Here is a 144,179-nt window from a genome sequence, read left to right as displayed (position 1 = left end):
TCAACAAGGTTTCCATAAATCTTAAATATATATTGATAAATCATCCCCTCTGTAACACAAGTAAAAAAGTTTTGTAAGCGAGAAATAAATTTTTATTACACCGGAAGTGACATCTAGTTGGTTCAACATGCTCACTAGGCATACAGATTTGGCACAAGTTTACTGCTGTATTGTGTTAACGCGTCGTCCTTTGGCCAAAAATCTGATCAAATGGGTTGTTTATTAGGATATTATAAATACGAATTTATGGGGTTTTTTAACGTTTAGTACACAGAGCCGTCCTGTAAATTCACTTAGTCATGAACTGTACGTTGTGCCTCAATTCACACCACATGGCTAATTGTTTACATCACGTGGTTTGATTGACAGCTTGCAAATGACATGTATTCTGTCTGCTACTATGTTTTTGTGCTTACTGACAGCGTTTTTCAGCATAAACAGATCAAAATTATGGGCATGTGCGAGCCTGGAAATAAGGCACCTGTCACAGACATTGTCAGGCACAGATTCAGGCTTTGTCAGGCACACCATGGCTCCCAGTCCACAACTAATCCAACTAAACAAGCAGAGCAGCTCTAGATGTTAACAAAACTTACTACTGAGACTGCTCTAGATCTCCTATGCTATTATATCAACTTCTGAGCTTATTGATACTTTATATAAAACTTGTCACAAACAATATATAAACAGTGAGCTTGTTCTTCATGTACCTTACTTAAAGACATGATTATTTTCACAAATCAAACATAATATACCAATACTGTTACAAATAATTATGGATAAAATAAGAAAATGTTTCTGGTATAAGATCTAGGCTACTGCCTGGGAATAGGGCCACAATACCTGAAACTGTGATTAAGTTCATAATGTAAAAATTACAAAGCTGTAGTTTACATACAATACAGAAGAGTATATATACCGTACTATGACTATCAACACAAAGAAAGACACGTCAGTTTCGCATTTAACTGTACTGGCATTCACAATTCATTGTTGCAACCAACCTAGTCATCTTGACTTTCGTTGGCATGTTTTATAGTGCCAGATCATACTATTATGTGAAAGATGGGTACTGGCTACTTATTACTAATTATTTCCTAACACTCAAATTGGTCAGCAGTGAAAATTCACTAGGAAGCTGTACACAATTACTGAGAGGGATGACATCAGTGCGAGTTAATTAGCTCACAATATTAACTTTTTTCTTCTGCAAATTAAATTCTATCTCAATACAAAAATATTTCCTATTTAGTGTAAATGGGTACATAAAATAGTAATGGCACCATTCTGCCCAGACCAGTTTACCTTACTACATCTTCTGTAAACAATGCACACGCTACCGAAGTCAATGATCGACATTATGTGATGTGACGTCAGACATAGAATGCATATAAACTTGGAAAGAAAGACCAGTCATCTTAAACAAGAGTTAGAAGAAGACTTTTGCATTACCTCTGGAGTCTGTGAAACAGAGCCCTACTACGTTGACCCGGCTACTTTTGACTTCCACTACTAACCCTTACCCTAAGTAGCCGGATCAACGTACTGCACCGAAATAGATTGCTGAACACCTTATAGATATTGGCTCTTTAAAAATAATATCATAAGACAATAGGTAATAAAATAGAGTAGTGTATGTAGTGTAAAATAATATGGAAAGGGATACATATTAATTGATTATGTATGACTGACACATCAGGGTGAGTTAATGACTGACATTTGACAGACACATGCACTGACTTACGGAGACAAAAAAGATCATTTGATTTACGAAAGGGTGAGCTCAGAAATTAAGCAGACGATGTTGTCTTGGTCAAAGGCTTCTGGTAAGTATTTGGGCACTTTCCATCACACTTTTTTCACATTTTGAAGAGCCTGATTATATGTAAATTCGTGTAATTGAATCATGAAGTGTTACAAGAACACTGTCCGATAAAACACTATCAGTTTTGAGAGTGGGTTGGGCCCAATCACTTGGGCCAGGGAGAGTAAAACCTACCGCTTTCAAAGCCGCCAAACGATCCTTCGTCATTTTTCACATTCAATACTAGTCCTGGGGAGACTATGAAATCGGGAAAAACTGGAATTAATTTTACTAGGCCATGTAGATGAAGGTAGAAAGTATTCAAACACTAGTAAAATGACAGTCGTGAATCAATACTATTTTAATATTAGCGAGTACAGCTTAATCCATTTCTGCGCAAGAGCCGACTGGTGGTTTCTGCTTCCGGTAGCATAAACACAAGCCGCAGCGCCATCTATACGCCAAACGGCTGAAGAAATTAAAAGTAGAAAACTAGAAGTTATAATTTTTAAACGAATATTCGGGAGGGAGGGAATTGGAATACTCCATCAATTAATAAAAATAAAAATAAAAAAGTACTCTCTTACTTGATCGTTAAACAAGAAAACCGGTGATTTTTTTTCTGAATGAGTGAATGTGGAGCCTAGCCTAGACTCGGCTAGAGACGTAGAGTAAAGTAAAAGAGAATCCGGGGGTATGCCGAGTAATGTTTTTAAAAAAAGAAAAAGAAAGAAGATTATAAGGAGTTTAATTGGAAAACTGAATTAAATTGTGGAGGTATGGAGGGGTTAGTTGATTAATAATTTTGTACATTGAGATGAGTTTGTGACGCCTTCGCCTAGCAGAGTGATAAATCCTGCTTCTTCATCTACGATGACTGGTACCGCCTGTGTAGGGCCTGTGTTACTTGATCCTTAAGCTAAAGTAGAAGAAAACCGTTGACATTTCTGAATGAGGATACTTAAATGGAGTGGGTACTGGATTAGAATTGGATTCTGTCCGTCCAATTGGTGAATTAAAAACTATACTCTAATAGTAATAAGCTAGCTGCCCTGAACTTTCGTCACTGTCAGCGTATCCAGACCGAGCCAGGCCTAGCCCGGGCCTGTAGAACGCGGAGTTGCTTGGACCCTGATAAAAAAGACACTAAACCTCTTTAATTTTAATAAATGCACACCAAAATATACTATTACTAGCCTTTTGACTGCGGTTTTTTTTGGGTTTTTTTTACGATTGATTTGAGTAGCCTAGGGTGTCCTCTTTCAGAATCTGCCGGGTAGCCTCGGTCACCCTTCGGGCGTTTTGAGAAATTCAAGATGGCGTCCAAGACGGCCGCCACATCAAATAGGGCCTAATCCCCTATAGACCCCATAGTATTTATTCTAGGATGATAATTTTGGTGTCTAACCGTATGTTTCTGAGGTCAAGGAATACACTGAAATCGTTCATTATGTTGTGGGGTGATAAGATGGTAGTAAAATCCAAAATGCCAGACAATATGGCCCTTTATATATATTAAATAATTAACTCGTAACGGCCGTTGAGAGCCATTATTTCGCCAAAATAAACTATATATTTCGGGATATAGGAGCATATGAGCGATACGATAACACCACATACGTGCAAAATACTGTACATCAAAGCCCACCCCAACTGCAGCTACAAGCAAGCGTACTACATGGGGTGTCACTCTTGCATCCACATCCGATGAGTGTATGGCAGACTCCGGAGATCCTTCTTCACGCAATACAGTCCCGGATCAAGTTCCGATGAATTACTATCTTCCAGTGAAGGCCACACAATAGCTTGGTGATGAGCTCTTTTTACGGTCTCTGCAAATGTATTATTCCGTGAGCTAGACTACATGGTTTGGGTGAAAATAATGACGATACATTTACAGTTTTCGATGTCCAAACCCTCCAGCGTGTTTCAGACATATATTTCTAGAACTCGGTCCATAACAAGCTGATATTAATATACAGTGGCCTGTGTAATAGACCGCAGGCTCAGTGTGGGGGGTGTCCATCAAATGGGCACAAAACCAGACACAACTTTTCAAGAGTAAAATTTTGTGTAGAATACGATGCCGAGTGGTAATCAGTCCGCCGTTGGGGCGTTTTCGAGATATTTGGGGTCAACGGTCAAATGGGGTCATTTGCACTGAAAGTGAATGCACAGTCATTACCACTCGGCATCGTATTCTACGCAAAATTTTACTCTAGAAAGTTGGGTCTGGTTTTGTGCCCATTTTATGCCCCGCCTCCAGGCAATAAGCAATGATTCAATTAGAGTGTAAATTACTCGGACGAGTGAGAAAGAATACAATCAAGCTCTCACCATTTTCCAAGCTGTTCCTTTCCCCACAACGTCCCCGCATGTAACCGTGTCACACCCTGTAAGAGCATAAGCTGGCAGGATTTCAATGACAACTGACGTATGTTTCTCCGTAGTTTGACCAATGTCAACGGTTGTTCTTTTCTCGATTAGCAATTCCACGGTAAGATTGTTAAGGACAGAGCTCTTGCAAGTCGATGCCTGAAACACACTGCGGGGTATCGGCATCCACGACTGGAAATGTATCGTAATCATCCCCGCCTAAACCATGCAGTCTTGCACCAACGAATGATGCATTTGTAGGGAACGTAAAAATATGTCATCACAAAGCTATTGTGTGGCGTTGACTAGAAGATCGTAATCCGACGGAACTGTATTGCTGGGCGGTGGGGGGGGGGGGCACTAAATTGAAAACATTACAACCGGTCAACTTGCTCCGGGGTCTGCCAAGTGGCTCATCAGATGTGTATGCAAGAGTGACAGCTCATGTAGTACATGTGCTTGTAGCTGCACTGAAGATGGCCTAGAATATACAGTACTAGAAGAATGCCCGGCTTCGCTCGGGGGTCATAACCCCGAAACCGGAAGTGGTAGTCTAACGCCATCTGGCCTATGTTACTCCCCGGTACGAGCTACCCGTATACCCCAAATTTCAGATGCCAACCCCGAACAGACAGACAACCGACAGTCACAAATATTAGTATAGATTTTTGCGCTTGTGCTGTCACGGGCTGCAGCCAGAAAACAAAGGGTAAAACTGGATATTACCTAGTTTTGTGGAGGTTATGTTCGTGTTTTTCGGGTAGAATTTGTTTTTTTTTTAGATGTTTAACAAACAGATTATTATGCCTCCCTTTTCAGGACTGACCCATGTGTTCTTGGGGCCCCTGATAGGGATGTATGTGGTGTTATCGTCTGATTTTACTACCATCTAATCACCCCCCCCCCCCTCCCCCCGAAACATAATGAACGATTTCAGTGTATTCCTTCACCCCAGAAACACCAAAATTATCATTCTAGACTAAATACTATGGGAGTTATAGGGAATTATTTGAAATGGCAGCCGTCTTAGACACCATGTTGAATTTCTCAAAATGCTCAAGGGTGACCAAGGTTCACCCGGCAGCATAGGCGTAGGGGAAAATTTTTGACTGGGGGGGGGGGGGCGGTGGTGGTTGGTGCCCAAAAAATGTAGTTAGGTTCTTAGTATGTTACATAATAATAATAAATTCTCTGTTAAATTGGACACATTCAAGAACACAATATTATTTCATACAACTTTTACAAAGTACAATTGTGTACCCAAATTTTCCCAGCATTTGGTGCCCAAAATGGGGAGGGGGGCGGCCGCCCCAGCTCGTACGTCTATGCCCGGCAGATTCTGAAAGAGGACACCCTACTCTAATAAAATCAATCATAAAAAAAACCTTTGTATACAATTTCCAGGTTCAGCCGTAGTTCTGCTGGACTATAAGAGACTTCGGCAAACCGGCCCCTTTGGTTTGATTGAATGTGCTAGAGACTCCGGCAAACCGGTCTATTTTCTGGCATGTTTGATTTTACTATCATCTAATCACCCCCCCCCCCCCCCAACATAATAAACGATTTCAGTGTATTCCTTGACCCCATAAACACCAAAATTATCATTCTAGACTAAATACTATGGGAGTTATAGGGAATTATTTGAAATGGCAGCCGTCTTAGACGCCATGTTGAATTTATCAAAATGCTCAAGGGTGACCCAGGTTCAACCGGCAGATTCTAAAAGAGGACATCCTACTCCAATAAAATCAACCATAAAAAACTTTGTATACAATTTCCAGGTTCAGCCATAGTTCTGCTGGACTATATGAGACTTCGGCAAACCGGCCCCTTTGGTTTGAATAAATGTGTTAGAGACACCGGCAAACCGGTCTATTTTCCCGAAAAAAATGTCCCACTAGGCAAAACAATCGGCCCATAGTATTTTTGAAAAAGTTTGTCACTTAAATTTAATCACAGAAATAGTTAGCCAGGCATGATAACAAACTTCCACGCAGCTACGCTGTGGGAACTCTAATAAGACATTCAGAATTCAGGGACAATAACACTGGGAGCACTTTACTGAACATAGTCAAAATCGCCAAGATCATATTTAGCCCAATACAAACTGTTCCTGAAAATTAAAATAAGCCGACATGTAGGCCTATGAGAACAAGCTAAACAAAACGGAATTTTTCATACAGGCAAAGACCATAATCCAGGAAGTTATGCACAAGTATCGAATGAACCCGGGTCTTTGGGATATAAACATATATTTTAAGTTTCATGAAAATCGCATAAAAATTGCGATCACAGAAGATCCACAAGCAAAAAGCGTGATTTTTCGTACAATCAGGGAACATAATCCAGGAAGTTACAGTTCAATATGCGGGAATATCGAAAGGAATCGAGATATAAAAATGTATTTCAAGTTTCATCAAAATCGAATAAAAATTGTGACATCTATAGAGGATCCACAACTTTGATAATATATTCTTTTACACTACATGTCCGATTTTCACGAAATTCGAACTCAACCGTCATTATGGTGTAACGGTGATATATTTAAGCGGGTACATAAAATCGGATAAAAATTGTGACCACTAGGAACCACGAGCTAACAACACGGGTTTTCATACAATCAGGGGCCATAATCCAGGAAGTTACGATCCGATATGCGTGAATATCAAAAGGAATCGAGATCTTTGGATTATACACATACATTTTAAGTTTCATCCAAATCAGATAAATATCGTGACCTCTAGAGTTTCCACAACCTTGGTATTACATACGTTTATACCCTTTGCGTACGAGATTCTTGGGATATAAACATACATTTCAAGTTTCATCCAAATCAGATACAAATTGTGACATCTACAGTGTCCACAACCTTGGTATTAGTCTACAGCTTTACACACCTCGCGTACGAAGAGCGGCCATTGTGTCGAGCAGTTCGGTCCAATTTTCACGAAATTAACTCATCTGTCATTACGGTATAGTGGTGATATGTTTGAGCGGTTTTTAAAAACGGATAAAAATTGTGACCTTTAGATGGACCACAAGCTAAAAAACTGAATTTTCGTACAACCAAGGTCCATAATCCAGGAAGTTAGGGTCAGGTGAATATCGGGAAGTACCGAGTTCTATGGTTTGTAAATTTTAAGTTTCATCAAAATCGGATAAAAATTGAGCCCTCTAGAATGTCCACAAACTAAAACGAGATTTTTCGTACAATCAGGGACCATAATCCATGAAGTCATGGAACCGAGATCTTTGGGATATAAACCTATATTTTAAGTTTCGTCAAAATCAGATAAAAATTGTGTACTATAGAGTGTCCACAAATAAAAAAAATTAAAATGTGTACGGACGGAGGAACAGTCGGCAGAGAAACGGGCGGACAGGGGCGACGACAATATACGTCCTTTATGAAAATGTGGGCGTATAGAAATGTGATGAAATATTGTTGAAAAATTAAAGTACAATAAATATATGTTTTATATTTAAAGTGTAAATTTGAGTACAGAGACACTTTTGCAACCAAACAGTACATTTCTTTTTTATGTACAATAAGTTATAGTGGGGCTAAACCCAGTATAGCAAAAATAAAAAAGCAGTGGCCAGTGGGGCTATATTGATAACGTTTTGGAGAGGGGAAAGTGGTATCACATTTATGTAGACTGGTATGATGTCGTGATGTTGTGATGTCGCCCTTCATAAGGCGACAACCCGACATCACGACAACAGGGCATCACGACATTTTCACCCAACACCACGACATTAAAGATGTAATGTCATGTAAAAATGTCGTATTGTCGGGTTAAAATGTCGTGATGTCGGGTTGTCGCCTTATGAAGGGTGGTATCAAAACATTACGACATGATACCAATCATTTCATTAAATTTTCCTATTTTTCGACGCCAATCGGACTATTGAAGATTGGCACTCGCTATGCAGAGTGCTATGACGAAATATGTAGCACCATAGGTCTTTCTGTCTGACGTGGAGAGCGTCTATGGGAAACCGGTCGCCACATCCTACGTACGACCCATGCATCTTTTCTTACTACATATTTCTGTAGCCTTGTGATCGTCTAGAATTTGTCTCTAGTTGTCTTTACTTCTGCTTCACGTTGTGTATTTACTTCTTCCAGTTTCTTAAGACGTTTGTCTTACCAGGAATAATAATGCATAGTTCGCTTCTACATTTTATATAGCATATAACTGAATACAGGTATACAAGCATAGCACAAATTACAATACTATATAGCTAAAACCACTTCTCCACCCTCTCGGCTGTCTAGGAACTCAGATGTACCCTCGATCTCTGGAATCTAATGCAAGTCTGACTTACAGAATCCCCGGTTTCTTTTAAAGGTAAATGAATATCATGCACAATAACGCGTGATCATGGCCCTGAACTTGTGTAATTAACAAAATGATTGGTTACTTTAAATCAAATGATGCAATTAGAATAATTCCACTCACGTGTAATTCTGGCGGTAAATGAGTGACATATGTTTTCGATCAATAGCTCTTTTTTATGTGTCAACTGTCAATTACAGACTAAGTTGATTTAAGTATTTTAAGTACATATCACATATTATGCGAATATGTTATTTCTCGAGCAAAAATTCTAGCAATATTATTACAAATTTCAATGAACAGTGACATTTCTTTATCATATTCCAACTGTAAAGGGTTCTTTTGTGTGCACACCAGTGTATACACGGGAGCTTGTGTATTTGTCCCATCTACACAACTAGACACTGTTCTTTTCCAGGCCCTTCGTCCTGCGCTACCGCCAGGGCGAAACCACGCTGAACTTTCTTGGTCGACAACCCGACATCACGACATTTTAACCCGACAATACGGCATTGTTACACGACATTACAATCTGCCACAATATGAAAACGTCAGATCTTCTGCCTTAGTCCATTCTACACATCTTTTTAATTATCATGTTTTTAAATCGGCCATTTTTTTTAAAAAATTACTCCCGCATTGTCTTCTGGGCATTTATGATTTTAAAATGTTCATTGTGTCTTAAATATTAGATAGTGGGATCACATATTTTCACAGTAAAATAACAACATCAACTGAATGAAATGAACTAATATTGAATTCTAATTCAAGTTTTTAATTTCGAATATTATGTAAGAGCTAAATCTGCTTATTGCAGTTTTTTTGTTTCGTCTCAGCTGTTCTGCCCCGAATGGGCTATTAAAGTTACAATTTCATATTTTCTAAGAAAGTCAAAACATAATTATTTCTATGTCTTTTGCTCAATAGGTTGTCAACTCACTATTATACGATCATAGGTTATCTTTCTCACACTTAAAAATCTTCACACCGGAAATAATAACACAATTACCTCCCAATTACCTCCCTTGTTTTCCCATTCCCCACCATGGAATATATCTTCAAACGTTTGAATTTGAAGTTGAAAATGATATTTTTGCCAATTTCTCAACTGGCAATAGTGAATTATAGGATTATTCTTTAACAAGGTAGGACTGTTTATAGATACCATCTATTTTAGGGCTTTATTTTAATACATTTTAAAAATATAACTTAAAAATATGAAATTGTAACTTTAAACAGGGGCGAATCTAGAAATTTTGAAAAGGGGGGGGGGGGCGCCGCAAAATGAGGGCACTGAGAGGGGGGGGGTCCCCCAAGAAAATTATCCGTCATTTCCTTGCATTTGTAGCCATTCCAAGAGCTATTTGGCTGATATTTTCGTCTAAGTAAACGTTCGGAAATCGTTGAAAAAGAGCCTTAAAATCGAGCAAAAAAGCCAGTTGAACATGCTATTCTAGTCATTTGGATGAGACGAAAAACCGAGGTCCCGTATATACATTGGAATGCACGTAAAAGATCCCTTGGCAGTTGGAATTCGATATAAGAGTAGGCAATAGTGCCGCTGCCCGGGCAAAATTTCCCTCATAGCACACTGTATACCTGTCTTCATTAGCCCAGTATAGGAGCAGAACAGTAGGACGTTAAACCCCATTTAATTTCATTTCATTTCAGTTTATCCGAGGTATGTGAACCTGGACATGATTACACTTACAGAGTCTTAGCCACCACCTCCCAATCTGGTGATAAAAAATGAGCGGTTAAATTAATGCAAGACTCATTTTGTTCATCTAATGTCCATACATCTGTGGTCACAACGGCTAACTTCTGACTTGGGTCATTCCTGATTTGACGTTCGTCGGAACGAACGGCATCATAGATTCTCTTCCATTGTTTTTTTGAGTGTTTTACTTGACGGCAAATTGTGGGATGGATTCAGGACTTCTATTAATTCCCGAAAATGATCATTGTCAATAAGAGAGAGAGCGGCTGATAATGCTTGGCTACAAACTTGATCAGTTTCTCAGTGATGTTTTTTGCTGCGCTGAATCTTACTTGCTGTTGCCTGAAGAACTTTGTGTAAGAACTTTTTAATTGGCTGAATCTTGCCTGATCCCACGTCCCGTGCAGAGGAAGTATCTGGAGCAACGTAGCCATGTTTCAACTTCATGTGGTTCCAAAAATTAGCCTTGATGTGATATTCGTCAAGACCATGGAGGTGTATATATTGTCAATATATACACCTCTATGGTCAAGACAGCCAACTCCACCGCGGAACTAACTGGCTAACCAAAGTAGGTAACATGCCACTTACAGAATAACTGTCTCTGAAGACGGTAGATCTATGTAGGGGTAGCACCCTTACAAGCTGTGGTTAGGTAATCTAAGTAAGCTTTGAATGTAAATGTGGCAAGGGAAGTCGCATTTATTAATAATATTTGAGAGCAAATAGAATAAATAATAGATATTCGAAAATATTCGAATATGGTAATTGCTATTCGAATATTATATTCGACGAGCGAATATTCGAATATTCGTGCCGAACACTAGTAAAAAAGGGCACTGTCGAAAATGAGAGGGGGGTGCACCCCTCGCGCCCCCCTTGGATCCGCCTCTGTTAAAGATGGGCATACGCCATACAATAATATGGAAGACCAAACAGCTCTTTATTGGGTATTCTTAATTCTTAGTTCTTAATTCATATTCCTTAAATTTCATTTCTTCATTTGTTGTGGTATTTCGACATTTGTACACTAAAATTAACATTATCTTAAAATTAACATTTGTTTTACAAATCAGACATTTGACATATTAGATTATTTGTAAAATGTATTTTAATTGTAGGCTATTTTAATATAAAGATAAAATTTATTTTAGAAAATCAAAAATTAGACTCATTTACATTTCATCAGAGAAATACAACGAAAATCAAATCTGGAACAACAAATTTCTAAATACAAATCTCCAAATAGAAATCTTACAAAACATTTCTCCAAAAACATTTCTCGAAATCCATCGAACCGGAATATTATGACGAAATGAGCGGAAATCAACCTGGCATACAATAAGTCACCATACAATAATGGGGAATGGAGCAAGCATTTTCAGAAATTAGGTTTTGTCTGATAGCGACATATTTCTTTTCTCAGTCGAAAGAGTGTTTAATCTCTTCTAAATCATGCAATTATGAATGTGCCAGGGAATAAGTAATATATTGAAAGAGGGATAAATAAATAAATACCTTCCGCTCATGCATTACACGATAACCCGTAGTTTAATCTTTAAATAATCCCCCAACACACACACACACACCCCACCTCACCCCACTAACTTAATAGTATTTAGCGTCATTCAACTGTAATATCTTTTCCAAGCTATGTAAATTTAAATGTGCCAGAATATAATTTACATTTCTGAAAAGGTAAACGACACTTCTTTTCAGTGGTATTATGTGTGATATCTGGAATGTCGTAGTATGACCCGTATTTTGACATTAAGACCCCACCCACTCCCTCCCAATCAATAAAAAGAGTTTAATAGCGTACAACTTTTCAAGTTATTCTCTGGCACATTTATATTTATATACCTTGAAAAGAGATCAAAGTTCCACGATACTAAACTTTATTAAGTGAGGGGAGGGGAGGGATAATTAAAGATACATTAGTTAAAAACTAGATAGTGTAAAGGTAATTTGCTGAAAATTTCAGTCAAATTGATCCACTATCAGCCGAGAAAGAAGCGGGTGGCATTTTTGCATAGTCTCGGTCATCATTACTAAAATCATTAATATAAACAGCATAGTCTCGATTATCCACTTTTTAAAATTTAATTATTAATGGCCGTTAGCGGCATATAGGAATCTAATCCAGCCAACATCGAAGGCTAAGTTAATTAATGTCTAATCGATAATTTAGATAACATTTCAGGCCTAAAGAAAGACTTATAATAAACAGATTTTGCTCTTGCATAATGCATGTTTAAGCTGAAAGTATGTTTATTGTTTGCTACAAAATGTAAATTATTTTCTTGCACATTTGTAATTACATACCTTGAAAAAAGAACAAAATTGAAATAGCACTAACATGTATTAAATGAGGAGGGGGTGGGGGTATTTAACGTCAAAATACGGGCCATAACACAAAATACAAGATATCGGGATGCATACCATTAAAAGGGTCCCAATACATTTTCAAAATTGTAAAATATTTTCTGACATATTCATATTTACGTACCTTGTTAAAGCAGTTATAATTTGGATCTTCTGAAATCTATTTAGTGAGGGGATGGGGTATTTAAAAGTCAAAATACGTCGATATACCAGTTATCGTATAAAATGCTTCACCGGAAAGTATTTGTCTATCGCTCTTTTGAATATTCGAGTATTAGCTATTTTACTGGCACATTCATGATTACATGATTTAGAAGAGATAAAGCCCTCTTTCGTTTGTGCAAAGAAATATGTCGCTATCAAATAATAACCTAATTACTAAAAAATAGACTACTTTCAATTTATTTTATTTAATGCTAGATCAGATTAACAATATATATTATACTCTTCAAAAAAGTAGGGGATATTCAGAAACAATACAAAACTGCGGAAATGCACTGCTGTTTTTATTAGAGGTAACCAGTGTATGTTAATAACAGGCCAATTGCCTACACATGAACATAAATAGTTCATATGGGCGGCTTATCTGACGGCCCCATTTCACTCGCAAAGAGATCCACTGTCAAAAGTGAAAATGGACGTTTTTGATTTTTGTCCTAATAATGAGTAATTGCTCCACCAATCCTGAGCCATTCAGCAATTCGTCGTGGCATGCTCCTAATCAACCGTCCAATCACGATTTGGGGCAATCTGACCCGCTCATCTTTCAGTGCAACGGCCAATCCTTGCAGTGTTATCGTTTGACGTTGACGTCGACGAACACGTCTCCTGATCAAATTAAACGTAACACACTAAAGCAAAGATACACTAAACAGTAAATCTTATGCAAGAACCGATAGGAAAGCAAACACGTCGGATAGGATAAACCAGCAAGGGACAGTTTTCATCAACCCTTCCTTGAAGTGTCAAATTTGACAATGAACCCCTCCCACATGTATGGCGCTATTGCGTGTCGCACATGCAGCTCAGTGGTTCTTTGACGTCACGCGTGCATATATTCCTAATCGTCGGGCTGTCGATTAGCGGAACCCTGACATTTTTGTCCAGTATTTTTCTAGTAAGATTGGATATCTCTACTTTACATATATACCAAAATTGCCATACTTTTATTGGAAATAACCACCCGATAAATACTTTTCTGGGAGCCTATCTTTAAAATATATGTTTATGTCCTAACGTTCTCAGTCCCTGTCGATATTTGTGCATTTCAGACCATAACTTTCTGGATTATGACCTCTGATTGAACGAAATGTGTCTTTTAATTTTAGCTTGTTCTCAATCCATGATCCCGTGCAAAAGGTGGGCGTATCTTTCCTGGCAACTGCTGTTTTGTTTTTTTTTAGTTGGCCAGCTCATGCAAATTACAGAAGACAAAAACACAGTGTAACATTTAAAGACAACACTAGTGTTATAGGTGTTTTTTTTTAATTTTCCACCGGTGTTAACACTGTTATTACCCTAGTTTAGACACTGGTGTAAACCTAGTGCTAAATCGAGGGTCTCAGGTTGAGGCACCGAAAAGAACACCAGTTATACACCACTACAACACAACCTTAACACAAGTGTAACCCGGGACTTGAATTGACCCAATGTGTTACATCCAATTCCATCTGCCAAGGGTTCTTTTACGTATGTATAGTATACGTGACAAGGAGTAAGGTCGCCTGTCCAATCTTGTGGGTTTTCTCCGGGACCGTTAAACCGCATTTCTCTCTATATATATCTTATAGCCTTGTAAGTCTAAGCAAATTCCTTCCTAAGCCACAATATAGTGGCGATTCGACCGTATCTCGTAAAGTGTCCCATTGGCGACATTGAAATATTTTCAGTTAAGAGAAAAAAAAATCTTCGTAGCAGAGTTGTTATCATTTGTTTGTTCAAGATACGTAAAGATGGGAGGGATCAATAGAAACCAAGGTAACTAAAAATAACCATATTATAGAATTGATTTATTTGATTTTATATATTATATATTATTATTAGATTCAAAATGTTATTATAAAATAACACTTCTAATTTATATATATTAGCAGCATTTCGAATTATGCAAGCAAAATGTGGTAAAACTACGCGCACCCATTCCAACTAGGATTTTTTTGTATTATCTAATTGGTAGGGTCAAATTAGCTGCAGTTCGATTTGAGTAAAATATGGTAAAAAAAAAGCCCCCCCCCCCCCCCAAGAATGATGACAACATAGATCCTTCTATGATGACAATAACAATATTGCGTTCAGAAGGGGAATAACTCTAATAACAATTTCTAATATTAAATTGCGCGCCAAATGTTTTTAACCGGTTAGAACTGCTCTGACTAGCTACTGAAGTCTTCCTTTAGCGCCATTTTGACTTGTTACACGCAGGTTGGTGAGTGAATGCATTTTAAATCTAGAGTCATCCGTGACTTTTTTTCCTGTTCTGTATTAGAAATAGTATAATCTATTAGATTAATAATCTACTTTGAATATTTTATGCATATTTTAGCTAGTGAACTACATTTAATGTCCGAAGCGATACATTTTCTCGTTGTCTACATGATTTGGTTGACCCGTTCGGTTTGTTTATATTTTATTGAACTTCATTTATTCTTATACAATGTGTATCCTACATTTCATAATTGTACTTAGTACATGAATTTAATTTTAAAAATAACTGTTTTATTACGATTGATCAGATTAGTGTTGGTTTTGTATGGTAAAAGACCCTTGAATCATCTTATTCATAATTCAGTGCCGTGCTTCCGGTAATAAATTAGGCTAGTCCTCGACTGCGTATGCCTATCATAATGTTACTTTTACAAATAAAATAACATTCAGACTCTAAATTAGTTAAGCTGATCTGTCTACCCACATAATAAAAATGGACATTTATTTTAACTCATAGATAGGACGAGGTAAAAAATAAAAGTATTTCATTTCATCAATCAAGATTCAAGTTATTGTGTAGTAAGTACTAGTAGTGTGTAGGCTAGATTAAGATAACAAAAAATTTATAGGATTGTGGGTCTAATTGTTGAATTACTATTTTGTTACTTACTAATTAAAATAAGTAGAAATAATAAAAGTTATGATGAATCAGTATGAAACTTATTGGGTGTGAGGATTTGGTTGAAATCCAAATTGGTTTTCTCCTGAAAAGTCTGACTCTGGCCAGTATTGACTGACTTTTCCTGGTTGGTTCAAGAATAAACTAAGTTACTATTTATAAATTATAATAAAGATCTACCATGACCAGTATGAGTATGAAATCACTTCTGATTCTGAGTTCTGACTTGATTATCTTTTTCTTGTGGAAACCGAAAGTAGTTCTCAATTGAATTTTTCATAATAAATTTGGGTAAGCTTTTTTCCTTATATGCGGAACCCGAGTATTATTTTTGTGTACAAATGTCAAAATACAACAAATGAAGAAATTTAAAGTCTATGAATTAAGAAATACGAAGTGGATATTTAACCGTATATGGCAAAGTATCTACTTCCACTATTTTACCATACATCGTTTCGGCGCAGAAGCACGATTTTACGGGGAAAACATAAACCACTGACAGTCTTAGTACTTAAATTAAAACCAAAATCCGCAGAAATCCGCCCTCGACCAAAATAGAATAATATTCTAAATGCTTTTCTACAATTTACATTTATTATCTTATTTTCTTTAAAAATAATTCTCCAGTTTCTACCATAGAAATTCAAGTATGGCTATTTCGTTCCTTTATAAGAAACGGAAAAAGAAGCAATGTTAGACAAAGACCGAATAGAACTGTTGGGTTAGGGTTAGGTTTTGGGTTAGTAGGGCTTGCCACGAGACGCGAGCAGTTGCTCACGCAAAATTTTAAGAAAAACCTGTAAAAATAATCAAAATATTGACAAGTTTATTGCCGAAACTAACCCAACAATGTCATATTAAAATCTGTCTGTCAAACTGAGATTCACCCAGCTGCACGCGGCATTTCCTCCTTAAATTTGATTGGCTAATGAAGTTACTTGCCACTCGTGTTACTAAAAATACACCTGAGACCTGAATGTCATGACTGGTTTTCCTACGAACACCAGTAACAAACGCGTGATAATCGAGTCTAAAGTAAAGGATGTTTACATCCGGCATTTGGCATTCACGCTAAATAAACACGTTTCAAACTAATATTTGTTCGGTATTTCTTATTTTATCAGAACTTTGGTTTTTATTCCATTGTGCAGTCGTTTAATTTTCAATGTAAGCGTAATAATGGCCAAAGGAAACCTGATTGCCCTATCCACATTTATGTCGTGGGGTGAAGAAATCCATACGGAAATTGGTTTTTAAGAAGTGTCGGATGACTGTCAAAAACAGAAAGCGATGGTCACACATATTTACTGCAAAGCCAGGAATAGCAATTTCTTATGATTTTAAATTGAAACAATGTTACAAAATATGTGCTCATGCATACAACATTTTGCGTGAGCAATTTTTATTGCTCGTCTTGCTCGCCCAAACCTAAATTTGCATGAGCAGTTATCTGCTCGCCATCAATTTATTCGTGGCCAGCCCTGGGTTAGTGTTAGGGTTTGGGTTATGGGTTAATGTCAGACGCCAAAGCGAAAACTGCTAAGTCCAGGTATCGGAGAACTGCGCATGTTAAACGGAAGCGTACGGCAAAATAGTAAATAAAGTAAGGCAAAATAGTAAATAAAGTAAAGTGTTGTATACGGTTAAATATCCACTGCCTAAGAAATAAGGCCTAAGAACACTGAATAAAGAGCTGTACTGATTTATGGGTCTGGTCTGGACAGAATTTCTTTTGTATAACTTATGATCACTCAGGATAGATCAGAAATGAGCTCTTAAAAGGTCTTATCAAATCAAACTTACTGGATGACAATTTGTTTTTTTTCCCATTACAACTGGAACCATTGGTATTTTTCAGAACATAACAAAAAACACTAATAATTGAAAGAAAAGAAATATATAATGGCAGCTCTTGGACAACAATGTGAAGCGGAACCGCCAACGTTTAAGGTAAATATAAAATAATTATGTTCATGTTTTGTTTAGCCGTTATTATTTATTATGTATTTACCCAGGACTCGAAATGTTTGGCGGTCTACTTGTCGCTGACCAAATTTATAGGTTATTCAGGTTCAATTGGCATGCGCCACGAATGTTTCCAACAGGTGCTAGGAATATTTTTACGACTGTGAATTCGGGGGAAAATTCGTGGATATTCTTGAGTATTTGTCACAACTGTCGTACAAGAGATTAAAATTATCAAAGTAATCAACAAAGACCCACAGTACTAGCGAGTTTTAATCTCACAGGTGATTTCTTTATAATCTTTTGTGGCTTCACGCCCATTGAGTTTTAATCGGGAAATAAATCGGGACATGAAAATGGTGTCAGATTTCACAGAGTGCCGGAGTGATCAGAGGTCGGATGTGACAGAGTGCACTGTACATGCGTGTTGTTTACATTAGTGAGATGAAGAAGCCTTTTGATTTTCAGCGATTTCTGATAATTACTGCCAGACTTATGACCCTTGATCACTTTGAAAAATCTTGTGGACGCTCTAGAGGCTAAAGTTAATATCCAATTGACTTTAAATTTATACACAGTGTTTAAGGTCATGAAACGAAGAAGCCTATTGATTTTCAACGATATCTGATAATTCCTGCCAGATTTATGGCCCTTGCTCACTTTGAAATATCTTGTGAATGCTCTAGAGGCTAAAGTTAATATTTCGATTGACTTTAGATTCATACACAGTATTTAAGGTCATGAGACGAACAAGAAACCTATAGATATTGATTTCCAACTATTTCCAATAATTACTGCTAGAGTTATGGCCCTTGATCACTTTGGAAAATCTTGTGGACGTTCTAGAAGGAAAAGTTAATCTGATGGACTTGATATTTATACACAGTATGTGATCATCCGATCTGTATGAAATTATATGCATTATTTAAATTAGTAAAACGAAAAAGCCTGTCAAATTTCAACAATTTCTGTAGACTACTTCCAGAGTTGAGGCCCTTGTTTCAGTTTGTAGATCCTTGTGAACCCTAAAAACGACAAAAATTATAATCTTATCTGTATGGAACTGTCTTGTAAAAGCCCCCAATTACCTACACAGGATTAAATATACGACACCCTTGTCAACCACTCGGACGATTTAGCTGCTGTGGGTCAGTGTATATTTCGTTGCCCTGCAACACATCTTCCCTTCTTTTTGTAAATCTGAGCAAAATACTTGCATTTATTGCACATAACGGCTTGTTGTCCAACTCTGTTACTGGTATGTACATTCTCCTCCGGTTCGTGAAATGTGGACGAAGTCCATGCAATTTGGGTGATGAAAATATTTATTTGCAGTTATTTCTGTGCACCAACCAATGTGTACAAAGTAACAGCCCTCTAAATTCATTAAACTGTTAGTCTTGAGTCTATACGTTCATGTTCACAAGTGAGATTATCCAATTCTGGGGCAAATAACTTATCTGAAACCGTTTCTCTATCAGATACTATACAAGATGAGAAGTATCATGTTGAGGAATGGTGGGGTCAAAGTCCACTGCTTGACATTCTGTCAAACACACGAAACAGTCACTAGCAAGCTGTTTATTGTTTTGTGATGTGTGCATTTGACACAACAGAACCCACATTGGTGTCTGAATTAGTTCTGTGCCTTTATTTTAAAGGTACTTATTAATTAAGCTTACTGCTAATGTCTTAAATTAACGTGATTGTAATTTCAGCTTGTTTTGGTTGGTGATGGAGGTGTTGGAAAAACAACTTTTGTTAAACGACATGTCACTGGAGAATTTGAAAAGAAATATGTTGGTATGTATGATCTATCTTGGTTATTTAATTGTTCAATTGTCAAGAATAATGAATTATAGCTGAAATGGTCTGATCTATTTCCTAACAAAATATTAGTGCAATCTTGGGGATGTTAAGTTAATAAACTCAGTTTTATTTCTTTTATTTAGCTACACTGGGAGTTGAAGTCCATCCATTGGTTTTTCATACAAATAGAGGTCCCATCAGATTTAATGTGTGGGATACAGCAGGACAGGAGAAATTTGGTGGCTTAAGAGATGGTTATTATATTCAAGGTATGTGATGTACTTTGTCGAAATAAAATAAAATATGGACCTTGACCTGATATATACTGAGCGCCATGGAAAATGCATCACTTAGTTTTTCGTATAAAAAAATGATCCTGTAAACATGTCTTATTTTGCTTCTTATTGTGAACAATATTCAAATGGGAATACATCAATAACAACACATTTGTACACTTATGGGTGTTTAATCTGTAATCAACGGTACAAAGTCAGAGGGGTCAAAACCAAAAGTACGACACAGGTGAGCTGCTTTGGGCGTATGTTTTGTTGTCTGGCAACCTATCTGGTAAATAGATTGATAAGGTTTTCTGAAAATATATGTAAGAATTTGGTACTGTAAACTAACATTAAAAAAATTAATCAATTTTAGGACAGTGTGCTGTAATTATGTTTGATGTAACGTCCAGAATCACATATAAAAATGTTCCCAACTGGCACAGAGATTTGGTTCGTGTTTGTGAAAATATTCCTATTGTATTATGCGGTAATAAAGTCGATATTAAGGATAGGAAGGTGAAAGCTAAAGCCATTGTTTTCCACAGAAAAAAAAATCTGCAGGTAAGAACTTGAGAAGTTTTAAGTTGTCAAATAATATTGTGTCCCAACTTTTGAAGAATTGAGGTAGACTATTGAAACTTGGGGATCACGTGGCTAAGTGGGTAAGACGCTAGCTCGCTAGCCTGGAGGTCGGGTGTTCGATCCCTGCATTGGCCGAGAAAGTTCATCCAGATTTTCCGGCGTGGTTCTCCCTTGTCAGTGATGCAGGACGGAGGAGCTGGCAAGGAAAGCTGTCTAGTCATTCGGATGGGACGAAAAACCGAGGTCCCGTGTACACATTGGCGTGCACGTAAAAGATCCCTCGGCAGTTGGAATTCGATATAAGAGTAGGCCGTAGTGCCGCTGTCCGGGCAAAATTTCCCTCATAGCACACTGTATGGCGTATGCCCGTCTTCATTAGCCCAGGTTAGGAGCAGAACAGTAGGACGTTAAACCCCATTTCATTTCATTTCATTTCTATTGAAACTTGATGTTGATGTTCCTTTGGGTGAATGGGGATCACGTGGCTAAGTTGGATGAGACAAAAAACGAGGTCCCGTGTATACATTGGAATGCACGTAAAAGATCCCTTGGCTCAGTTGGAATTCGATATAAGAGTAGGCGATAAGTGCCGCTGCCTGGGCAAAATTTCCCTCATAGCACACTGTATGACTTATGTCTGTCTTCATTAGCCCAGCATAGGAGCAGAACGGCAGGACGTTAAACCCCATTTCATTTCATTTCATTTCCGACTATGTGACGTTGAGTTTAAAAAAGGTTACAAATTGGGGGGAAAAAACACTTTCTTACAAAGCGAGCAATGGAGTTGACACCTAATTTTAAAAACCTGTGAGCAAAATTCTCCCCCATATCGATGCTGTATATAAAAATGACATGGTTAAGGGGGTGGACAGTAGAAAATTCCATTTTTTTTAAAAATTGGGGTAATGTTACTATATTGCACAAAGTAATCATATATGAAGCTCTGTTCCAAATTTGAATAAAATATTACCATAACTTTCCGAGATACTTCATGACTAAAATTGTTAATGGTAGAAAAAAACTCGTTTTGAGAAATCGACAACCAAAGTTTAAAGTATTTTATTAGAACAACCAACACCAATTTAATCAATTCATATAATTTATTTTAATAAGTTATCTTTTATTACCTATATTTTCTATGAGTATTTTTTATAAATATACAATATTTGAATTAATTTGACCCATTTTCATTGTCTATAATTGGTTTGTACATGTAGGTAACAATTTAGCTCATGCCAGCTCCATAGGTTTTGCCTTCTTTCTTTTTATTTTCAATTGATTTTCGCAAGGATTCTTTTTCTTTTTGTTTTCTGATGTTTTTGAATCTTTCAGAAGATTCATGAGCAGATTTTTTAAGTCGCTGGTTGTCCTTTTTTTGGCAAAAACGTTTTGCATTAGGGCCAGTACTGAGCGAAGCCCTATCCATAATATCAATTATAGTGGTTGACCCCTTATTGAATTCTAAAATTCCTCTAGCCACAGCATTTTGAATAGATATTAGTGAAGCGTTCTTGTGTTTGGGGGCCCTTGTCCAAATCACAGAGTTTAAACATTCATTGTTAATCTGTGTGCCACCCCGTAAACACCTCTTTAGAAGCTGAGGTGAACATAACCGCTCAAAGACTGGCTTGATGGCTTCCAGTACATATAAAGGAAGTGGTGTTGTATGCTCACCTCTTACAGGAACTGCAATACCATCTGCGATCTGACGGTTATACCAACACCACGAATCACTGCCCTTTGGACAGTGATTGTGATGTGGCTTACCATCATCGAGATAATGAAAAAATATTGACCATGTGACATTTATCATACCGGACAAATCGTGTACATGATCTTTTATGGCTCTACCATAATAATTTTGCATGGCAACTACTCTTTCCTTAGTAAGTCTTCCCTTACCATCAATTGGGCAACCTTTGGCTTTATTTTTTTGGACAATATTTTCCAAATTGTTCCTCATTCGTTTACTAACATGGTTAATACAGTCCTCGTTTTCGACTGGATATTGAAAACTGAGCTATCACCATCATTTAAAAGTGTTGTGTATCTAAAACCAAATTTCTCAATAGATCTTTGAAACATTTTCAAGGTGGCAGCAGTTTCCATACTCTTTGCGGAGCCATGATGATTTATTTGACAGACTGGTCTGTGAGCGGTATACCAAGTTACATATTCCTCGGAAGATCTGTCCATTTTGTTTTGTGAACATAATGTGCAGAAATTTGACAACCTCAGAATCGATAACTAAATTTGTTAATAAATCAACAATAGCCACTACTCCGTAATGAGAACTGAAACCTCTTTTGTGCCACGTGCCGTCACTTGAAACAGCAATATTTTTAATTTTATCATGAGCTATACAAGGATCAGATTGACCATATGCAAGATGTATTTTTTGTTTCACATCTTCAAGATGATGGTCAAGGGTGGAGAGGCTAGCTTCCCCTATGGCTTTAGTATGCTTACTAAAAGCTTCTTTCTCCAAAGAAGATGGAAAATCCATGACTTGGCAAATGTGTCAAGAGAGCTCTTCCCAAGCCCCATCTCCTTCATGGCGAGAACAGCTCTCCTGTTGACGAGAGGAGCACCCTTCTTTTCAGTTTAAGGGGAAGTGGGTACTTGACCCAGCGATTGCTCGCAAATACTGCAATATAAATTAAATATGCTTGAAAGGCCAATAAAATTATCCTCATGTAAAACAACATTACTGCTGTGACATGTAGGACAGCATAAGTTTGAAATTAAGGACTGCAAGAAGTCAGTGCTTAGAATCCTGAATCCAAATGAACCAGGCATAGACCTAGTTATAGTACTACTAGTAGTACTAGTAGAAACATCATCTACAGATGAACTGGTATCAAAATCAAAGTGACTAAATTTTTTGGCAGTAGGCGATATAACAATATTGTTATTATCAACCTGATTATTTATATTTAAATTCGTCGCCGTGTGTAAATTTACACGTGAACTATTAATAGTATTACTACCTGTGCTGGTACTAGGTGTAGATCTAGCAGTAGCACTAGCAGACGAATTTTCATCATCATTCAGTATATTATTATTTATGAATGAAACTGTGTCATTTGGCCTTCCTTGTGACACTGTAGATGTTCTCTGACGCCGTCTACCAAACTTATTTAGTGATCTAAATTTTTTCAAAGGCATTTTATATGAAATTCTGTAGAAATATCGATAAACAATCACGTAAAGTGATCAATAATATAGTGATAGCCACGAGGACGGATATCTATGGCATTGGCTTAATGCGCATGCGTGATCGCCTGACCTGGAGGGTTGCTGGTTTCTGATTGGACAAACCAACACCCGACCTTCCTGACTGACCAATCATATAACGTGGTCTAAAAATAACCTTATTAGGTATTCAAAACCAGTTCTGACAGGTAAAGGGTGGTATGCTATTTTTATCTCTATGTGAGGGAAAGGTTTCGAGGTACCCCAAAAAAACGTCATTTCCTTTCAATACGGGAAGTCCCAAGCTTTATAACGGTATCAAACATGGCGGATGTTTACAATTCGGAAGCCGAGTATTTCGCGTGTGAAGTGCCTATTGTTTTTAAACTTATATCAATAATTTTTATGGAAATCGGGTGAAATAGAAAGGAGAGAGATCATTCAGAACCAAATTTTGTGGAAATATACAAGAATTTTTTGAAAAAAATGACTGATATGTGTTCTTAGATAGTGTATGTGACAGAAAATCATGAAACCTCCAAATCGATTTTTATTATGAAATTCAATATATGATGTGCGAACGACGGCCTTAAATAACATGCATTTTAATGACATAATAAAGGTATTCTATTCAGTTTCCTCTTTTTGTAAAAGAGAAATAACATTCAAATTTTGTTTACATTTTCAGTACTATGATATTAGTGCCAAGAGCAACTATAACTTTGAGAAGCCGTTCTTGTGGTTGGCAAAGAAACTGGTTGGTGATGTAGATTTAGTTTTTGTAGCTATGCCAGCTTTGAAACCCCCAGATGTTGCCATGGATGCTGCTCAAATGAAAAAATATGAAGATGAACTTAAAGTGAGTTTAAACATCAAAACATATACTAAACAGCAAAAAAAACGTCAGTACGATTTTAAAATCAGGGAGGCACTTTAATCAAATCATTCTAGAAAATGACTTACTAAATGGATCAAAGCAATTTTTTGTGAACAGTATGTTGACACATTAGTGATTAATTCATCACAGTTTCAAGACATTACGAGAAGGGTTAGAGTCTGTACACAGTCTATACATTAGTATCTGGTGCGTCCACCGCAAGTGTCAATAACAGCAGCGCAGCGTCTGTACATGGAGTGGACCAGACGATTGATGGAAGCCATTGGCACCTGAAACCACATTTTCAGAAAAGCCTGGCTCAATCCATTGGCTTTGTTTGGTCTTGGTACGATTTCATTAAGTCTCCACTGAATTTCATCCCAAAGATGTCCAATCGGGTTTAAGTCCGGACTAAGGGATGGCCAGTGCATATCGTTGACAATGTTCTGCTATAGAAAGTCCTGAGTACCTCTAGCGGTGTGGGCGCAGGCGTTGTCATGCTGGAAAACGTTGATTTGATGACGTGGGATCTTGAGAGCTTATCGATGTAGTGCACTGCTGTGATGCCGCATTCTCTCCCTGGACCAAGATTTTGAAACCCCACAGGACCCAGTCTCTGGTTCAGGCCGATTCCACCCCAAACCATTATGCTTGGACCTCCCCATGAGTCTCGTTCCCATGCTGCACGCAGCGATCCATCTACGCCATACTTCGAGAATAGATCACTGCCCTAAATGCCGTCCATTTAAAACGCTCACGTGATCATTTTGGGGCAGGACTTATCGACTGGACTACTGCTTTGTATACACAACAGAATAAAAATAAACCGAAGCACATGTTTTATGTAAACACGAATGTCAAGTTGACAAAATGCCAACTTCTGCCACTCCAGTAAAAGCGATATATAATATGTGCGAGTGGGTAATATTGCAATACAGTCTTTACCATTGTAAACTGTCTTTAGTGTTTCAATCTGTTTATCTTTCAAAACAAGGTTAAATACTCCTAAATTTGTCCTGCAAACAAAACCGCCTCGGTGAAATTATCTTTCATGGGCGCCGCCATATTGAATAATTAGAGGACTATTTTGTGATTTGGCTCTGATTAGTTCGACACAAAGGCTAAATAAAAGCTAAATAAACATTCATTCAATATAACAGAAGAGAAATAAATACTTCTAAAATTTTCTAAAAGTATACTCTGTGTTTTCGACTAAAATCCTTGAGGTAGGAATTAAAATGTCGGTTAATTAGGTTAGGGCCTGTTCACAGCGGAGCTAGCTGTAGACAGGCTGCCTAAGTTTGGATGTATAATATAGCAGTTTAGGGAATCGGGGGTCAACTAAAACTAATGACAATTGCATTATGCGAGAGAACCAGTAAGATTAATCCGTTGACATTGTTGTATTGATTTGTATAATTTTATTTACAGGAAGCCCAAGGAACAGCTCTACCAGATGACGATGAAGATCTTTAAGTATAGGCTATATAACAAATTAAAATTGCAAATAAATCACTTGAACTTCTTTTTTTCACCAATAGCAAGAGAAACTTAACACCAGGCAATGTGTGTACAAACTTCTTATTGAAAAGATCTTGAAAACAATCCAAGTCGTACAAGTAGATGTTCATGTGCGTGTATAAACAAGTCAAAAACAATAAATAATTGTACCGTTGACAATTGGAACAAGGAAATCTTGACTCGTTTAATTATTTTATGGGTATGTGTTGAAGACAAGCTGTGAGTTCTTCTTTTATCCCATCTGAGATGGTTTGACAATGATGGTTAAATACAGAATCTTGAAAATTGGTGAATATTTAGTGCTTCACTTACTGTTGTGATTTCAGTGAATTCATAACTTCAGGAGAAAGGACATTTGAATCTGGTGCAATTGTGTTTTTTTTTTCCTGAGATTTTTATTACAAAAACCTGTCTTAATAAGTCATGACTTCGGGGAACATTTTTACAAGTGGAAGTAATTTGAATATTGTGAACATCCTATTAAAGCAATCAATGTCATGACTTAGTTTTGTTAAATTTTGTACTAAAATTGCTTCAATTAAACTTGTATGATTGGGAATTAATGCAGTGTATTGTATTTAAGAATTATAAATAAAGTTGCTCTTGTAAATTTAAATGGACAGTTTAACTTATTCTTTTTTGACAAGTATTTTGAGGAGTAATAAGAGCATTTGAGGACAATATTAAAGCTGAATTCCCGATTACAAAACTACAGAAATAATTATATAAGAAAAAAGTTTAAGCCTAACTATCGCCATACTTGTTTTCAATTTGTAGAAAAAACATGGCGATTGCTTACTGCGTACAAAAAAGAGGCAGGCCACAATATACTTTTGCTCTAAAAATAAGAAACTGTCTTACCCCAAAACAATAACACTGTCAACGCTAACCAGTTCTTTGTGGATATAGCATCAAGGGACCATCATAAATAACAAGATGGTGACTATTTTGAAGTGAAAACTCCTTATTTGATGGAGAGAACAAGTTATATTGCTGCTTTGGGTATAATTTGGAACGATAATACTTGACTTTATGATGCAGAAAGTTATTTGGTGTTTCTACCTTGTAGTTGAAAACATTTCACAAACTAAGAAAAAATGGGTTGGTGTTGGTAAATTTGTTATTGTTTGGGGTTAGACAGTTTTATTTCATCTAATTTATAAAATATATACCTGATCAGACATAATAATGGTGTAGCAGTATTTAAGTAAGCTGTTGGTGAAAAAACATGGTCAGGAGGTAGTTGACTACTAGCTGGATGTGGACACTGCTTGACATGGCATATACTGGATGTGAGCGTGGCCTGCCTCTGCTTTTGTGTGTCGTAAATTGAAAAGAGTGTGGCGATTGTTTAGGGTGCTAACTTTTTTTTATTTAATTATTTTTGTAGTTTTGTAATCTAAGTTCAGCTTTTAATGTTGTGAGAAATTTACATTTTTCGCAGATGCTGTAGCTGATGATGCTTGTATGTTTTGTTACCTAGCCCCGAGTTCACAAAGCATTCTCAGACTTCAGTTGAGAATTTACTCAAAACTGTTCGCCTCATTTTAACTAAAATATAGCCTTTTTAAAAACTTTTGATGTATCAAATACATCAATAAACCCTGCATAAGTCGGATCTTTGCTGAACTAGGATAAAATTGTTTGGACCCTTTGATCCTGCACGTTTTTCTTATCAATTTTCGCTTCTGGTTCTTCCCGATATTAACATTTCCACTCCCCCCGTCTTTTCGAACAAAGCAGGGGACTATTAAAGTAGCTAAGTCTCTAACTCAATAGCGTTCAAAATCTTCGACATTGAAAACACAAATTATTTAAATCAACAATGATGTTGCAATCTTATGGGGAAAATATGGGCTTCTGATATTCAATATTTAAAACAAAATAAACATTTTACCATTAGTACACGAATCGTGTACCATATTGCATTTCAGTGCCATTTGTAACAAGGGACTCGAAGGACGAGGCTTGATATATTCCACAAGTCGTGTCAAGCAGTGACTTCATATTCTTATCTGGAGAGCATGTACAATAAATAGTATACTAACGGTGTAGACTGGAATAACCAGATGCTAGAGGTTGCCATACGATTGAAATTGAGTATAAACGGAAACGATTGAATGTAAATCAGTTTATATACATTCATATTACATTATTATGTCACACTTTTTGGGACATAACTATCCTAACTGAGCTAGACTGTTAAAACTTGGTGGGTGTTGATTAGGTCATTGCCCTGATGGGAGTTCGAAGATGAGCATTTTCTGCATAGGGTAAGCAGATATAAGCAATTTGATTGGTTCATGCTCTGGGACACAATAACTTTAGTTCTAATTAAGTGAAAGTGATGAAACTTGTATAGTTTCGATTCATCAATGCCTTGACTAAGTTCGATAATGTGCATTTTCTGCTAAGGATAACCAGAGCGATAAGCAACTTGATTGATCGAGACTTTGGAACACAATAACTCTCCTAATTGAGGTAGAATGTTCAAACTTGGTGTAGGCATTCAATGAATGTCTTTACTGAGTTCAAGGATTAACATTTCCCACTAAGGCTAAGCAGGCAGAGCTAAACAATTTCATTAGTTGATGTTTGGGACAAGATAACTTTGATTCTAACCGATAGAGAGTGATGAAACTTAATATACAGTTGAGTGATGAAAATTAATATACAGTTGATAATTGAATAAGTTTGATTGCTTGATACTTTAGAAAAAGATAAATGTTCAATTAATTAATTAAATATCTAATCTATTTATTTGGGGGGATTTTGGCGGTGGACATCAGCCTCACTGTGGGTTTGTTCTTTTTATACATACCTTACTGGTCGTCGGATGATAAATTTAGCTGTTAAATTCAAGTTATCGGGAATCTTTAGGATTCACATGATACAGACACTATATAAAACAATCAGATTTCAAGTGTCTGTTTATAAAAATTTTCTACGGTGATCAAGGGCCATAATTCTGGCTGTGTTTATTGGAAATGTTAAAAGAAAATCAAGTTGGATGACCGTTAGAGCATCAACAAGATTTGTTCAAAGTGAAGGAACTTAACTCAGGCAGTAATTATCACTTTAGCCTCTCAAGAGTCAACAAGTTATTCTGGATGATTGACCGGGTTGAAACAATATAGGAGCAAATTTCAAGGTGGGTATATAAAAGATCTATTTTTGGAGGTTAAAATTATTCTATATAAAGAAGTTAAATGAAAAGCATATTCAGTGTATTAAAATTTTACTAACAAACAAAATTATGAATAAAAGTAATATACAGTACACATGGACATTTTAAATACAATCTGTTTGCAAATATATATATATATGATTACAATTTAATAATTATTGATACTTAACACTATAGGGATGATCCCCACCCTCCTGTAGGATCCACATTTTCATCTTTTGAAATGATGTTACACGGAAAACGTAAACTCTGTACCAATTGAGCTCGTGTAAATGATTAGTAGGCTACCTTTTATTGGATGCAATGAAAACGCACCACTTTTAAAAATAGATAATCGTAAATCTTGTTAGAGAATAGCTGCTTTAAATAGCTTAGGTCAGTACAACTCTTACAGTTTTGTAAATGAGACAAGGATATGCCAAGGTTGATACCTGAACACACCATTGCATTAATTGAAGTAGGCATGAGTACAAGAGCTACATGTAATAAAACAGCGCATTGCAGCAAGAATGGAGAAGGGTCCCCCAGGCAGCAGTGCAGAGATTTATCTCCACCAAGCAGCAATATTGTATGGCTTCTTTTTCTCCCCCCTCTGATTGCCTATCTGGCTGTGAAGTGAAGAGGTTATAGCTGCTGTTTGTAAATTACTATGAATATGTTGATCAAATCGGTTTGGACGTGCGAAGGCATCTTTTAATTAATCATGTCTTCTTAAATATATGAACAAAATCAACAGATCTCACAGTCAAAAAAACAGAACACAATTTATATGGAATACACAATCACTGGTTTATACACATATAGCACGACGTTTCGACAACTATTCTCTTATTGTTATCAAGTACAATTGTACTTGATAACGATAAGAGAATACTTGTTGAAACGTCGTGCTATATGTGTATAAACCAGTGATTGCATTCCATATAAATTGTGTTCTGTTTTTTAATGTGCTCAATCACTAAATGCCACTCAAGGATTATGATCTCACAGTTGTTAATAACTGTTTAAGCATTGTGAATTCAAAAGCATGGTTAATTTCCATTTTGAAAAAGCAACTTATTTTAGTACAACTTTCAGCTGAAAAGTTAAGTGATGTTGTACATTAAAGATATAATAGATAGATTGATAGGCACAATTAACTTCTGTTAATCCAAGCTAGTCTTCAGAGTATAACACCTTTTGATTACACGCCGACAGTTAAATTACTTGAGTAGAGGTTACTGTATATAGATCATTTCAATATTTATACAGTGTCCATACTAATTAAATTTCTTCTGTTAATCCAAGCTAATCTTGGGAGTATAACACCTTTTGATTACACACTGACAGTTGAATTACTCAAGTAGAGGTTACTATATTGATTAAATTATTATTTATACTGTGTTTATACTAATTAAATTTCTACTAATAGAGCTGCTATTTTCGAAAACCACTGATGCTATGATCGATTGGGTACAGAATGATCAATTATTTAAAATAAGTATTATCGGTACATAAATACATAGATTGGGACATCATAGATTGGGGTTAGGGCCTGTTTCTACCTGGGCTATTTTTAATTTTCACTTGTTGTTAAAATTCATAAACAATCTAGTCCCAATGCTCTATGGTTTTCAACGAAATGGAAAATATTTTCTGGTTGCTTTTCTGCACATGGTTGTATCCAATTTTGAATGGTTACGATTGCCACAAAAAGAATGAACAAAAGTTTAATGCTTCTCGATAATTTTCATATTTAATTTATGTACCAGCTGTAAGTTCATGTCAAAAATATTCCTGAATAAATTATATCTTTAGGGCACTGGGTTTGACAGGTTCTGTGCACCAATTCTTTATTTAATATGCGTATGGAGCAGCCTTTCCCATCACTGAATGGCATTTTTTTTTTTTTTTGTTGTCTGCAAACTGGACATTTTTTTTGAGGAAGCCCCACCCCCTCTATAACCCTGTTACACCTGGTCACGACAAGCGTGCCATTCTAGGCACTGTACCAGGCTAGTATAAATTTCAAGAAATTGACCCATTTACATTACTCTACAATAACCGTCTCGGAACTGTGCCAAGCATGCCAAATGTGGAACTCTTCACTGGAAAGTTAATCTCAGTCCCTATTCAAATTACTCCGATGAAAACAATGATGACAGTTGATTTAGCCAGGGCAGCCATTTTGACAGAACTATCAAAGTTCACAGGAAAAAAGGTCATGGTTCATTTGGTGCATGCTCAGTAATTCTGTTTACACTACAAGTAAATTAACCCTGGAACACTTAAAATTTGTAATGTAAACAGGGTTTATAGTACAGATACTCAGGGATTCTTGACTCAAGTGAATGTAAATCTTCAGCTTTCATAATCCCTTCTGTTGTTTCTTTTTACTTTTATTTAATTTAAAGAGATATTTCAATCTATTCCACACAGATATACACATATTTTCTAATCTTTTATCTCTAGTTCCATTTGTCTTTGCATACTGATACTCTTTCCTGCAAATATACAAGCATAAATCTGAAAACTTGATGTTAAGTTACCTGGGTATGCAGGTTGTTGGCTAAAGTGCTGTTTACACTATACAATCAATTCATACAACAGTTGGATGCAACATACTGGACGACTGTTTACACGATACAATGGTTCTATTCGTTGTATGGCAACCTTTATTCCTTCTTAGTAACACAATAATATGGCAGTAAGGCAACACTTCTCACCCCTGTCTTCGTGTAGTTTTGCTGCCGTGGGTTCCACAAAGTCCATATGTTTCGTATACAGAGTTATTAGATATTCTAATTCAGTCGTGGATAGGTCTAGACTGATGGTTGTATCGTGTAAATGCCGCTTTAGGCATATGGGGCGCCGTTTGTAAATTAATTATTTAGCTTTTTATATAGCAAAAAACACTAGATTTAATTTAAATTTATATATATAGTTAAATCTCGACTTTTGTGCAAATTTTTCACTTTTAATATTTAAACTAAAAATACAACAAAAACTCAATATTTAACATAATATATATAAATATTTCTTGATTTGTCTCTATTTTCATATTTAACATTTAGCATTGAATATTAAGACCAAAACGAGATTTGATGATATATAAATATTTAGCTAAATATTTAGTTAAATGTTTAAACATTTAGCTAAATATATATTTAGTTAAATGTTAAAATATTTAGTTAAACATTTATATATTTAGTTAAACATTTATATATTTAGCTAAATAATATATATTTAGCTAAATAATATATATTTAGCTAAATAATATATATTTAGCTAAATAATATATATTTAGCTAAAATAATATATATTTAGCTAAATATATATTATTTAGCTAAATATATATTATTTAGCTAAATATTAACTAAATAATTATATATTTAGCTAAACATATAGTTAAATTTACAAAGCGCAACCGTACCACGCCGTTTGTAAAATAATTATTGTTCGTGGTCAGCTTCCATTTCTAATTGCCAGTAGGCCTATTGTGCCAAGGCTCACGTGTCACTAGAAATATTGGCGGGACCACAAATATATATTTAGTTAAATATTTATACATTTAGCTAAACATATATATTTAGCATGATATTTATATATTTAGTTAATTGTTTATATAGTTAACTAAATATATATATTTAGTTAAATGTTTATATATTTAGTTAAATGTTTATATATTTAGCTAAATGTTTATACATTTAGCTAAATGTTTATATATTTAGCTAAATGTTTATATATTTAGCTAAATGTTTATATATTTAGCTAAATGTTTATATATTTAGCTAAATGTTTATATATTTAGCTAAATATTTAACTTTAGATTTTTCAGTGATTTAGTATTTAGCATTTATACCTACGAAAAACAGCACATTTAGCTATATATTTAACTAAGCGATGTGAAATCAAGATATAACATTTAAAGTTTTTCATAGACCAAAAACTTGACTTTTAGCAACAATATTTTTTGATATTTACATATGCCATTTTTGTTCTAATGGGGTGTCTCTGTCACAACAAAAGGTCAGACAACAAAAATACTCACCAAACAATTCGTTTACACAGATGAAGATGTCCCTGTTGTAGAAGACTTTGAGCCCAGAAGACACGACATTTAGAAGCCATGACAGGATCTGACATCTCCATAGCTAATTTTAACTGACGAATGGAAATTTGTCCAGCCTTTTCTGCCTACAAATAAAATATGAAGATAGTGTACTGACTCTTTAAAGGAGCCAATTCTTTAACTCAATATTTTTCCAATCTGATTAAAACACAGATCTATATTTCGTTTCATTTTTGTATATTTTTGACGGCCTCTGCTACATGAAGATCTGACTGGTTGTAGTGGAAGGTCGCATCAGGGATCATACGAGCAGCCTTTGACCCTACAATGTCAGACATTTGATTAACCAATCAGCGTAATGTTTCTAGTGAGATACCCACAGTTCCGTGCACTTTACGCCAAGAACTCGCCATAACAGACTGTTTCATTGGCTAATCCCTCACATCAACCACAATGCAGGTTATACATGTATAACAACTCTCCCAGATCCTAGTGTAGTAAAGAGAAGTAAAACGAAATTTTGAACTGTAAAATATGAAACGAAATAGGATGTGTGTTTTAATCATATTGATATTTTCCTTAATATTCGAAATTAAAAACACGAAAGTAGAAATCAATATTGATCAATTTTAATCAATATTGATGTTATCTTACCGTGAAACTATAGGATCCTAATATCCAATATTTAAGACAGAATTAACATTTTATAATCAGTACACGAGTTGTGTACCCTATGGTTTTGGGTGCCATTTTGTAATGAACAAATAAAAACATATCCTACAACACAATGTGGAAGTAATTAGTAAAGGCTGATTCACAAACGATCAAATAATCGTTTTAAAAACGTGTAGAATGCACTAAGCCGGCATAAACGACAGCCGTTCTTCGATTAATTGATTAGAAATTACAATATTTTTTCAAAAATTAAAGATAAAACACTTTTCATACATTCATATTACCGGTACACTAATACATGCTTTTAGAACCATTTTTGTCTATTTCAAGGTTAAAAAAAATAAAGCTCTTTAAATGATGTTATTGAAATAATACAAGCATATTTAATCCTTTCTTGCATTGGATAAAGATGAAAATTTGACCTGTACCAGCCTTCTTTAAAAAATATTTGCAATGTACCAGTAGATCATCTTCTCACTTGTGACCCTCCTTATAACTATAGATAAGGTAGTCAGAGACTCCATGTATGTGTTGTATTGTCATTTGTTCAACTTTATTACCATAATTTGTACACAAATAACTGGTATAATAATATACTTACACAATGAGAGAAGTAGTCACCAAGAGATGAATAGCCTCCACCTAATGTAGATAACCAAGCCATAGATTCTTCTAACTGACATCGCTTGGCAACAAGATGCTGAATTCTTTGGCACCTAAAATATCATTGTGTCCTTAAAAATTTTTTATTTCTCTGTTCCTAAGAAATGTCAAAAATGTTGATTTTACTCCTCTAGGGAAGCAATAATGGAATAATTACACCTGAAATAGTGTGTTTAATATAGAAAGTAAAGTGTTTTTGAAAAGTACACAATTCCTTTTTCATTAGGAAATGGTCCCCAAGTGCTACTCATCTTGACCTTCTAGGGGCGATGCTCTTCAGGACCCCCCAAAAAAACAGATAAGGCTCCGCCAATTCAAGTATGATTGACATGAAACTTGGCATGCTTGTTCCTTGGACATCACAGTTCCAAAATGGTGACAATATAATACTATTGTACTTGTTTGCATCTATATCTATGTCAGATACCTGTATGACTGTTGGGCTGTTTTGACTAGTCCAATTAAATCCTTTGAATGTAGGCCTACAGTCTGAAATATAATGATACATTTCAAAATATTAAGAAACTTATATAAGCTTGTAGAAAGTGAATAACTGACAAAACACTTACCACATCATGTTTATTTTTTGTTTTGGCCATACTGATACAATATCAATACTGTAAGGTACATTGAGATAACCACACTCAAGTAGTTTTGTATTCCAGTGTGTTGAATCCGTTTCACAAAGAAATCCAAAATTTCGTTTGACATACATCAAAAATCTGTGTCGAAATATTCTGTCTTTTTTCACATATTGCGCCACACAGCAAGCTAAATGTGCATCCATTAATAAGACACATTTTTTATTTGGATTAACACACAAAAATACAGTTGTATCATCCTCATAAGTTCTGTTTTGGTTGTTGGAAAAAACTGACAGCAAGCCCTTGGCAACCTTGGCATTGTGAGTGACATCTAAATCAATATTATCTGCAATGTTCTTACAATGAACATGATTAGTTATTAAAGAATTCTTAACATGTTTTGTAGCAATTTGACAAGAATCACATGATGACTTCCCATCTATCTCAAAATGTTCAAAATTAAAAATCACTTTAACAGAACAGTCAAAAGTAACATTGGATAATTCTTTTGTATATATAAGACAATCATACATCTGATTAACAGAACGGAATGATATAATAATTTCTGCCATTTGGAAAACCCTATTGCCAGCATACACATATATGCTTGTGTATTAATTCATGTCATTATGAATAGGTTTCAAAATCTGGCCATACACTGATCTTTTTGTTCCTACTGTATCAATACAATTTGACGCTTCCAGTTAAACAGTTGTAACAGTGTTCATATAAACAGTAGTGCTTTCATTTCATAGATCTATTTCTGAAAAAGACAGATATAAAGTGCCATGTATATTCTATATGCAATAAGGAATAAGTCATAAAGCATAACTTGAAAGGGGCATCAGAACTTATAATTTTAGATTTGATGTGTGATCTGACAATACTATAATATTACTGCTGGGATGTTCAAATCAGAATACAAGCAAAATCTGTGACATATATGCCATGCCACCACTGGAGATATAGATGTTTTAACAGTCAAATTTTCAGCAGTTTAACGAATGTTGATGAAAAATATCTGTAGTTCGGCGCTTAGAAGTTAAGATTTTTGATAATCTATTTTGAATACAATATAAGCTTATTATTTAAAATTATGCTTTAAACTACATGGCATTTTTTTTTTAAGCCGTAGTCTTGCATCATAGGGCTATATATAGGGCAGGAGGATGATGTACCCAATTCCACCACCTCATTATTATATTGTGAATGTGAACAGAAAGAGAGAGAAATGGGGTTTAATGTCCACTCGACGCAAACCATTGTTCAATTTTATTTTAATAATTCGCTTGCGCGTAGGGGTCTTTAGTAGTGGGAGGAAACTGGAGGAACCAGAGAAAACCCATGAGGTTGGACAGGCAACCCTATTCCTTGTCACGTACAACCAGGGGATCAAAACAATGACAGACCTTGTGATACAGAGCGCACGCACTAACCATTCGGACATCCAACCCCCCAAATGTGAACAGTAAAGATAATTAATTTCTCTACCCTGAAACATAAATGTATATATCCGTTTTAGTACCCCAGGAGTAATTTGATTTCTAAATAAAAGATAGTTATGTTTCAATGATAATTTCTTGGGGATATCACTTCAGTGGAAGCGGACGTTAAATAAGCATTTCACATCAGAATGGATTTCTGTTAAGCAAATGTGTTCAAGTCAGTTAGTGTAGTATTACTATTACATCTGTATTCTGTCCAGATGGTTCCCCACTCTTGCCAGTGGTGCAGAACAGAGGGACAACACATGGTCGTTTGGATGGAATGAAAAACCAAGGTACCATCACAACTGGCATGACATTAAGATTTTGAAAAAAAGTATAGCTAGGCCTAGTTACTTTACTAATGGATTCTTATGGGACAGAGGCCAAAGTAATCCGTTACTATAAAGTAACCAAGCTAGGCCGTGGTAGCAAAGCTGCCCAGGCAAAATTTTCCTCATAGCACACTTTTAGCTACAAATCGTCGGTAGGCAGACGAAGTGACTTATCGTCAATAGGTACGGTATGAAGATAAGTCACTTCGTCTGCCTACCGACGAAATGTGTACTGTTAAACTGTGTTTAAAGCTACAATTGATACAGTCTAACACTCCTTACGCAAGTACAAATAGGTTCAGATGCACAATTGTCAACACATATCATTACAGTTTGTATTGAAATAAGTAATTCTATCACAAATAGTGAAGACGGAACCCCTAAAATAGTTATTGAACAGTTTTTCTTTGTGGTAATTATGCGTTCTTCATTTTCAAAACGACATTTCTTTTAATGTAAACCGCCATGACACCAGCCAGATGAAATCTCGCCAAATTTCGCTTAACAGTTGGGTTTCATCAAATCATATAAATTATGCGGTAAGACTTCACCTTTATTTCAATGGGAATTGGTTTATTATATGTTAAGCTATGAGCAGTACAGTTTGGGGTCAGTTTATGTGTAAATTAAGGGGTTATAGTTATTGGCTAGTAAACTTTTTGTAGTCATTTGACTAAAAAAAACTTGCGCAAAGTCGAACTCCGTAGGACAAGCCACTCTGGAGTAAGGCGGAAGACATCAGTAGTGGAACCATTTCTAAGCACACTGTATGCTCTTCATCATTAGCCCAGTTGGTACAAAGCAGTAGGAGGTTAAACCCTATTTCATTCCATTTTTATTTTCACTTCTGACTTCATCTTCAGTCATTCAAAATTTCATGTTATTTTTGGTTAATGTTATACCGTACTTCTACTTATCACACTAATCATAGTTCAGTTGATGATAAAAATCAACATTTTTCGGCTCAGAATTTCTGTGACTTGAATTAGAGAGCAATACCTGTAGGTTATTACACTGTATCTTTCGGTATCCAGTCCCATTTTCATCTCTGTAAAAAATGAAATGAACACGTTTTACTAAATTGCCCAGTTAAATAATTTAACGTTAATTCGGTCAATCACCCCGTAAAAATAGTCATTACGGAGTTATCTCCTCTTTTTTCGGCCTAAATCGTATTCGGCAAGAGTTAAAAACAAATCAGTAAATTATTAAATTTGTTTTGGAAACACCGAGTAAATAACAGATCTAGAATAATTATAATTTCATTAAAGATATTTTTCAAATAACCTACTTCACTAAGTTTTTAATCATAAAACATAAATTTCTGTTGCCCACATTTGCTGGAAAGCCGGTGTTGAAAGAAAACATTTCTGCAGTTAAATACAATGTAAATTATGTTCAAACATGGTGGACAGCGGGACTTTGTAATTTATTTTGCTTAATATTTACGGTTTATACTGTTGATGTTATTTAGTCGATCTCAATAAATAATACGGGTTTTATACCCCAGTATAGTGCTTCCAACATAAGGTCCAATCTGTCAAACCTTTCTCTTTTTCTGGACAGCTTTATACAGTAAGTTTGTGTTTGTTTTGTTTTTCATGTGTTGACTTGTTGAAGAAGTTGACAATTGAGTCATGTTGATTAACCTGAAATATGTACCACATTGAAAATAAATTTTTGAGGAAACCACATTATGTTTATCGTTGAAATAAATACATGATTTGACATGTAATATAGAAGGATTCAAAAGTGTTAAAAAAAATATGAAATAATTTCAATTTGTCTGAATAGTGAATACTGAAAACTGAACGATGTGAATGTAATTTAATAAAATGTTACAGTAGAGCCCTTTTTCCAGATAATAAAAAGGCCCAAGCTCTGCACTGTGTGGAAACAATTAGCGATCTAAAAGATGTTACTGGTCCAGATGCTGGTCATTTCTTGAATGACATGACAACGGCGAAACCATCCTTTTTTGACAGCTGTTTGTACAATATGAATAATATAGATCTAATAATAAAATAAGCAAGAGCATGTGATATTTGAGTAAAATTTGTTTGCTATTTTGTAAGTTAACATACCAGTATTCATTTTAGGTTAATTAATGAATGTTATTTGGTCAGAAAGTAAACCATGGAGGATCCAGAAGAAGATTCTGGGCACAAAGTTTCACATAATACTGATACAACAGCTCATGGTAAGTGGTTCTTAGCTGAAAAGTATTTTTTTTTCTGTCAGGGCCTCCACTTCAAAGTTTTCCCTATCGGTCATTTTTGATAACACAAGAAAACTTTGTGAATTTTAAAAATTCATGTCATGTGTTTTTTTATTTATGGTAGGGTATCCCGAATTCATGTGTCTATACCACTTTGCCATGGTGTACATAAAAAATTATATATTGGACTAGGAAATAAAATATTAGTAGGGTGTATAATAATTATTTATTAATGTAATATTCCCTTTTGGCTATTTAAATAGCTTTTATTATTGTAATTTCTTACTTACTGACCTTGAGAATTTGAGTTCTAATTGTTCTAATACAATAACATCGAAATGAGGATAAATATATGATTAACACAACATATTTCTCACAGCTAATGAAACTATCGCCCTGTATGGTTAGTTAATAAGACTCAGAGTAAACATATGTAATTATGTATACACAACGCGTGGATTATCAATATTGCTATAAAATAGCACTGTAGTCTGTAGTGTGTAATTTACGTTATTTTTCGGTAAGCAAGTTAAGCTAATTTCTTGCTTTCATATCTACAATTCCCACAAGACCATAATAATATTTACTGCTAGGTGTACATTTTCTAATGCATTGTTCTCCTTACACGTTGAGGATTGACAAAATTTCTATGCTATTTTTATTTAATATGACAGTTGGTTGGATTCGACAAGCTGTACATGTACTTAATATCTGATTGGCTTGTTTATCAAAAATTATAATAATCATGTTTACACAGTGTGTGACCGTAATAGAAGTATCGCAGCTTTATTCTAGAAAAATCTTATGACACTTGGACAATATGTGGGTGTTTAAATAGAGAATGACTAACAATGGACCTCTTCTCGTTATTGATAAGATTCCCAGCTAACAATTAATTATCGACACAACACATAAGATTATGTGGCTTCTATATGTGTGCAATATTCTGTATAGGCCATAGATGTTTATAGTTACATGGCAGCGGTCAATTGCAGCAATGTTTGAAAATTGAGTTTTGAAAAATATGCTATTTTCTGGCATGCAAAATGACAGATGGGTTAGATCCAGTTTCAATCATGTTACATAGCCCTCGTTTATAACCGGCATATACAGCCAACATGGAAACCTTGCTCTCGGTCCACCAAGAACTCTGAAAGTGGCCATAGTGTTCTTCCTGTTTTGTGGAATGGAAGGACATCATGTTGAACTACTTTGGTTGCCTCCACTGCAGTCAAAAAGTAGATTCATGCCATATAATGTGTATCTTCTTATCATATAAAATGGGTCCAGTGACTGATCAGTTCAGTGCCATAGCTTTTCGTAAGTATTAATTAAATTGCTGCAAATTGCAGTGCTTACAATTTTCATTAATAAACTCCCGAGATCAAGCTTTGGATAACAGAGATTGCTAAGGACTCACCAAAAGAAGTATATTTTGATCTGATACTAGATATCCTAACATCAAAATACTGTATGTTCCACAGTTTACCTTTCATAGAATCAAACCAAGGTACTTGAATATTATTATTAATGATTCAAAGTATCTAAATAAAAGAATATTTAAGCTTCTGAAGTTCAAATATGAACTAGATACATATGAGTCTCTCACTTTCTATATGTATTTCTTCATGCGTTAGATGGATTTTATGCAATAGTTTATGTCACTAGACAACTACAATTAAACATATATACACTTTCTATATCATGTTTTGGGTTTATTTACAATCTTCATACATTAGATATTTTCCTATGTTCATAGACACATCATTAGATATATTAGAACAACAACAAGCTAGAGAACAGGCAAGGTTACTGAATCGGTTTCGTGAATTACGAACATGGCAACAGCAACAACAAGAGCAGTTGATGATGCAACAGCAAGTGCAGTTAGAAATCTTGAGAGAAGAACAGCTTCGAGTACAAAACATGCTAAAATCCCAGAGACAACAACAGTGGGGTGCTGGAAGAGGTATTCTGTGTTTTCTTGAATTAGAAAGTTATTATTGTATTAACAGATTTCTGTGATTTATGTCATTAAAGTTTTTTATAGTAGAGTTCATAAGTAGCTTTAATCCATGGCATTCAACTTACAGAGAAAATACTTCATGATGGGGCACTCTCAAAAGGCTGCATGGTAAAATACAAGTGCTGAGCGTTTTATTCTGTTCTATTTGGTGTCGGCTAAGTCATTATTGGCATATTGCAAGTCATACAATTTATTAATTGGACATTTTCCATATAATTACATGTTGTGAGACATTGAATAGAAAAACTGGTCCAAATAAAAATATACCTAGTAATTAGTAGTTTCGAAATTTTAGTGAAAATTGGTACATGTACATATCCTGGACTTAGTAAATCTCCAACTAAAACATCTCCCACATCCAAACAACATGGTGGTGTTTCTAATCTAGTCAGTACCATGGTACCACATCAAATGGGATCTCAACAGGTATGATTCTTTATTATTTCCATTAACTTCCTTTGGAAGGCCAACTCCATTTCTTCAAATGATATGTGATATCCAATGTTATGACTTTCTTCAGTGGAATTTTTGATAGACACCTTTTTTTATTAGAATGTTTTCAGGACTCAAGCTTTGAGTCCAAATTTGCTTTTTCATGCATGGACAGATGTGTTGACTGTGTACATGTACCTCTAACCTAAATCTTTCTGTTAAAAACAAATATTTTTTAATTTAGCCGTTTAGTGCATATCTATCTACGTATATTTCTTTAAAATTATTCAGATGATTTTTCTCTTGGAGTTTGAATACTTTATTCTTTCCTATTCAGCAGAATGCTCTACCTAAACCTGTTATATATGACGATCCAACAGAATTAGAGGGAGATAACTACACAAATCCAGATTTATTCAGCAACCCTGGATCTAGTGATCAACTTGAAGATGGTGTTTATAATGCTTATGACACTGGGTCAGAAATCAGTGATCCCTCATCTGCTCAGAAGTTGACTCTTCAAACATTGCTTCGATCTGCCTCACCAGAGACACTTAAAGCTATGCTTTCAATGATACCTCGTTCAAGACTTCTGGAAAGTAATGCAGAGTTGTCTCCCCGAGGTAAAATAATAGAGGCAGTAAATGGCATCTCACCAAGGTCTAAAGCTAGGGATAAACATTTGGGTATGTCACCTAAAGTGAGGGAGATAACTCTATCTCCTAGAGCTAGACTTAATAAATCTCCATCTCCACGTTCAAGTGGAAGTGTAATTGTTGAGTTAGAAAGAAGGGGTCTGCCTGTGAATGGTTCTGGAGATCAAAATGGTCAATATGTGAAAGAACCATTTCTTCAAGAATGGGACAAGAAACTTGATACTATGGACCCTAAATTACCTCAAGATGTGAAAAGGCATTTATTTTGTGATGAAGATAATTATTCTGTGGATAGTGAAATAGTTGGGGCATTAGAGAAAATGAACAATAACCATAGATCGAATAGCAAACAGGCTTCTCAAGGGACATCGGTTCAACCACACAAATCTGATTCACCAGATGAAAAAGTTGATGATGAAACCAGTGCTGATAATTTTGATCAGGTTTGTCATTTTTTGTTGTCTGGTACTTCTGGGTTCTAGGGGGCTGGTGAATAAATGAACCATAGCATGCTGCAGATGGTCTATCATTGAATCATCTGGCATGGTTTCTATTCCCCAGTTGTACGTGACGAGGAGTAGGGTCGCCTGTCCAACCTTGTGGGTTTTCCGGTTTTCTCACACTGCTAAAAAACCCTACGCACAGGCAAGTTATTGGAAAAAAATTGAACCACATGTTAGTCCCAAAATGACCTAGTTTGTGTCAAATGGACGTTACACCCCCCCCCCCCCCTTCCTCTTTCTCTCCCTCTCTCTCTCATATCACTTTTGTGCCTGCTTGCATGTGAATCAGTTTAATAAAGAATTGCCACATGTTACTCTTGTAATCAATCGGATTAAAATACAGATCTATATTTCTTTTCTTTTTTTTATACTTTTGTTGGCCTCTATTACATGAAGATCTGACCAGTTGTAGTGGCAGGTCATGTCAGGGGTCAAACGAATGGCTTTTGAACCTATGACGTTAGACATTTGATTAACCAATTGGCTTTGATGTTTCTAGTAGTAGTAGGATACCCGTCTTCATTAGCCCAGTCGGAGCAGAGCAGTAGGACGTTAAATCCCATTTCATTTCATTACTAGTAGGACACCACAGGTCTGTGAATCGCATGCCAAGAACTCGCTGCCACAGACCATTTCATTGGCTAATCCCTCACATCAACTAGAATGCAGGTTATACATTACATGTATAACAACTATTCCAGGTCCTAATGTGGTAAAGACAAGTAAAACAAAATTTTTTGAACTATAAAACCCGAAACAAAATGGGATCTGTGTTTTAATCAGATTGTCTTGTAATCAGTTTTGAGCACGGACTTAAACCTGTTTCTTCTAGTTTCATTTTTTTACAAAGTGGCATGTTGCTCAAGTTTGATTTTGTAATTATATATATTCTTATATAGGTAATTGATTAAGCTTATTAAAACTTATATTATAAGTATAATCTTTTTTAGACCAAGCTTGATTTTGTAATAGATGATCGACCAATCAAACCTGGTTTAGCTGGGAAGAAAACTTTTGAACAATTGTTGGAAGAACAGTTGAAAGCAGAAGAAGTAAAAGTAAGCATAATAATTTTTAACTTGAGATGAATTTATTTATTTATTAGTTACTGATATTTCTCCAAATTATATAGAAATATAAAAAAAAAACTAGTTTGTAACATTTTAAAAGAATTATTCAGATTTTTTTGTATTTAGATTTTAGCTGAAGAAGCAGATGTGGTTGAATCTCCAAAAGACAAGAAAAAGCCATTTTTAAAAAGGGGTCAAGGTTTGGCAAGATTTACAAGTAGTAAATCTGCAAGAGAAACAAAAAAATTAAATAAACCAGAAACAAAACCTAAACAACCAGAAAGTAAACTGAAACAACCAGAAAGTAAACCAAAACAACCAGAAACAAAACCTAAACAGGCAGAGAAACCAGCTGCTAAAGATGGTAAACGAAAATATGAGGTAAATTGAAATGAAATGGGGTTTAACATCCTACAATTCTGAACCAACTGGGATATTGAAGATGGGTATACACCATACTGTATGCTCTGAGATAAATTTTGCCCAGACAGCGGCACTTCGACAGTGTTAACTCCAAAACCATTTGACATGAAATTTAAACATGTTTTGTTAGCGTGGTCTATCAGTGAGATCAAACACATCTCAACTTATAGCATATTGTAGGTCACTTTTTATAAACATGGATACCATTGAACCTGTTTGTCCCTTTGATTTTCAAGAATCATTAGAAATTGTATATAATAGCAAAATGAAAAGGAAATGGTCATTTCAATCCTTCGCTAAGCCAAGCTAGTCATCATCACCAGAAGAATAAATCGGCTAGATTATCATTCACAGGGTCAGGAAATGATAAATATTTCTGTTTAAATTTAGGAAACCAGTAATATTATTTCAGTATTTATTTTTTTATTTCTTTTAGCCACCAAATGGTCCTCTTTCAAATACAGCAAAATCTAACCAAGTATCAAAGCCAGCATGCCTTAAATCAAAATCCAACCAATCAGTGCCAAAGACTGTCTCCAGCCAATCAACAAATCCTTTAGTTCCATCTCAGACATTAAAGCTAAATCCAAGTAAAGTGTTTCCCAAACCTCAATCTAGCTCATCAAAACCAGTCATCCCTCAAACATCTAATGCAGCGTCCAGTGTGCAACCAACATTAAATGCTGCTCATGACTCATCTGATCCTCGATCTCAGTCAAACACAGCCTTGTTTAAAGTTCCTGTAATTCCTGCTCAAAACAAAGAAGTGACATCATCTGATAATAAATTAGTAGATTTTGATCCATTTGATGATGATTCATCGTTTGCTGCTGGTGTGAGAGAAAGAATAGCTAATGAAGGGGTAAGACATATTTGTCATTGAGGAATGATTTAATCAGCATTTATTTTTGTTAATCTTTATATATCTTCATAATTCAAATAATTGTCCCCCCGCATTACGAAGAAAGCAGGGGACTATTAAAATGGGTCTGTCCGTCCTTCCGCCACACTTTTTGGGACACAATAACTCTCCTTGTAATAGAGTTAGAATGTTCAAACTTGGTGTAGTGTTTATTAGGTCAATACCTTGATTAACATTTCAAGCTAAAGCTAAGCAGAGCTAAGCAATTTCATTGGTCGATGCTTTGGGACAAGATAACTTTGATTCTACCTGATATAGAAAGTGATGAAACTTAGTGTATAGTTGATAATCAGTTTGATTGCTTGATACTTTTGAAAAAAATAAATGTGCGATTAATTAATATATGTCATCTATTTATTTGGGGATTTCGGCGAGGGACATCAGCCTCACTGTTGGCTTGCAATAATATAATCAATAACTCAAAGCCTTTTATTGATCAATAATAGTAAGGTTTTCTGTCATGTTTAAAGATTTGAGGTCATGAAAAATCATATAATAATAGCTATGTTACGTTAGGCAAGTGTATAAAAAGAGGCCTTACTTTTTTCTTGAAATTTCATTTCAGAAAGAACAAGAAGAATTGGATGAATTTGAATTATTAGAAGATTTTGCTGACAATGCTTCATTTTGTTCTAATTCTTCTATTGTTTCTAAATTATTACAAGCAGATCAGAAGAAACAGAGTGGGGTAAGTTCTACTAGAAATGAAATGAAATGGGGTTTAATGTCCTACTGTTCTGCTCCTAACCTGGGCTAATGAAGACGGGCATATGCCATACAGTGTGCTATGAGGGAAATTTTGCCCGTGCAGCGGCGCTACGGCCTACTCTTATATATATCGAAATCCAACTGCCAAGGGATCTTTTACTTGCACGCCAATGTGTACACAGGACCTCGGTTTTTCGTCCATCCGAACGACTAGACAGCTGTCCTTGTCAGGCCCTCCATCCTGCATCACTGACAAGGGGAAACCACAACGGAAAATCTGAATGAACTTTCTCGGCCAAAGCAGGGATCGAATACCCGACCTCCAGGCTAGCGAGCCAGCGTCTTATCCACTTAGCCACGTGATCCCCCCAGTTCTAGTAGAAGTAGAAATGCCATTAGAAGTAGAAATGCCATGTATATTGAGATCAGGACCCGAGTTCACAAAGCATTCTCAGACTTAAGTTAAGAATTTGCTCAACTTTCAATCACTGTTTATGAGAAATATCTTTGATGCAGAAACACAAAACTTTGCACATAGTTTCCCATTGATGTGTTTGATACATTAAAACAACAGAATTATTATAAAGGGCTATATTGTAGTTAAAACAAGGCGAACATTTTTGAGTAAATTCTCAACTTAAGTCTGAGAATGCTTTGTGGACTTGGGGCCTGATCTTAGATCCTTTCTGATGAATATTATCAGCTAAGAATATAATGATAAATAATGATAATAATGCCTTGGTTACTTGGTAGAGTTTCAGAAATGTGCTGCCAATCGGTGCAATTACATATGTATATAACACTTTCTCAAAAAGTAATTGTGCACATTACAGACATCAACAAACAAATCTGAACAAAACTGACCACTTTATAATTTTACATATAACTTATCTCTAGTGTGATTAGTGTAATTATAAAATGTGGTCCTATTTTGTCATGACTCAAGCCTGTTTGTTTGTTGGTCCGTCACCCACAAAAGCTCAAGAGGCTTAAGTTAATATCTGATTAACTTACAATCACTGTAAGTTCATCACTTGCAGAATCCCATTGATTTTCAACGATTTCCAATTATTACTGCCAGAGTTATTGCCCTTGATTACTTTGAAAAATTGAATGTGGAAGCTCTAGAGGCTACAGTTATCATCCAAGTGTATTGAAATTTATACACAGTGTTTATATTCATGAGATATTTATGTATTCACAATGATTTCTGATAACTTATCATATAAATGTACGCGAAGAACTAGAAGCAAAGAAATTCTAATGATTTCTAATAATTATAATTAATTAAAGATACATTAGTTAAGAGTTTTATAAAGAGTTGACCATTCTTGCTATAATACATGTAATTCAAAAATAGATGATAAAAAAAAAATGTTGAAAATTTCAGTCAAATTACTTTGTTTTGAACAGAAGTGTCATTGTTGGAAATTTGAACTAGAAATGGGCATCAATTGTGTTGCACTGTCTATGAGAACTGGCGATCGTTTGATTGACAGACGATAACTCTACCCACATATTCTCGATTATCAAGCAACATGCTCAATGGCTATGGTAGCCTCGCTTGGCAGGCCTTTCAATACCAGTTTAGGGTAGTGACATCAGAAAACTAACGGTAAACGTTAGCTTGGTCCGCCATTTATTGATTTAATTTTAAATGGACCACTGTTTAAATCCAAACTGTATCCATGCCATTCGTGAGTCTACAGAGTTGATTTTGAGCTTGTCGTGTAAGTAAAGGTGTAATTATAATAATTTCTATAACATCTGAAGCCTAAATAAATACTTGCTATAGGCAGATTTAGCTCTTGCATAATGTATATTTAATTGGATAATGTCATGTTAATGCTTTCATTACTGACAAATGAAAAATATACGAGAACTTTTGTGGACAGCTCGGTGCTGTGAGCATATGTTTCATTGCCTGGCCATCTATCTTCTAAAACTGTGAATTAAACATACATAAGTTCATGTTTTATATCTACAGGATGATATAAGTTAAATGACACATTCTTGATATCTATTTAATTACAGGAACCATTAATAGGATTGAAAACTATCTTAGAAGCTCGGAAACAACAGATAGAGTAAGTTTATAACCTTTAACTGCAGTATCTACCGGTATATGTTGAATTTATTCCCTTGAATCATTGAAAAAAAAACCTTAAATGTTATAAGTGCTTTTATCTAATGTTTATGTTTCAAATTCTATAGCTATTTATATATTTGATGATATTCATGTGACATCCTGTTGTAACGTGTACAACACCTCTGTCGTGGGCTTTATAAATGTTGTATAAATAAAACAAAATTATACTCAAAATTTACTGGCCGTCAAAATTAACTGCTGATTTATTATCAGTAATTGTAATGCAGATAATTCTTCAGAAAGTGAATTGAGGAGACAATATAAGCCTTTGACTTGTTTTTGAGTTTTTAGTTTTTACAATGTGTGTCATGAATCTTATGTGAATATAGTTGACTAATTACCAAGATCCAATGAAATGAGCTACCACTAATTACATGTCACGAATGCAATAATGAATGTTGTACCATTTTTCACAGAAATGCAAAACCGCCCGAAGAACCAAAAGTTATAGTTGAAGAAAAAGATGATACATTAGTTGAAGAAAATGTGGGAGAGTTATCTTCAGATACATTAACAGATTCTGATTCATCTATTAGCTCAGACAGTGAACTAAACGAAGCAGATATCAAATTTTTAACTGCCAAATTAATGCAAAAACAAAATGGCCCCTTTGTAGACAGTAATGGATATTCTTCAACAAAGTCTGACGAAATTACGAACAGTGACTCTAATGTTAATCCCATTCAATCAAAATCTTTAACACGAAAAATTGCATCGAGGGATGGTTTTTCATCCAGTACAAATGCTTCAGTTTCATCCTCTACAGCGGACATGAGGTCATTACTACAACGATTAACAGCTTCTAAGGGACCACATATTAATACATTGTTACAAAAAGAGAGTTCTCAGTCAGTGCCGGAGGGAGGGAAACAATTTGTGTCCAGTGATTATGAAGATGGAGAGAGAGAAAAGGAAAAAGAAAGTTCTGAAGATGAGAGTGAAGAATCTACAAGTGAAGAAAGTGATGATGAAAAGAAGGATGATAATAAAGAAGAATATGTCAATGATTTTGATGATGAAGAAGAATGGATTGAAAATGCACCTAAAGCAAAAAATAAAGGTAAAAAATGTTCATATACATGTGACGTATACCATATATAAAGAAAAAAATGTAAAACTTGTCAATAAAAGTAGTTGGCAATCTCATCATTTTCTATAAAATAAAACTATAATTTATGCTTTGGTTCCATTCAGTAGTAAGTGCAGGAGGACTGCACCACACTTACAAACACCCATAAGACAAATGTAAGCATTTTAGACAGTAATTCAAAGCATGAACACTTATGTTTGTATTAAATACAAAGTTAGAGCATAAGTCATTTTACCAAAATATGATTGTTGGGAAATTCTACTGCTATATTATAGCTTTTATTTTGATATGATGTATGTCTTCTTTTTTTTTTATGATGAATATGTCTATTTTTGTATTTTGTATATTTTGTAGCAAGTGAGAATAATAAAGAGAATGGTGTATCTTCTACACCACCTACATCACGCCTTGTAGCTAGGTTGTTTCCTAGTTTAAATCAAGAACCAGCAGATAAACTAAAAAAACAACAGGTAAGTAGATATATATTTATAATAAACAAGAAGAGAGAATATGTACAAAATAAGCAGTTGGCTGAAGAAAATCCCCCCCACCCCCCACCCCCATACCAAAAGCCCAAATCCTAAAAACACTTTCACAGTATTTGAATAGATATATATTGTTAGACAAAGAAATTGAGGAAGATGACATCATATATTTGAGGATAAAGAATGCAGGCTCCTGGACTAATGGGTTGTCAGACATTTTGTCTATCAGGTATCTTGGTTTGCTGGTGAGCACCGATATGAAAAATGGTTTGTAAATTCATGTTTATTCTCAATAATAGGAGGCTGAAAAACTACAAGCTACAAAGACAACAGATGGAATTCAGTCTAAAATTCTACGTGATAAACTTGCAGAATTAGAAAAAGAAATTGAAAGATTTCGTAATGAAAATGCTGTTTTAGATAAATTACGCAAAGAGCGAGAGGAGGTGAGATCTTAGTTATTTGTTCACATAGTACATTTTACCCAAATTGTACAATTAATGTGTGTTGTCTGCTTGGGGGTGAACTGTTTCTGTAATGTAAGCTATATTCTGTGTTATAATTTTATTTATACCCAGAGCAGAATTATTAAAATAGTCGAGACTTCAAGAACAGAAACAAACACTGCAATTTCTTCTTTTTTCTTTTATTTTACAAGAAAAAAATCTGCATGAACCTGATTGAGGTGGAAATTTATGAAATAGTTTTTGAAATTGTTTATTAATATATCATATTAAAACCTACTTTATTTCTAGGGTTTATCAAAGTTAAAGAAAGAAATTCTTGATTTTGAAAAAGAGAAATCTGATGAGTTAAGTAGACTGGAAGAATTTAAAAATCAAGAAATGAAAAAATTAAAGTAAGTCTCCAAAATTTATGTCCCAAATATCACCCCTATTTGCTGAAAATAGTGAAAGGTGTCATGCAATTTGGCAGGGTATGCTTACACTTTCTACAACACCTAATACCACTTCTCATATTCTGAGCAGTTCATATAGCGAAGAAATTGGGGGTGGGGGCAAAATCACAATTGCCAGAAAAAAAATTAACATACTACAGTATATATTAGTACATGTATGCTAATCTCCATGGTATATGCTAATTCAGGGTAAGGTAGACACTATATAGTTCTTAGTTCGAATACCTGTGCTTGTCTGTTATACCTGTCTCCATGGTATATGCTAATTCAGGGTAAGGCAGACACTATATAGTTCTTAGTTTGAATACCTGTGCTTGTCTGTTATACCTATCTCCATGGTATGCATTTCAAAGTTTTCATCCAGATTTTTTGAAATATGTATTTCTATAATTGTAGACATGAACGTAAAATGTTTGAGAAATATCAGAAAACAATTAGATCTATGCCTGATAAAAAAGATAGAGATGAAATAGACATGTTGAAAAACCAGGTATGTATCATAATTTTTCAAAGAGGTTTTTAGAAACTTGACAGAAAATAGAGAAATAATGATAACATTGTCTGTCTCATAGCTGTCTTGTGTTCAGATGAAAAAGAATATTATATTATATATAGCGCAGAGTTCATGTTAACACAAAAGAAATATGGTATAAAAAAAGAATGGTATGTTCATAAAATTTTCATATCTTTGTCACCTAGTTCGTCAAAAACTTTGCATCTATTGTCGCGTTTCTCACCTTTACTGAAATAATCATTTGTTTGTCAAAAGTTAATGTTTTTATTACAGTTAAATGAATTACAAGAAGAAATGAAGAGAAAAGAAGGAAGATGGACAGCTAGTCAGTCACGTTTCAAAGATAAACTAGAATTAGTTGAATTGGAAAATAAAGAATTAAAAGAAGAAATCAAATTACTGGAGAAAAAACGTATTGAATGGATGCAGAAAGAAGCAACTAGTCAAAAGGTAGGTAGCCTAGGTTTATAAACAACCTGTCTAAAAGAAATTGGACTATAGATAGAATAAGTGAAGGGTACATACATGTATATTTTATATGCACACACAGTTATTACCTTCAAAAATTATTTTCTCGTTTATTTGTTTATCAGCAGGGTTTGGATGACCAACTGGTCAAATTTCAAGAATTTGACCCGTTTACATTACTCTACAAATGTGGATCTCTTCACAGAAAAGTTAATTTCAGTCCCTATGAAAATTACCCGGATGAAAACAATTATGACGGTTGATTTAGTTAGCGCAGCCATTTTGACAGAACTGTCAAAGTTCGCCGAAAAAGGTTCATTTGGCACATGCACAGTAAACGCTTATGTTTGACCCATTTAAACTAAAAAATGTAAACAGGGTTATTGAGTCAAGTTCGCCGAAAAAGGTTCATTTGGCACATGCACAGTAAACGCTTATGTTTGACCCATTTAAACTAAAAAATGTAAACAGGGTTATTGAGTCAAGTGGCGTGGTTTCGATCCCAAGGAGTAGAGTCGCCTTCCTAACCTCGTTGGTTTCATCCCGCTACTAAAGGACCCATCGCACAATACAGTAGGATGCCCACCACAAAAATTATTCTATTATACGCATATTCATTTATCGTCACTAAATAAACGGTCATTTTGCATGTAACAAGTTACAACCATTTTAAGTGCAATAAAAATAGCACTGAAATTGTAATCTGCAAGCAAACACCACATCCAGGCATTTTTGAATGCAGCATAGGTCATTGTCATTTTGAGCGTGAACATTCGAGGAAGTAGTTTCAACATTTAATAGAGCAAATTTCTAACTGTGTTAGACACCGTAATACCAGACGTATAATTGTTATCCCTCATCTTTGTGAACAAGTAGGTATGCCCTTTAAAAAAAAGGGACAGATTTGAGCAGTTGATTTATGACATAAATAGACGAAAATATATATAAAATAAAATAATTTACCAATGTATTTAATTATTATTTGTAGATTCAAGTTAATGGTCATCAATCTTACCCTAGAAGTTCTACACCAACACAAGAAACAGAACAAGAAAAACCTAATGTTAATAATAATCATAGTAAGAATTTCAAATTCAAGATTCCTTATGCAATGAAATGGATCAAAACATATCTTTATATCCCAAAGATCTCAGTCCCTTTTGATATTTGAGCATTTCAGACCATAACTTTCTGGATTATTGCCCCTGATTGTACAAAAAATCCTGTTTGTTTTTAGCTTGCTCTCTATCCATCTCTTGCAAAATGTGGGTGTATGCTGCCTGGCAGCCGCTGTTTTTTTTTTTGTAACAGTAAGCATCCCATGAGGTTAACTATTTAAACACATGTATACCTGAACTTAGGGATAGTTTGCACATGGATTACAGATAATTTGACCGTATTTTTTGTGAATGACTAATGATAATTAATACATGTAAATTTCAGTTTCACCACCTAGAAGTCAGCCACCACCACAGAAGAAGGGTATAATTAATCAGATGAAGTTTCATACAGCGAGTAAATCACTGAGTTTAACCACAGATTCTATACCTAATCTACAGTTCTCTACAACAGATCCACAACCTAGAGTTCAACCAACTAAAATAACCAAGTATGTTGCTAACAACTTGTCTATGTAGTTTAAATTCCAATTCTAATTTTTTCAAATTAGTAAATGATCAGCCATCAGATATGTGTAGCCTGCCATTCAACAAAAAATTGAATTTGATCTAAACATTGACCATGTTCTGAATGACCCAAAAACAAACATTTTTTATGTGTTTCCATTCCTGTCAATTTTATGATTATCTGCAAAGAATTGTCCTGAAAATGCACAGAATCTGATCTTGCTGTAGCCTATATAACTGTCAAAATGGAAACTGTGTGAGTCCAGGTTATAAGAATGAATGAAAAATCTTTTAGCCGCTAGAAGGAAATGCAAAAAATCTTTTAGCCTCTAAAAGGAAATGTAAAATCAATAATTTACTTTTCTGTCTGGGTCAGATTTGTTTGCAGTATTTTGGATCTAAAAAATAATGTTATAACAGGATTTTTTAAATTATTTTCTCAAAGGATAATATAGATAATTACTTATCACATCACATTTCAAGCTTCTTCATTTATCTCATGCTATTTATGTGAATTCAATTACATAAATATTACTTATCGTGTATCTAAACTATTCTGTTACTTAAATGCTAAGTTGAATGAATGCTTGTGTGAATGCTACTTCTTCCTACTTCCATTACTATGAAGTATAATTTGAGCCATTTCTTTCTTATTACTAGATGTAGTTCCCAGGATAATTATCATCCAGTTGAAAGTATGATCGCCATTTCTTGATAACAATGAATATGTTTTTATATGGCCCAATTTATTGTTAGAATAGAAGACTATGTTGGATTATTTTTTTGCAGATCGGTAGATAGCACAGTATCTACTAGTAGTTCAACATCAAATTTATCTAGAAAATTGGCTACAAAAGTTCTTTCTGATCATCCTACTATAGATAAAGGCAATAAACAGTTTGAAGAATCACAACATGTTGATGGAAAGGTAATAACATGGCCTTATTCATAAATATGTCTTGTCTTATTATACAATAAAATATGGATTGAAGTCAACATGATTTCAACCTTTATTTTGTGTGCTGTACCAGACTAATTTATATATTTAATGATTGATATACTATCTTTCCTACAGATAGAGAGAATATATAAGAATGGAGCTAGAGAGATATTGTTTGCTAATGGAACTCGTAAAGAAATATCATCTGATGGACAATCAATTGTTGTTGCATTTTTCAACGGTGATATCAAACAAATATTTCCTGATAAAAGAGTTGTAAGTTAATTACTGTCAAATAATATTTTCAGAAATCCATATATTGTGTAACTTAAATTCAGCTTTCTTCTGGATTTGGTGTGATTCTTTGATATAGATATCTATTATGTTAAAATGTTTTATTATTTTTTTTTAAATTAAACCAACCGATTTTGCTTTCAATAATTGACGGTTAAAGCCAAATCAGGCCCCTGCAAAAAGTTTCGCCCCCCCCCCCCCCCCCCCCCCTGTGAAAACATTTTCAACCATAAAAAAATAGATATACATTGTCCGTCAATATTACAGCCCCTTGAGAACACTTCCCGCCGTCCTTGTTGCTCTGAGCTAGTTACGGCCCTGAGCCAAATACAAGAGTAAAATGACTTTGCCAACATGAAAATCAAATAATATATATCAAATCTTTATGTAAGTTATTCTTTGACTATAAAATGATTATAACCTAATCAAAATAATATCAGACTAACCCAACACTTTATTTTGATCTTCTGGCATGGTATCCCTTGTGAGTGGTGCCAAATGAAACAATGTCAATGAGCAGAGTCATGTCATTTGCATGGGATGAAAAACCAAGGTCCTGCAAAAGAACCCTTGCTGTCGGGGCAAAATTTCTTTCGTTGCACACTACATGGCGTATATTTTCATTAGCTCGTTGGTGTAGAAAAGTAGGACATTTTTTTATTTTGTTCCAATTAAAAGAGGTCCTGCTCCTAATGTTCCTTTATTGCTCTTGGCAACGTTAGTAAAGATAATAATTGACTAAACTGTTGTTGTAATGAGGAACCATATTGTTACATTATTGTACATGTATTTATTTCAGGTGTATTACTACGCTGATGCCCAAACATCTCACACAACTTATCCTGACAGTCTGGAAGTTTTACAATTTCAAAAGTAAATTCTTTTTATAAATTGACCATATTCTTTAAAGAAAAATAACCTAGAATTTAAACAATATACAGATGTTGTTGTTTTACATGCTGGATTATTTGTTTTGAAAACAAATGTCCACTAATGTGTATGAGAAAGCCGGATTTTATACTGGAGGAAAATATATACGGTTTAATAGAAACTAGAGAATATCCACCGTTGTCTAATAAAAGTATTATCTCCTAATCATTCATTTTAAAGTTAGAACAACCAATGTCAGATAATACAACTGAATCCTAAGATCGAAGGTTATTCTACATACAGAATTGACATCAAAGAAAATAAATATGTAGTTTTATTTTGAAGACCTCAATCAGTTGTTACATTTATTTCAAATTTTAACTGATTTCAATATTTTTGTTCCAGTGGTCAAATTGAAAAACATTACCCTGATGGAACAAAAGAAATAACTTTTCCGGACCAGACAGTGAAGTATTTATTTCCAAATGGATCGGAAGAGAGCATATTTCCAGATGGTACAGTGATACGAGTGGATACAAATGGTGATAAAACCATGGAATTTCCGAACGGTCAGCGTGAAATACACAATTCACAATTTAAGGTATATTTCATATTCAATATACATTGTATGGGGGGTATAGTAATCCAATTAGGACACTTGACTCTGAGGTCGCAGGTTCGAATCCTTTTATGATCTGTTAGATTTTTTAAGCGCAGTTTTCTGCTCTGAGAAGGGAACTGTACCTTATTATTCAAATGGAATTCTGATCCACCCATAAACACGCTGATGTGAAGGTTGACAATCAGAATTCAGAAAAGAGTAGTAAGTAAAACTTCTGTCTATACCAAATTGTCCTCCCTGGCAGTTTCATAACTATAGTAAATAATGTTCATTACTGCATGTTATATTTATTAGGGATAGTCGTTCAACCTACCTACACAGTTCCGTGGGTTATTCGTTTCGGCGAAAGGGTTGAAGTTTTCGATGGTTCATTAGTCTCAAGTAATGTGCTGATTATGTTAGATAACATTCAAACTATCAGTTGATGCAGTTAGATTTTAAGAATATTTTCATTCTAATTTATTTTACAGAGACGAGAATATCCAGACGGTACAGTTAAGACAGTTTATCCTGACGGTAGACAAGAAACAAGATATTCTACTGGACGTATCAGACTAAAAGATAAAGATGGAAATGTTATAATGGATAGAATATGCTAGAAAAAGTCTTGAATAAAAAACAGTTAGTGATGGTGTATATAATACTGTGATATCGTGCCTTGACTTAAAGAAAGACAACTTTGACTTGTAAAACATAAATCAGGACTACTTATTGTCATGTCACAATTAAAGTCTGTGATTAGATGTTGTAGTTCTGTTTATTGGAGAAACATGTTGAATATTTCAAATCGATAGCCTGCGGATGTAATGTTTAGTGAATATTGGATAATTTTGCACTTGTAAATATAAGTTTTAGGGAACAAAGGCCTTAAGCAAAAGATTCCTTGTGCCAAGATCCAACTTCTTTTATTTTTAAAGATTATCATCTTTTGTGTACTCACCAGTGACAGGAAACAAATTTTTAAGACATTAGGTCAGTGGGAAGGCTAGCTCTGTTTGTAACTCTTCTTACTGTCCAAGGTTTGTGATTCAGATATAAATAAACAGTGAGATTAATGAAATGTGTAGATATAATCTGAAGGCATCTGGGCATAGAGTGTGGAAAAAAAAGGGGGTGGGTTACCTCAATATTATATGAGGTTGCACTAGCATTGTGATAACTGGGTACATTTTTGTATGGATTTTGTGGAAAAATTATTCGTCCCAGTGCACTGGTTTTCAAGACAACAAATGCTTTGGGTATGCTTAAAAATACTATTGATTTTCAATAGCAGGTGTGCGTTCATTTGGAAGTCTATATAGATGATGGTGACTCCCTAGAAAAATGGCAAAGGATTAATGTTTTTGTTATTTGAAGACTGGTTGGTGTAGGCTTACTGTTCTGTGTACATGTATGAGATGTAATTACATCCAATAATGAAAAAACATTAGAGGAAAACATACAAAATGTGTATGACAAGATTGACAGGACACAAAGGAGACAGAACCGTCTATAAAATAAATGTGTGGAACAAGATCATCAAGATACAAAGGAGACAGAACCATATCATATAAATGGATAATTTCTAGTAACAATAAATATGTGTAGAAACAGAATGTATATACATTTTAATTTATGACAGATCGATAGTGGAAAGAAAAATTTGCTATTTTGATTGCAGAAAAGTAAATACATGTACATATAAGCTACATAATTGAAAGTTAATTTGAAAATTGATTTAACCACAAGTGAATGGCTGCAAGATCTAGAATATTATTTGGCTAATTATAATTGTTATAAGTTAAGTCAAAATCATTTACAAACTGCTATGAAACATATGAAATTTACTCCATTTTAAATAACATCATATAAGGTTATATGGATTGCAACTATGATCTTCTAGATATTTATAGTGTGTTTAATGTTGTATGGTTGAATTGTATACTAACAGTCTAGTAGATAAGATCTGGTGAGGTGTGATATTTGGAATGAAATGTTTGCTACTTTAATAAGCTTTATTAATACATTCCTTTGATGGATTTTTGCTTTTTTACTACAAAAATTTCAATGTCAATGATAAGTAATATTAAAGTACCTGATTCTGATCATTCATGTTTTGGACAATTATCTAATTTCACATGTTCGCAATGCATATTTGTATAAGAAAATTATTATATCATTTCATTTGGATATGTGGTCTATAGAAAACTGTCATGAAATGATCTATATTGTTTATTTTCATTGCTCAAGAAATTTTAGTTTATATAAACAGAAATCAAATATTAAAGATACATTATGGGAGATTGGATAAAGAGCTGACAGTTCTCACTATAATAGTTAAAAACTAGATAATGTATTGGAAATTTGCTGAAAATTTCAGTCAAATTGATTCACCCCGAACCAAGATTTTAGCGATTGAATTTTCGGCTTAGCCTCAATCATCATTATTAAAGTCGGTACGATAAAAAACATAGTCTTGATGATCCATTTCATGATTAAATCAAGAATGAAAGTGGAGCAGCAAATGGTATCCTAATCCAGTAAACATCTCAGGCTAGCGTTGACATTGAGAGTTGATTATGGTCTGGATAAGTTAATTAATGTCTAATTAATAATTTAGATAACATTTCAGGCCGAAAGAAAGACCTGCAATAGGCAGATTTAGCTCTTGCATAATGTATGTTTAATATCATTTCACAAATATAAGTTTCATAGTTCTGACATTTTTACTTGCATATCAGAGAAGAAATCCAGTGTATACTATTTATAATCATAACTTTATTATTTGAATGAAAATATTGGATACCTTATCAATGTGCTTAAACAATGAATGCAAGTCAGATAATTCCTTGAGAATTAATGCACTTTTTCCATCCTTAATTTATCTTGGTGCTACAATTACCATAGTAACAGTGTGCCATTTTACTTTTGAATTACATTCAAGCCAACAATTGTTTATATTGATACAAATACAAATCCATGACAAAATATTAAAATTTAATATATGAATTAGTCTAAGCAATATGAAACAAATTAATATATATTTAAATAAATTCGTATAATGTGAAATGAATTACACATTTAACTGTAACAGAGTAATTCAGATAATACATTAGATGGATGATGTTAATATGCCCTAGTCGCTTACAACAAACCCTCGTGTAGATTCATTTAATTTATTATTAACGCAAATATATGAAAAGGCTTCAACAAAAATAAGTGTTAGTTTGTGATTTACTATTTAACCATGTTTGGTTTGTTAAATATAAATTCACCAAAACAAATGTGCCTTTATGTATGTTTTATATCTCCATGCAAATAAATTTGTAAGTGAAAAAAAATCCTGACAACCTATAACAAATATGCTACAAAAACTTCACGATGAGATAGCATTGATTTTCACTGCCCTGTAAAATTGTTGATATGGCCATTTATGTTTTGGAATAATTCCATTACTTTTAGATATCTTTATATTGTGGCTTATTTACGACCGTCCAACTTCTCAAGACATCTATGTTCGGATAACAAAAATATTCTGTATACATGTATGTATTTTTCATAGGAGTCTGTTAGTTAATCAGAGCTTTTCACTGAATGCTTATTGCCATTATTTTATACAGAGATGTGCAGCCATACATTTTACCATAAACATTTAATTTATTGTTTCATTTTGATCAATCAAACACCATTTAATCATTAGTTAGTTTGATTATATTTTTAGATTATTTTCCTTCAAGGTCACAAATCATTTTAATTGTAAATATTTCCGTATTTATGTTCCAAAAAATATATGACATGTTAATGCTCTTTATTACTGATAGGAGTCTTTTTCAATAAACCTTAAAGATATTTAAGAAAGCTACCTTTTCTTTGATCAAAAGAATCAAATCCTAGCAGAGACTTTAGAGATTGGCTTTTATAAGAATCCATAGAACATCAGACAAAATTTTAGCTATTAGGTTACATTGTATTTACATGTAATGAGATGGTTTAATGGATGTATACAAAGATGTCCCTATGTTAACCAAATTAAAAAATCAAAACAGTGTAATTTAAATAAAACCTGATTATTATTGTTTATTTTCATGTTACATGTTGTAATTTTTATAGTTTTTTTGTATGAATCTAGATAAAGTGCTTTTATATGTATGGTACAGGGCATTATGTCTTCCTACATATTTAATTATTGTGAATAAAAGTTAAAATATTAAAATCAATCTAATTTCTTGCCATTATTTATGTTTACATGTATATAGGGTAGATAATAATGAAAAATAATTAACCTGCCAACTGGGACATTATAAGGCTGACAAGTAAGTGTGTATTATCATTCAGGATGCAGGAGAAACTTGAGGTTTTGTATATAATTTGTTAGCACAAGTAGGATAGTTAGTCCAAATTCGAAATGTAGCTTTAGAAAATTAAAATTATCACGTTAGTCTCAAGATAACCAAATGTTCTGTTGACAAAGCTATAAATCTAATTTCTTCCGTCTATCTGGATTTTAGAAACAAATTCTGGGTTTAATTCAGGAAAAGCTAAGTAGAACTTGACATATTTCAGCCATGTCTTTAGTGCTCTCATCTTATTTTATGGAGTTCATTCAGATTTTCCAGCGTGGTTTCCCTTTGTCATTGATGAAGGAGGGAGGGCCTGACAAGGACAGCTGTCTAGTCGTTCGGATGGGACGAAAAACCGAGGTCCCGTGAACACATTGGCGTGCACGTAAAGGATCCCTTGGCAGTTGGAATTCGATATAAGAGTAGGCCGTAGCCCCGCTGCCCGGGCAAAATTTCCCTCATAGCACACTGTATGGCGTATGCCTGTCTTCATTAGCCCAGGTTAGGAGCAGAACAGTAGGACGTTAAACTCCATTTCAATTCATTTCATTTATTTTATGGACCCGTCTTTATTAGCCTAGTCGAAGCAGACCAGTAGGACATTAAACCCCATTTCATTTCATTTATTTTTTTTATAAAAAGGCTGCTATCAACAAAAACATGTGGTGGCTCAGTCTCCATGCAGTCAAAATCAATAGCCCAATTGTTTGATATTTTCAGCCAGTAGTAAGACAACTTGAATAAAGCCAAGCAAGCTTATTTCATTTGCATTTAAATTCAAATGAAAATGTTCTTTTCTTCCATTTAATATGTTGGTCATTTCCCCTAAAATTAGATACAGCCAATCAAATATTTGGATAATTAAAGATTTTGTCGAATTGTCGGTATCACAGGTACAGGTATTAATTGGAAGGCTGATCCTGACTCAACAATCACAATCTGTACATTATTGGATGTGTCTTACAAAAAAATGTTGTTAGAACTTCGTACCAGAAAAAATGGGGTAGGAAAATAAAACAGAACAAACTGTTGATATACTGTAATTTAATTATAGACTGATTTAATTTGCAAAAAAGTAAGGCGAGACATAATATTTGCAAATTTGATCAAATGTTTTGATTTTTTATTTCAACTATATAACTATGGCCAAATAAAATAAAATATTCTGGTTCTCAGATACTCCTGTGTCGTTTAAAAAGAGCCACATGACTTGTTTTTATTTTTGTAAAATATAAAAAACGGTCTCATAATTACTGCATGTAAATGTTTTCCCTGGGTTACATGAAGTAACTCAAATGAATCCGGACATATACAACCCTGATAAATGTTATTTACAAATCATAAATGATACTCAACATCATGAAGTGATAAATGTTGTGCCTTACCGGTAGTGGGTTGGGTAGCCAAATGGTTAACACGTGCGCGTTGTATCAGACGGTCTGTATTGTATTGAGTCAAGTTGTGTGGTTTCAATTCCACGCTTGTACAGGACAAGGAGTAGGGTCGCCTGTCCAACCTCGTAGGTTTTTTCTGGGTCCTCCAGGTTTCCTCCCACTGCTAAAAGACCCCTACGCTCAAGCAAATTATTGAAATAAAATTTTAGTCCCAAAATGACCTAGTTTGTGTCGAGTGGATGTTAAACCCAATTTTTTTCTAGCCTTACCGGTAATTGAAACATAATATTTTGGAGAAGTCATTTAGCCCAGTAGTGATCCTTTGATAAAAAAAAAAAATATCCCTCCTGCATCAGAGTTTTTAGAAAGGATTGTTTGAGAACCAGAATTTTCTTGTTTAGCCTTAGGATCGTCAAATCTTTAAAGGAGCTAAGTCTCTAACTCAATATCATCAAAAATCTTCAACATTGAAAACACGATTTATTTGTCAAATTACATCAACATTCATGTTGTGATCTTACCGGAAAAAGATGGGCTTTTGATATCCAATATTTAAGACAAAATAAACATTTTACCATTAGTACACGAATCGTGTACCATAATGCGCTTCAGCCCCAGTTGTATCAAGAGACTCGAGGGACGAGGCTAGACACATTGCACCATATCAAACGGCGTATGTAGACTGGAATAACCAGACGCTAGAAATTTGCACTCGCTTGAGACTGCTGGCTTATTTCGCCGAACATATCTGATTTGAAATTGGAGTAAAAACGGAAACCATTGAATGTAAATCAGTTTATATACATTCATATTACAGTATTATATGCGTTGCGACCCACTTTTGTCAATTTCTAGGTCCAAAATGTTAGCGATTTAGCTCCTTTAAGTTTGCTCAAGATTTATAGAACAAGCACAAGAACCCAATAAATATTCAGTTCTTGTTGTACAGAGCTAGATTCCCAACCCATTCCTCATTCTGGTCATAACTAGTGTTGAAGCTCTGGGCATATTTTAATATTCGGCTATCCGAACATATTCGTGTGTAATTTAAAACTTAGTTTTGACGTTTCAAGCGCATGAAATTAGTCTATTGTACGAATAAAGGCTAATAAACCATAAGATAAATATTCAAATAGATGATTTGAATTATTAGACATCTTTTTAATAGCCTATATTGTCATTGTCACTAATAAGCTTAATGCAGGATGTATCAAACGATCGAGCCATCGTTTTGAAGAATAAATATGGCTGCATGCGGAGAGGGAGAAGGCTTTCATCAAACTTTTATACCCAGAACAGTCTTATTTTAAAACATTGTCTAACTAACAAGAAAAATCATTTCATAAGTTTCTAAAACTTTATTTATCTGAACCAATTTATTTGAAATGATCAATCCTTTTATATTTCGTTATAAACAACCCCTGCCCGACTCAGACTGCCAACATTGGAAAGACAGGGTTCGGCTCAAAAAAATCAAACCGTAATAAATGGCACCATATGAAGGAAACACACATGAACTGTTCAAACAAAAAGTTTTAATTGATTACTGTCTAAAACTAGCTACAGCTTTTTATCTTTTAAAATCTCACGTAAGAATATTATTATTAGATGGTCGACGTGTCTGGATCCAGATTTGATCTTTTAGTGGTAACTAAATTTACCGCTGGGGAAAACACACGCTCTGATGGTACCAAGGTGGCTGGAATACTAACATAAGATTTGGCCAGTCATGGCTATCTAAGTTTAGCAGAGGAAATAAACAAAGACCACGTGTATACAGCTTGACTTTGCCTGAATGTGCTGAATAGCTACAGCTCTAATCATCGGCAAAGTGCACGACTAGGAGCTCGCCATGGGCCATGGCATTCGTCTAATATTTGAACTGTGCTGGTTATGACTATTTAAAAGTAATAAAACAGTTGTATTGGGTAGAAAGACTAAATGCTTCGGATCTGTCGATATGTTTCAAGCCTTATTTGCAGAAAATTATTGCTCATTTAATCCTATATAATATAAGGGGTCGTTTCAAAATAACACAAACAGTTATGAAAAAAAAAACATCGGATAGCACGAATAGTTAAAGCATCCGAATATCCGCGAGGTTATATCCGTGAATGGATATTCGGATACAAGTTTCAACACTAGTCATAACAACACACCATGATTGCTGACTTTGTATTTTAAATGTGAAAATGAAACAATTGGTGATAATAATGATATATTTGACCAATATTGACCGAATATAATGTTTTATAATGTTAAAGTTACATTCCTGCGTACAAACTGGTTGATTTGATAATATATTTGGCCTAAAAACATATTCAAACTAATTAATTTATCATAAATTTGCTTCAAATCCTTCTCGAAACATTGTAATTGTCAAGGAATACCCTTGCTATAAAAAATCGATCAAAAGAGGTCATGTTTGTGTCACGTGACTTACGGGTGCGAAGTCGGAGGACAATTCATTGCATACACAAGACGATGTTGTCTTTGACTATTACAAATATCGAAATCTAATTAAATTCACGGATTATCCATTGCCGCGTCTTTTTCCATGATTTTTATCTCAGAAAGTGTTGTACGTCTATCTCTTCATAAAGTTTATCAACATGTACATCTAGCGCTCAATATCTGCGTGCAACCTTTGAAATCACACGTGCAGATATTCTTAATCGTCGGGCTGTCGATTAGGGGAACCCTGACATTTTTGTCATGTATACGCTCCATGAGTGTTTTTCAGGGAATCCAGTATTTTTCTAGTAAGATTGGATATCTCTACTTTCCATATATACCAAAATTGCAATACTTTTATTGGAAATAACCACCCGATAAATACTTTTCTGGGAACCTATCTTCAAGAGTTAGATAAGTTTGACCCATAAAACGAATTTTAGTCACATGACACTTATTCCATGATATATGAAAATGGTTTATGGTATATATACTAAATTAATCAAATATAGATAGGCTTACAATGCAATCACTACATTTTAATGTAGATAACATGTATTGATTTGAAACTGTAACAGAGACATGGATCTGGCATGGCAGATCCCAGGGTTGGGGGTGGGGGACCAGTTAGTAACATAACCAAAATATTTACTAAAATTTTGAATGTTCTTTTCCAGAGAGTTTTTGAATGTTGGGACACAAAAACACTTTATGTCTTCCGCTGCTCAACATACATTGTTGTGTCCTTTTTCAGTTCCTGGATGTTTCACATATCTTTAATTGTAGCACATTATTATTTATTTGGACTCCACAAATGAACTTTGTTTATGTACTTGTTTTTGTATTACTTTGTTGCATTTTCTCAGCCTGAGCTTGTAATAAGTCCATTCGTTTTCTCATATAATGCTGCCAATGTAATAACTGTTGATCGTCTATATATTTTGAACACCTTGCATTCACCAATTCCTTTCGAAAATGTTCATACTGTAGCAATTCAAGAAAATGGAGGCATTGAGGATATCTGAAAAAGAAACAAGCCAATAATGAGGCTAATGTCCCACACACTAATCCGAAAGTAGAGAGAGAAATGGGGATTAATGCCAACTAGACACAAACTAGGTCATTTCAGGACTTAGATGTAATTCAATTTAATTTCAATAATTTGCTTGAACGTAGGGGTCTTTAGCTGTGGCAGGAAACCGGAGGACCCAGAGAAAAACAACAAGATTCTACGCTATTCCGTTGTTACATACAAGCAGGGAATCGAAACCACGTCACTTGACTGAATGACAGAACTTGGGATCTAAAGTGCACGTCCTAGACCAGGGCCATATTAAAACCTATAGAGGCCCTAAGCACAAAGAATATTTTGGTGCCACCATATAGTATACAATTCAAAATGTAAACAATAATAAACCATTAACAATCTGTCAAGCAGTGATTAGAGTTTTTCTGAGGTTTTATACATGTCATTATATATTGAGACAAAGAAGGTAACAGTAAGAAAAGACAAAAAACAATGAAAAACTTAATTAAAAGTTCTTAATTAATTATTATATTAAATATTTGAATTCGTCATCTAACAAAGCAGAAATTCTGAGGTGCCGCCGTTTCCAATGATGGCCTAAGCATGTGATTGCTCAATGCTTAATCTAGTCCTGACTTGAACATTTGGTAATTAGTCATTGTGTTCCAAAAGTGCTACGGACAGACACATTTTAATAATCTGATTTCTTTGAAAGGCTAGGGACAACTTTTCCTTGTAACCCAATAACAAAATATACCGAAAAACTAATGTCCTCCCCCTACCTGATAGAAAAAGATTCTTCATTTAATGATTGTGTGGAGAATGATAATTTTGTTTAATGGATTATGGTCAAATATAAAGTTTATACATTGTAGTAAACAAAATTTAATCTTACTTGAGAAAACTGGAATATTTAGGATCCTTCCAATACATCAGATATTTTAAATAATTGATGAAACATGGATCTTTAAAAAATCCTCTCTGTGCTAAAACTAAACAAAGAAAAGTAAAAACAAACATGATTGAAAATTAATGTGAGAAATCTCATCATGCAACAGTTTTCACCTTCTTCAGTAAGTAAGTCAGCCAAATATAGTTTATCACAAAATAAGGCTATAATGAAAGCAAACATGGTTGTTGGAAATAGTAATAATAAACCAATGATGCAGTTATTTTGAACTGGTTATAAACAATCTACATTGTAGAAATTCTAGTTGATCCTCTCCTTCTAATAAAAAAACCCAATCAAATTATAAATTACCTTAAAGTTACAATTTCATATTTTCTAAGAAAGTCAAAACATAATTATTTCTATGTATTTTGCTCAATAGGTTGTCAACTCACTATTTATTATACGATCATAGGTTATCTTTCTCACACTTAAAAATCTTCACACCGGAAATAATAACACAATTACCTCCCTTGTTTTCCTATTCCCCACCATGAAATAGCTATCTTCAAATGTTTGAATTTGAAGTTGAAAATGATATTTTTGCCAATTTCCCAACTGGCAAAAGTGAATTATAGGATTAATAGGATTATTCTTTAACAAGGTAGGACTGTTTATAGATACCATCTATTTTAGGGCTTTATTTCAATACATTTTAAAAATATAACTTAAAAATATGAAATTGTAACTTTAAATAAAGTACCGGGTAGTAAACTTATATACTAAAAATAGTGAAAAGTAAACTGAAGGCTATAATGGACGCAAATATGGTTGTTGGAAATGATAATAATAAACCATTGATGCAATTATTTTGAATTGGTTATAAAATAATCAACTGTATTCAACGATGTATTCCTGAATATACTATATAAATAGTCTTGCTACCTCTCCACATACAACTAACTCGGAAGGAGAAAGTAATATAATCCCAAGAGTAGACCTACTGATACTGGATCAAATGAATAGAGAGAGAGAGAAATGGGGTATCTAGGTCATTTCGGGACTAACATATATGGTTCAATTTTATTTCAATAATAAGCTTGTGTGTAGGGGTCTTTACTCTTTAGCAGTGTGAGGAAACCGGAGGACACAGAGAAAACCCACAAGGTTGGACAGGCGTCAAATGAATAGACCACTGGCACTAATGTGTAATCAGGAGACTCACTTTGCTGATGGCTGCAGTGTGCACATCAATTTTGTAAAATCATTTAATAAAGTAAGGTTCTTACAGTTAAGGTAGTTTGGATTAGCCAGACATTGTACAAATTCTAGCTCCACCTGGAATCTAATTCTCTGTTGATCCTCTCCTTCTAAAAAAAAAACCAATCAAATTACCTTAATAAAAGTACCGGTAAGCTTATACTACAAATGGTGAAAACTAATATTTCTGTATATCTAAGATTAAAATGCGTAATAAAGTAGTACTAATCTGACCCTTTCCTTTTCAGTAAATGAATTAGAAGACAGTTTACGACTTGACACTGTGCTTGTCAGGCTCTACAGCCTGCACCACTGGCACTGACAAGGGAAGACTGTGCCGGAAAATCTACAGGAATTTTGTCAGCCAACACCAGGAGCGAACCTGAAACCTCCTGTTGGCGAGCCAGAGCCTTACTCACTGAGCCACTGCAGCTCCCAACTCATAGCACACTGCATGGCGTAGAGTCATCTTTATTTGCACAGCTTGTGCAGAAAATCAGGATGTGAAATAGTACTATAGGCTATAGGTAGTTCCTTTAGGAACTGTCTTTGGTCGGATGATGTCCGCTGACATTTCCTATCCGACCTATAGGCTATATATAGCTGCAACGTGAAAATATGGTAAAATAGCGCTCTTACCCATCTCTGGTCTCAGGCTTTTTTGGAACCTTTACCTTTTTTTTTTTACCCTGATTTGTTATTTTGCATCAAAAAAAAAAATCATTTCTCACCATATCTAACACAAGTTTATAATAATTTGACACTATTTTCAAGTAGAATTTTTCGATTAAATAATCATGCGGTCTACACATGTTCGAGTCTCGTAATGGCTGATCAGTTCAAAGTATTTTGTGTATGTTTTTAATACTATTAATAGCAAAATTGTATTAGTAAATAGTGTTGAATTATTATAAATGATGTGGGTCAGCTGTGGCAAGAAATGAATTATCACTGTGAAAAATAGTGGGTAAAATTGCCTTAGAACAGAGGTGCAGCAATATTTGGACGGATAGGAACTGTCAGCGGACATCGTCCGATCAGAGACAGTTCCCAAAGAAACTAGGCAATAGGTAACTTTTGGAAATTAAATATAACTGTAATATCATCCATTCAATTTGACATTTGTTGTTGTTTATATATTTCTTGCAATAATGTGAATGTTCTGTTTGTAAATTGTAGTTTGTCTCAGTCTTGTCCGCCGCATGTTTGTCTTTTTATCGGTTTTGTATTGCGTGTACAGTCCTCCTCCTGCACTAATATTAATAATAATACCATTAGGCTAATCATAGTTTCAAAAAATACGCCAACCTGACATTCTGATTCCTGAAACTAAACTTATGCCAAAATGCCTATTGTTTGGCTTTACTTTTCACTAGGCCTAGATTTCAACAACGGAAGTACATTTTCTTTCGATCTCCAAGTCTTTAGAGTCTTTATACTTTCCCACTGGTTATTGCCGTCTTAAATTTTTAAAGGGAGGCAAATCATTTTTATTTTTTTGAAAAGGGATGCAGACCACAAAAGCCTACTTCATTTACTGTTTATCGTGGTTCGCGAATATTGTGTATTGTAGAATAAATAATAACGCAGATGACCAGAAAAACGTATTTATTTCAGTCGCTCTATGAATACACTATTACATATTGCCTTATACATACCAATGAAGGATGTCGAAATAAGTCTATGTTAAAGCAAATGATAAAAGTACTAGTATAGGCCCGTTGGTTCTCTCGAGTAGGGCCTAAGGCATTTCTTATGAGCTGGATACGATATTGTTAACATGTGGAAGAACCCCCCCCCCCCCAACAAAATAACTGCAAAAACCCTCCAACAGGAACGTAATTCCTAAATTATGATTCTACCTGGGATTTTCTACCAGGACACCCGGTATAGTAGCTACAGTAGCCGTTGCCCCTACATGGATGTAGTCAAGTCAGGTCAAGTCCCGTCCCACTCCGTCCAGAGATATAACGATACGCTTTTTCTGTTGTTGGATAAATATGTTTGTGATATATTAAGCAAAGCAAATGTTGTATTGCAAATGTTCTCAGCCTTGTACAAAATTAATAATTTTGAAAAGATTACTGGGGTGCCAGATTGGTAGAGTGGAGAGTGGAAAGCAGTTGATAATAGTAAGTGCATGAAGATCGCACCACACACAAACAAACACCCATAAGACAAACCCGCCCGCGGACAAGATACACAATATACACATAATAAACAGACATAAATAATAAACAACAAACGTACTTAGAGTATCAATTAAATGGACCGGGGGGGGGGGGGGGTGCAGGTAAATGGTGATAGCACGGTATATATTGGAGAATGTTGATATCAACATGCACCCATCATAACTCGAGCGATAACGAATATCCAGACACTGAATTCAGCGCACTACACATACATCCAATGCGGTGCGTTGAACAAATGAAAACTTTGCCTACGCATAACGGCACTGATGAATGATGGGTGACGCATGTGCCTTACTACTGGACAAATACACAGAGGCTCTTGCACTGGTGTCAGCGGGGCCCTTTTCTCGGATTCAGAGGCCCTTTTCTTGGACATAGGGTCCATTGCACTGAATTCAAAGGGACCATGTTCTCATATTCAGAAGCCCTGTCTTCAGCGTTTTCTTTCAGTTTTATGTTTGGAGATTTTCCTTATTTTTTAGAATCGAAGGCTGGTGCCTCTGGCGCCTCCGCCATAATCCGCTACTGGCCCGGCCCAAGCTATTCTACTGATCAGATGTATATTGTTTCTTAGTTATGTAGCGCCGGTTAATATCCGACGACAGGGTTTGGGGTATAGGAACTCTGCAACCAGTGATTGATATTAGGCCAATCACGAACCTCGGGTAAAGTAAGTAAAACGCAAAGGCTCCCCTCCCGGAGACAAAGTTTGGAATTAGCCAAAAGGTAATTCTCCTCAAGTATCCCCAAGCAAAGAATAAGAGAAGGCCAAATTATAACTAATGTGTATTTAGAAACCAATAAAATTACAATGTGTATTTAGAAACCAAGAAAATTACAATGTGTATAACATGTTACTTATGATCAGATACTTACTTAAATATATGTAGATACATAAGATTTATTGAGAAGGGTGTTACAACTCATTACCCCAGTATGTTGATTAGGCGGTTTCGTTAATTCTAAACTCAAATCTTAGATCAGTTATAGACTTCTGAATAATAGAGAGAATACCTTAAGCATTTGAAACATATTACTTACAGTCCAACCACACTATGAGACAGCAAATTATCAAGTATAAATTTAGTAATAATAAACATAGCAAAATGGTAATGATTTAGGAAATATTTCAGAAAAAGAATGAATATTAATAATTATAACAAATGTGAAACATACACATATTATACATATTTAAAATTAGCAAAACATACTACAGATTTTGATACTACAACAAAATATAAACGAATTAGAAATATATAAATTATCTACATAAATCATTCAATAATTGGACATGAAAAGGGTTATCTACCCTTATAAAAAAACGAACGAGAAACGAAGGCCGTTTCATTACCCACGCCTCGAAAAGTAGTCGTCCCGACGTCTTACAAAAGTTGAACAACTTGGATCACTTGACACCCCTTTTCGGCTCTATCAGTTCCATCAGTCTGGCCGGAATCTGTATTGTATGAGATGATGAAACTCTGTAAACTCCAACTGAACCTTGTATAGAAAGATTTATCTTTTGACCTTTAAAGTATATGCATTTCTCTTTTAAATCGAGTTTACAATCTTGGTCTCTGAGAAAATCTAAGCCAATAATACACTGGGATCCGATAGGAGCAACTACAGCATTATGTTCACATTGCAAGTCACCTATCTTAAAACTGAAACTAGCTTTTCCTTTAGTTTTCATGTGTTCCCTATTGGCTAGTTTCAAATCATATCCCAGATTTTCAAGTCTAGGCTTTCGTGACATGTTATCAAATAGTGGTTCGGAGATAAGAGTTACCGTGGCTCCTGTATCTATTAGGCTTTGAGATTTCACCCCGCCTACTTCCATCTCAGCATGGAGACCTCCTTCATTTGGTTTATTATAAAAGGTTTGAGATTCATAAACTTGTCTTCTTATTTGACTTCTAGTGACAGGGCGAGCATTATAGCGTCGCCTTTCTCTTTTGCAATCAATGGATAAATGTCCAGGCTCTCTGCAATTATAACAAGTACATTTGTAACACGTTTATCTCTAGCAGAAGTGTTATTGGAGCTTATTTGCTCTTTTAACTGTTCAATCATTTTGAAAAGGGAAGAAACCTTTTCATGTAACGATGGCTCTTTATCCTCATTTATGGCTCTTATGTACTTTTCTCTCTGATTTTTCTGGCTTTCCGCATACCGAAAAGATTCTAGCTCCAGAGCAAGTTGTATAGCGTCTTCAATATTTGAAGGGCGATTTTGCTGAATCATCCATACCATATCAGAATCATCCTGCAAGGAGTCTAAAAAGGCATCTCTTGCTAGAATGTCCTGGAGGTTTTGTTCTGCTTTTGGATAAGCTAGAATAACAATCCTTTTGATACGTTGACCCAATTCTGTCAGTTTCTCACCAGACTTTCTTCTTCTTACTTTAAGTTCACTTCTGTATAACTGTGTTTGATTTCGTGGCTGAAATCGGCCCTCTAAAGCATTTAACAACTCATTAAGCTTTCATATTACATATGAAAGCTTATTGTTTCTGTTAAGATTATTATTGTTATTTTTTTTTTGTGTTTTGTCCACAAATCGGATTTCTCAGAATCTAACCATAGGATCGTTCTGAAACTTTTACCTATCCCCCCAAAAATGGGTGGTGGCTGTTGATTAAATATATTTTCAAAACGTTTTACGAATCCGAAATCACCGAATTTTACGAAGGAATGCATTTGACCTACAATGCTGTAACTTTGTGACTATTTGACCTATTTTACTAATTCTTTTTTCTTTGAGTATCTTGAAACATTTACTTCAAATCTGCAATTTCGGATTTTGGCATTTCGAAAATTGGTCGCTGTCATTTCGAACCGGAAGTTATTACCAATTTGACAACTTCTTTAATAGTTGTGCGATTTTCGTGAAATTTAGAATGTTAGTAGATCTTGCCAATGCGACTTCAATGATGTCCTTGGAAATTTTCTAAATTATCTCCCCTTGGTGAAATTAAGGATCAAAGTTTTCAAAAAAATCGTCGAAATATAGGTCAGAATGACCTAAAAAAAAAATTCGATACTAGACAAGTAATTACTGATTCGTACACAAAATATGGAGTTTGTCGATTGAACCGGAAGTGCCACCATCTTTAAACGTGAAAAATCAAAAAGGCTTTTTTGCTATTTTACTTACAGACTCGGGCGTCATATTTTCGGAATCCTGGAAGGAATGCCTAAAAATCTATCGGATCAGAATTTTGATTTCGGTCACGTGATGGTCACCATTTTGAAATGAAAATGAAAAATAGAAGCAATTTGAAGGGCCGGGACTTTGGAACACAAGAACTCTCCTTCTAATTAAGCTAGAATGTTCAAACTTGGTGTAGGCGTTCACTAGGTCAATGTCATGATTGAGTTCAAAGATGAGCATTTTTTGCCTAGGGTAAGCAGAGATAAGCAAGCTGATTTGTTGATTCTTTAGGGCACTATGACATTGGTTATAATGAATGGAGGGCGATGAAACTCTTGTCAATCGAGAGGCTAATAGCTGGCCTGTTGTGTGAAATCATTGTATCATTTTTTGAAAATGTCCGGGGTAGCCGAAAAAAGGAGATCGAAATCCAAAAAGTCGTATTTTTACGATTTGGGACATTTTTAGAGGTCGTGTAAAGTAAAATAAAACATGCATATACATATATTATTGATATTAAATATATCATATAAAAAACTAAACAATGAATCAGCTGTCATTGACAGATTTTATATTATAAGCATGGTCAGTGGAAGGTCAGCGTATTGTCTAACTTGAACTCACTGACTCCGTAACATTATTGTGGGTATGGTATAAGCTGAATTTGATTTGATGTAGCTCTGCTCATTTACAGTGGCGAATTTACGGGCTCATGGGCTCCAGCTCCCTCCTCTAGAAATTTCACAGCACCCGCATGGATTGTGGCTAATTTTGTGGCAGAATTTTATTTTTCTGGGGGAGGTATTTCTAAATGGCTCCGACACAAGTGCCTGAAATGCCATGAAATCACGTTTTCGGCCTCCAATTAAAATTTCTTAGCGGGAGAACCCCCTGACCCGACCCCCTTGCGGGGCTTCACGGTCGGTATCAGGCCCCCTCCCCACCACCATGGTTAATCCGGCGTTGATGTTCCCTCTTGTGCAGCTGCAAAAGAATGTACAAGTTCATTGCCTCATTGTCAAAGATCCCACTTTTCTACCCCAGTTCGGGTAATGAGGTCGAGCGTATATTGTATAGGGGATATTAAACAAGCAAACAGTATGGCTGATGTCTCCCGCCAAAACCCCAAAGTAAAAGATGACACATTAATTAATCGCACTTTCATATTTTTTTCAAAAGTATCGAGCAATCAAACTATACTGTAAATTTCATCACTCTCTGTCAGATAGAAATCAAGGTTATCTTGTCCCAAAGCATCGACCAATGAAATTGCCAAGCTGTAGCTCAAAATGTTCAGTCAAGACCTGATGAACATCTACACCAAGTTTAAACATTCTAGCTCAATTAAAAGCTGGGTTGTTATGTTCCAGTACTTCATTATAACCAAAGTTATCATACCCCAAAGCATCAACCAATTCAAAGTCCCGGCCAATCAAGTTGCTTTGCTTATCCTGACTAAGAGAATGCTCATTGTCGAACTTGGTCAAGGTAATATGGTCAAGGTACTAATGTAATGAAACTATACACAAAGTTTCATCAAATTGCTTATCTCTGCTTACCCATTTTAATAGTCCCCTGCCAATCGAAAAGCCCCCCGACCCACCCACTCCACTCCCGTGTAATACATTAGGTTATAATTGTGTTACAAACGTATCACAAGGAGCATTTGAATATTCTCTCTGAGGCATCTGATACCACTTGTTCCTATTATTATTTTTTTTTTTTGTGTCATTTCTACAAATCGGATTTCTCAGAATCTAATCATAGGATCAATCTGAAACTTTGACCTACCCCCCCAAAAATGGGGTGCGAATGTTGATTAAATATATTTTCAAATCGTTTTTCGAATCCGAAATCACCGAACTTTACGAAAAAATTCATTTGACCTACATTACTGTAACTTTGTAACTATTTGACCTATTTTACTAATTCTTTTTTTGAGGGGTGCCTTGAAACATTTACTTAAAATCTGCAATTTCGAATTTTCGAATTTCGAAAATTCGTCGCTGTGATTTTGAACCGGAAGTTGAGATCAATTTGAAAACTTTTTTAATAGTTGCACAATTTTCATGAAATTTAGAATGTAAGTAGATCTTATCAATGCGATTTCAAAAATATCATTAGAAATTTTCTAAATTATCTCCCCTTGATGAAATTAAGGATCAAAGTTTTCAAAAAAATCGACGAAATATAGGTCAGATTGCCTTGATTTTTTTTTCTTTACTAGCTACGACACTACTAAGTCAATTTACGGCTTCCATGAGGGGAAAAAAGTGGAATTTCGCAGTGACACCGGCACCGATTGTCCGAAAACCATGAAATTTGGACACAATATGCCAATTACCACTCTGTGACTTACTCCCATTTTGATCAGATTAAAAAAAGGAGTTTCAGCAAAAAATAAACAACCGATTTTCGGAATTTAAATTTGGTTTTAATTAATTTTGAAATTCCAAATGCAAAGGGATCTTATCGCCTCTTCCGTATGTGATTGCTATTAGTACTATACACATTATCCGTAAAAGACATTTTTTTTTAAAATGAGCGCAACACCAAAAACCGAAATCGACTATTTTTTCTTTATCATACATTAAATATTATATGCCATCGGTTAATTTTTATACGCCCACATTGAAATTGAATTTCAGCGATTTCCGATAATTACTGTCAGAGTTATGGCCCTTCATCACTTAAAAAAATTCTTGTGGATGCTCTAGAGGCCAAAGTTAATGTCCGATTGACTTTAAATTTATACACAGTGGTTAAGGTCATGAGACGAAGTAGGCGATTGATTTTCAGCGATATCTGATATTTACTGCCAGAGTTGTGGCCCCTGATCACTTCAAAATATCTTGTGGACGCTCTAGAGGCCAAAGTTAATATCCGATTGACTTTAAATTTATGCGCAGTGTTGTGGCCCCTGATCACTTCAAAATATCTTGTGGACGCTCTAGAGGCCAAAGTTAATATCCGATTGACTCTAAATTTATGGTCATGACACGAAGATGCCTACAGTATTGATTTTCAGCGATATCTGATATTTACTGCCATTTCCGATAATTACCGTGAGAGTTATTGCCCTTGATCACTTTAAAAAATCTTGTGGACGCTCTAGAAGCTAAATTCAATATCCGATTGACCTTAAATTTATACAGTGTTTAAGGTCATGAGATGAAGAAGCCAATTGATTTTCAGCGATTTCCGATTGAATCTTTTGAAAATCACACCTAACTCTAAAACTAAAGGCAAGAAACGGGCCGGTTTACATTGAAGCACAACTAATTCCTGTCCTGCGTACTCTATAAATATAATATACGGTTTTCTAAATATGCCTTGGATGGTAGCCACAAGTCGACAATTTTTGTTTTGTATTTTTCCCATTTTGTTCATAAGGTAAATGTAATTTTTCAGATACCTGATGACATTTATACTTATTGTTTCAATAGATTCTAATAACCCCCTTTGCAGTTAATATGAAAGCTTTCATATCTGCTATGCAGATCTAGTTGTAATTATATCTGTATTCACTAGGTAACGAGCTTAATATTTGCTGAGCATTTCCTTTAAGGGCACCTGCTAAATAATAGCCGCGCTCTTCCATTGTCCAGCTGTTTATTACAACACACGTTTCAAAATGTACCTCGTAGTCCATCAAAGAACCAGATCCATCAAAGGACATTGGTTGTAAGATAGGTTTTCTAAACTTGAGTCTTGTATTCAATGGAGGATTTATATCCTCTAATCTAGTCCTGGTCTCAAGGGCTCTACTTTCTTCCTTGTTAAATACCATTGGTCTGTGAGCATTGTCAAACTCCGTAGAGGGAATGCTTTCAGAAGTAACTTCAGGATTCTCAAATATCTGTCGTCTCATACGAGACTTATCATGGCTTTCTTTAGGTCTTGCACATGTACCAATTTCTGTCGGATCACCACCAATTGATCCTGCAAGTGGTAAGTTCAAACTTACGCTTAGACTATGGAGCTTCTCACCTAACTCATCGATCCGCTCCTGAGGAATTGAGTCCTTGAAGTGGATCTCTTAATCCTTTGAAAGCGGCGGAGTCAATACTGATCCAGCCTCCATGTCTAATACCACTGACTTACCTGTACTGTAGGATTATGATTTAAAGAGGTATCCCACCCCTGCCACCAAATTTCTGTAGCGCCGGTTAATATCCGACGACAGGGTTTGGGGTATAGGAACTCTGCAACCAGTGATTGATATTAGGCCAATCACGAACCTCGGGTAAAGTAAGCAAAACGCAAAGGCTCCCCTCCCGGAGACAAGGTTTGGAATTAGCCAAAAGGTAATTCTCCTCAAGTATCCCCAAGCAAAGAATAAGAGAAGGCCAAATTATAACTAATGTGTATTTAGAAACCAATAAAATTACAATGTGTATAACATGTTACTTATGATCAGATACTTTCTTAATTATATGTAGGTACGTAAGATTTATTGAGAAGGGTGTTACAACTCGCTACCCCGGTATGTTGATTCAAAACTCAAACCTTAGATCAGTTATACTGAGTAATAGCGAGAGTACCTTAAGCAATTGAAAAATACTACTTACGTAGATACAGTCCAATCACCCTACAAAACGGCAAATTATCACGTATAACTTTAGTAATAATAAACATAGCAAAATGGTAATGATTTAGGAAATATTTCAGACAAAGAATGAATATTAATAATTATAACAAATGTGAAACATACACATATTATACATATTTAAAATTAGCAAAACATACTACAGATTTTGATACTACAACAAAATATAAACGAATTAGAAATATATAAATTATCTACATAAATCATTCAATAATTGGACATGAAAAGCGTTATCTACCCTTATAAAAAACGAACGAGAAACGAAGGCCGTTTCAGTTATAAATAAAACATTTGAAAGGCACAAATTGATTGGCTATCCACAATTTGTTCTTTATTCTTCATAGAAATAATCAAAATCGTGCATAATAATTAAAAAATAATTAATAAAATGTCGCCATACCCTATACATACGTATACATGGGTGATTGTGACTGAATTTAAAATCTTTATGTAGTTATTCACTTGCCAGTCAATGTATCAAATGTCAGAATAAATTATACATTTAAATTGGACTGAAGTAGTAAAAGCTCCATAATGACGGATTTAAGCTGTAATAATGTCAACATGATGGTCTGTAGAATATTTTCAGAGTAGTTTTACACCGTGGACATTATTGATTTAATCTGTTCATATTTCTATATACTGACAAACCCACGGCCTATATTATGGACTATTCCACTAGCACTATATCAGTAAACAGCACCGGGAAGCTACACAATTCGCGATAGAACATATAGAAACACAATGAATATCAAAAAGTATGGGGGTATTCTCCCATTTCTTTTTGCAACCACCGTGTACGCTGGGACGTTTTTCTCGGTGTGTACCCCAGAGAATGGGAAAAGCGTCGGTGACATTGCTGTTGAAGATTGGGAGGGTAATGGCAATCTAAACCTGACCAGTAAGCACCCGGGACGTGTCCTTATGGTGGTTAATCTAGCCACTTTCTGAGGTAAGAAACGGGCTTACATAATCTTATTTAAAAAGAGGGTAAAATATAACTTTAAATATTAAAAAAGAAACTGCAAAAGTTTACTCTGCACATGCAATAGAATAAAACGAAATGCGATACTTAGGTGTGACTCCCACTGAAACAACAATTGGGTATTTGGTCCAAATTGATCTGGAACGATAGTTAACACAGAGAGTTTATCTGTCAGCTAATAGAATGACTGCATTATGTTATGGATGTCACTAATTTTTCTGCAAAAAGGGGGGGGGGGATACCATAAAATTGTATTTCCATGTATCCGTTTTGAAATTTGCTATTATGATTTCCACAAAGTAGTTGATTCTAATGCCGAATCTAAAAAAAAAAACCCAAAACAAGGGAATGTGAATTTCATTAGACACAACAAAATAACAAAACAATCAAAACCTAGAATATTAAAAAAAAGTTTCACAATGAACAAAGTCAGCTCTTGGCACTTTTCCAATTCTTATTCGACAAATTAATAGCAACGGAATATGTGCCATATGTACCAAACTCATGAAATAACCTGGCAGTTATCCACCTCGACTCTTTTAAAGAGATAGTGTACTTACGTTCAGATCTAAAATAAACAATCGTCCCATTTCATATTAATTTAAAAAAATATTGGTGCCATGTGATATCCCATTATATTAACTCGCTTAGAGCATTAGTCATCGAAATTGCGTCGAAAAAACTAATTTTCTAAGAATTGCCGCCGTTTTGGCCTCACTCCACTCAAATCCTGTATTTTACCACCCCCAATGGCACAACACATCTCTAAAGTCAAAAATATAAATTACCAGTATGTAATTGAGTTTGTACGAAAAAGAAAGAAGGTGTATTATTGCTTCGTTTGTCTAAACCACATGAAGATGACGATGTGAAATAGATAGAAAATAGTGTAAACTATAAATAAACATAACTTCAGTTAGAAATGGTCGCTTTGAATAATTATTGGCCCAGAATGTGTTTTAATAAAATTATTTTGTGTTGAGTACTCATGAAATTCCGGGGTTGGGGTTAAACCTTGAATCATCAAACCTCTAAAGGACCTGGTTAGCCGCCTGTGAATAGTTATAAGGATATTTTATACAACAGATTTTCAATGCATGTTACATAGTTATGAAATTAGAAGACTGACATCTGCGACACCTAACTTTGTTTTGAAAAAAAAGGAGAAAATCGAAAGTACTTATTGATTTAGACAACACGTGTTTAGAGACGTTTTTATGAAGCTATAGCCAGATCTAAATATTAAGGCCACTTGCAGATTTCGTCAAGGTCTCGAGATGTTAACAGGTTTAGGGCACGTGATTGTTGCCGAGGAATGTGGGTTAGAGCAAGGGCTAGGGTTAGGGTTAGCGCAGGCCCTGTTTACATATCGTGACCATGACGAAATCTGCAGGTGGCCTTAATATTGGTTTAACCCAATGGTTCTCAACCTTGTTTTTGCCAACGGCACACCTTGGAACATATGAAAAAATAGCGGCACACCTGGTTAAATATATATGAAAAATGTTTGAATTTTGCAAAATAAAACATGGTAAGTCAGACGGAATGCAATCGTAGACAGAGACTAGTCATGGACACATAGAATGACTCAAGCTAAATAAAGAAAAACACAGCTATGAACTATCAGTAGACACCAGTGGACACTCAATTGGGATCACTTGGTTTTTCACATTTTCTTAGTGTGCCGTTCAATTTCGTGGCACACTTAGGAAAATCTTGCGGCACACCTGTGTTCCGCGACACACTGTTTGAGAATCACTAGTCTAGCCATTTAGATATGGGGCGTTCTGCTAATAGCTTCACATTATTCTGTTGGTTTGGAATTACACCGAATATACAATGCTGAACCCTTCAATTATGATGCATGTTTGTGTTTTGTTTGGGGGGGGGGGGTGTTTTTCATAATTCTGACTTTTTCATATTTGACCGCGTTCAGTTTGTTTGCGATAATAAGGCTATAGAGTTAGCAAATCAAAGACATTATCGATCCGCTGGTTTGTATCATAATATGATGAAATTGTTGATAAAATCTTCGTAAGACCCCAGGTCGAATGTCATTGGAACCAATGAAATGTGCACAATTCCGGCCATGTCCCATTTTTGCCGATCCTAAACCGATAAATTAGTGAGACTTATTTTTCATGGTTAATACCATTATCGAATATTTGGGGGATGGGATGCATCCCGGTCATAAAACTTTAACCAACAAGGATAAGTATACCCTAAAAATGGTATATTATTTTGCTACCCCTTGAAGAATATAAAGTCCACACAAATTTAATATGGAGAAAATGTTGTTATAATGTTGACTATTTAAATACACGCCGTGAATATGAATAGGTATAAGTACTTTTTATACGACAGAATGTGGTACTGGTGGTCACATTAAAGACTTTTCTCACTGGCTTATCAGGTTCATGAACAGAGCCACGAAATCGCAAAATTGCATACTTGTCATTAAAAGGAAAGTGGTTGAACAAAGAACTGACCCATACAGTCATAACTGCTTCACCAAAATTATTTTAGAAATATTTGATGTGAAACATGACAATCTGCTATACGAATTGGAAAGTATTCACTTACATGAGGGACTAGAAAGTATACCTATATTAATGTTGTTCATTATTTTTTCTTTCAATTTCAGGGTTCACCCACCAGTATATCCAAATGAATGCAATCTTACTTCGTTTAGATGCTCTGTCTATCGTTGGCTTTCCTTGTAACCAGTTCGGCCATCAGGAACCAGCTGATAACAGCACAGAACTGTATAACGGTCTACGTTACGTCCGACCAGGCTCCGGCTACGTTCCCAGTTTTGACGTGATGAAGAAAATCGACGTAAACGGTAAAAAGGAGGCACCGCTTTATACATTTCTAAAGGTGATACTATTTTACAGATTGTGCCGCTATCGTTATCAATAACAAAAAAGCGTCGACATATTATTATTGTTATGCTCACTGCTGATATCATCTAAAAGAAGTTTTAGCGCTTTATTTCGCCGGTCAGATTCGATTGTTTGCCAAATACATTAGATTGTATATTGCTATCACCCTTTGTCATTAGCTCAATACTGGCACTATATATAATTTTAAAATGGATATGGATTGTCTATAAAGAATTGAAATGAAGAATCCTATTGATTTTCATTTTTAGATAATCACCAACAAAGTTATGTCCCTCTTTTAGTGTTACGAAATCTTGTCGGCATCATAAAAGCTCCAATTGCGATCCTATCTTTTTGGTTGTGTATCACATTGAAAGCAAGAACCCCTTTGATTTATGGTCATAACCTGGAGAGTTATTCCCATATGTTGCGAAATCTCATTAGCACTTTAGAGACGTATATTCTAATCCTGTATTGTTCTTAAAAAATTATTGAGTTGTCTATCCTATTGAAAGGAAGGAAGCCTTTTTGTTGGTTTACCACTGTCTAGCGTAGAATATGGTTGTGACGACTTACCTGCTGGTAGGCGTATGTTTTGTTGTCTGACAATCAATGTTTTATTATAAATGCATCTACGGTAGTTTTGAATACGATATTAACTAAATTAATTTGGTAGCTTGAAGTAATAATGCCTCTTTAAATCAACCTTATTTAAGAACAGCAAGAACAACGAAGTATAAAATAAACATTTCAAACTAGGTTAAAATTTAGAGCATTTTTCTAAAAAAAAAAGCATTGATAACGAAATGGTTGCCAAGAAGTTTTCAAAGCAGGCAGCTAGATATATGAGGATTTTAAAAAAGTAAAAACCAATATATGTCTCTCATGTGCCAGACACCCGCCATCACTTTTGTAGTTTAGGCGATAATTTGGAATCCACTTGGCCTCAGTTCAAGAATTTAATGATAACGTGCAGGTTAAAAAAAATAGTTCTGCTTACAAAAACATTGTATGTTCGGCATAACGACGTTATTTGTTTTCTCATGTTTGCAAAACATCCTTTATAATAAGAAATGAAATGAAATGGGGTTTAACGTCCTACTGTTTTGCTCCGAACTGGGCTAATGAAGACAGGCATACGCCATAGAGTGTGGTATGATGGAAATTTTGCCCTGACAGCGGCACTACGGCCTACTCTTATATCGAATTCCAACTGCTAAGGGATCTTTTACGTGCAGGCCGATGTGTGCACGGAACCTCGTTTTTTTGTCCCATCCGAACGACTAGACAGCTTTCCTTGTCAGCCCCTCCGCCCTGCATCACTGACAAGGGAGAACCACGCCGGAAAATCTGGATTAACTTTCTCGGCCAATGCAGGGTTCGAACACCCGACCTCCAGGCTAGCGAGCCAGCGTCTTACCCACTTAGCCACGTGATCCCCCTTTATAATAAGACACTTCGACACAACCCTATACCCAAATTAGATGTATGATCTATTTTGAATATTTCTGATTGAAATAAATGGCCCCGTATTGCCCATTGCCACTGCTTTATTTATCAACCCACAAAAATAAATTGGCTTTATGTGTTTCGTGAGCACATGATATATGATTGAAATAATGGAAACATCAAATGAAATGAGTGGGTTTTTATTATACTACATTCCATCAGAGCATAATATATCATTATCACTGACAGATTAATATCCGTTACACACTTTCTACCGCCAAATAAGAGATCAGATTATTCGCACGCGTGTAGGCTAAATAGCATAATAATGGTGAAGACGACATTCTATTTTGATACCACGATTACAACGTTGTTACATGATATTGTGATAAATCATTTTTCCTTCAATAAATTTCAAACAATCCTTGCTAGTTTTGATAATTACCTTGGATTGCCTTGCTTGCACTTTGACATAATATTAGATGGTCTTTCTCAAAGGGCCAGTCTAAGTAAAAGATATACCAACTAAAATCGTTCCCTCTTTTTGTGATTGTTTACTAAGTGAACTGCCGAATAAACGGTACGGAAATAAAATCTATGTGTTTGAGATTGCCCAATGATATTGTGATAATGGAATGTTTTGAAATTAAATATAATTTAGTAGTGTTTTAAGAGCCCAAGGATCTGAAAATTTATAGATACTGGAGTAATACAGGTCGGTAGGAACAAATTTGAATTTGTGACAGAGAAGACTGAATAAATGTAAAGATAACGTCGTGCGTGATTATTTCGCTTTTTGCTAACAATTTAAACAACTTAATAAATGTGTGGATTAGCTACCGAAACGGATGATCGACTGTATTAATTATCACTATACTTTGACGACTACATACAGTTTATGGCAATCTGTGTGGATGAATATCCCATGACTATTCACAATGTATTATAAACAATCTCAGTCCTCCCAAACTTGAGAATTAAACCCGAATGAGTCCAATGGGCCGGTTCGATGTCAGTGCTAACCCGCATGTCAGGGCCGGCGCGTTCCATATTTATATGCAGACAAGTCATCTCAGTAAAGGATATAAACCGTTTAATCCCAAATATTCTCATTTATCTCAGTCTTCGGAATTAAAGATAAATCGATCAAAATATCCCCAGTTAACTCGATACAGGCAGTTAAACGGGGCTAAATCCAATTATTCACTTTCAGTTCATTTTAGGGAAATCCAATTATTTCTCATTCATCTAAGAGTAGAGAATTTTAACTGAGCTAAATCTAAATATTTTCAAGTAATTAATCAGGATTGACTTCAAACATTCTCATTCGTCTCACTGTAGGGGGTTCAACCCGGCTTTTGGGTATACTGCCCCGTTGTGACGTGAAAACTTGAATGCAGCCAACTACTACTAGAAATTAAATTTGACTATGCATGCCTGTTAGTAATTGTAATAATCTACATTTATATATAATTTTACTTTGTTTTTCAGGAATCATGTCAGCCTCCCAGCAAGGCCTCATTTAATAAATTTGAGATGTTCTCTGACCCTATTAAGCCGCATGATATTACATGGAACTTTGAAAAGTTTCTTATTGACGACAGTGGGCGCCCTGTTTTCCGTTTCTTACCCCCAGTGGAACCAAATGACCTTGTGGATTTGATTAGAAAAATGGCGTCCGGATCAGCAACAACTGCACAATTAAAACGACAATTACTCAAAATAGACAAAATAAATAAAGACCGTGCTGCTAAAGTAGAAAAAAGAGAAGAAATAGAAGAAATAGAAGAAGAGAAAAAAGAAAATAATGCATGACTATTAGTAGCTGGAAATTTAAATATTCTATTTTTTCTGTTTTTAAATGTTATCGCCTTCGAAAATCAAAGATATTAAAATCAGGATCTGCACTTGGTTCCTATAGAAAACTGAATGTGAATTTTCGTAATATTTGCCTAAAGACAAAGATGTGTATATTGCAAATTATTCACAAGATAAATATTATTCAATTAATATTTTTTGATATTGTAAATCAAGCCAACGAATTTTCAATCTAGATCTAAGATTTTTCTAGCAACTGGGCCCAGGTCAATTTATATGATTCGGCAAAAGAATAGACCTTCATTAAAAAACAAAACAAAACAGAACAATCACTAGTTATTATACACAAGCAGGCCTAAACTCTTATCATTATCTTTGTGTTTGATAGTCATATATCCACAAATCACACTGTCAATTATTTTCTCGTTTCATATTATGATAAAACAGGACGTAAAACGGCCATCGTATTGAAATCATATCATCATCTTTATGACGTTTTTTTCATCTAAACATGTCTTATCGACCAGGGTGAAAAGCTGATAGCGACATGACGTCATAGGTTTTTGCATTCGGTCTATGGTGTCATTAGCGATGGTGATTTGGTTTAGATTTGACAAGCCGTTTTATTATCATGTTTCTAATAATAAATCTTTATTCTGTATTTAAGTTTAAAGCGTTTTCTTGTGTGTTAATATTGTTGAACAGAACTACAACCACCGTGGGGGCAGGGGCGTTTTAAGGTTTATCATGGCGGAAGCTATACTATTTTGAGGGCCCTCTTTCGCGGGGGAGGGGGGTGTCTCTGCCCCCGGCCACCTGAGGTCGAGAAATTTTGCAAACTAGAAAACATTTTGGTGCATTCTGACATATCCTCCAGTAGCAGTGTATAGACGATCGACTCGGACTCGGGGCCCCTTTCCCTTGGCCAGAGGGGCCCTTTTGTCAGACGCGGGGCCCTTTTGTCTGCCTTTAGGGCCCTCCCTAACTAGGGTACATTTTCATTTTTCTCATCGGTTTTAGCATTTTTCTCCCGTTTTATTTGTTCAATTTCTTTGATTTTTTTCGCGAGGAGGCTGGCGCCTCGAAAATAAAACGCTTTTGCGTGGGGGATAGTAATTGTGTCTGAACAGAGCTATTACTGGATCTTACACTGTTCTACTTGTGTTTATTTTTATATGCAATATTATGGTTCTGAAATGAAATGGAATGGCGTTTAACGTCCTACTTTTCTGCACCAACCGGGATAATGAAAACGGGCATACGCCATGTAATCCTATGAGGAAAATGGTGCCCGGGCGTCGGTGCGACGGCCTACTCTTATTTCAAATTCCAGCTGTCAAGGTTCCTTTTACATGCATGTCAAGATTATTATAATTATTATTGTACATTTTTATAGCGCACAATTTCCACGACTATATATAAAGGCTCACAAAAACGCCACGATTTTAAATTAAAAATGACAATTTGGCATTAAAAACAGTAAATTATCAAAAATCGGTATAATATGCATACCTTTTATTGTGATATGAGATGCAATAATTGTGGATTACAGACATATAGACCTACTAAACCTCAAGATGAAGAGACTGTTGGAACCACATTTTCGATTTTCATCGATGAAATGTAACAAGACCCTGGTGTGTAGTGACGTCACAACTTCTGTTTAGAGCCGGACTGGAACATTCCGCAGAATCCTCCCCAAATTTGCATGGCGAACGCCCTAGTTATCAGTGCAGCTATAAAACCGGAAGAAAAACACGCGGGCAAGACAAAACACGGACATTGTAAGACATAAAAGCACTATCAAATCATGTGAATGAATCTGAGGCCCGTAATCGCCCACTGTGCTATACCATTCCGGACCAGCTGTGTCACAGGTAGCACTAAATTTGCAAGTGAAAACAGGCCGCTTGTCAGAAATACCAGAATAGTTTATAACTCGTACCGTGACTATTCGATACTGTTTGTAAATTCTGAAAAAAAAGTAATTGAAACGCAGCAATAATCTTTACCTTGCAGAGATTTTACTTTCGCATTATTATAGTTTGTAAGGAATAAAAACTCCCTCAAATGACGATTATATTTTAAGTCAGGGATAGGGAAGCTGAAATCCAATTTATCGGATGGCGAACGGTTGGCTATGACTCATTTTGATGGCAATGGAATGTCTGCGATCTATAATAATGTGATGCCTCATAGTAAGGCGATATAAACAAGCCTCTCACAAGCCTATGTGGCGCCCAGGGCAAAAGTTTCAGTGACGCCCCCCCCCCTCTCCCGCATACAGGTATAGTCGGCCTCCAACTAGACTATTCCAAAAATATCCAAACTGGCCCCCTTTGAATATTTCTTGCATGCACTTAGATAATTTGCCGCCCACATGAAGTGTCGCCCCCGGCCATATGCCCCTGGATATAAACAGCCCTTTCGGATCAAAGTTTGGAAATGCCGTTGATCGAATCTGAAAGGTTGGCATATGGCTCCATGAAAATGACAATATAATCTGTTAATTGTTATTTTTGGACTCTAAAAATTGTCTGAATTTTGATTTTCTGTCTTGTTTTGATGGAAAAAAATGGATAGGGAAAAATTATATAGTAGTCTTATTCCGTCAAAATTATGTTTCAGTTACCTCCCTTTATGTACGTCTCTCTGAAAAAAGGGAGGATTTGTGTTTCATAATAAACCGGCTAAAGACATAAAAGAAAGACGAGAGCGCACAGTATTGTGCGACGAGAGCATAAAAAACGTGTATTAAAATGTCACCCATGAGATAATTAGGACGTTTTATGCCCCCAAAATTAATGTCACATTTGTTCGCAATGTTCAAAACAAGAGAACCGGTTAAAAGTAAAGTTTTTCAGTCTATGCAAAATGTTGATATTCGAGGACTTAGTTGTTGCAGTGAGACAGAACTTAGACCAGTGCTACCAAGCCTGGTACGCATGGCTCTGTGTGCACCGTTGGATATGGGTGATGAATGGACACAGGACAGAAAAGAGATTTCTAAAATACTATCAGGTTTAGAAATAGTTAACAATATTGTGACATTGTTGTCTATTGATTTTCATGCCCTTGAACAAGATGTAAAAAAGGAACAACAATTAAGGTAAATGCATAGGCCTACATCATATTTCAAGAACGTAATTGTCATATATGATAAAAAGTTCATAAAGCTGTAGCTAGTATTATCCAGAGTCCTTAACATTGCAAACATGCTTTATCGGTCTATTCAAATCAATATTGGATTTTGTTATCTTACCATGAAAATATCCAATAATTAAGACATAATCATATTCATAATGAAAGATTAGTATCCATTTCCTAGTTACTGGTACCGTACGCATTGTCTCTTATCTTATTTATTTTTCAGGTCAAAGATTGGAGGAAATCAGACTGACAGTGTTTTAATATCCAACTTACAACATGGTCTAGTTTTGGAATTTGAACGAAGTGATCCAGCTCGTAGAATTCGCCTTCTTCTTAGTGAATTATTGTTTGTTATGTCAGAGGTAAAGATTAGGGTTTCTTTTCCAAAATTTTGCCTGTTGGACATTTTGGGTGAACTGAGGCAAGAATTGGGTTTCTAGAAGTTGTTGCTTTCAGGAAATGAGGTCAATAGGTAGTGCTGGGTATCAATAGTGTTTTTTTCTATCGATAATCAAAACGACTTATTTTCACGGTCGTAATCAAGACTGGATGATGTGTTTAACGGTTTAAACCATACGATGTTGCGAGAGATGTTTTTGGTTCATCTAAAGGATTAATAATAAACTTTCTCATGTTACATATATATAATTTACGTAAATTGTTGTTTATTTTGGAAATAATCTAGCCTTGGTTTCAAATTAAGAAATACTGTTAATACATATGTGGAGGAACCAAAATAAAATGAACTCTAGTCGATTCAAAACATTGTGTACATGAACTCGACAAATACCAATATAATGGACAATCCGTTGTCGATTCGCTTGCCAATAGTAGAGAAAAATTAATAAAGAGCTTGTTATCACGAATACGTAAATTCTTTATGATTATTATTAGAATAATGTAGCCTTGGATTCCGAATGAAAAAATACAAGCATTTTGTCATCTTTGAGTGCTATTTCATTATATTGAGCAGACGAATTCTGAAAGGGGAAAAACTCTGACTTATTTACACATCTGTGTTTCTCTAATTTGGCAAATTCCACAATATGGCACTTCACCAAAAATTGTTTCAAACTCAAAGTACCGGTATTGTTTAAATGAGAGCAAATTTATATAAACATATTTTTTAAATACCACATTGATACTTTAAGGTAATTAAAGTGAGTGATGTATTATATATACGAAGGATTAACTTACAGAAACCATTGACTCACAGAAAACATTGACTCTTACGCACGATAAATAGACAAAGAGAATGATAATCGATAGTAACAAGCTACTATTGTTAGTGCTTTTCTGGCAGGTCTAATCGATACTATCGATATATATCCATATTTTACCCAGCACTACCAATAAGCTTTCATTCACTTCCATATTTACAAACGTCATCGAAAATATAGCACATCGTAATCTGAATAACATTTATGATTATCATTTTTAATTCACATAATGGCTTCATGGTGGTTAATAGGACTGACAAAGGAGAAACCATTAATTGTTTTGAGGATTAAAATGAAAAAAAGTAGTAAGTCAAGGTACATGTGACACTGTTGTTGGTTTGATCACTGGTTGTTATTAAAGACAATTGAGATTAGTAATAATTATGGGTTTACCCTGCCTCAGTACAGTCAAATTTTGAATTTTGAGAACCAAGTTCTTGTTCCATGATCACCACCTAACGTAATTGATTACCATATCTTGATGTCCAAATTAGCATATTTGCAGCCAGACTAATACCTATCTAGGTAGACATGTCTGACATATGTACAAAACAGAATCACTGGTAAAGGTACACATTGCAATACATGTATGTAACTGAGTGATTATCAATCTGATTTTAAAACACAGACCCTATTTCATTTTGTTTTTATAGTTCAAAATTTCGTTTTACTTGTCTTTACTACACTAGGATCTGGAAGAGTTGTCATCATTGACGTGTTCTGAATGGTGTGAGGTATTAGCCAATGAAACAGTCTGTTACGGCGAGCTTTAGGCGTGTTTTGCACGGAACTGTGGGTAATCCAGTAACATCAATGCCCATTGGTTAATCAAATGTCTGATGTCATAGGGTCAAAAGCCTCTCGTATGACCTCTGACGTGATCTATCGCAACAACCGGTCAGATCTTCATGTAGTGTAGGCCATCGAAAGTATAAAAAACGAAACGAAATATAGATCTGTATTTTAATCAGATTGAGTGATTATGTACATTGCACTTGATGGATATGATTCACTAAATCTGATGATTAAATACCCCCCTGGTGCTAACAATATAATGAATTCTTATCAATATATAATTGGCTGTAAAACTGTGCGCAAATAATGTCATTCTTTATAAAACTCTTCAAAAAAGTTGTAGATGGTGGATTTGGTGCCTGCCTTAATTCCTAATGAGGAAATAAATGTAAAACACTCGCTTGATGTAAAAATTAAAAATATTTCTATGATTGATAATTTCATGATTTCTGAAAACTCAAAAATGGTGAGGTTCATATACTCTACCTTTTCAAAAATTAAGAAACTATCTTATTTAGAGATATTTTTCTTTTTTTTCACATTTCAGATTAAAGATCAAAAGAACCCAAATTATCAGAAAAATTGTGAATTATTTGAGAGTGAGGTTTATTTAGAAGAAGTTTCAGACATTCTTTCTATAGCTCAAGCAGGTTGGTTGATTTTCCATTGAATCTTGTAGTAGATTTTATGCATTTTGAACATGTAACATTATAGGATATTTTACACAATTATTTTTCTATACATATATATTATATAAAACCTTTTTTTCAAATTGTATTTAATGTTGAGCACTTTTGAACTATTTTAATATTAGTTAATGAAAAAAAATATTAACAAAATGGCAACAGCTTTAGTTCTACTTGAAATGTTCAAAATTTATTATTAATAGATCAAAGCATGCGATACATGCAAAATTAGCATCACATATAAATTATGTATTTCAGAGTTACCTAACTTGTTACCATTACCAGATATTGCAGAAGCTTTGTTATCATTAAAGAATGGTTCTTGGTTAATATGTCAGCTGTTGGCCAATTCTCCGGAATCTTTTAAATCTGGTAAGTAATCAAGTATAGGTAATGAAAAGTCCCATAAGTAATTATGAAATCTATACTAATATTTGTGACTGTCGTTTGTCTGTCTGTTTGTCTGTCTGTCTGTTCGGGGTTGGCGGCTACGCTAGGTCTGCCCCGAGTCTGAAATTTGGGGTATGGGGATAGCTTGGACCGGGGAGTAACATAGGCCAGGTGGCGTTAGTCTACCACTTCCGGTTTCGGGGTTATGACCCCCGAGAGAAGCCAGGCATTCTTCTAGGAGACTATCACTTTCTGGATATTCCTGCTTGCTAAGTTGGGACTACAACAATCTTATTCCCAAATAAAACCCAAAAGGTCACAAGCCTGAGCTTGAAACCATGTCACTTTACACAAGACAGACTTTATGATCTAATATGCACATGTGTTAGCAGGGCTCACACTGTCGGTAGCCAAAGTCGCAATTTGAGATAAAAATATGAAAGTGGCAATTAAAATTTGATTTTGGCGATAATGTTTTGCGGTACTGGCGATTCTTTTTGCAAACTGGCGGAAAAAAATCTTAAAATTCGAATCGTATTTATCCTGGATTAACCATTAATTGAGTGTCAATCATGTGGCGGAATACTATAAATTAATCAACTGGCTTATAATCTGGATTGCGTCAATGAGTAATACTAATTAGTTGTCTTGGATTAATGATTATTTGATTGATAATTACCAATGATCTATATAGAGTGTATCCCAAGTCATTATTTACTCCTAATGATTAATCAAAGCGGTGATTATTTGATGTTTCGCTTCGTCTTAAAAAAATGTTAATTCATGTAATCAAAATGGCCGACAGTTCCTTTCAAAGAGAATTAAATATTTTGATACCTGAATTCGTTTACAGTGGCTTCATATACGTCATGTAAGACAAACAAGCATGCCTATCAGATATCATTATTTCAAATTATATTATCACCACTGGTTGAAAATGTAAGAATGAGTTGAATAGTGACGATTCTTGAGCGAGAAATCATTTCGCCACATGTATCCTATTACCGTCGCCAAAATGATCTAAAGGTGAACAACGGGTATAATTGTAAGCATCTCTTACAAATATAATTGAAATTTAAATCATTCTATCAGGGATTCAGATTCTGATACCTTTACGGTACCTGAAAATAACTATTGGCCTATTGTACACGCAACACATAAATTTATAGAAAATTGGCAATCCTTGAATGAGATCTAACGTGTAAATACTGGAAATATATAGTGCAGTACGGTGTTCAAATAGACTAAAGTCCCCCCCAAAATCTGATCTTATTAAATCCAAACTGTGCTAATGTATTATATACAGACAGATTTTTAAAGTTGTTGTATATTGTATTCTATATATCGTTAATTGTTTTAAAATATTTTTATATTATTTTAATATTATAAAACAATTAACGGTTTTATGTCTCAGATAGGCTTATTAATATAAGCTTAGCTGAGACATAAAATTGTTAGATGTTGTCTTTTTTATCACACATTTTTGGCAGATAAAATATTCCAGTTGGCGGAAAAAAAATATGAACATTTTTATATATAAAAATTATCATCCATTTTGGCGGAAAAAAATTGAAAGCCAGTGAGCCCTGTGTGTTAGACCTTTTGGCCATCTAGATCCCAAGTAAAAAAAGAATGACTTTAGTGTACAATACTTATTTATGTATTATTTTGTCAGTTTGTGTAAGTTTAGTAAGTCATGGTGAAAGACAAGATGAAGAAACTATTGGTGGTAGACGTAGATTACATATGTTACAAATGATGGCTGCCATGAATCCACAAGAGACATTAAATATCAGAACCCTCTGTGTAAGTGCTGGTATAGTTTTAATAAATGTAAGAATTATTTATCGATTTATATAAGGAACCATTTGGCTCATCAGTGAGATATAGTTTCTTCCAGGTTAATTCAGTTTGACATTTTGGATTATCTGTTACATGTTTATGTTCTGTTTAGTTTAGGGCTGGACAATAATTTCAATAAATCAATATATCGCGATATGTAAATTTTATTGACAATATCTTTTGACCATTAAAGATACTGCAATAATCCGTTATATTGTTTGAAGCAATCTTCCTTCCCTAATAATATTTCCCTGAAAGATTATTGTATTTTATTAAAGCATAGAATAGGCGTGACCATACAATGATTCGAATTTCTAGACTTCTCAGAGAAACTTTTTCAGGAATTCGCTGCCTTGTTTCAAATCTCCTTTGTTTTGAAGGACTATTATTTGGTAATAATGGAAATATCTTGTGGATTTTTTTTCGGAATGATAAAACTTTCAAATATCGCCCAGACCTAGTATTATTCTGCATTTTAATTGACAGTCATAGAATGTCACTAGACAGATGGTTGTTTGTCATTTGTTTAGTTGGTACATCAAATAGATTTAAAGAAGTACAGATAGATAGTCAATAATGTTGTTTTCCTATCAAAATATTCTTCCAATTACTATTGTTTATCTGAAAATAAAACCAAGTTATGATTCTAATTTTTTTTAATAGGTTGAAAACTGTACAATGCCTGGACTAGCTATTAGTCTTTCACTTAAGATTTCCACATCTGAATCCAACACTGGTTTACCAACGAGTGATGCTGTAGCATTTGTTAGTTCACTTATGTTAGGTGAAGATCATGGAACACGAACATGGTTCTCACAGTTTGTTAAAGCTGGACAAAAGGTAGATTGATGATTAAATGTCAGAATGCTCACTTCGATATTAGTTTTTTCAGTAATATATTTTGAATGGGGAACATGGCCAAAGCAAGTGCCATGATTATTAGTATTAGAATGATATATACAGTATTGTTTAGTTGAATCAGATAGTTTGAGTTGGGTCAGTATGAATATCATCTTATATGAAATGAAATGGGGTTTAACGTCCTACTGTTCTGCTCCGACTGGGCTAATGACGATGGGCATATGCCATACAGTGTTCTATGAGGGAAATTTTGCCCGTACAGTGGCGCTATGGCGTACTCTTATATCGAATTCCAACTTCCATGGGATCTTTTATGTGGACGCCAATGTTTTTCGTCCAATCCGAATAACTAGACAGCTGTCCTTGTCAGACTCTTCGTCCTGCACCGACAAAGGGAAACTATGCTAGTGAGCCAGCATCTTACTCATTTAGCCACCGTGGCTCCCTATCATATTATATTTCAAACTTTTGACTTAGATTTTTTCAAGTGAATAAGACTAAAGTTTCATTTTGTTTATTTAACTCCTAACATCACAAAAAATTTGATAATTTCATTTTTTTACTACAGAGAAAGGGAAATCCTGTTTCTTCCATGCTTCATATGTTACGCCAATATCTACTGGATCAGCTGAGATTTGTAACGCCACATTTTGGTCAGTCTATGGATAATGGTAAAGTTGTGTATTCAGTGACATTATTAAGATTATATTGTGCTTTAAAGGGAATGGCTACATTGAAGTAAGTGTTAAATGTAGAGTATATATTTTAAGGGATTATGCTAGCTGCCGTTACAAATTAGCTTTACTTTAGTACTGATTTGTAATATATATATATAAATATCAATACCATCAATTGAGTGTGGAGGGTCTGGGTGGTCTAATGTGTAGACCAGTGGTTCTCAACCTTTTTTTGCCAACGGCACACCTTGGAACACATGCAAAAATAAGGGCACACCTGGCTAAATATATATGAACTTACCAGTAAATACTGAAAAATATTTGAATTATGCAAAATAAAAACATGGGAAGTCATAGACGGCATGCAACTGTTGACACAGACTAGTTATAAACACATGGAAAGACTCAAACTATATAAAGAAAAACACAGCTATGAACCTACCAGTAGACACCAGTAAATACTCAATTAGGATCACCTGGTGTTTCGCATTTTCTTAGTGTGCCGTTCAAAATTTCGCAGCACACTTAGGAAGATCTCGCAGCACACTGGTTGAGTGGGCATTAACCCCCATTCTCTCACTCTCTCACAAACGCTTAGGCAGAATTTGCTGTTTTAAAATCATAACATTGAACAGGATTAGTGGTCGTCTTAATGTTTTTATAATGTATGTTAGCTGATCTGTATAAATATATTAATAAGTCCTACTTCCTATTTGTCTTCTTAATAGATTCAGTGATGAAGAAACAAAAGCTTTATTAGAGGTTATGACTGCCAAGCCACCTCCTACGAGTGCTGGTGCACAGTTAATATCAGTGTCATTATGTATGTTGATAGCCTCTCCTCTTCTGCTAGCACAGGGGTATGTAAAGTTATCTTTGATTTGACATCTCCGAATTGTGCACTAATTTTACAAAGTCATAGTAATTGATATTGTTTGCATCACGTTTAAATAATGGCAGCTTAATATAAATGCTATGTGTCTGTACATATTTTGTATCTAAATTTCCTTTTCTTTCAGTGGTTTCTGGCAAGGAGCAACAAATAGTTGTTCAATTGGGACAAAAAACAGGTCCCTTGTACCATTGGCATGCACGTAAAAGATTCCTTGCAGTTGGAATTCGATATAAGACTATCCCGTAGCTCGGCTGTCCGGTCATAATCTCTCTCCTCCCTCATGGCACACTGTATGGCGTATGCCCGTCTTCATTAGCCCAGTCGAGCAGAACAGTACGTTAAACCCCATTTCATTTCATTTTATTTCTCTTTCAGTGGTTTAGAATTAGAACATGAAGTAGTAGAATGGATTAAATGGCTTTTAACAGCAGAAAGTATATTTGATAAGTATGTCTATCTACACTTTCTGAACCAGAGGTTTCTACGCTGTAGATATCATATGTATTGAAACTGATATCTTGACTGATCCTAAAAGAACTAATCAGGAGTTCAGACCATGTGGGAATAGCAACAATGGAATCTGGTTTTGGACACCAATTTTAATAGTTGACTTTTTTATATGTTACAGAACAAAATCTGTTGAAAAAAATAACATTATAAAAATTAAAACGACGTGTGCATCTTTGATTTCAGTTTGCTTTTGTTTTTTTTTTTACAACAGGAATATGGGAAGCGGCAAGTCATTTGGAGAAATGTTATTTTTGATTGCTCTTCATTTCCATAGCAACCAGACAGCTGCCATTGCAGAACTTGTATGTAACACCCTAGGAATGAAGGTACTGGACCATTTTTTTCATGAATATTGTTTATGCCACAGAAACAAATCTGAATTTTTAAGGCGAGATATATTAGTGTTAAAATTTAATTAGTCTTATTATTTATATACCGTACATCATTTAGAAACTGAAACAGATTTTATTATCCTAGATTTCTCAAATAAAGTGTTCGAAAATACATTTTCACAAATTTATAGGCTACCAAAATAAGTCAAATGTGGACATTTATGATGTGCCTTCGCTATCTCCCAGTTACGCACAAAGTTGTAACGTCATCTTTGCCTCTCAGTGTGCCGTAAAAAAATACATCATGTGATCACACTTGGATCACTGAAACTGCCATGTGTGGGTAGTTATCGAAAAATAAACAAGGGATATTATATAGGGTGGTTTCATGTAATGGACCATAAACTAGTAAAATTTATAAATGTATTGATGTATTTAACAATTAGTATTTTTAAATGCTGGTTACTGGCGATAAATAAATCAAAATTGCATAAGCTGATTGCTACATTTTGCTCATAGTTATTTTTTTAATATAATATTTTTTCCAGAGTCCAGTTAAAGCCAATGCTCTTTCAAGAATTCGACAAATTTTTACTCAAGAAATATTTACAGAACAGGTCAGGATGAGTTCATTCTTTTGATCTAGTTACAGATACCACTATTTAAATCAAAAAAAAAAACAGCAATTTTTTTTTATTTCATAAGAAAATGACCCTTTCTTTGCTTTCTTAGGGGGAGCTGTGGGGCTAAGAAAGTTCTTCAGGATTTTCCAATGTGGTTTCCCCTTGTCAGTGATGCAAATAGGGAGGCCTGGCAAGGACCATGTTTAGTTGTTCTGGTGGGACGACAAAACAAGGTTATGTGTGCTTTTTGAAGATTGGAATTCGAAAATTTCGCTCAAAGCAAACTATGTAGCTTATGTCTGTTTTCATTATCCCAGTCGGAGCAGAAAAGTAAGGGTATTAAAACCCACTTCATTTCTTTCTTACGATATTACATTCTAGCAATTAAAAAACTCTTGGAACTTGCTGTTTTCCATCGCCTGTGGATTAAGGAATTTATTTATTGCTCTATCATATAAATATGGTATTTTATTATGTTACAGGTTATAGCATCTCATGCTGTCAGTATACCAGTTACTGAAGGTTTGAATGCCAATATGGTGGGTTATTTACCAATACATATTATATTTCAACTATTAAAAAGTCGAGTTTTCTCCAAACATAAAGTTCCCATAAAGGTGAGTTCACAATGTACAATTTTGAACATATATCATGGGTAAATATCCCAGTTTGGAAACAAATTGCACAAATTTTGACAAATTTTCAATTCATCGTATCTAGTTTGAAATACACAATAACCATACCAAACTTATAAAGTTATTTTTCTTCATTTTCAGGATTGGATTTATAGACAAATGTGTAGTAGTTGTCTGCCCTTACACCCACTTCTACCTCCGTTAATAGACTCGTACGTTAATTCTATTATTGTTAAAGGAATTAAAACGGACAATTTAAATCAACCAATAACAGAACAGGAGATATTAGAAGTGTTTGAAGCACCACCTAATAGAAAAGATATTAGTGGTCGTCAATCACCGACTATAATATTGTCAGAGAAGAAAGACGTAGGCTGTCAAATATTAGTCTTATATTATTTATTATTGTATGAAGATACGTTGTTAAATAATATGAAATCTTTAGGTAAGTATTGACACTTTCCTTCTTAGTTTGTCTATTGAACTCACTAATAATAATGAACTTGTATAAACTTGTATATGCCCACTTAATTTGGATGTATATTGTCATCACCAGCATCCAAACATAACCACTTTACAGGACAGATTTCTGTATGTCTTTTTTTCTTTTTATTTAGAATTTTTTGATCACAAATCAGGGAGTTAGTTATCCCTTGTTTAAGTTAATGAAATCTTGGGAGAGTTTAAGTCAGAGTCATTGATAGAATTTATTGTAAAAAAAATAATTGATTTTCAAATGGATTTTGCAGTGTTTTCTTTCTAGTCATATTTTAACTTTTAAGATTTGTGAACGCAATACATGACAAATTTCTTGATCGAATCTTTTGAAACTTGTGTGGTTTGTTTACTTGTGGAGAGTTATTCACCCATTTATGTTCCAATTAATAAAATCTTGTGATCATAACCATTCATGAACATGGTGTGAATTCGACGCAAAACTGCCGATGATGCATATCAATATGTGTCAGTGTGTGCCATGGGAATCCACTGCAAGCGGCAGACATAATCAACGCGCGAACAATAACCTATGCGTAAGCAAATAGTGCCATTGTGTCTCAAATTTTCAATTATTTTTGGCATCGCATTACGTAGATGATGCATAACTTAGTTGTGCACAATGCGTGAACAGGGCGCAAACACAGCTAACACCAAAATGGCACGCCTTGCCACGACACATTGCGCAACATTGTGGTGACACAAATTGTGCAAGTGACAGGGTGGCATTAGCATGCATGACATTGCTGGTGGTGGGGTTTATTAAGGAGTCTGTCAATCAATAATTATGTATTTAGCACACCAAAATATAGCTTTAAAGGTACAAATTCGTAGTTGACTCTTAAATATGAAGTGGAAATGTTGCTGTTGAATGATTAACTAGAATATCATGGGTTCACATTTAATTCCAAACTTGTCTAGAGAAAAATGCATGATAAATTTGAGATGATTTTGAATTCTTTATATTTTCAGTGTTAAGTCAACGTAAAATGTCAAGTTACAGTGAATCTATCATGTCTATAATACCAATCAACTATCTAGTACAAGAAGCTCAGTTAAAACAACAACAGTGTGCGGGTATCTTCCCAGCTCTTATCAAGTAAATATAGCTTGTCTCATACTTTTCATCATACAGGTCATCCATGTTTACTCATACTTTTCAGATACATTTCTCCATTTCCCATAGGCACAGGTCACAGAACTTGGATGGTGCAAATTTATTGATTTTATCTAAATGTATATACTGATTGAAATATTTCAATTAGTTTGGCATTATAGTACCAATGCTTATTATATTATATTTAAATGAAATGAAATGTTGTTTAATGGATCATGAACATCAATGAAAACAAATGTCATAGACTAGTAAATTGAAAACAGATAGGGCTTGATAAGGTCAGATTTAAAGGGAAAGGCCTCAACATTTCTTGTAATCCATGCATTCAGTGTAACTTTGGAGTAGGGGATTCTTATTCTACACCCACATATTAGATACCTTATGTTTTATATATTGTGGTTAGTTCCTCAACTAATGTTTGGGAGATCCTTATTTCTAAGGCATAATTTAAAAAGGAAACAAACTTAAAAGTACATACATTTAGTTAGGTCCTACATTAGGAAGCATTAGTTTTGAAGCATGTATAAGTGAATGGTCATCTGTCAACCTGCTGATGATTTGTAGATAGTCAGCATGTATTTGACAGATGATTGATAAATCATGTATAAAACAATGTACATTTCATGAAGAATGTGGTTATTAAAGTATTTCCACTGAAAACACAAATGTGGAGAATATTGTATATCGTTTTAAGACCTTTTGTTCATTAAGTAAATGAATATTTTTTTCAGGTTGCTAGCTAGTCATTTTCCACATCTGTGTCTGGTTGAGGATTGGTTGAGTGATAGTTTAGTATCAACCAATCAGATCAAGAGAATTCACACAGTGACACAAATACAAACCGTAACACCAGAATCCATTCAACATGGTATGACCTAGAAATTGTGTATTAAACTTTCAAAAATAAATACAGTGTAGCAATTTAATATAGTTTATGAATCAAATTCAACATTGCATAAAACTAAAATTGGATGATTCAAATCTTAATATATCAGCTTATTTTGGGTTCTTGGCAATTGGAATGCAATTGCTACATTTACCCAGGAAAAATCTTTTTTCAATAAATAAGAAACTGTTTCTTTTTTCTAAAAAAATGAAAAGTGACTTGGAAGCGTACCCCACTTAATGTATCACATCTGATTGATTGTTCTTATCGATTTGCATTTACAGAAATCTAAGATATATTATTCAAAAAAAGTAGGGGATATTTGATTTTTAAGTGTTATTAAAGTCACCTAATGAAACTGACGAAGAAACAAATGACAAAATGAAATGATGCTCACATTCATCGATTTATTCCAAATGATCGTTAGACTAAGTAAGGCACAGACTGACCATTATAAGGGTAAAATGATACCCGGGGTCAAACAGCAAAGTTACCACAGCATCACAACCAAGTCAGTAACGGGTAAATCCTCCTCTGTTTGCCAAACAAGCATTGATCCGACGTGGCATACTCCTAATGAGACGTCTAAGGTCATTTTGGTCCAGATTGTCCCATTCCTGTTGCAACGCAGCAGCAAGTTCTTGGACATTGGCAGGATGTTGTTGACGTTGACGTAACCTCTGTCCAAGCATGTCCCAGACATGCTCGATGGGGGAGAGGTCGGGACTCAGTGCTGGCCAAGGTAATGTGGTGATGTTCTGTTGTTGGAGGTAACCTGTAACGATCCTGGCCTTGTGACATCTTGTGTTGTCATCCTGGAAGATGAAACGGCGGCCATGACGTCGTGCGAACGGCACAACATGGACTGCCAAGATGTTGTCCCGGTAGTACTGGCCTGTAACACGCCCTGCAACAATATGTAAAGCCGTTCTTCCAGCAACAGTGATGCCTCCCCACACCATAACAGAACCACCCCCAAATCGATCATGTCTGATGACGTTAACGTCTTGGAAGCGCTCGTTTCGACGACGCCACACCCTCCTACGTCTGTCCAAAAAATCAACAGTGAACCTTGACTCATCTGAAAACATCACATTGCTCCAGCGTCGATTATCCCAGTGTTGACAATCCCTACACCAACACCGTCTTGCCTGAATGTGATGATCTCTCAAACAAGGGATCACGTGAGGACGTCGGGCGCGAAGGTGACCCCTATGCAGTCGATTCCGAATCGTCTGGCCACTCACTCTCACACCAGTGTCTGTTTGAAGACGAGCGCTGATCTGATTTGCTGTGATGACACGATTTCTTAAGGCCAAGGTACGGATAAATCGATCCTGGGCTTGAGTTGTCGCCCTTGGTCGACCTGAGCGTGGTCTGTCCTGTACAGATTGTGTATCACGGTATCTGGACCATAGCCTGCTTATGACAGACTGAGAAACATTCATCGTCCGCGCCACAACCGCCTGTGTTGTGCCGATCTGTAGCATGCCAAGGGCACGTAACCTTTCATTTTGGGTAAGCCGACGCATATCAAAATTTGTTTTCTGGTCACTATAACAATTAAACTGATGTTTCCACCCTGGAATTCAATGCCACAATGACTGTAACAGTCAAAGTCAGAGTTGTGCAAATCTTGGGTTGGACCCCCATGATGATCCCAAGCATCACCTGCATTCCATGCGGTAGCTATTGGTGCGTTTGGGCGTCACATGTAACTGGAAATGTTTCTTCTGTTAGGTTCTATAGTGACTTTTTTCGTAGTCATTTGCATATTTTAGTATTATGCCCCCAAAATCAAATATCCCCTACTTTGTTTGAATAGTATATTTGGTAACTTTGTGATATGTTCTACTAATCTACAATTATTGTTTTCAACTGTATCTGTTTTATTTTTCAGCTGTATCTCAACTACCAGGTACACCCAGTTTATTAATACTACAACTACAAGAGTTACTGGCCCTTCCACCTGCTAAAGTATTACCTTTCGCTCAGGTTATTGTAGGAAATCTGAGTACTATGTTGTTAGAGACTACACCACGTAGAGTAGTTGAATTAGTCAAAAGAGTCTGGTTTAAAATCCACCAAATTTCACCAAGAAGGTATGCCTTTTTAATCTCCACAACTTTATTTTATATCATAGAATTAAATAGTTTGTTTAAATAAAGGTGCTTACTATTTAAACTTCAATGACAAATCGCTGGCTTAAAATACAGACATTGATTGGAAAAATAATTACTGTTCCTTGAGTACTTTGAAAAAGCTTATGGACACCGTGGAGGCTAAATTTATCATCTTATTGACATGACATTTATTAACAGTGTTTCTGTTTAACAGACGCCTTCCAATCACTCAAACAGCTTATAAATCTGATTATGGGTACATGTTTCGGTTATGTCAGCACTAGGAAGAATTAGAAGCTTCTAAGATTTTAATTATTTCTGATAATTACTTCATGGGTTTTTGCCCTTGATCAGTTTTAAGTGTCTTGTAAATGCTGCCATTACTTAAAAAAGAATAAAATTCTGACAGCCTTTATGGACTACTTGCACGACTTAGCTGCTGTGGCTGTATGTTACATTGCCTGACAATCTATCTTTTATTTAAGCTTAAGATTATCAACTATCAACAATTTACAAGAAAGTAATGAGACAGCAAAACCAGCACCATATACTGAACATGATGTTATAGTTGATCCTCTAGTTGTATTGCGCTGTGATGAAAGAGTATTTAGATGTCCACCATTATTAGAAATAGTGCTCAGAACTTTAGATGCTTACACGCATGCCTGCAGGACATATCTCTCCAATCACATTCAAGCTTACCCAGTTATAGAAAATGCTGTCCAATCAGAACATGAACGAAGAGATTTAAGAAATGCTTTAATTGAAGCGCAAGAGAGTGCTATGTTACAGATATTATTGGAGAGTTGTCTCCCATCATCAGCAGAACAGGTGAGTCAAATGACATCATTCTTGCCTGTGATGCTCCATTCAGAGTCACAAATTATAACTTGACAGAATTGTGTGACAAAGATTTGGATTAACAGATGACAACATCGAAAAAAGCAAATATCAGATTTTGGCTCCTGGTGTCATTCTTACTTGACTTTCAGTGTTCATGAATTCCAGAAGATTCAATCAAGCATATTGTCCATCAAAACTGTCTTAAAGATATTGTTTTGACTTGTAAGGTATATGTCAGGGTCATTGTAGCAAATAATTATAATCAAGCTATGAAAAGTGTTAGAGCTAGCATGAAATAAGAATAATGGGCCTTTTCTGTCAAAATTACAGGGGATGGAATGTATAAGGATAGATAATTCATATTGATTCATCAAGTAATATAAACATTAGAAGAAACTATCATGATTTTGTGATATTTATATTTAAGGAAATTGCTGGTAAATTGAGCAACATAAGAGAAATACAGTGTCTAGTCTGTCAATATTTACATCAAGCTTTTATAGCTGATCCTAACCTCGCTAAACTCGTACATTTTCAGGTAAGAAAAATAACAAACTTTTATTTCCTAGTTAACTTTTTGCTCAGTTAGCACTTTTGAGGTGTTCAGTATATAAACTGGGTTAGTAGCCTTTTTTTTCATGTACATTGGCATTACTATGTGTAATACTAAATTTGTTCCTGGCTCATTTGATAGTTGTATCTGAAATGGGTTTTTTTTCTAGGGTTATCCAGCAGAGTTAATTCCCCTGGCTGTTTCTGGTATCCCTTCCATGCACATATGTTTAGATTTTATACCAGAACTTTTTGCACAACCGCAGACTGAAAAACAGGTAAACAATTTTAATATTCTTATGTCATATATTGTAAAGTGGTCTTTAATAAGAATGCTCTAACTATAAACTAAAGTTAAAAATGCAAGGTATGACTTCAGTAATGAAATGGGAAATAACGTCCTACTTTTCTGCACCAACCGGGATAACGGGCATACAGTGTACTATGAGGGAAATTTTGCCTGGACAGCAACATTACGGCATATTCTTATTTCAAATTCCAACTGTCAAGGGTTCTTCTATTTGCACGCCAATCTATACACGGGATCTTGGTTTTCTAACCCATCCAAACAACTAGACACTGTTCCTTGTCAAGCCCCCTGTCCTGCACTACTGACAAAGGGAACACCACGCCGGAAAATGCAGAGGAACTTTCTCTGCCAACACTACGATCGAATCGGAGATCTCCTTTTTTCGAGCCAGCGTCTTACTCTATGAGTGTCCGTGGCTCCCTTTAGTAATTAGTTTGAACCGGTCTCTATAACTTGGAAAGAACAAGGATAGTTACATCTATTGAGATTTATTTTTATAAGTCCACATTGTGGACATCTATTGTTGTCGCCTCTGTCCATCCATCCACAACTTTGGGGGTTGGATGGCCGAATGGTTAGCATGTGCGCGCTGTATCATAAGGCCTGTCATTGAGTCAACTGGCGTGGTTTCGAATCCTCGGTTGTACGTGACAAAGAGTAGGGTTGCCTGTCCAACCTCTTGGGTTTTGTCGGGGTCCTCCGGTTTCCTCCCACTGCTTTAGACACCTACGCGCAAGCAAATTATTGAAATAAAATTAAAAACCATATGTTAGTCCTGAAATGACCTAGTTTGTGTCGAGTGGACGTTAAACCCCATTTCCCTCTCTCTCTCTCTCGTCCACAATTTGTTTGTGGACACTCTACAGGTCACAATTTTTGTCCAATTTTGATGAAACTTAAAACATATGTTAATATCCCAAAGATCTGGGTTCATTTTGATATTTGCGCGTATCATACCCTGGATTATGGTCCCTTATTGTACAAAAAACCCCACTTATTTTTATCTCATTATCTGCCGATCTTTTGCAACCGCTTGTTTTATAACATATTTATATTTCAGATATTTGGTATTCAGCTTTTATCCCAGTTATGTAAACAGTATGCCTTACCGAAATCACTTGGTGTAGCCAAGTTAGCTATAAATATTATGTTCTCTCTATTAACAGGTATGTAGTTTATTATATACAGTGCACTCTGTCACATCTGACCTCTGATCACTCTGGCACTCTGTTACATCCGACACCATTTTCATGTCCCGATTTATTTCCTTATTACTTCAGCCAAAAAATCTCTAGGTAATTCGACCTCTGTACGTTTCGGATTATGACATCAATCAGCCGTCCCGTCATACGATTTCCAATGAATCGACACCCTATAATCCGGCCTTCAATCGGTGGGTGTGAAGCAAACACTTGCCGATCAATTATCCGTGGGTTTGAAGCCACAAAAGATTAACAAGCAATCACCAATCAATTATCTGTGAGATTAAAACTCGCTACCGTGGGTCTTTGTTGATTACTTTGATAATTTTAATCTCTTGTGTGACAGTTGTGACAAATACCCAAGACTATCCAAGAATTTTCCCCCGAATTCACAGTCGTAAAAATATTCCTAGCACCTGTTGGAAACATTTGTTGCGCATGCCGATTGAGCCTGAATAACCTATAAGTTTTGTCACCTTACGGATCTCTTCGAACCGTGTGACGATTGTCATTATTTTTGGGATTTAGAGAATTCAATTCCGGAACGTTCAATCGAGTACGCCCATTATCAATGAACACGTGATAGCAAAGACAAGACTGCGATCAACTGAAGACGGCGAAGAAGATAAATTAACGACAGATTTGACCTATTCAAAATTCCTACGCATGTTAAATGAAATAAAAATTAATGTAATAAAATTTTGAATGTACGGAAAGGTTTATCATTTTTAAAGGGAATGACATTCTGGTGATTCGAAGTTCTATGTTCGAAGCTACATTATAATAATACTTCCGGTTTTGAGAAAACTGGGTATTCATACACTCTGCGTACTCCGACATATTGTAACGATCCCATACGATGTCGGATGTGACAGAGTGCACTGTATTAGACGTTAATGCACACCCTAACTCTTGAATAGAATTACTGCAAATCTAAAAGAGCAGTCTTAGTGTAATCCTTGTAATTAAAATGGATGTAAAATCTTACATATAGTCTAATATGGACATGATCTATTTAAACATTTCTTACACAAATTTCCTTCTACAGAATGCTAATTTAATTTATACATTTACTAGTACTACAATACTAGCAGGATACCCGGCTTCGCTCGGGGGTCATAACTCCGAAACCGGAAGTGGTAGACTAACGCCACCTGGCCTATGTTACTCCCCAGTCCGAGCTACCCCTATACCCCAAATTTCAGACTCGGGGCAGACCTAGTGTAGCCGCCAACCCCGAACAAACAGACAGACAGACAAACAGACAGACAAACGACAGTCACAAATATTAGTATAGATATGTGTGATTAGATGTGATGAACATGTTAACTACAACTGATTCCTTATGAAAATAATTCTTTGGTTAAACAGTACATTTGGGTCCCTTCAAATTTTTTATCAAAGTCATAAAATTTTCTTTGTTTTTTTTCAAAAGTTTTAATTCTTAAAATGAAGATAGCTGCTAAATTTGACAGAGGGGTTTACTTTAACCTTACTTTTAGCAATTGGAAATGACTGGTCTCTGAAAGTTTCGCAAAACAAGACTTAACTGTATTTTATATTCTGACTGATACATAATAAAATGAATATTCACAATACAATACATTCATAAATTCATCTCTATGGCAGTGCGTATTGAGGTTCCAACTAGTGAAGGATATTTTGTAACAATACTTTTTATTTTCTATTTAGTTCTAGAAACAGAAGAAAGAATCCATTTTTATCTTCAAACTGTTCCTTGTTTAATTGACATGTGTGAGTCATTTCCTCCATTGTGTGATGATGTCACATCTTTACTAACACAGATTGGTCGAGTTTGTTTCTCTCAACTCTCAGTCACCAGTAATCTCATGTTGTCCGGTAAGTAAACAAAGAGTATTGTAATTTTATAGTTTTTCATCTGACTGTATAGAGAAGCTTAATCATCAAAAATCTTTGACATTGAAAACACAAATTATTTGTAAGGCTGTGCAAAAATATCGATATAATCGATAATCGGTAGAAGTTATTTAGCGATACGATAATCGATATTGAAATTCAAATATCGATTATCGGTATATTTACCTTCTGACGGCAAGTTACGGTCACTTTCACATGACTGAACTTGCCGTAGTCTGGCATGCAGACGAATGAACGAATACACAACGTCAACACAACAACTATTTTCCCCTTCTGCTTACAAACTGGCACATTTTAAATATATATTATTGTAAAAAAACTAAACTTTAAGATTAAATACATTATTTTAATATTTTCGTTGTTTTTGTTGTTATTACTAGTTGAAACTAAAATAGGTCACGCACTTTGTGAACAATGACGATCGCACGTGATATAGTAAAATTAGAATTATCTCCCTTCGTTGCTCTTGATTGATTTGTAGAGAAATTGTCTGCTTTCACGATAAAACTAATTGTATTATTAATGATCAACTCCGCTTTTATTACTAAATCATGTCAGATACAGCCCATACAAAACACGTTTTTGACTTCCCGGGAAAATATCTATATCTCTCGTAATTTCTTGGAAGAATTCTACTTTGGTTTTCGTCAAAATTAACCAATCATAAATTTTTTTTTACGTACATCGGCACAGTATTAGACTAGGATAATAACACTACTGTAACTCGATCAACACAAATAACAGGTCGGTAAAGTTCGTTTTTTCCGGAAGAGTGATTGATAATCGATTATTATCGATAATCGCTGACAAATTCTTGCCGATAATCGATATTGAAATTTCATATCGATTCCCAGCCTTAATTATTTGTCAATTCAAATCAACATTGGTCTTGTGATCTTACAGGGAAAAGATGGGCGTCTGATATCCAATATTCAAGACAAAATAAACATTTTACCATTGGTACACGAATCGTGTACCATAATGCGTTTGAAACAAGGGACTCAAAGAAAGAGGCTAGAGTCATATTCCAAGTCATGTCAAATGGTGACACTATTCTTATCTGGAGAGCATGCACAATAAGTAACAGACGCTAAAGATTGCCATTCAGTTAAGACTTCTGGCATATTTTGCAGAACATAATTACATTATTATATGCATTGCGACCAATTTGTGTCAATTTCTGGAAGTATTAGCGATTCAGCTCCGTTAAGACATAGTACTGTGATTTTCTTACCTTATCTGACAGGTAAAGGCTTCCATTACCTACAAAAGAATAAATATGTGACAACCCTTGTCGACCGCTCTGACGATTTAGCTGCTGTTGGCGTATGTTTCGTTGCCTGGGAACCTATCTTTTAGCTTGTTCTCTGTCCATCTCTTGCAAAATGTGGGCATATCTTGCATGACAACCGCTGGTTGATAATTTTTAAACAGATTATGATTTTCAGTTTGGCTCAATCTGTTTTGGTATTTTTATTCATAATTTTTTTTATTACAGAATCCTATATAAAACTGGATACAGAAGACTCTTTGAAAAGCCTAGAATCTCCAGAAAAGAAAGTTAAATCAGTGAATAGTGACATGAAAAGACGTTATTGGCAACTTTTTGAAACTGTTCAAAGATCATTTACTTTAGTAACTGGCAAAGCAACTATTTCTAAAGAGATGTATTAATATGATCTATTAATTTGTGCTACATCATAAAAGTGCTTATTTTGGTCGAAAGCCTTTTTTTTATACACCCACATTTTCATGTGGACGTATATTGTCATCGCCCCGTCCGCCCGTCAACAATTCTTTGTGAACACTCTACAGGTCACAATTTTTATCTGATTTCAATGAAACTTGAAATATAGGTTTATCACCCTAAGATCTTGGATCCTTTCGATATTGGCATGTATCGGACTGTAACTTCATGGATTACGACCCCTGAATTGTACATAAAATCACGTTTTTAGCTTGTGAACACTGTAGAGGTCACAATTTTTATTCGATTTGGCTTAAACTTGAAATATATGTTTATAACCCACAGATCTTGGTTCCTTTCGATATTCACGCATATCGGATCATAACTTCCTGAATTATGGCCCATGATTGTACAGAAAATCGCGTTTTTTGCTTATGAACCCTATAGAGGTCACAATTTTTATCCGATTTAAAAAAACGTTTGAATATATCAGCATTACACACTAAGATCTTGGTTCCTTTTGATAATTGCGGATACCCGAACTTAACTTCCTGGATGATGCTGATTGTTTGAAAAATTGCATTTATAGCTTGTGGATTCTGTAGAGGTCACAATTTTTTCTGATTTTAAAAACCGTTTAAATACATCACCATTCCACCATAATGAAGGTTGAATATGAATTTCGGGTAAATTGAAATGAAACTGCACGACAAAATGGCCGCTCTTTGTACGCAAATTGTGTAGAAGTGTGTAATACGAAGGTTATGGACCCTCTAAACGTCACAGTTTTTATCTGATTTGGATGAAACTTAAAACATATCTTTGTATCCCAAAGATCTCAGTCCCTTTTGATATTTGCACATTTCAGGCCATAACTTTCTGGATTATTGCCCCCGATTGTACAAAAAATCTTGTTTGTTTTTAGCTTGTTCTCTATTCATCTCTTGCAAAATGTGGGCGTATCCTGCCTGGCAGCCGCTGGTTAATGATCCGACTTACATGTATATTTCTGTATATATTACAAGAAATGATTTGTCTATAGTGTCAATTGTATAAAACTCATCTCAACAATTTCTGTTGGTATCATTTAAGGGTTATGTCCATCGGACATTGAGTTAACAATTCAAAATTTGATTGTTTTGTGTTACCTTGGATCTTAAATTGTCAAAACAGTTATTTATTCAATTTAGCTTACAGTCTTTATAGTTGACTACTGCACGAATTCTGCACTCCTGGAAATAGAATTGTTTTTCATTGCCATTTACTTTAATGTAGTAGTAGTATCTTGGTTTTTTAACATCTGCTTCCACAGACATGTAAGTGATATCGCTAAAATGCTAAAAGTATGGCTTCTTAGTGTGTTTGAAGTTGTATTTGTGTTAGACAGTGACTATTAGACTGTGGATTGTGTAACAATATATGGAATATTAAATATCTCATGACCGTATCATGTCATTTGTTTATGGAGTCATTCCATGTCAAATGGGTCAATTTTCAGAAATTTGGGAAATCGACCCCCTCGAAAAAAAATGTTATTGTACATGTAAAAACTTGAAACTGTGCAAAATTTGTGGCCTGTAGCTTGAAAATTGACTGAGATACAGGCATTTGAGTTTCATGCTCATCTACCAGGGTCCATTGGCTCAAATATACAAGGCAATTTTCGAAAAATTTGTGTCTGAAACCATATTCAAGGCCAATTTTCTGGGAATCTAGTGAAGACTGATGCATTTTCATGTTTCTTATGTAGTGCTACCGGCAATCTCTGGAAAGGCCAAAATTTGGGTCTATATCTATTACTTTTTAGCTCCTGGAGCACTACAAAATCCAGAAAATATACATTTACAACAATTTTTTTTTTCGTTTTTTTCTCGCCAAGTAGCATGCGAACCCTACCACTCACCTGTAATCTGATTGCAGATTCATAATCTACACAAAACATTCTTTCAGACTACCAAATTTGAGCTGTGTATCTTCACTAGAAAGGTAAAAATAAGATGTCTGAAACTCAAGTAAATCATTGATACATATTCTGTTGCAAAAACTTATCGGTAACAGCTGAAACTCAAATGCCTGTATCTCTGTGAAATTTTCAAGCTACAGGCCACAAATTTTGCACAGTTCCTAGTTTTTACATGTACAATAACATATATTTTTTCCCACCCCTGGCCCACTTGACATGGAATGACTCTGTAGAAAGATTCCAAAGTCTTCATATTCTTTGATCATGCATTTAAAAAACCAAAACAAAAAAACCCACAGATCCTAGCTTGTTACATTTCAATTTGGATCTGGCGTTTATCTGAAAGGATTTGTTTGGTCAGTTTATCTACATGTACATTAATGTCAGTTATTATTTAGTATAAAACTAATAATTACATTGAAGTAAATGTTATCTTGTCCATGATCACCTAAATCAAAACACAGTCCAGATTGCTGATTGAAGGAATCCAGTATACATGTAGCCTACTTTGTTTTAACCATTTTACATATTGTTTTGTATATCATGTAATAATATTTATTTTTACATGAATTATACTTTTTGTTATCAATTTCTTGGACTTTGTTTTCCTTCAAGTAGGCACTTAAGTACAGGCCGGGTCAGTTGGCAACTTGATCTAACTATCATTTAACATGTGCAATTTAAATCATATGGTCTTTCTTAGACTCAGATGAAGTGCTTTTGATCCCAGGCATATTCACCGAGTGGGGTTGCCTTTCTGATCTTGTGGGTTTTCTCTGGGTCCCCCAGTTCCCTTCCACTGCTCAAGCCCCCTCCATACTGTACATGCAAGCAAAATGTTGAATAGAAGCTGAACATCATTTTATCTCCCTCTAAAATGGAATTCCATAAATTGAGTTACGAAAGTCTGTTGAGCAAAATTGGTGATCACTTCCGAACGGCTTCATCGTAGAGTACCCTGAAAATAATCACCATTGCTATGTAATCTAGGAAATTAATGGCCATCATTGATTACCGTTCCTCTGATTGCTTTAAAGGGAGTTTTGATGATTCACTCTTTTTTTGTCATTTTACGCTACAGAAATGAGTAATGACAATTGACATGAAGATATGGTGGCTTAACAAGGGAAATTACTCTAGTTACAGTTTTTTCAGACCATGAATTTGTTGGGTTGGTTTTTTTTATCAATTTTAAATGGCACACCAGGTTCTTATGATTACAATGGCAAAATTTTCAGTATTTCCAAAACTTAGTTGAAGACAGAAGGATGTGCATAAGACAATAACATGCCCAGAAAAAAAGATATATTATCAAATCAGAAAGAAAAAATAAAACTACTAACAATTTTTTATAGATATTTTTTTTTTTGGGTTTCACAAATATTTATCATTACAAATATTTATGTTTGAATATATATAAGCTTATATATACATATATTACAAAGTTCAGTGGTAGCCACTGGTAGGCCTACACAATTTGAGCATGTTTCTAATGTACCAGTTTATGTATTTTCAAGATTTTTCCCAGTCTTTGTTTAGCAGTTGTTGTGCCTTTCTTGGGTTTCTTACTTTTAGGTGGACTGCCTGGTTCATTTGATACAACCTTACGAATACCAGGTCGGAAGGCACTGCCAGATTCTGATATAATGAGAGCTTGGGGCTCACTTTCAGTGGACCATCGTTCTTTTGACTTTATCGTCTCAGATTTGAATGGTTCCTTAGTTGTTGGAACAGTAGTTTCGGCTAATTTTTTGGCAGTGGCAGCTAAACTACATTCAATGGCTTCTTTCTTTACACCAACTCGCACTGGACGGATAGGATTGGCAACAGTCACATTAACACGCGCTTTAGGATTCCAAGTTATGTCTCTTTTATTTTTCTTTGCATTATACACATATGATTCCTCTTCATCAGATACATCCAACGATGGATACACAAATTCACTATCTCTATAGCAGTCAGCCATAAGTTTTTCTTCTTCATCGCTGTCCCCCAGGTTTTCTCGAGATCGTTGAGGCCTTCTATTTTGTGTAACTATTTCAAGATTACCAGAACTCTCCTGACTCATTGAGAGCATACCCTGAATAGCATCTCTCATCATACTAGGTTGAGCAGCTCCTTTTGATCCTGGTTCTATTTTTACATCTGTTTCTGCTCCATACCCACTAGCTTCTAATATATCTGCTATGCTGCCATTTAATCCACCACGTATTGTTGGGATGTTCAAACGCTGAGATAATTCTTCACTTCTCTCAGATTCACTTAGTGTGACTTCCGTATCTAAGCTTTGTGAAGTTTTTGGCTTATAAGATAACTTAAGTTTTAATGAGCCGTGTTTTTCTGTGGAGGATGGATTAATTTTTGAAGCTGTTTTCTTTGTCGCACCTTTTTTCCTCTTCTTTGGCGGGGGGATGTCATCTTCAACTGGGTTAGCTTCTTCAAAATCACTCACAGTAACTTTGCTTTCAAATCGACTAAAGGCACCTTTGCTTTTACTAACCCCAGTGATTTTGTCTGTCATTTTCTGAGAAGGGTCAAGCTCAATGTCCTTACTGTCAACATAAGCACCAGCTTTTGGAAGTCTAACTTTTAAAATTGCATTTGCTGGTTCTTCATCTTCATGGAAGTTATAAATTGATTTATCATAGCCTTTAACTACTTGTTTCAATGTATCTGTTGTGTGTTGGTGGAGGATGTCCAGATTTATCATTTGTTTTGTCTGTTCTTCCTTCACCTTTCGTTTTCTTTTCTTTTTCGTTTTCTTCTGACTCGACTTTTTATCGCCATTTTCATCAGTATAATCCTTTGCCTTTTGATTTTTTTTCTTTTTGCTCTTTTTAAACCTAAACACTAAAGGTCCGTGCGTTTTTTCACAACTTGGACAATGAAAGATTTCAATGTCTGGAGCTTGAACTTCTTGAATACCAACACAGCTGCCATGAAACCAGTCTTTGCAAACTTCACATTCAATCATAAAACGCGTTTCGTCATAAGGCGAACGGCACGAACAATAGAGTTCTTCTTCCAATGAATCGGATGCCATTTTTCAGTTTATACACAACTTTGCTCGTTGCAAATGTCCAGTCTACGAACCAACCCAGAAAATTAACAATATTTGATAAAAAGTTAGTCACAAAAGAGAAACAACAAGTGACATGTCCGCCATGTTTTGTCTCTTCGCTTATCCAGACACTCTCTAGTCTGCGAACAAAGGCCTCGCTCTCGTGTGCTGTGCTTCGCAGACATGCGCTAAATAAACTTGAACGATCGGAAATCTTCGGTTATAATCAAACTAGGTCAGTCAATATTGTCTATTTTTTAGGGCTCACACTTTTTGTTTTTGATCCAAGCATGGACCTAATTGTAAAAGAAAGATTTCACCTGCATTTGATTCAAGAATAACCCCATAATTACATTATTAAAAATCTCAATAACCCTAATTAGGGGAAGAGGGTCAGAATTTTATTTTGTATCCAGAAACTCGCGCTTGGAATGCCCATCCTCCCACCTTCTGACGATGAAGGTTAGAACGCACCATCGTAACACTTTTCTCATAAAAAGACTTGTTTTACAATTTTTTTATGTAGATGACAGCATACAATACAAACACAATGTGCACGAGTTTAAATATTATAAACTAGAAGTTTCTAGAAGTTTACAAAATTCGCCCGGGACCCGAATTCACTTGGGGTTCAATTTGCCCGGAGTCCAAATTCGATGTTCTAAAACATTCACGGGGTCATGCTGGTCAAGTAATAAAATTCTAAAAAAAATGTAAATTTCTTCTAAATGTAAAATGTACACAGGTAGGTTTATCCTGGTTAAGCCTAGCCCACAACCTGCCGTAAACCGGTAAAAGGTCGCCCACAGGCTTCTTGCGGCTTGCCTGCGTGCAAACCAAAGCCTATACGACCCGTGCGTGTCCAAAACACGTACGATGAATTGTGAGCCATAATAGGCCTTAGATAACTTTACAGAGAATATTGTATGTATAGGTATTTAATTCCTGCATCCGTCTAAAACATTTGGCGTCATCTCCTGAAATTAATATTTAATGATATAATAATATATTGATTAAAATATACACAAAATAATCTGAGTAGCAATCTAAAATCAATTTATCGGTTAAAAAGAGAGATAATTATATACAAATTTCATATTTTCCGCAAATTATTGAATATTCGTTGCAGTAATTATACTAATGTGCTGCTGTTATTTGATAATATTGGGTAGTATTTTGTAGTAGGCTGTAAGTATTTGGTAGTTGTGAGGGGATCACGTGGCTAAGTGGGTAAGACGCTAGCTCGCTAGCCTGGAGGTCGGGTGTTCGATCCCTGCATTCGCCGAGAAAGTTCATCCAGATTTTCCGGCGTGGTTCTGCCTTGTCAGTGATGCAGGACGGAGGGGCTGACAAGGAAAGCTGTCTAGTCGTTCGGATGGGACGAAAAACCGAGGTCCCGTGTACACATTGGCATGCACGTAAAAGAGCCCTTGGCAGTTGAAATTCGATATAAGAGTAGGCCGTAGTGCCGCTGTCCGGGCAAAATTTCCCTCATAGCACACTGTAACCAGCCCGTCTTCATTAGCCCAGGTTAGGAGCAAAACAGTAGGACGTTAAACTACATTTCATTTCATTTGGTAGTTGTGATATAGGGAAGCAAATGGAACAGCCAGACATCGGCATCGCGATAACTCTGTATGTCCATTTTACATCATTATGTTGTATAGTAATGGGGGGGGGGGGTTGGATGGCTGAATGGTTAGCGTGCGCGCGCTGTATCATAAAGTCTGTCATTGAGTCGACTGGTGTGGTTTCGAATCCCCGGTTGTACGTGACAAGGAGTAGGGTCGCCTGTCCAACCTCGTGGGTTTTCTCCGGGTCCTCCGGTTTCCTCCCACTGCTAAAGACCCCTACGCGCAAGCGAATTATTGAAATAAAATTAAACCATATGTTAGTCCCGAAATGACCTAGTTTGTGTCGAGTGGACGTTAAACCCCATTTCTCTCTCTCTCTCTCTCTGTATAGTAATGGTGGTATGTGGTGAATTGAAGTAGTATTGGGTGGTATTGAGTAGCATTGGGTAAATCGTCCCACCGGTGCCAACTTAATATTTATCACCTGACCGCGCATTTTTTTTTAATTCTTGCTTGACATGTGTCATTTAGCGGCAAGTGAAGTAGGCTCCCTGAAACATGAATATTCTGAGAAAAATCTTTTTGAAAATCATTAAGTGTTGCGGGGTGGGGGTGGTTAAATACTTAGTAGATTTAAAAGAGTAAAGATCAATGCAACAATTAACCTGAAGTAGAATATTTTCCATATTATTCGAAATTAAAAACAAATTAAAATTCGATATTGGTCCATTTCAATCCACATTTATGTTGTTACTAGCAGGATACCCGGCTTCGCTCGGGGGTCATAACTCCGAAACCGGCTGTGGTAGACTAACGCCACCTGACCTATGTTACTCCCGGTCCGAACTACCCCTATACCCCAAATTCCAGACTCGGGGCAACCCCGAACAGACCGGCTTCGCTCGGGGGTAATAACTCCGAAACCGGAAGTGGTAGACTAACGCCGCCTGGCCTATGTTACTCCCCGGTCCGAGCTACCCCTATACCCCAAATTTCAGACTCGGGGCAGACCTAGTGTAGCCGCCAACCCCAAACAGACAGACAGATACCCGGCTTCGCTCGGCGGGGGGCATAACTCCGAAACCGGAAGTGGTAGACTAACGCCACCTTTCCCATGTTACTCCCCGGTCCGAGCTACCCCTATACCCCAAATTTCAGACTCGGGACAGACCTAGTGTAGCCGCCAACCCCGAACAGACCGGCTTCGCTCGGGGGTCATAACTCCGAAACCGGAAGTGGTAGACTAACGCCACCTGGCCTATGTTACTCCCCGGTCCGAGCTACCCCTATGCCCAAAATTTCAGACTCGGGGCAGACCTAGTGTAGCCGCCAACCCCGAACAGACAAACGACAGTCACAAATATATATATAGAAGATGTTGCCGTTAAATTGTGGGATCCTAATATCCAATATTTAAGACAACGAATATTTTAAAATCCATACACGAGTCGTGTACCCTATCGTATCGGGCTCAAAAGGAATGAACAAAGAAAATTACAATGAAGCAGTAGTTATGGCTGATTCACAAATGATAAGATAATAATAGAAGGAAAACGTGAATGGGCTAATTTAGACGTAAACGATTGTTGTTTAGTTATGACTGTTTGCGCATTTCACGGAACATGATTGATTAGAAATTACAATTTTAATTTTTTTTATGTTTCCAAAAAGCTGAATGGTTAGCCCATGCGCGCTTGCATCATACGGTCTGCCATTGAGTCAACTGGCGTGTTTTCGATTTTCTGGTTGTACGTGACAAGAAGTAGAGTCACCTGTCCAACCTCGTGGGTTCTTTCCGGGTCCTCCGGTTTCATCCCAATGCTAAAGACACTTATGCGCAAGCGAATTATTGAAATGCAATTGAACCACATGTTAGTCTCGAAATGACCTAGTTTGTGTCGAGTGGACGTTAAACTCTCTCAAATCACGTAATTATGCGGTAAGGTTTCACCTTTACTTGAACGAGTATTAATTTACTATTTGTTAAGCTATGTGCAGTCCAGTTCGATATCGGTTTAATTGGAAATGCTAAAGACACTTATGCGCAAGCGAATTATTGAAATGCAATTGAACCACATGTTAGTCTCGAAATGACCTAGTTTGTGTCGAGTGGACGTTAAACTCTCTCAAATCACGTAATTATGCGGTAAGGTTTCACCTTTACTTGAACGAGTATTAATTTACTATTTGTTAAGCTATGTGCAGTCCAGTTCGATATCGGTTTAATTGGAAATTTTGGGAGATATTTGTTTAAAACACAGATCCTATTTCGTTTCGTTTTTTATAGTTCAAAATTTCATTTTATTTGTCTTTACTAAACTAGGATCTGGAAGAGTTGTTATATTACCGGCCTTTTGGTTGAAGGGGGGGATAAGCCAATTAAACAGTCTGTTACGACGACTTCTTGGCGTCCCATGCACGGAACTGTGGGTAAACCACTAGAAACGCCAACACTGATTGATTAATCAATGTCTGACGTCATAGGGTCAAAAGCCGCTCGTACGAACCCTGATACGACCTTCGAGTACAATTGTCAGATCTTCATGTAGTGTAGGCCATCGAAAGTATAAAAAACGAAACGAAATATAGATCTGTATTTTAATCAGATTGAATAGGCTTTTTTGTAACCAAAAGATTATAAAACTTCCCCAAAGACGGAAGACATCAGTAGTGGAACTTGTACGTATTCTATAGAATTATGTTCAGTGTTTATATATATTCTATAGATATTCTTGGTTACATACATTAAATAGTTAGAACATTTGATCCCTGGAGAAACATGGCAATTCATATTATGACATATACTATAAGACGTGCAATTTTAGTTGTTCAAGCTACCTATTACTTGATACCTACCTATATCTGACAGGGTATTTGTAGGCGGCTATTTGTGTGGCTGCAGGTTTCTCGCAGCGCCCTCAAAATGCCGGCTGTAACTATAACCCGAAATCAACGATTTCGATATATTACACGGGAATGAAATTTATCTTAAATTTTTGGCTGACTGTCGATTATATTATGTCATTACTGGCTTTATCTGAAGAGGTAAAATCATTTTACAAAGAGTTAAATTAAATGGGCTAAAATCAAATGTTAAAGTGCTGTCAATTAATGGTGCCAAGATTTTCAACATTGTCAAAAATCTACAGCGCATGGATCTCAGCATGTATGACAAAATTATCATTCAGGCTGGAGGGAATGACGTATCAGAGCTACGGTCCTTATCTGATATTACATATGACCTGAAAAGAACAGTGGACACTATTAGAAAGAAAAGGCCAAATGCACATATTTTCATCTGTGAGGCTACACCAAGACATGACCAGGCAGGACAAAATATCGATCATAACATTCAATTTTATAACAATGTCCTTCGTGAGTTTTGTGTTCAAAAGGCAGTAAATCTAATTCGAGTGTTTGATTCAATAAAATCTGACTACAGACATATTTGGAAAGACAATATTCACTTGTCTGACAGAGGTACATCTGCACTACTACATATTTATGAAGAATATGTAGACATTATCAAGGAAAGACTAGACATTAACAATAGTTTCATTAAACCCTGTTTCTTCTGTGGTATTTCGGGTCATACAAAAGACACGTGTAAAATTGGTACCAAGGTTACATGTTACCGGTGTAATATTGAGGGTCATAAAGCGAATTATTGTAAAGCATTTCATAGGCAATATTGTACAGATAGGAACTAGGATAAAGGCAATGTTTTTGAAGCCGGAAAATCTACGTATGATTCTGATTTAATTGATTATAATAATTTTATGCAATATATGACCAACACCACTAATATTTTTGATTATTCTATTGAACCATTGATTGATAACTTCCACTGTTTCACTAATGTAACTCTTTCAAGTAATAGCACAACTAATGATACTGAAACTTCCTTCGATAATCCTGTTGGTACTGATAATAATAGTCTGATTTTTGAAGATCATAAAAGTAATGATCCAACGATGCATAAAGGCGACCTCAGCAGTCAGTTTATTGACTCTGATGTAACCCTCGATTCATTACAATCCATCAATTATCCCTCTGTTTCCACTTTATTTTCAACCAAACGTAAAGGTTTTAAAATAGGTCATTTAAATATAAATAGACTTTTCGGTAAAATTGATGAAGTAAGGGATTTAATTTTGCAAGATAATGAAAATTTTAATGTCATGGGCTTTTCTGAAACGTTTTTACATTCTGAAATTGACGATAAATTTATTAATATCTTTGGTTATGATCTGATCAGAAAAGATCGACTGAGCAAAAGTGGCGGAGGCCTTATCTTATATGTAAATTCAGATCTAAAATATTCAAGAAAACTTGATTATGAACATCAAAATATCGAATCCATTTGGATTGAACTCCATCCAGAATATGAAAAATCATTTTTATTATGTCTTGTATATAGACCACCTTCTTCGTGTACAGGTTGGTTTGATGATTTTGAAACTAGTTTAAAATTAAAGTTCCTCAATATGGTATTAGTGACCATTTTCCGATTATTTTTATCATTGGAAACTGCAAGAGAAAAATCACAAAACACAACCACTTGGAAATTCTATACAGAAATTACAAAAACTTTGATGATTCTAATTTTATTAATGATCTTGCTAAAATTCCATTTGAACTAGTCGAGTCAATTGATGACCCAAATTCTGCCCTTGATACATGGTATAACCTTTTTACAGGTGTTTTAGACTGCCATGCTCCGCAAAAGCGAAAAAGAGTAAAAAGATACTATCAACCGAAGTGGTTTAATAAGGAAATAAATAAAGCCCGAAAGTTCAGGGACTTCTTTAAAGCCTCCAAGAGGTGTGACGACTATAGAATATGGAGAAATAAAACCAAAAATCTCATTAATAAAGCCAAAAAAAACTTTATCAAGGACTCTATCGAAAATGAAGAGCAATCTAAAAACATATGGAGATATTTTAGTGACATACAAAATAAACCCAATAATTGCCCTTATCCCAATAGTATTAAATATGGAAAAACAACAGTTAATGATCTAAATGCTATTGCTAATGTGATGAATGATTACTTCACCAATTTAACTGATGACATTAAGCCCCCCTATACACCACTTTCTCAAGAGTGCAAACGAAAGATATCAGATTACGTAAATGATAAGATTCCCCCAAATAACAACTTTTCTATTAATTGTATTACTACCACAGAGGTATTAAAACATTTATTGAGTTTAAATAGTAACAAAGCCATTGGGTGTGATGGTATTGGACCCAAAATTTTAAAATTGTCTGCGTATACAATTTGTAGCAGTTTGACATATATCATTAATCTTTGTATTTCTCAAAACATGTTCCCCAGTGCCCTTAAACTGGCTAAAATTATTCCTATACATAAGAAGGGAGCTAAAGATGATCCGAACAATTATAGGCCAATCTCAATTCTCCCCACAATTTCAAAAATATTCGAAAGGCACTTGAGCACTCAAATTCAAACTTATTTGGAAACCTTCAATGTTCTTTATGCTTACCAATCTGGATTTAGATCAAATCATTCATGTGCTACTGCACTGATCCGAATGACAGATAATTGGCTTGATGCTATCGATAATGGTGCGATGAGTGGTATAGTGTATCTTGATTTTAGCAAAGCATTTGATCTCATTGATCATAAGCTTATTATTGAAAAACTACATCTTTATCGATTTGATAATAATTCACAAATTTTGATTGAATCATATCTTGACTCACGGAAGCAAAAAGTATGTTTAGGATCAATTACCTCCTCAATTACTACAGTCAAATGCGGGGTTCCACAAGGTTCGATCCTGGGTCCTCTCCTATTCCTAATTTTTATAAATGATCTCCCACTCAATATTGAATCAAGTCAGATAGATTTGTTTGCTGATGACAGTACCCTGCATTGTTCACACAAAGATATTTTATCCATCGCCAAAAATCTCCAAAATGATCTCTATTTGGTTGCTGAATGGTGTGAAAACAATGGGATGGTAATCAATCCTTCGAAAACAAAATCAATGCTGATTTCAACAAAACACAAAAGAAATCAGAAAAACCTAACTTTATCTCTCCATGGTGAGAAAATTGAGACGGTTACTACCGCAAAATTACTTGGAATTCAAATTGACCAAGACCTTAATTGGGAAGCACAGATAGCAGATATGTCTAAAAAACTTGCATCAAAAATATTTCTCCTAAATAAGATAAAAGATCATTTACCTTACGAGACAAGAATTTTGTTTTATAACAGTTACATACTACCAATATTTGATTATTGCTCTATTATTTGGGGAAATGCTACCAAAAGTAGATTAGACATTCTTTTAAAATTACAAAAGAGGGCAGCAAGAGCTATTCTTGATGCACCGATTGAAACTCCGTCCACCTCTTTATTTACTAAACTCGGTTGGCTTACCCTTACACAGAGGATTCTTTACAATAAAATTGTCTTATCATTCAAAATTGTTACATTTAATACTCCACTTTATCTAAATTTCCATTTTATTGAAAAATCTCTTGTTTCCAAAACGGATATCTTGCTCCGTTCACAGACCAGTAAATCTCTTTTTCTTCAAAAATGCAAAACGGAATCCATGAAACGTACTTTTCATTATTCTGCATGTCTTTTATGGAACAATCTGCCTTTTGATATAAAGATGTGTAAAAATGTTGAAAATTTTAAGATTAAACTGAAAACTCATCTATTTTGCACACTGTAGGAACCATAATATTCAACTGATGACATACTTATTATTTTTAACTTGCAACTGCATTCTATTTTATTTTGTGTGTAATTATAGTGTTCTTCCTATATTCTACTTGTATAATGTATATGTTTTGTAGTTTGGGAGTGACTTATCAAACTTCCCACTTTAAAATGCTATTGCATTTCTAATGATTTTAAATTTATCCTGATATTACATGTATATATGTCTTTGTAGTTTAGGAGGGACCTATGGAAGATTAGTTTTTTTTTGCAAACTAAATACGTTGCCTCATTAAATAAAGTTTTTATTATTATTATTATTATTGATGAAACAATGAGGTCACCCAACTAAACAAATTAACGCATAAAATCCAATGAAATCTTATTTTTACCCATATGAAAACTTTCTAGTCAGTCCAACCCTCATCTTCATCCACTACCGTTGGTACTATCGTTCTTGGCAAAGCTATGGCCGACTTCAACATTTCAATAAAGACAACACAGCGCTTCGGCTTTTCCCGACTTTATATTTTGATGTAAAGCGCTCGAATGAGAGAAAGTTCGAGATCCCGAACAAACCTTCAGAAATAGCAACGAACCACAATAGGGAGTCCACAAATAATGATATATTATTTTTAGATTTATGACAGCGAATCACATTAAAACTAAGTTATTTCTATACAACTCTTCTTGATATTTCCGATATACATTAAGTTTCCAAAAAACAATATCAAAGCAATAACAATACAATGTGAAAGAGGGTATACCGGATCATATAACAGTGTACCCACCCTGAACGTCAATTTTATTGGCTATACATGTATATGACCTAAATCGCCATTGTACTCTGGGTATTTGGAGCCGATGGTTAAAAATAAGAAGAATGGAGTCATCAGAGGTAAATGCTTATCTATATCTAAATTATGTGACTGTATTTTTCATAATGTCATGTGTTAGTAAAAGTTTATTTATTTTGTCTGAAGTAACTACGCATAGGATGCATGTAGTCATGTACGAAAAGGGGCCTCTTGATTTATTTAACGTCATAGGCTAAGTGAAGGGAACTCATTGATTATAAATCATAACACCCAACCAGTGTCAAACATCATCTTCCACGCAGTCTAGAATTTATCGGCGTCAGTTTGGGGTGGGGAAGGGGCTATTTTTTTGATGATGCGTTAATGTCGCGTTTCCCCTAAATGGTCGTCATCTGATTACAGAAAATATCAACTTTATTTCAGGAAACGGATTTAGCAGATTCCAGTAAGCCCAAAGTCATCCATTTTACTGACTGTAATAACATAGCAATTGGTAAAGATATCGTTTTCAGTTGCGGCAAACCCTTACAACACGAAATGGAAGAATTGCAATCAAAAACAGAGGAGTTGGAACAATCGTTTACATCAAAGGTGGAGGCTTTACAAGATGACAACCAACATCTTCGATCAGAAATACAACAATTACAAAAATCTATGCAACAGTTACAACTACAGAACCAACTGATGATCAAGAAAATCGACAGTTTGGAAAAACGAGATTCTACCCCTAAAATTCTAACCGAAATTCAAAATAAAAAGACGAATAAGCCCAATGGGATCCAAGAAAAGGAATTAATCAGAAAAGATGCTGCTGGTAAAAAACGAAGGAGAAGTTGGCATGGTAATTGTAAAGACGCCGTCTCGATAAAAGATTTGTGTACCATAGATTGTTAATAATAGTGGTCTGGCCATCGATTAAGGACATGTAATGTGAAAAAAATAAAAAAATTGTAAAGGGCAATGCGTTAAAATGGGCGATTCTTGAATTGTCATGACTACATAAAAAAAAATAATAATAACAAAATAGCAGTGGCCAGGGGCTAGGGATGAAAAAAAAAACGTGCTTTGAAAAATGGTATGTTTATAGCCTTGTGAATCTGAGAAGATTATAATTATGAGGTAACTGTCATAAATATCCAAGTGGCACATATACCTATACATACACTTTACGCTGTAAAGTTATCCAACTGGGATAAACCTACTAGTGTAGCAATTATAAACAAAGTAAATGCATCATAGCATTTTACATTTAGAAGAAAAGTTGTTTCATGTTACAAATTCTTTAGAATCAGATGCTGGTATTGTTTTAAACTCCCGTCTTCATTAGCCCAGACAGTGCAATACAGAAGGATGTTTAACCCAATTTTATTTCATTTGTTTTAAACTTAATTGGTATACAAAAATGGTGATTTCAAATGTAATATAAATATGGAGTGTTATAATACAGGGAATGTGTGAGAAAGTCGTCAGGTACAGGTTACAGTGTAGGTTCCTTTGCTTATGAATCGATTTTGAATTTTTTTTTTTTTTTCGGAACCCAAGGGGTGAAAAATTTAACCCCTATATAAACCCTCATCTTCGGAAACCGTGCTTCGACACTAACACCTTAAAATAGGTCCTGGCGGTGTTGTATTAATATGCCCGGTGTATATTATACCCAGCTTAAAAAGTAAGATAAAACTAGCTAGCTTTCTTGATATAAATTAATATACCAAGTCATTAAACAGTGGGTTTTTTTGTGGATTGCAAGCAATTTAATAACACACAATCCTGTGATTTCTTAAAATAGGATATTTTTAACGTGTTATTATTTACATAATTACTTGACTAATATTGTTCAACTTCATTGTGATTACTAATAAGAATTATTTACTCCCTAGCATTTTGTTAAAGACGCATTATGTAAGAGCCAAATCTGTCCAAATATTTGGAACCAACTGTTATATAAATCATTAATAAAGACATTTATTCACATGCCAAGCCCATAAACAATTCTCAGAAACATTGCCAGTTAATATTTAATTAAAGTAGATACTTGGGACTATTTTTTTATTATCATATAATAACGATAGCAATGACAATCGAGACTACATTGTTATTCAAACGGTCGTAACACCGTTCAGAATGAAATAATTTAACTGAAGTTTTAAACATATTCACTTTTCATTATCTATTTTTTGAACTATTATAGCGAGAATTACTGTCACCTCTTATATAAATCTTACATAATGTATCTTTAACCGAGCAGATTTTTTTTATTAACTGTATGTATTTTGATCTTTGTTAATACCAAATAAATTATAGATTTATAATCCATGACTAATTTGAATGTATCAGAGGCTGCAAAAATCGGCGAAATATAAGAACATAATAGTTTCTTTTGAAATTTTTTGAAAAACAATCTTTAAGAAAACCATTTGTGCGTGCAGGGAAATGGCTTATTTTAACGCCGGCTTGCACCGAAGTGATTTCGCCGACAATGACATGATGTATTATGTAGAAAAAAATATTAACATCGTGATGTTATTGTACACATAACGTGCTGTACAAATACAGCTATTTTATAACCTTGGCCTTAAGAGTCTCCACACAAAAGATGCATCATTATGACATTATACAGGAAGGGGGATATATTATGTGTCTTTTGTGAGGAGATTGAATAGTATAACTTAGATATTTCAATGTGGGTCAACAATATCTAGAGATGAAGGTCCAAATAGTTTAGCTAAAGTTATAAGAGAGATAGAAATGGGTTTTAACGCCCATTCGACACAGACTAGGTCATTTCGGGACCAACATATGGTTCAATTTTATTTCAATAAAAGGCTACCCTACTCCTTGCCACGTACAACCGGGGAATGACAGACCTTATGATACAGCGAACCATTCGCCCCCCCCCCCACCCTAAAGTTATAAAGAAACGATATTTTATTCTATTGAGTTCAGCTGCAAATTGAACTAAAATACATAAGTATCAAATATTTTAATTCTAGGGCATTTTTCCTATTGCAAATGTGGATTGAAAAGTGTTTTTATGTATTATAGTAATTTAGAATAAAACACCCAACCTAGGTTAGATTATTTAGATACCATCTTCAGCTCGATGTTCATTGATAGAAATAAATTATCATTTTATGCGTTCTGTATCAATAAAGATGGCGACTTAAAATTAACAGAAAGTACTTTAACCTTACTTTTGGATTGGTTCTTTTAAATCATTTTTGGACTAATATTTTATTGCTTATCGATAGTAAAACAATGTCCGGTCTAGACCAGTGGTTTCCAACCTTTTGTTAGTTGCGACCCTCATCTTCGAAGAACATTGTCACCTGTTACTATTGTAGTAATATACAACAAAACAAGCTAGTTCATTCGAGCATGATTATTGGAGACAGGTTCAAAAGAAAAAAAAACATGTACGATAGTTTCAATTAGCAAGCATTTCGGGGGTCACGTTGGCTATGTGGGTCAGACGATGGTTTGCTAGCCTGGAGGTCGGGTGTTCGATCCCTGCATTGGCCGAGAAAGTTCATCCATATTTCCCGGCGTGGTTCCCCCCCTTGTCAGTGATGCAGGACGGAGGGCCTGACAAGGTCAGTTGTCTAGTCGTTCGGATGGTAGGAAAAACCGAGGTCCCGTGTACACATTGGCGTGCACGTAAAGGATCCCTTGACAGTTGGAATTTGATATAAGAATAAGCGTAGTGCCGCTGTCCGACCAAAATTTCCTTAATAGCACACTGTATATATGGAGTATTCCCGTCTTCATTATCCCAGTTAGGAGCAGAACAGCGGAACAGTAGGACGTTAAACCTCATTTCATTTCGATAATTCTATTAATGGGGACAATTCCACTTCAGTGTCCTTGTGCTTAGTAATCAGAATCCACCTCTTTTTTTCTTTTTTTTTTGCATAAGTTACACACATCTCGATGTCGACATGGACGCTTTCTCTGTGCTGAAATCTTCTAAGTCACCGTCTGCAATCGAATCTTGCCAATATTGCAAATTTATCGGTATGAAATTATATCGGAAATCCACTTGACAACAGAACAAAGAACAAAATGCGAATTGCATGCAGTTCATAAAATCAAATTCGGCATCGTTCAAAAAAATGAATCAGCTGATGGTAAAAGCCTCAGCCATAGTACGCGGGATTAGTCACAAAATAACCGTCGTAAAATCGTCGTGTGAGAAACAGACTGTTCTAACTACCATTTGTTGAAAGCTGAGATAATGGCCTTCAAAGTTTGGGGGTCTTGAAAACACATTTCTGTAACTTTGTTAAGGAAGTTTATATTTCCTATCAATTCTAGTATATGTTAACTAGGCAATGTACGCTAATTATCTCTCTAAACATGTAAATTCTTCTAAAACGGGGCAAATGAAGATGGAGATAGAACATTTTAAAATAACAAAACGTCACATTTTGTTAGAATTAAAATGTTCAAGGATATAGAACGTTTTGCTAGTTATGATTGTGTGTAGATACTAAGTATCTGTGGACATAGAACAATACAATTTAGTTATTGTACTAAATGTTTATTTAATATAAAGCATTTATTAACATGTACGGTGGCTGATTTAGGACACGCAAAAAAAAGAAAATATCTCGAGTGCTCGAGATATTAAGTCGAGCGCTCGAGATAATTAAGTCGAGCCCTCGAGATAATTAATTCGAGCGCTCGAGATAATTAAGTCGAGCGCACGAGATAATACAATCGAACACGTCTCAACCGATGTTTTAAGCTGTATAATTTGGGGCATTATTTAATGATAAACTTGCAGAATAAAGATATTCATTGGTTCGATTTTACAGCCCATCCAAAGCTGCAGTGACGGAGCGCCCCCACCACACCCACACACCCACACACACTCACTACATCCCATGCTCATCACCACCACTAAATATTTCCAGTTATATCTACCCCCTTCCAAGTAGGGAGTATATCGCATGTTATTATATGAATCAATAAATATATATATCGAGGTTACAGAGTTTTGCTAGGACAGACTGACATTTTCTCTTATCTAGTAGAAGCTCAGGTCTGATCCAAGGTTATTTATTTCATATGTGTAGGAACTGTTCATTGCCTAATTTACCCTGGAGCAAGTGGCGCGATCGTGCCGGGCTTCTACATTCACTCCCGCGCCCAAAATCAATAGTTACCGCCGTTATGCCATAAGGAATACATAATAATATGCCAAGTTCCAAGCTGATCCATTCAGAATTGCGGCCTGTATACGGTTAATACAAAAAAAATGTACTTGGCTCTGCCCCTGGGGTCGGGACATGCAGTTGTCGTCTTTGGGCTATAAGGAATACACATGCCAAGTTCCAAGACGATCCATTAAGAATCCTGGCCTGTAGGCAACACACAGATACACAAAAAATGGGTGTGGCGCTGATCCTGGGTTCCAGGCAATCACCCAAAAAAACAATAGAGGTCATCCTTAGGGTATAAGGAATAGGTATGCAAAGCTTCAAAAGTATCTGTTAAGAATTGCGCCCTGTAGGAGAAACATACACAAAAATTTGGTGTGGCTCTGTCTCAGGAGGTCGGACGTGCACCAAAAATAATAGAGGACATCTTTACGGTATAAGGAATAAGTATGAAAAGTTTTCAAGATGATCGATTAAGAATTGCGGCCTGAAGGGGGCGGGATTGAATGTAGAAGCCCGATACGATCGCGTCACTTGCGCCAGGGTAGTGGTGGTGATGAGCATGGGGTGGAGTGGGTGTGTATGTGTGTGTGTGTGTGTGGGGGGGGGGGGGGTCCGCTCCGTCACTGCAGCTTTGGATGGGCTGTAAAAACGAACAAATGAATATCTTTGTTGTGCAAGTTTATCATTAAATAATGCACAAAATTATACAGCTTAAAACATCGGTTGAGACGTGTTCGATTGTATTATCTCGAGCACTCGACTTAGTATCTCGAGCGCTCGACTTAGTATCTCGAGCGCTCGACTTAATTATCTCGAGCGCTCAAATTTATTATCTCGAGCGCTCGACTTAATATCTCGAGCACTCGAGATATTTTTTTTTTTGCGTGTCCTAAATCAGCCACCGTACATGTTAATAAATGCTTCATATTAAATAAAAATTTAGTACAATAACGAAATTGTATTGTTCTATGTCCACAGATACTTAATATCTACAAACAATCATAACTAGCAAAACGTTCTATATCCTTGAACATTTTAATTCTAATTCAAATTATTGTCAACAGCTTCACTACTTATTCTACTACATTCATGTGCCCCTTCACTCTCATAATTCAACAATAAAATAAAGATTTAACAAGGAAAAACTTAACTTATTCTAGGCACACAATGAATCAGTAACTCTGTAGCCCTTCTGCTAATCACGTGACCTTAAACAACACCAGCTATCGGCCAAGGGACATAGAACATTCTAATTCTAGACAAAATATGGCTTTTGGAGATAGAACAAAAAATTATTGCTTATATTATTTTACAGTGAAATAATACTTCATATAACAGAGTGTAAGGAGATAGAACTCTTCAAGCTGAATCCAACGGTATCCATATCTCATTTTTGACCAATTTGGTAGTTAGAACATTTTGTTTCTCACACGACGAAATTTCGAAAAATAACGGCAAGTAGCGACTGGTAGAGCGAAGTTTCTGGAACTGCATTTTAAATTTGAGAACTAGACACCCAGAATCAAAATCAGAGTTGTGTGATTTTCTGAAACTCTGAACCCCAGTTTGGAATTGCATCACCCCACCCCAGTAAAAGCCCCGGATTTCGGGAACTTCATTTTACGGGAAGGAATTATTTTCATATTTTCCCCTTATATCCACTACAATTTATTTTTTTCATCATTCGGCAACTTCCCTAAAAATTTGATGATCGCCTTAAATTTATTTATTTTTATTTTTTGTTAAATTACAATATTTATTCAGAAACCGAGGGGTTTGGGGAACAGAAACAAAGTTTATATAAATCCCTCTCCCAGTTACAAATAAAATTGTTTAGCCCCCCCTTCCCCCACCCCACTCCTGCTCTGTGAATGGCAATCCAACACAAACTACGCCCCCGCCATATAGATTACACAAATCGCAACTTCGCTTGTGCTTTAAAACTATGATCAATTTATAAATTGTAGGCCGATCTTACGGTGGCTGATAAGGGACATGAACAATAATATAATTTTTTTTTTAATATTCACCCAAGTCAATTTTAATTAATTTGTTTTTTATAATTTTCACCCAAGTCAATTTTAATTTTCACTCAAGTCAATTTTAATATAATTTGTTTTTTTGTAATTTTCACCCAAGTCAATTTTAATATAATTTGTTTTTTTTATAATTTTCACCCAAGTCAATTTTAATATAATTTGTTTTTTATAATTTCCACCCAAGTCAATTTTAATTTTCACCCAAGTCTTTGTAATATAATTTCAATTCTGTTGAATTTTCACCCAGCGCGTGATACCATCTCAATTAGCCTCGTCTCCAAAACACTAATTTTCGCCCGCCATTGGGAAAATAAACGTGCCGGGGTCGACACAATCTTAGTCGGAATCTGACAGTGATACGTATTGAAATAAAATGAAATGGGGGTTTAACGTCCTACTCCGACTGGGTTACTGAATACAGTATGCCAGAAGGGAAATTTTCCTCTGTCAGCGGCACGACGTGAAAGTTCAACTGTCAAGAGTTATTTTACATGCTCGCCAATGTACTAGGGGCCTGGATATTGATATAAGCACCCATCATAGACAACGCTACCGAACATCCAGACATAGAATTTAGCGCGGTTTGTTAGAAAGAGATAACAAAAAACAACTTGGCCTATGTGCACTAATGAATGATGGGTCACACGCATGGATCTTGACCTTACTACTGGAAACAAACACAGATAGCTTTGCCATGAAGTCAAAGGGCCTCTTTTCTTACAGGACACAGAGGGTCTCTTTTCTTGGACTTGGGGCACTTCAACTGGATTTGGTGTTTCCTTTCAGTTTAATTTTTGGATATTTTCAAAAAAAAAAGTTTATTACACTTTCCAATATAGGCTTATTTATATAGCAAATCTCCCCAGGGAGGTTCTCGCAAGATACTTGAATCGATATTTTGGTGCGTAACATCCAATCGACACAAATTAGGTCATTTCAGGACTATAACTCATTCATTTCAATAGTCAGTTTATGTGTAGTGGTCTTTACTAATGGAAGTACTCCAGGGCCCCGTTTCTCGAAATCTTAACTAAAGATAAAATCCAAATTTTAGTAGATACTTCAATTTTGATTGGCTCAGCACTAAAATTAATCTAATATTATCCAATCAAATTACTAAAATTTGGATTTTATCTTACTTAAAATTTCGTGAAACAGGCCCCTGGACGAACAACCCTACTCCTTGCCACGGCGTCGTACGAGCGGGAAATCGAAACCACGCCACTTGAATTATGATGCAATGCACACACGTTCACTATTCGCCCCCTCCCCCCTTTTCAATTCTAAACATTTAATGAAAGTCACGATTTCTTCCCTTTGATTTAGAGATCTTGTGATAATTTCAGTCCATAAAGTATAAATCAAATGTAATTACAGGCCTCATTTCTGGCTCTGATACGCTGACAGGCCTGCTTGTGTTCACCTAAAAAGTCATCATGTTATAATATCAAAAATCTTTATTACACTAATAATGGCTTTTCTGGTGACATATATAATTTAAACAAGAACTGATAATAAAAGTATGAGAAAAATAAATATTTGATATGTATAAGGTAAATCATAATCTATTACAATCTGATACATGTAATTACAGAATGAGAAAAATATCTCTTTAATAATAAGGTAAAACATAATACATTGCAATCTGCTAATTACAGTATGAGAACCAGCGGTTGCCAGGCAAGATATGCCCATATTTTGCAAGAGGTGGATTGAGAACAAGCAATAAAAAAGCTATTTTTCATACAATCAGGGGCCATAATCCACGAAGTTATGGTCTGAAATGCGCGAATATCGACATGAACTGAGATATATATTTTAAGTTTCATCAAAGTTTGCGTCCAACCTCGTGGGGTTTCCCCGGGTCCTCCGGTTTCCTCCCACTGCTAAAGACACCTACGCGCAAGAGAATTATTGAAATAAAATTAAATCAAATGTTAGTCCCGAAATGACCTAGTTTGTAACGAGTGGACGTTAAACCCCATTTCTCTCTCTCTCTCTGTACGAGGGGCGAACATTTTGTCCGTCAGTTTCGATCAGCTTTTCAGAAAATTCGAACTCAATCATCATTAGGGCGTAACGGTGATATATTCAAACGTTTTTTGAAATCGGATACAAATTGTGACCTCTAGAGGGACCACAAGCTAAAAAAGAGATTTTTCGTACAATCAAGGGTCGTACTTCAGAATGTTAAGATCCGATAAGCGCGAATATCGAAAGAAACCAGATGATAATTGTGACCTCTAGAGTGTCCACACGCTAAAAAAAGTGACTTTTCGTACAATCAGGGGCCATAATTCATGAAGTTTCAATCCGATACATGCCAATATCGAAAGGAACCTAGATCTTTTGGAGATAAACCTATATTTCAAGTCTCGTCAAAATCTGACCTGTATAGTGTCCAGAAACAAATTATGGATGGACGTCCGGACGGACAGGGGTGACGACAATATACGTCCATATGAAAATGTGGGCGTATAAAAATATCTATTTGATATAAGGTAAAACATAATACATTGCAATCTGCTAATTACAGTATGAGAACCATATAAGATAAAACATAATACATTACATTGGAAACGAGGCTAATTGAGATGACGTCACGTGCTGGGTGGAAATTCAACAGAATTGAAATTATATTACAAATGGCTTGGGTGAAAATTAAAATTGACTTGGGTGAAAATTAAAATTGACTTGGATGGAAATTATAAAAAAACAAATTATATTAAAATTGACTTAGGTGGAAATTAAAATTGACTTGGGTGGAAATTAAAATTGAATTGGGTGAAAATTATAAAAATCAAATTATATTAAACTTGACTTGGGTGAAAATTATAAAAAAAACAAATTATATTAAAATTGACTTGGGTGAAAATTATAAAAAAACAAATTATATTAAAATTGACTTGGGTGGGAAACAGTAGGAAGCTAAACCCCATTTCATTTCGTATTAAATATTTCAAATCAGTCCAGACTTCCCAGAGGTAACGTATTATATGTATCAATTTCAAGAAATATTAGTGTGATGGTGGGAAGTAAGTAAAAAGAGATTGTTTAATTTGTAGTTATGACAGAGACATTTTACCTTTGACCCCTGAATCCATTGTCTTAACAACATTGAGGCCCATTTGGAATATTGTTGATTTTAGCTCTTATAAAAGTAATAAATCACCCAAGCGCGTTCAAGAGGGTTTTTTTTTATTAGAAAATATATTTGAAAAACAGATATTTCATAAACAATAATACTTATGCGGTGCTCATGTATACAAATCAACAGAATTAAAAAAACAAAACCCCAACGTAATGATGATGAGTTAGTTGTATTTTACGTCCGCTTCCACCGAGGTGATATCGCAACATAATCAACCTTATCGTATAAAATAAACAAACTCATCAGACTGAGCATATTTTTTTATCATTATAAATACAATAAATCAGAACGTATATTTATGAATTTACTGTACACGTCCACTAAAGTTTTTCGTGCTGTGCACAAACGTTATATTATAACAAACGAATTTAAAAAAGAGAGTTTTCAAACATACGTGTTTTAACTCCGTGTACCGATTTGGCGTGGTTCGTATTTATAAATTAACTAGAAGAATGCTCGGCTTGGCTCGGGGATCATAACTCTGAAACCGGAGGTGGTAGTCTATCGCCAATAGACCTGTTTAATTACTCCCCGGTCCGAGCTACTCTACCCCTATGCACCAAATTTCAGCCGCGGGACAGCCCTAGTATAAGCGCCAATCCCGAACAGACAGACAGACAGACAAACAAACAAACGACAGTCACAAATATTGATATATATATAACAGTATTGCTACTTGAATGGGCAATCATATGTTCAAAAATATAAAAATATGACAATTCAATGTAATCCACGGAAACTCGTAAAGTCGACGGACGTTCCAAAAGCGAAGTAGTATCCATTGTTCTATCTTGTGTACAACTATAGCCTAAGACTTTCCCTATATCGGTATATTGGTAGCAGATTCCAGTAACTAACAGTTCGCCCTAGACAATAACTAGGATTTACGTCAATTTTGTGTGCATGTTAAATTACAACTTCGTTCAGCGGTACAAGAGTTAGGCAATATTGTCAAGAACCCAGACATAGGTTTGGAAAATTACATAGACTATGCATCTTTAAAAGCGGTGCAGTTGTTGTATGTGGATTACGGTTTTAAAGAACAGGGGATTCGTAGCCAGATATTGTAGTGGGGTGACGGACAGGGTTAGGTACCGGTTTACTAAGAAGTTCGTACAGATGATAAAGGTCGGTTAATCTGATTCTGATAATGCGCCATGTTTTCCATCGGTTTGTGCACATTATCAACAACACCATTTTGTGTATTGGTCAGTGTTGCTCTCGTTGTCCATGACATTTGACTGGATGTTCGTTGCACATTACTGCGACCAATCTCGACTTCTGTTGTAGTGGTAGTTGTTTCTATTGAATCCGACGTCGACACGGTCACCGTTTGATTACCTCGTCTCCTTTGTCGCTTGATGATAATTACTTCTACTACTATGCCAACGAAGGCAACCAGAGCCAACACCACGTAAAGGAGGGTGTAAACGTGATCACCGTCTGAAAGAAAACATTTATTATAGAGTTGTTTCCCTTCTCATTTCAAGCAATGTATTGAACCAAAATTTGTATGCCCACCCTAAACTATTTCTCATACCACGACAATAACCAGGTGATTATGTGTTACAATTTTATTTCAATACTTTGCTTGCACATAGGGGTCTTTATCAATGGGACCTAAGCGAAGGATTCGCAAAAAAAAAACTAGGAGGTTAGGCAGGCAATCTCGCTCCTTGTCGCGTACAAACATGGGTAACGTAACCACGCCACTTGACCCAATGGCAAACCTAAAGTGGCTAAAGCGCACGAGACCACTCACCCGCTTGAGTTTAAATCAAGGTAACCTAGTTGCTGACTTAGTTGTGATAACGCAAACTATCAACGCATCCCTACATCTGAGAAAATGAGACATTCCGATGCCACACTGGTTTTATGTCTGATTAAAACCAATGCATGAACGTCAGAGATTATGGGACATTTCCAAATGTAACAACCAATTGAAACTTACCGCCGTCTTTATTTCCGTTTTTAAGTTCATAAACTTGACTTTTCAGATCATCTGTAAAGATAAAACATCTGTAAGTTCGTAAGTTCAAAACAACCACAATTACAAAACAATCAATACCACTGAATTTTACATGTTGATTTGTGTTTCACGAGAAGCTTTAATGACGAGAGATAGAGAGAGAGAGAGAGAGAGAGAGATGGGATTTAACGTCCATTCGATAGAAACTAGTTCATTTCGGTTCAGTGTTTTATTTCAATAATTCGCTTGCGCGTAGGGATTTTAGCAGTCTGATTAAACCGGACGACGCGGAGAAAATCCACGAGGTTTGACTGGCGACCTTACTCCTTGTCAAGTACAACCGGGGAATCGAAACCACGCCAGTTGACCTTATGACAGACCTTATGATACAACCCGCACGCGCTAACCATTTGGCTCTTCGTGCAAGTTTTCGTCGACGATATCGTAGGTGAAAGTGGACGGTAACCTCCACAAACGAATGATGCCTCTGTTTCCCTTGTCCTACCGATCCACGCCGTTGTTACATGAGACTGTAAGAGTATATCTGACAATTCAAAAAAGTAATTGAATGTCATTAGATAAGAGAACACGAATAAAGTAGAAACAGACTGTACATTCACGCGTGTTTATTCATTCTATCCCTATAAAAACATGGTAATGCACGGACTTTTTCTATTTTTCTTTCATGTTCTCTTATCTAGTAACAGTCAATTTTTTTATGAATTGTCAGATATCCTTTCACAGTCTCACACAACAACTTTTGGTCTTCGAAGGAATTATTAGTGGGCAGAAATTCGCCCATGTACCTGTTATCACCCGTCACTTCAATCAGTTATATAGTTGGATTACTCGTGTTTTCCTTTTGCGTTCGTCACTTCCGGGTGTTGAAACATTGATTCCACATCTATCGTAGCAATGATCTCTGTGATAAAATAATATTTGGAACGTGTTTAACCAGTTCTATCACATATGATAATGACTGGCACCAATATTGTCCTTTAATTTAATTTAATACTTTATTTTGACTTAAATCAAAACGGTTTACGCAGAATAGTGACATTAATCCAATTTAATTTAATTTGGTACTTTATTTTGACTTAAATTAAATTAAATCAAAACGGTTTTGCTCCTTTAAGTATATTACAAAATACATATCACGGTTTGTATGCAGGTGTAAATGCACGAGGCGTTGTTTTATGGTATTGTACTCGTCAGCAGCTAGGTGTTCTCTAGTACTTCTGATGCGTAGCGATATAGCTAATATTAAATGGGAAAAAAATGATAAATTCAGGCAGTAATCGATGTCTCCAGTCGGATGATATTCGAAATGAGAGACCAATCTATGTTGAACCGGGCTATATCATGCCTGGAATACGAGAAATGTTATCAGGCCAAATTCACGAATGGATGAGTGGGTGGATATATATCATTGAATATTTTTGTAAAATGTCCTCACCTTTATCTCTGCCATACAAGACCCTTATTTTGAATCCTTTCTGGGCTTTAGACTCATGAGATGAAGTAAATCGTATTATAAGACTCGGTCCTTTAGTATAATAAGCTGTTGTCTTTGTTTGCTTTTGATTACAGTCAAAAGGTAGTTGTTTACCACTGAAAGTGCAAATAAAACGAAGCTGTAGAAAATAAACATTTCAAACAAATTATAGTTTGTCTAATAGTGGGGCGGTTAAGCAAAAAATCGAAAACTTTGGGTTAAAAGCATGAAACTTGGCACATAGATGGCATCAACCCTACTGATTATTTTGGGATGTGGATCCACCTCAGCAGCTCCCCTGGTGGTCGTTACGGCCATCTTTTCCAAAATGGCCGCCTATTCATTGATATACATATAACAAGGGGTGTCACAATAAGACATTTTTTTACAAATCACTTCAAGCCAGCAATTTCCAGACGCAAAATTGCTAGCTGAACACGATTTTTGAAAAAAGATTTATCTATGACGTCATTTTCGTTTGGGGTTTGCCTGATTTCAAAAATGGCCGCCAGAATTTGAAGAAAAATGAATTTCCAGATAGGATGGGTGATTATCACGCAATGTATGCCTTGTAATATATCTAATATAAGGTTTTTGTTGTTATTGAACTGAAAAATAATTTCTAAAACTAGTTTCCCCAAATCCAAGATGGCGGAAATTCAAAATGGCGGCCAAAATATACCCAAAATGGCGGACTGATCAGATTAAAGCCATTTCACTGTTTAATTTGGTTTGTAATATATAATTTAAAGGGTTTACATTGTCACTGAACTTAAAATTAATCTAAATAAAAAAATAGTTTCCAAAATCCAAGATGGCTGAAGTTCAAAATGGCAACCAACATTTATCTAAAATGGCCGATTTGTCAGATAAAAGTCATTTCACTCTTTGATATGGTTTGTAATATGTAATATAAAGAGTTTTCAAAGTCATCGAACTTAAAATCAAACTAAAATAAAAAAGAGTTTCCAAAATCTAAGATGGCGGAAATTCAAAATGGCGGCCAGAATTTGCCAATAATGATCAAATTTTAGGATAATCGTGAATTTTCTGTTTGATATGCCTTGTAATATGCCCTCTATTAAGTTTTCAGAGTCGGTGAATTTGATAACTCTAGATGATTGTTTCAGAAAAAAAGGGGCAATCATCAATCTTTCTATTGGATTGGTTTATAATAGCAAAGTGTAATAGTTTTTCGAGGGCAACTGAAATTGACTGGACTCAGGAATCTACCCGTCAGTCAATTAACCATGTGCAGAAATTACCAGTCAGCTAATTAGAATTTCAAAGAATTTAACCTTAAGACACAATAAATGTAGTTTAATTGTTTTATGCATTAAAACAAATGATGCTAATGATAATGTTAAGAATTGACACATTCTTTGGATAAAATATCTGGTTATTCCGACCCTCCACCCCCACCCCATAACAATACAACGGGGCCAATGAGGCATTTTAATTTCATCTCCTTTGTCTTTGCACCATTTTACCGGAGTGAGAATCATTTATGGTATTTGCAGTTGTAAAGAATTTAAGTTCTCCTCTTCGTTTAGAAATGGTAATGTGATCCGTTTTTGCATCGGAAGACTCTGTGTCCAGTAACTTTTGTCTGTAATGTATCGCACACCAAGTTCTAAGTTAAAAAATAATCATCACAAAAATAATTTGAAATGCATTTACGACTAGTATAGGTATCCCCAAAAAGGTCACCCCCACGATTTCCTCTTTTCTAATGTGTTGTTCTTACATGTAGAACTTGTTGTGAAATACGTCACTGACGAAAATTACCTGTGGATACCACATCTAGACTCTACCACAAAAGTTACTGGACACAGAGTCTTCGATGCAAAAACGGATCACATTACCATTTCTGAATGAATAAGGGAACTTAAATTCTTAACAACTGCATATACCATAAATGATTCTCACCCTGGTAAAATGGTGCAAAGACAAAGGAGATGAAATTAAAAATGCCTCAGTTGGCCCCGTTGTATTGTTATGGGGTGGGGGTGGAGGGTCGGAATAACCAGATATTTTCTCCAAAGAATGTGTCAATTCTTAACATTATCATTAACATCATATGATTTAATGCATAAAACAATTAAACTACATTTATTGTGTCTTAAGGTTAAATTCTTTGAAATTCTAATTAGCTGACTGGTAAGTTCTGCACAAGGTTAATTGACTGACAGGTAGATTCCTGAGTCCGGTCAATTTCAGTTGCCCTCAAAAAACTATTACACTTTGCTATTATAAACCAATCCAATAGAAAGATTGACGATTGTCTCTTTTTTCTGAAACAATCATCTACAATTATCGAATTCAGTGACTATGAAAACTTAATAGAGGAGATATTACAAGCCATATCAAACAGAAAATTGACGATTATCCTAAAATTTGATCATTATTGGAAAATTCTGGCCGCCATTTTGAATTTCCGCCATCTTAGATTTTGGAAACTCTTTTTTTAGATTGATTTTAATTTCAATGACTTTGAAAACTCTTTATATTATATATTACAAACCATATCAAAGAGTGAAATGACTTTTATCTGACAAATCGGCCATTTTAGATAAATGTTGGTTGCCATTTTGAATTACCGCCATCTTGGATTTTGGAAACTATTTTTTTATTTAGATTAATTTTAAGTTCAGTGACAATGTAAACCCTTTAAATTATATATTACAAACCAAATCAAACAGTGAAATGACTTTAATCTGATCAATCCGCCATTTTGGGTATATTTTGGCCGCCATTTTGAATTTCCGCCATCTTGGATTTGGGGAAACTAGTTTTAGAGATTATTTTTTAGTTCAATTACAACAAAAACCATATATTTGATATATTACAAGGCATGCATTGCGTGATAATCACCCATCCTATCTGGAAATTCATTTTTCTTCAAATTTTGGCGGCAATTTTTGAAATGAGGCAAACCCCAAACGAAAATGACGTCATAGATAAATCTTTTTTCAAAAATCGTGTTCAGCTAGCAATTTTACATCTGGAAATTGCTGGCCTGAAATGATTTGTAAAAAAATGTCTTATTGTGACACCCCTTGTTATATGTATATCAATGAATAGGCAGCCATTTTGGAAAAGATGGCCGTAACGACCACCAGGGGGAGCTGCTGAGGTGAATCCACATCCCAAAATAATCAGTAGGGTTGGTGCCATCTATATGCCAAGTTTCATGCTTTTAACCCAAAATGCACGATTCTACCAAAAATTCTTCCTTAACCGCCCCACTATAAAGATTGAAACGTCGCCCAAATAAATAAGTAACTGTTTTCCATAAGTATGTGTTTTAGTTTATTATTCTACCCAGTTACTAAATACCACTAAATGAATATTAAAAGGCCAATCCCGATAATATTTTGGAGAATAAAACTGCTTAATTTTGTGTTAAAATCCCTTAAAATCCTCTACATTAGGGCCCAGCAACTAACTCAATATATGTAATATATTTTCAAACAACTTAAACCTGCCAGTCTTCATCTGGAAATGGAGACTGGTGTCCCAAGTTGTATTATACGGTGTCTAGATAAAACCAGGCTTTAATTTTATAAAAATAATGTGTAGGTGAAATTTACCTTTTGTTATCAAGTACAGCACATGGGTCATTCATTGTATAGACCCCTAATGGAACGGAAATCGTTTATCAGGTCACCCAACAAAAAAATTGACCCGAAATCTTAAAAGGGTTTCGTGTCCGGATAAGCAGTTTTAACGTTCACGCCCAAACGACTTAATATTTTCAGCTGAAACTTTGAGACAAGGTAAATACACCATTCCTCTATATTTTGGCGCTTAAATATCCTACGTATTTTTGAGACTCTGTTCAAATCGGGATAGTCCCTTTAAGATCTTAAGAGGTATACTTATTAGCGAATTAGTTGGTATTTTATAGCATAGGCCTAAGCTACCAAGCCAACAATTTTGTGGCTAACAATAAAACAAATATGAACGCACTGTGTACCAGAAACAAATTATGACAAATCGCATTCGTCTTGGTATTCTGACATTATATAAAAAATCAAAGCGTAATTTTCCAAGGAGCAAGCATGCCAAGTTCCATGTCTATCGTATAACGTACGTGAATTGGCTGAGCCTTGTTTTTTTGGGTTTTTTTTTTGAAAGAGTGTCGCCTCGCAAAAAAAGAAGAACAAGAACAACAAGACGAGTAACGTTCCTGATCCAAAAATTGCCACAAAGACATAGCTGCACAAACAAAATAAATTAGATGTTTGTTGTGGAATTTAAAGCTATTCTTCCTTTCAATAATCTATAGATCTCATAGAAAGCTAGCACGATTTAATGTTAAACAGCATAACTGTCATCCAGAAGTTTTCAAAATTGATACGAGTTCCTCCTTTTAAAAACTTAGTTATATTTTTAAAACATGGTACTTTGCGAAATGATTAAGGAGAAACAAAATATAAAACCGTAGTCTAGTCAAAGAAATGAAATTTGGTTTAACGTCTACTCTTTTCTACTAACTGGGACAATGAAGACGAGCATGGATCATGCAGTGTGCTACGGGGAAATTTTGCTCGGGCAGCAGCGAACGGCCTATTCTTATTTTTTATTCCACGCTCTTGTGGAAATAGCGCATCACTTGCGTTTCGCTGAGGAGCTGCGGTGGTTCGGTTAGTAAGACAGTGGCTCCCGTTGTTGACCGAAAAAGATCATCGAGATTTTGTACCGGCGTGGCTACCCCTTGTCAGTGTTGCAGGACGGTTTACCAAAGCCCATGAACAGAACCGTTTGAATTAAGTTCACGGAAACTGCTTGGAATCCTAACGATTCCGCTTTCCCGTTAACAAGGACGGACTTTACTTATGAAATATATGAGATTAGGCTTATTTGGATATCAAGTGAGTAAATAAGATTATATCTACTACTTGTTATATCCGTATCTTATATGGTTCCTGTAATAAGTACTAGAAACGAAATGAAATTGTGATTAACGTCCTACTTATATGCACCGACTGGGCTAATGACGACGGCCATATACGAAATATATATAGTGTAGTGAGTGGGCTATGAGGGCTACGGCCTATTCTTATATCGAATTCCAACCGTTACACGGAACCCTTTTTTTATATCATCCGAACGACTAGACGTCCTGTGTCCTCCGCCATGCACAAGAGGAAACTGTACTGGAAAATCATGGAGAACTTTCTCGGTCAACACCGGGAATTAACCCCGGACCTGTTAGCGAGTCAGCGCCTTACCCACTGAACCACCGCCAGAGGGCCTGGCAATAAGGGACAACGTACAGTCTTCCGTGTACAAATGGACTTAAAATATCCCTTGGCGGCTGGAATAGATATAAGAGAAGGTCCCGTGTACACATTGACGTATAACTCTAAGAACCGTTGACAGTTGAAATTTCATACAAGAGATGCCGTAGTGCCACTGTCCGTGCAAAGTTGACCTCGTAGCACACTGTATGGCGTATGCCGATCTTCATTAGTCCAGTCGAAGTAGAAAAGTAGGACGTTAAATCCAAAAATGCTTATAAATCCATATCAGTAATGAGTTCAGGAAAGCCGTGAAAATTTAATGTACGGTTTGAATAAGCTTCCCATATTCTGTTTAAGATGCTTTGCCACACGGAAATGTCAGATGCTTATAGTACTATCAAGATGTCCATGGGGTTAATGTCTTACTTTTCTAAACCAACTTTGTTAATGAAGTGTGATACGGCAAATTCCACGTGCACGCCTCGGTTTTACGTCCCATCCATACGACTATACGCGCCACTGACAACTGGAAACCTAACCGGAAAATTCCGAGGAACTTCCAAGCTGAACATCAGGATCTCAAAGACGAGTAGGCAGAAACGATGTTCCGTCTTGGCACATTGCCCGTCCGTATATCCAGTTTTTGTAGAACAGAATGTTAAACCCAATTTCATTTGTTTTTGGCTAGATATGGGGAACGAATTCATCGGTTCCAGTATGTATCTAAATCCGCACTCCGGCAATGTAAATTTCAAAATTTTCTCTGAGAAGTCCTTCGAACCCCCGTGACTTGGCCGTTCGGAACGTGCCGCCTACAGCAGTCGATCCCTTATTCCGCCCCTGATTGCAGACACTCCGTCATGCACCTCTAACACGAGGTAACCTCGCTAGAAAATCCAAAAGATATTACTAGGTCATTACAATTGGGTGTTAGTATTTTGACGATTTCCTTTAGGAAAGTCCACTCTTTGTCTTTGGTTACAGCTCATCTTTTATTATTAACATTATAAAGAGTAAGCATACCCCGACTAATCCATGACACAAATAACAAGCAGTTTTAAAATATAAACTTACGCTGAGTCGTCTTTCAGGTATAATGTATCCATACAATGTATGTCAAATTCTTCAAACAAAACCGCCCATCTTCCTGTCGGCTTAGACCACGCCCAACTTAAACTCGCGTCAGACGGATAGGGCAATGGGAAATTTGGAGTTGTTATCACTTCTGGTTGAGAAAAATTCTGATTACTTCTGTAACCTGAAAAAGAATTGCGTACATTAGTGATGGGAATAAAAACAGGACGATGGTTTTAATGAATATTATATTATGCGTGATTTTAGCGCCATAGAACCCAAAACCTGAATATTGTGACAGCTTAATCTCTAATAGCAATTGGAATATCAGTCGAAAAAAATCTATCAGTTCATGCTGCTCCCTATGTAACAAGAGCGTCGCTATCTTTAGTTGCCGTCAATCTATTGGTGGGTCAGTTTTTAAATCCGATTGAATCCAAACCGGGACATTTTTTTTTTAATTTCGAAAAAATGCAAACCACGCATGGTTACTTTAAATTGGGATAATCTGGTGCGTTACTCTAATTATTGATGGAACAACTATTCGATCTAATTTTCATTTAGAAAGATCTGTGGGTTTCTTGTGTCCCTAAAGATGTCGATCCTAATAAATGGTAACAGTCGGCTGAAAAACATATCCAAACCGTTCGAGATACTTCTGGAGCCCGGTGGGTAAGACTGACTTGCTAGCCTGGAGGTCGCAGGTTCGCACCCGGTGTTGGTTGAGAAAGTTCATCGGATTTTCCGTCGTGGCTTCCCCTTGTCAGTGGTGTAGGACGAAGGGCCTGACAAAAACACCTGTCTAGTTTTTCGGATGGCACGAAAACCGAGGTCCCGGTTACACATTGGCGTGCACGTAGCGCCGCTGTCCCTCATAGCACACTGTATGGCGTATGGCTGTCTTCATTAGCCCAGTCGCAGCAGAACAGTGGGACGTTAAACCCCATTTCATTTCATTCCATTTTTCGAGATACTTTAAGCGAAGATTATTCTGTAGATGAAAATTTAGAGATTTGAACGTAAAGACCATTATACCGTACCTTTGGAAGGTACCAACTGGACGAGTGCTGATAACGTGTGAATAATGCAATCCCTAAGATATCAACGACAGACACAGTATTGATGCCTTTTAATAATTTTTAAACTTGTTTGATTTATTTAGAACTGATTAGGCAATTAGAACTATAATTATACTTTTGGCGTTATTTTAATGAGATGATAATTAAGTAAAGGGTGTGGAAATAACCTAACTATTAATTATATTTCAATATTTGCTCTTCTATCTGTGGATATAAAAGGTTAACTGTAGACAAATATACACACAGTGTTGGTTTTTTATTCCACTTACACCCCCCTCACGCCCCCCCCCCCCCAACACACACACCCCATCCTTACGACTAGAGGGATATGAAGTGTGTTTAAAATACAATTGTGTAAAGCTGAGGGTGATGCAATAGACGCTGGTGACCGAGACCCCCTAAATCAGACACTGTACACACATCACAAAACAATTTAAAGTAGCTAAGTCCGTAACTCAATATCATCCAAAATCTTCGACATTGAAAACACGAATTATTTTGCAATTTAAATCAGCATTGGTGTTGTGATCTTACCTGGAAAAGATGGGCTTCTGATATCCAATATTTAAGACAAAATAAACATTTTACCATTGGTACACGAATCGTGTACCATAATGCGTTTCAGCGCCATTTGTAACAAGGTGCTAAAAAAAATGAGGCTAGACATATTCCACAAGTCATGTCAAACGGTGATATCATGTTCTTATTTGGAGAGCATGCGCAATAAATAATATCGGTGTTGACTGGAATAACCAGACGCTAGAAACTGACTTGCGGTTGAGACTTCTGGCGTATTTCGCAG

At 35.4% G+C, this 144,179-nt stretch overlaps 7 protein-coding genes and 1 long non-coding RNA gene across 13 annotated transcripts in view; 4 read left to right on the top strand and 4 right to left on the bottom strand.

The window, feature by feature from the left end:
- LOC126823446 (syntaxin) overlaps positions 1-2,202 on the bottom strand; it is a 56,710-nt gene extending 54,508 nt beyond the window's left edge. For all 4 annotated transcript variants that reach the window (XM_056102084.1, XM_050552306.2, XM_050552310.2 and 1 more), the window contains exon 1: positions 2,000-2,202. In XM_056102084.1, coding sequence (XP_055958059.1) covers positions 2,000-2,032 — 33 coding nt within the window. In that variant the 5' untranslated portion in view covers positions 2,033-2,202. The remainder of the gene's footprint in view (positions 1-1,999) is intronic.
- Positions 2,203-14,942: 12,740 nt separating this feature from the next.
- Positions 14,943-26,574, top strand: LOC126823449 (GTP-binding nuclear protein Ran). Of its 2 annotated transcripts, none has more exons than XM_050552313.2 (7): positions 14,943-15,053; positions 17,590-17,681; positions 19,415-19,499; positions 19,649-19,774; positions 20,157-20,344; positions 24,249-24,419; positions 25,869-26,574. In XM_050552313.2, exons 2-7 carry the CDS (start codon positions 17,634-17,636, stop codon positions 25,911-25,913), a joined length of 663 nt encoding a protein of 220 aa, XP_050408270.1. In that variant the 5' UTR covers positions 14,943-15,053; positions 17,590-17,633; the 3' UTR covers positions 25,914-26,574. The 2 variants fall into 2 exon arrangements, with proteins under 2 accessions (XP_050408270.1, XP_050408271.1); XM_050552314.2 differs by having other exon boundaries at positions 14,966-15,049.
- Positions 26,575-31,013: 4,439 nt separating this feature from the next.
- On the bottom strand, positions 31,014-38,072 carry LOC126823442 (uncharacterized). The gene is made up of 5 exons (XM_050552297.2): positions 37,937-38,072; positions 35,104-35,881; positions 34,473-34,587; positions 33,176-33,321; positions 31,014-31,628 (listed from the first exon to the last, which is right to left on the bottom strand). Exons 2-5 carry the CDS (start codon positions 35,688-35,690, stop codon positions 31,493-31,495), a joined length of 984 nt encoding a protein of 327 aa, XP_050408254.1. The 5' UTR covers positions 35,691-35,881; positions 37,937-38,072; the 3' UTR covers positions 31,014-31,492.
- A 276-nt stretch (positions 38,073-38,348) lies between these two features.
- On the top strand, positions 38,349-60,314 carry LOC126823427 (centromere protein J). 2 transcript variants are annotated; one of them, XM_050552266.2, is made up of 23 exons: positions 38,349-38,512; positions 39,037-39,137; positions 40,915-41,124; positions 41,477-41,607; positions 41,954-42,712; positions 43,723-43,830; positions 43,969-44,223; positions 44,702-45,127; positions 45,753-45,875; positions 47,930-47,982; positions 48,461-49,104; positions 49,489-49,604; positions 49,919-50,065; positions 50,375-50,478; positions 50,935-51,028; positions 51,326-51,502; positions 52,509-52,599; positions 52,964-53,129; positions 53,935-54,073; positions 54,221-54,361; positions 55,179-55,252; positions 55,655-55,850; positions 56,342-60,314. In XM_050552266.2, exons 2-23 carry the CDS (start codon positions 39,074-39,076, stop codon positions 56,468-56,470), a joined length of 4,347 nt encoding a protein of 1,448 aa, XP_050408223.2. In that variant the 5' UTR covers positions 38,349-38,512; positions 39,037-39,073; the 3' UTR covers positions 56,471-60,314. The 2 variants fall into 2 exon arrangements, with proteins under 2 accessions (XP_050408223.2, XP_050408222.2); XM_050552265.2 differs by having other exon boundaries at positions 41,951-42,712.
- Positions 60,315-77,860: 17,546 nt separating this feature from the next.
- Positions 77,861-84,971, top strand: LOC126823452 (epididymal secretory glutathione peroxidase). Its single transcript, XM_050552318.2, has 3 exons — positions 77,861-78,120; positions 80,798-81,033; positions 83,979-84,971. The coding sequence occupies exons 2-3, from the start codon at positions 80,821-80,823 to the stop codon at positions 84,300-84,302; spliced, it is 537 nt and encodes a 178-aa protein (XP_050408275.1). The 5' UTR covers positions 77,861-78,120; positions 80,798-80,820; the 3' UTR covers positions 84,303-84,971.
- A 2,035-nt stretch (positions 84,972-87,006) lies between these two features.
- On the top strand, positions 87,007-110,587 carry LOC126823430 (integrator complex subunit 2). The gene is made up of 22 exons (XM_050552271.2): positions 87,007-87,414; positions 87,679-87,817; positions 90,018-90,120; positions 90,415-90,528; positions 92,222-92,352; positions 93,052-93,228; positions 93,818-93,987; positions 94,655-94,786; positions 95,197-95,268; positions 95,543-95,657; positions 96,212-96,280; positions 96,769-96,903; positions 97,063-97,366; positions 98,389-98,515; positions 99,265-99,401; positions 101,320-101,521; positions 102,028-102,373; positions 102,813-102,923; positions 103,108-103,215; positions 104,308-104,413; positions 106,142-106,309; positions 107,847-110,587. Exons 1-22 carry the CDS (start codon positions 87,095-87,097, stop codon positions 108,020-108,022), a joined length of 3,462 nt encoding a protein of 1,153 aa, XP_050408228.2. The 5' UTR covers positions 87,007-87,094; the 3' UTR covers positions 108,023-110,587.
- Positions 110,588-111,341: 754 nt separating this feature from the next.
- On the bottom strand, positions 111,342-113,255 carry LOC126823437 (lysine-specific demethylase phf2). The gene has a single exon (XM_050552287.2). It carries the CDS (start codon positions 113,039-113,041, stop codon positions 111,488-111,490), a length of 1,554 nt encoding a protein of 517 aa, XP_050408244.1. The 5' UTR covers positions 113,042-113,255; the 3' UTR covers positions 111,342-111,487.
- A 20,550-nt stretch (positions 113,256-133,805) lies between these two features.
- The window catches only part of LOC126823455 (uncharacterized), a 14,189-nt gene continuing 3,815 nt past the window's right edge, over positions 133,806-144,179 (bottom strand). Inside the window, exons 2-5 of the long non-coding RNA XR_007681169.2 lie at positions 142,299-142,482; positions 135,937-136,091; positions 134,463-134,513; positions 133,806-133,954 (exon numbers count right to left, since the gene is read on the bottom strand). This is a non-coding gene — a long non-coding RNA (uncharacterized LOC126823455). The remainder of the gene's footprint in view (positions 133,955-134,462; positions 134,514-135,936; positions 136,092-142,298; positions 142,483-144,179) is intronic.

This window comes from Patella vulgata, chromosome 6 (genome assembly GCF_932274485.2).
Source record: "Patella vulgata chromosome 6, xgPatVulg1.2, whole genome shotgun sequence".
Lineage (NCBI taxonomy): Eukaryota > Metazoa > Mollusca > Gastropoda > Patellidae > Patella > Patella vulgata.
Note: the sequence above shows the minus strand (reverse complement) of the source record. Positions and strands in the feature narration are given on the sequence as shown.

Coding starts and splice junctions, on each gene's coding strand:
- LOC126823430 (XM_050552271.2), top strand. CDS start 87,095: ATGCCCCCAAAATTAATGTCACATTTGTTCGCAATGTTCAAAACAAGA. Junction 90,529..92,221: donor TCCGGAATCTTTTAAATCTG/GTAAGTAATCAA, acceptor TTATTTTGTCAG/TTTGTGTAAGTTTAGTAAGT. Junction 95,658..96,211: donor GTAACACCCTAGGAATGAAG/GTACTGGACCAT, acceptor TATTTTTTCCAG/AGTCCAGTTAAAGCCAATGC.
- LOC126823427 (XM_050552265.2), top strand. CDS start 39,074: ATGGAGGATCCAGAAGAAGATTCTGGGCACAAAGTTTCACATAATACT. Junction 53,130..53,934: donor CAACCAACTAAAATAACCAA/GTATGTTGCTAA, acceptor ATTTTTTTGCAG/ATCGGTAGATAGCACAGTAT. Junction 55,851..56,341: donor TACACAATTCACAATTTAAG/GTATATTTCATA, acceptor TTTATTTTACAG/AGACGAGAATATCCAGACGG.
- LOC126823437 (XM_050552287.2), bottom strand. CDS start 113,041: ATGGCATCCGATTCATTGGAAGAAGAACTCTATTGTTCGTGCCGTTCG.
- LOC126823452 (XM_050552318.2), top strand. CDS start 80,821: ATGAATGCAATCTTACTTCGTTTAGATGCTCTGTCTATCGTTGGCTTT. Junction 81,034..83,978: donor CGCTTTATACATTTCTAAAG/GTGATACTATTT, acceptor TTTGTTTTTCAG/GAATCATGTCAGCCTCCCAG.
- LOC126823442 (XM_050552297.2), bottom strand. CDS start 35,690: ATGGCAGAAATTATTATATCATTCCGTTCTGTTAATCAGATGTATGAT. Junction 34,588..35,103: donor CAAAAAATAAACATGATGTG/GTAAGTGTTTTG, acceptor ATGATATTTTAG/GTGCCAAAGAATTCAGCATC. Junction 31,629..33,175: donor CTGTGTAAACGAATTGTTTG/GTGAGTATTTTT, acceptor GTATATTTGCAG/GAAAGAGTATCAGTATGCAA.
- LOC126823449 (XM_050552313.2), top strand. CDS start 17,634: ATGGCAGCTCTTGGACAACAATGTGAAGCGGAACCGCCAACGTTTAAG. Junction 17,682..19,414: donor CGGAACCGCCAACGTTTAAG/GTAAATATAAAA, acceptor TTGTAATTTCAG/CTTGTTTTGGTTGGTGATGG. Junction 19,775..20,156: donor AGATGGTTATTATATTCAAG/GTATGTGATGTA, acceptor AATCAATTTTAG/GACAGTGTGCTGTAATTATG.